Raw genomic sequence first — 123,437 nt, forward strand, 5'->3', positions numbered from 1 at the left:
AATAAAGCAAAGAACTACTTGCAATCCAGGATAGTTTTACGGAAATGAATAAATGCTTTCTCCCCTTTGTAGCCCCACACAGGAGGTAAGTGAGGTGAGCAAGTAATGCCCAGCACGAGTCACCCCTCCGTCCGTATCTCTAAAGCTCTTTGAGCTTGGTTCCATTGAAATCAACACCATGGCTATGAAGAACAGAAGAGCAATGTAACCTTGATCCACACCTGGATTTTTTGGAGGGCTTTTCTGGCTAGTGTTTGTTCTCAAAAGGGTTTTTTTAGGAGGGATAATCCAGCAACATTTATTTTTACTGAGCTCCATAGTTTTCTGCTCAAACTGAGAACTGCAAACACCCACGTACATTTTCATTCATGGAAACTGTGTGGAACTGCTTCCTGCTTCTCATTATCCTGCAGCTCCCTGTGTCTTCATTACCATTAGTAATAAATCTATGCGTATTCATTAACTACGGAGCTAGAAAAATCACAGATGCTCAGGGAGTAGGGGAGAAGTTTCTCACAGAGTTCTAATGGTTGAAATGTAAATCTGCCTCCTGATGAGATGTAAATTCAAACCCAAGTGCAGCCAATATCCTGGAAGGCATTTGGAGTCAAAGCCACTGCTGCTAATCTTACTATTTTGCCTCTTCTTTGCTGGACTGGCAGTGTCAGCACTGCAACTCTACAAGTGCCAAGCACAGGAAAGAATAACTGAGGTTTTCAGTTTGGCTTCATTTTTGAAGTTTTGTATGAATATAGATTCATGAGGAAAGAACAGAGGTTTGTATATCTCAAAATCTATTTTGAGACTCAATATCTATAAAGACTCAGTGCTTATAGTATGAGACTAAAGGGAGATAACTGAAGTAGAAGCTGAGGTGTGAACAAAAAGAGATATTATTTAGCCTGAGTTATTAAAACAGTATAGAATATATTAAATGTTGAAGGCAAGCTGGAGAAATTCCAGACAAAACAGTGAAAGTGATAAGAAATTAAGAAACATATCCTGAAAGGAAAGGTTGAGGGGAAAAAATGTTTATTTCGTCTAGAAGACACAGAGACATGATAGCAGTTGTCTGGTACTTAAAGGTTTGTTGTTAAGAGTCTGGTGACCTACTGCTTTCTTGTGACCATGGGGGGAAGGCAAGAAGTAAGCTTGAATTGTTATGGTAGAGATTTATAATAGATATTATAATCTTTTTCTGGTGTCAGGATAGTAGAACATGGGAATGAGCTAACTAGTTCAGCAGAGAAACCTGGACATATCTGGGGCACAATTCATGTAATTTGTTTTTGGATGACTGCTTTAGAATAAGATGAATCATGCCCTGGAAGTACCCTTTTCTCCCCATGGGCTCTGAAGAAAGCCTGGAGTGACTAACTCCGATGCAGTCATCCTCATTCCATCAGATGAATCCCCATCCCAGATGTCCAGCTTGGCTTGATAGTCCCAGAGCACAGGGGCCGTCTTGGCACTCTGACAGAATATAAGGATGTTATTTTTTTCCTGAAGTTTTGTCAGGACACCAGATTTTCCCTGTCTCTTCCTGTCAAGCTGTAGCCCTGAGAACAAAATCATTCCCAGCACCGTAGCAAGGGAGATGTCAAGACCTCTGCCGTCCCAGTTCTTGACCCCACCATGCAACCCGCTGCAGGATGGGGGGGGTTTCACCTACCTTACACCCCTTTAAAAAACCACCATTGAGTATTTTTAAGAGGTGATCAGAGAAGCGTTACTTGGGGTCAGTCTAGGTATGATTCATCCTGCTTCTGTGCTGGTACTCCAACTAAGCTCATCAACTAAGATCCCATTTTTTCTGCGGTCATACAGTTACCAAGAGGAATTTGATGTAAAAGGCAACAGAATACTGAGTTGCAAAAAGACAAAAAGCTTACTAATAGTAAGATCTGTTAGACTGGGGTACAAAATGATCTCAAGGGCAGGGGAGGAACATCAATGGATCAATTTAAAGTGGATTGGGATCATGTTGGAATATAGATTGTGAGTAATACTCCCAAGACGACCTCGAGGGCCTGGACTAGAAGTAATCTAACAGATCTTTTTGAAGGCTAGTATCTACAAGTTTCAGTCTACACTAACACAAAATTTATTTCTCTCCAGATCAGTAAAAGAAAAAAGACCCCCTTTAAGACAATGGTATTCAGCTGAGTAAAATTTCTGGACATAGCTATCCATATCTGTTCACGAGAGGGTGTTAGTAATTCAGTAATTAATATGACAAATTCTCATTGTCTGGCTTGCTGCAATATTACAGGTTGGGTACTCTGAGCCACCTGCAGGTAAAGTCCTCCCATCTACAAGCTTTTCATTTAAAGCAGTTTCTCTCTACATATTAAAAGCTGTTTTCCAAACCCAGTTTCAAGACATACCTTTATTTTTTTAAGTTTTTCAGAGCTCCTGGTAAAAATTGAATTGGTTTTGTCCTACAGCCTTCCAGGATATGGCCAAGCACTTGAAGACCTTCAGCCTAAATCAGCAAGTCAAGGTGAGCTCTGACCTGAGTGCAGGAAACCCAGGTTAAAAAGTCGCTTCCTCCCCTTCTTCTCCCTCAGTCGCTGCCCATTGTCCAAAGACTACTCCTTACATGACTAAGAGTAGGTGCAGTTGCTTCCCAAACTGATTTTGACAAATGGTTCTTGTCAATATAGGCGCTCTGAGAACAAGATAGAGCTGTGAGTGGTTACAGGGGGACTGGAGATGGTAGTCTTTTAATGCTGCTCAGTCAAAACCAGAAGAATGCAGTTAACCCAGTATAACCAAGTGAACATTTGTGGACTGAGCACTGAGAAAATGGGACTGAGCAGAAACATGGAGAGTATGTCAGCATCCTTTTTCTCCTTACGGCAATGCACTTGCTACACCTGCACATTGCCAGGAGCTGCCTCCCAAGCCTCCCAGTCCCTGTGGAGAAAGCTCTCTCCGTATTCAGAGAAGTTTTGCTGGAACAAGGATGTTGGGATGAGGTACACCAGAGACAGTGTTGCTGGTTGGTGGGCTTTGTCTCAGAGGCAGCGCCCAATGCAGCTGGCCCAATGAGTGGTGGTGTGCCTTTCTGGAAGCTGTGGATTTGTGTGTAGGGCATATTTCTGACCATTCACACCGACACCAACAGCTTCCTCTCAGTAATGAACATTTAACTCCTCTTAATTCCTAACTCTTTGGGGTGCTGGGCAGCTCTGGAGCAGCTCCCCAAATTCCTGCCAGCCTCAGGAGATACTGAGATACGTACTTCAGTACTGAACAGTTGGAGTATCAAGGTGTAATATTACTTTTAATTGTTTTTCCAGAAATGCTCCTGTGTTCTCCTTATGAGAGTTTCTGGACTGATGGCTCAAAAGAGCAGTGCTCCCTTGTTATTTGGAGATTGCAGTGGAGAGATTCACGTGTCCCAAGATGAGTATGAGCTTAAGTGATTTGGTGGATGAAAGCCAGTTTGCTCAGCAGCTCCCTGCTGGATAAGGATCCCACAAAGTAGACTGAGAAGGTAGATGAAAAATACATCAATCATACATAGCACATTTCACCTATCCAGGATCCTGCTCAGAAGCATTAAGGATATATTTTAATTTCTCAGATGCAAAGTCATTGTGCTTTTAGCCATTCCAAAATCACAAAGCACCATATGCTTTCAGAGAAACTCTTAGCGAGCATAAGATGCTATCGGTGCACATAAAGATATACATCAGGCAGAGTTATGGAAATATTGAACATATTGGGCCTGAGTCAGAACTCACAAAGGGGTTTTACAGAGGCATAAAGCTTTGGTCCTGACTCACACAAATGAATGCCAGCTGAGAACTGCAATGTTTGTATTTGGAGTACAAACACTTCAGTAAAGTGGCAGTTAATGCAGTCATGACAACTTCTAGAAAAGGTCCCAAAGGAAACAGTAGCAGCACTTTGTACTAAGATGCACTCCTACTCATCACTAAAATCCTGGGTTAAACTTTACATTTCCTTTCCTTTGTGTTGACCTTGGATTTTTAAACACTTTCCTGTGGCCTTTCTCAGATGTCCTGATTAATGTTATGTTCACTTAAGGGTTTTTTTGCAAAGTGGCACTCATTATCAGGATTTTCATAGCAATTACGTACAACAGGAAAAGCATAGGTCTTATTAAAAAATCATCCCACCAGAGTTCTGTTTCCATAGTCTCACTCTTATTTCAATTGCCCTCAATAGTCACATAAGTAACTTTCAAAATGTGACGCTTCTACTGCCTTTGACATCCAGAGAGTTTTGGCTATGTTTCACAAATATTCATGAATTAAGATTCATGCAAGTTACAATTAGATAAACATTACTGTAATGTTTTTGCAACAGGAGAACTGGAAGTAGAAATGTATACAGCAACACAGAAACAGAGAAATTCTGGAGTAAATTGAATAACACACTAGTATTGCACCAAGGTGAATTTCTTTTGTTCCAAGCACAATTGAACTGAAAACCTGGGAAACTCCATCCCTTTCTTTAACCACTAAATAAAACTCTCTACATCATCTTCGAATGGGATATTTTTGTTAAAGCTAGACTTTGCATGGAAATGGCAGATGCTAATCCCTGGAAGTTTGTCAAAAAGTCAAACTGGAGGCAAATACCTGAAAAAGTAGCAGCAAACATTTAAAACTTTAAAAACAACCATAACAAGCTGAAATTCATTAGATTTGCAATTGCAGCTAATGCTGGGCAATGAAGAAGACAAAGCAGACAGGGATTTAGTCAAAGTGAACTGTTTCACACGCACATAGCAGTGGACCTGAGAAAAAGGCAGAGCAGTGGGTGAAGTGACTTCATTCGGTGTGTGGGTAACTTCAACGTTAATTTCATAAGGGTAAATTCAGGCAATGTCCCCAGTTCAAAATAGACTTCTGTGCTGCTCCTTCCTAACCCACAGGTCAAACAGGAGTAATAATTTGATGAGACGTTTGGTGTAAGAGTGTGCAGCAATGGCAGTATATTTTTCCCTTACCCTATTTCTCATACATCACCTTGAGCTGGAGGAGGTGCTGGGATGGGTAAATGACTAAGAAAGCAAAAAGGCATAAAATAGAGTGCTTCCACAGAGACGTGGGAATGTTTGGGGTTTTCCCTCATTTTCATCAGAGGGATATCAAATTTTTAGTCATATTTTCTTTTCTTTCATAAACAAAGCAATAAATCCTGAATCCATGAAAACAGGGTCCCAGACTCTCCCAAGCATCTGTGCGTAACAAGCCAACTGCACAGAGACCAGGCAAAAAAAAGCAGCCCTAGGATGAGCACTGTGCAGCTGTAACAGTTTACAGCCTCCTTACTCTCAGTGATCTTCCCTATTGTCAGTCAAGGAATGGATTTTCTTTAATCTGAACTGTAGCAGTTCTAGATTCCTAGAAATCTTTTCTGAAATTTCCTAGGACTGCCAAATATGAACTACGAACTGGCATCAGATAAGACCACTCAAGCTAGTCCCAGACCATATGGGGTTGTTTTTCTCCTATGCATATCAAATTTGAGGGAAAGGGTGGGCTTGGGTTGTATATGCGCACAGGGAGTTTTGCCCCAGCTTTCCAAAGAGAAAGAATTGAAAGCCATTCTCCTTACTGTTCCTGGAGCAGTATAAACAGTGCTGGGGGCTGGTATAAATCAAAGATCAACCTTCACTACATGCGTATTTTACAGGCCACTAAGTAGGGCCTTATTAAGAAATTAATGCTACTATACATCTCTTCTCCCTTTTCTGCCTTCCAGCAATAAAGTGATGCACATGGGAAACATAATTTACAGAGGCTACAAACAGCGATGTGTCTGCACACTGAAATGCTAACTTTCATAGGCTATAAAAAAAGTTACTGCTCTTTTATGGAATAAGATTTGGGAACCCCTGAGTCCAAGAAAGAATAGCCTCATAAAGCTAAATAATGAAAATAGCACAGAGAAAGCGTAAGTCTTGTCATTAACAGACAGAGAATTTTTATAAGGTGTGAGAAGACAGAAGTCCTTGCAAAAGCAGCCGCCACCAATTACAGCCAGATAAACCACTCAGGAGGTGGGGTGACTCTGGCCACACAATGCCCACTGCGGGCAGGGAACACCCCTTCCAGCTGCACCTGCCTCTGATGGGCTGCAAGCCTCAGCCCCATGGTTAGTCTTTGCAGAGCGGGAAGCCAGTCATTTCGACCAGCCACTTATTTTTCATCATGTTAAGGTTTTAAAGCATGTGGAGTGCTGGTATTTGGTGTGGGACAGAAAATAAAGAGATGCTGGTGGTGCTGGAGAAAGGAAGGTATGAGACTGAAGCACAACAGGTGATAAGGACTTGGGGTCAATTTTATTTGGAAGGAAAGGCTAGAACACAAGTATACAGAATGAAAAATATCATCAACATCTACCCAAAAAGAGGCCCCAAGAATACATTGGTGGATGAGACCAGCGTAAAACGAATATTGCCAACAGCCAAAGTTGCATTGTATTTATTGACTGAGACAAAGGCAGGGTATATTCAGCTACTGAAGATCTGTGTCAAGACATTGTGTGCACAGCTCCAGCTGTCTCCAAAGGGACCAGATCAGGAGAAGCAAAGAGCTGCATCCCCACTACTTAGAATAAAAGGAGTAACACAGAGGAAACAAAGCAGAAGTGGAACTAGTTATCTTTCTTCATGCTTTAAGCAAGAATGATAGAAATGCTTTTAGCTGCTTAGAAAAGGTGGCCGGTACAAGTATGCCAGTCCCACAGAATGAGTTAGATGCTTTGAGTAGATAAAATCTTAAAAAAAAAAAGGATAGTAGGGGAATAGGGTAGTAGGAAAATGGGGAATCTGCCAAAATTGTGTTTGGAGGAAAATCCTCTAATAAGGCTAAATTTCATGAGATGTTGAGAGAGTCATCAGCATTCACTAGCCACAAAGAGAGCTACGAATATTAAACTGACTATACAGAACATTTCACACATGTCAAAATAAAGTTCCCACTCCATATGTTTTCCAGCCTGTGGATGTTTGCATCTCCAGTGCTAGCCAATTATTTGACAAAATATTGAAGGATTCCCTTCCATTTTTAATTGTGAAAAATTTGTTTATGTTTACCACTTGAACAATTAATTTTGCACAGAATTTACTTATGGGTTTTACAGAAATTTTCCAAGGAGTAGCTGGTAATAAAAATTTTAATCATTAGTTTAGATCAAGTATTTCTCAACAGTGTTTGCTTCTTTAAATGGGAAATTGAAGATTTATCATAGATGACTAACTGCCATTTCCTCCTTTAAGTGTTTGATATTTCCAAAAGATTACATTACTGTTGTTTGTGTCTGAACCTTGGAGAGTTGGGTAGAATTGACTTGTCCCATTTTGTATTGTAAGTCATTTCATATATCCTTGTCAGTGTTAAAAACATGAGCTTTTCTCACATTCAGTGAGTAAATATAAGTCAAAGCATGGCTTCTCCACTGAGCACCTTTTCTGCTTCAGATCGCTGTGTATACAAAGCAAAGGAAAAGGATGAAGAGAACTTCCTTGTGAAGACTGTGTGTCTCTGCCTCTATGACTGAGGAAATATGTTTATTTATCCTTCAGGAGATTTCACAATCTGGTGATACTTTTGGATGCAAAAATGCTCTTAGATATTCATGTAGCAACAAAGATCAGGATGAGTGGTTTTTAATCTATGTCAGGCTGGGAGACTGACCGTTTCACATGACCCATGTCTCAGTTTGAGCTTGGATTACTGCTCTGCACCCTGAATTAGCCTAGCCATTAAATCAGCTAGGAAACCGTAGTTTGTATACAATGGAAAGACCTTTTTTTTTCATGGAATGCATCGACCTATTGTGGGTTGACTCTCTGGACTCTTTCCCCCTATAAAAGCAAGAAAACACTTACAGATTTGGCTTGATGTTTATTTGAAGAGCAGCAGATCCATTCTGGACACTTTGGGAATCCCCAAATGTGTATTGCAATTTGGATCTGAAATTTATTGCAGATTCAATGCAATTGAGGCCCTTTAACTGTGATGTTAAAACATTGATTTACATTACAGGCTGCAGTTGCTTCAGAAACAATACTCCCTGAGGCTGATTAGAGCGACTGACCAAAACATTGGCAATAAACCAGACCTTTATTGTTCGGAAAAATCTCACCCAGTTTTCTCTTTTTCTTGTTCCTCTGTCTGCTTTTAAAAAGTAGCCTTATATTTAGCACCACAGTTCTCTGGGTTTTCCACAGAGCAATCTACTGACAGGATGAAATTGCCTGCCAGGAGGTGCTCTCAGTCCTTGGTCTAAGAACAATCATGTTCCCAAACCCTGGAAAAATTTCCTGGGCCACCAGTAATTTGTCAGAGATGAGATATAGCTAGCTGAAGTTTTTGCTAAAATCCCGCCAAACACTCTTCATTAAACAGCTGCAATGTGGCAGGAACACAGAGACAAAACCTGTGACGTGGCAGCTACAGCTTCTTGTCCTGGAGCATGTCCAAGGCACCAGCCTTGGGGCAATTCTGGGACAGCCACAGTCTCCTCTTTCGCGTACAAGATTTATTAACAAAGTCTCTGAAAGAGAAAAAAAATATCATTCTGTAGCCTAGCGTATAGGATATTTTCCCTGCGTAAAGAAGTCTTGGCTGTTTGTGAATGACCATGACTACTGAACATAAAACAGTTTGGTTTTAAATACATTCGGGTCTTCTGCCTCTCATACACGACAGAAATGTGACTTGCTAGGGCTGACAATATTCAGGTGTTAAAGGAGGTCCTGGAAGCATAAGCTCCTGGTTTAGGGGAGAGAAATGCAGAGATAGGTGTCAGTGTCAAGGAAAAACCCAGGTTTCTATGTCTCTTGTCACACCCCCTTCCACCACTGTGATGCTACACAGCTGTATGTCATACAGCTGACAGGCTTTGTGACTAAGGCTGGTTTAATCTTGCAACTACCCGGTATGGCTAGCAGCAACTATATCACAAGTAGATGCTATTAGAAGGATGTGAGTCACTAGCAGCAACACCCGCGGCAGTGCATAGACACATATATAGGCATCTGAAAGCAAACTGGGGAAAAAAAACCCAACCCAACAAACAACAAGAAGTTTCTTTTTTACATCCTTTTTTACATTCTTCCTGTCTCTTTGCACGAACAGCAGACAACAGCGTTTTCCACAACTGTTTAGCAGTGGCTTTCCACTGGGAGAATCACAAATAGGGCTGTTCTCAGATAGCAGAGAAGCTGCAATAGCAATAGTAGAGAGTCTTGTTTAATTGGACTGTTGCTGACACAAAGCATATTGCAACTGATTTCCACCACCCTTCCGCCCTGAGACAAGGCAGGGGTGCAGTTAACACCTACATGGTGGCACAGTGGCATGATGAAGGCTGCCTTCTACCAGGTCAAGCCCAGTAAAGGCAGATTGCAAGTACCTAACAGAGGCATGAATTTATGCCTTGGAGTATGTTTTGTGAAGCTCCGACCCACTGAATTGGGTCTTAACTAGAAGTGGCATTTTATTTACATGCCAGGAACCCAGCTCAAGACTTCTTTTGACATTAAATTATTTGCTACTAATCCATCGCTTTTATTTGCCAGGCTAGGTCCTGAGCAGGGGAACAAGCACCTCAAAAACTCGAAGTCGAACATCAGACCAAAGCAGACACTCAACATATGGGAATCCAAGGCAGGACTCTATTTTATGGAGTATCGATGTTGAAGTAAAACTCTTTGATCCCTTACTTCCACCGCACGTGAGCTGCCATGGACTCAGCAGACAGCAGATGCACTTACTAATTACTGCTAATTGCTGCTGTCTAGACACCATGTGAAGACTAAACTACCAGCCTTGTTTACAAACCAGCAAATACCTGCATAGTCTTCTGGTATTATTCTGGATCACTGTGCTAAGTCGCCAGTGCTGAGTTTGCATACAACAATGCCAGCAAGAATAACGGTTTGCATCATTTTTGCAATAATCTGGACAACTGCATAAAGTGAAGAGAACTGGAGGGTCAAGCCCTCCGTTGCTAACAACATTAATTTTCCTTCATCAAATCCTTACTGTGTTTTTATTAGTTTGTACCGCAGAAGCAAGTAGTTTTCTGCATTAAACTCTCAGTCAAATGTCTAGAAATAAGAAATGATCACAAAAAAGGCTTCCAGCATGTGAAAACCTCACAGAGATTTTGTGGCACAAAACATTTTATTCAATCTCCTTAAAAAGTGGATCATTCAGTTTTGTTTGATTTCTTTTAAACTGGTACCAGTTTTAGTAGAAAATGTTAGTACCTGTCTCCCTGTTTTAAAAAATCTCTTTGTGATTGCTTTCATGAAATAAAAAATACAACATGAACTTTCACAAAGTTGAAAAACTTTTGCCATGCCCTTCTGGAAATAGTTTGCAATTGTTTCGAAGTCGTGAAACTGTAGCCATTCAGCCTCTACGCATCTTTCCTACAGAGACTAATAGACGGATGCAAGCATTAAGAAGCAGCAACATCAGTTTATACATGGGGTACATATAGCGTCTACCATCTTACCTCCACTGTGAGTTAGTACATTTACCATTGTTCTGCCTCATGGTGTTTTCTCCCTTTTTAGCTGTCATAAAAACTAAATGCAATATTTCATGCATCAGATGGACAACATTTAAAAACATTTATTAGTGGCACCTGCACAGGAATTTCCTAATGGCATCACACTGGTCTTGCACAAGAAAACCTTCCAAATGAGGCTGTAAAACAGAGAAGGGTTAAACTGAGTGATGGAAATAGCCAATGAAAACAGGATAATGTGTTGATACGTGGAAATGAAAGAAGTAGGAAAGAGTTTTTGGAACAGTAAAAAAGTTTATCAGAACAGGCCAAGTTAATGTATTGTTCTTTACATGGAAGTAGAGATTTTTTAGATCATTTTTCTTCCCTAAATGGGAGAAAAGCTGTCATCAAGAAAAGGTACCAGATGCCAAAATGAGCCTGAATTTAAGCTGGAATTATTGAAACCAAGGTCTTTCTTAAAGTGTTAGACTGTTGATGTTTCCATTTCTGTAGACTGCACAAGCCTCAGGTAAGGGCTAACAAGGAGATACTAAGGTCTGGAGAACAGTATGTAGTATTATTTGAACACAGTTGTGAACCGACTTGCTTGACCCAAGGCTGAAATGACCTGAGTCAGCACAGATTGAGACAAACCGTATTCAGCAACCAGCCAGGCAAGCACAGATAAACCCTGCTTTGGGAAAAGGTGCAAGCTGAGCTATAAGGTTTCAGGTAGCTTCTTTTCCAATCACCCAGGACAACCAGAGAAGTAGCAAACTGGTATAACCAGTGACAGGCTCCTCTGTCAGTACCCCTCAGCCAAAATATCCTCATTGCATTGCATGGCATGTCTATGTTAGTGAGTCTTGCCTTGTCACACAACTGGCAGCCCTTGGCTCCAGCCATGGCTGGAGGCAGGATCTGTGCCCCAGCCTGGCACACGGCATCTGCATGCAAACATACACTGTGTAGAGAGGGGGACAGGAGGTGTCCAAGACATCAGTTCCCTATACATGCTTTCCCTCCTTACTGTCATACATTCAATACTCTTTTTTTCCCCCTCTTAGCTGCAGTACAATTACTGTGAAACTTTAATGTTACTTCTTTTGACTTCCCTACTAGCTCAGCATTTGGAGGTTTGGAAATTATTTCAGTTAGAAAGAAAAATTGGTGAAAGGACATGGGATTTTTGGATACAAAAACCCCCCTCTATTTACAAGAATAAACAAATTCATGCTTTCCAGGGCACACAGGGGACCCAAAGTCCAGGAACAGCTTTCCAGCTGATGGCTTCCTGCCTCCTTAAGAGAAATCTGACCCAAATGTCCTTTGTCAAGCCTTTAATTAGTGCCAAACTGGCCTTTTTCCAGAAGTTTTGAAAAAAATTGTCTCTATCTTTGAAACTTCATGCCTTTCTCACTTCTATACTTCTCCCTTCTTCAAAATGCCTTGCCAAATCTCGTCTGCCCAGACCATCTGAATTTATGAACAACTTCCTACTCACCATTTGTTTTGGTTGGAATTACATATTTTATTCTTTCTTACAGTTCTCTGAAATGCAGTACATAAAAAGGAACCTAGCTCTTACAAATAAATTCAACCTACTCTGTCAATCTCAAGACCCTTCTATTTCAGACCAAAGTGCATTTTCTCTTGTATTTCCAAACCTTAGCCTACATTCCCTTAAAAACAACAAAAAAAAAAAAAAAAAAAAAAAAAAAAAAACCCAAGCGTTGATGTTCAAGTTCACACAGTCCCTCTGTCCACAGCTGGCCTCTCTCCAGCTCTCACAAGTCCCAAGACACATCTTACTTACTCTTTTTCTTAATGTTTCCACTGGTGCCAGGTGGCTGTTCTCTTCCCCTACATGTCTCCTTGAGAGAACTGGGCTTTCCAATACACAATTATGTCCCTCCAAAGCAAAAACGTTCCTCAGCAGGAATCATAAGGAACAATAAATCGCAGAAAAAAACAGGTCACATGCTGTACTCAGGGTCTGAAAGGGTGGAGAATAACTCTTTATGAAGGACAGAAAAATGGCATTGGATCAACTGCACTTGGTCAGCTATATAGTACTTGGTCATTTTCTTATGAATAAAGGTTTTTAATTGTGTTTCAGTAAAACTCAGTATTTCGTCATGTATTTTATCAAGGCTATTAATTGTTCTCTAAATCTTGAGGTATCCTGATAGTCTTGGAGGCTGAAGAACCCCTGAGTGTTTGCTAACACAAACATAGGAGGCAGATGAGGTTACAAGAGCATAAAATAAAACATACTGGAAGACTGTGAAGAAACTTCCTAAAGTATGCAAGGCTAGTAGACCAGAAGTTGTATGGGTTTTCTGCCTCTGTGTTAGCACTATGAAAAAAGTTCCCTCGACTGCAGGCATTGTCTCTTGCTTGCTGTAGAAGGGAGTGTGTACTGAGCTTTCAGAAGGGCTTTATATGGGACAATTAATAGCAAAACCAAATTAACTCTGCAGAAGAGAGCAGAAAGCAGTGCTGACAGGAAGTCCTAAAGACAGGCAAGTGAGCACTTGTCGTGAACTCAGAGTCAACCACAAGAAGACTTGCTGAAGCTGAATGTCCAGCCAAGCTTGCAGAGATGTTTTCTTGTGATCTTCTTGGCTGAAACTGCCCCCAGTCACAACTCAGCATTGCAGGATCCACAAACCTGAAGTTTAGCAGCCTTTGTAACTCAAGGTAGCCACTGGCAGAGAACAGAGGGTGGTTTTGTCTGCCACAGCACCCCCTAGCCACACCCCGCTATGCCCAAACTACAGCCATAATTGACAAGTGTATCAGGGCAAAGATGTTTCCCATTACAAATGTGTCATTTGGAGTTTAGTTTTTGGAAGCAGTTCAAGCAGCATCAGCGGTGACACTGAGGATGGTCAGCTCAGATCAAGTTCTTTCACTGCCATTTCTTAATTCCCATGCAAAGTAAGGTCCATTATGCTAGCCCTTTGATTTCTAATGTTCTGTAAAAGAGAATGCCAATGTCCTTGTAGGAGGTAGCTGAAAGGTATCTTGTTAGTGGCTACACTAGATTGATTCAGCCAGTAACCTGCTCAAAACAGAAAACACTGGCTGCTGAAGAGGTTGGGGCTCTGCCACCAACTTTTTTGTTGGACCTACCCAGGACCTGCTACTGTAGGTACCAGAGGACCCACTCTCTCCTCACCCAGACTACATCCAAAGGGGATATCAGCTCTTCATATCTCTTCTTGGTCTCAACAGACAGTAGAGGTCTGCAGGGGTCTCTGCCTCTCTCCACTGCCTGTCTTGTGAAATTATACTCTTTCTTTAGGAACCTTGCCCAGGGACCCCTCAAGCATATGACTATCTGTTAAGGTACTTAATCATCAACAGAAACTTTTTGGTCTAATTAATTGGTGAGAGCTGAACCTAGCCTTTCAATAGTTTATTGATACTCGATATCATAGCTTGGTTCCTGCTGAAAAAATCCCTTTTGCCATCCTACACCATTTTTTCTACAGTCCCAAAAACAAACAGACATTTTGCCCTGCTGCAGCTTCTAAACACGATTCTGGTGTCACCGAAAGGACACAAGATCAAATAGCTGTCCTGCTTATTACATGGATATACAGCCCCAAGCCATGCCCACAGCACGTGCTCACAGCTGGTATGAGCAGCAGCAAGGCAGGCTGCTGCGTGAAGCGTGGGACACAGCATGAAGCTTGATTTTCAGCTCACTTCATCTTGGGTGATCAAACATCAGGCATTTCAATGCAAGACCCCGTCCCCAGGGCAGGGGGGGCAGCGTGGCGTGCTCCTTCCACCCAGGCGCTGCCGGATGCTCGCCCCTCTCCTCTGGGGACTGGGGCAGTATCTGCTCCGAGGATGGACCTGACTTCTGGAACCAGCAGATGTTACTATTTACGGAGGAAATTTTTTTTGGCAGAAACAGCTTCCAAGGGACCATAGCTAATGTTTAAGCAGCAACTTTTTACCCAGGGAAAACTGAAGTGCTTTACACTCTAAATAAGAGGAGAGCAGGCTAGCACCACAACAATGTGTAGGCAGGATTCAATTAGTGCCTGATTCCCATCTCCAGCCACCCTCCCGGTGCAACTCTCCCAGGGAGGAGGGACTGCGTTTTTACAGAAACGACAGCTGCCCAGATGTGGGCCAAGCCTACCTGCCACTTGAGCTAGCATGGAGGGGAGGAGGGAGCCACCAAACAGGCAGGCACAGCTCTTGCCCCAGGGAAGCTGTTGACTGTCAGGTGAAAAGATGAGGGTGTCCCTGCTGCCACGGCAATTTTGAGCAAATGGCTCCTGAGTTGCACAGATACAGCCAGGGATGCACAAATCCACTCTGTCCCAGGTGCTCACTGCAAGAGGGTGCCTTAGTGGGAAATAGCCTTCTTTCTTATTTTTATTTTGGCCCCTGCGAGCTGCTCTGGACACCCATGCAAAATGCAGAACTTCCACAGTCCAGGGAGCACAGTGATACAGTGCTGAGTGCTGTTCCCACCATGATGTTAGCCAGCTGGCCTAGATGTAGCCTAGTGTAGATACACAGATTCAGAGAAAGCAGTAAATCAGGATGTGCTATAGCTAACCCCAGACATACAGAAATCATGAGTCATGCCCAGAATAACGCAGAGATTAGCTTTAAAATTTGTGGGTTTTGAAAAGCATAATGAATGTCCTGCTGCTTTTGTTTTCCTGCCATTCTTTAATATTTCACATGCACTTTGATTGGATACCAAGTAACCATATAGGTTAAAGTTGTGATTTTTTAAAAGCTAGGTCTGGAAAGACCCTGTGATAACCTGACTGGCAGGGCCAAGACTTTCACCAAAAGATCACCGTTAACAGCGGGAACTCCAGTACAATTGCAAAGGTTGGTAACATTGAAATGACCCCTAGCTCACCCTTAATAGAGACTATGTCAGGAACAGCCTCCCTGACTTGGTGTCTGGGTAAATATCCATGGAGAAGTCACTATGTTACAGTTATCTCTCTGCAGCACAGCAACTTCTAATACGTCAACAGCTTGAAAACAACCTTTCTCCTCCAAACAGCTTTTATCCCTTTATCTTAAAATAGGACTGGGTGTTCCTGTGTTCCTGGCTTTTTAGGAAACACCAGCCTGGACCTTCTAACCTCCCTGTCGCAAGTCTCCTGATAGTTTAAGTGACATAAATAAACCACATGCTTTTAACTCATGGCTCCAACTCCTTGGGTTTTGTCAGTACTATAGCTAAGCCATGGCTGAGAAAGCTGAGACTTAAATAAATATCCATATATTTTCTAAGCTGCTGCCCCACTGATGAAATCAGTGATGAATACAAGGAAAACTTGGACAACCTTTGCACTATTGTGGCACCACTACAGTGAAATGAGATACAGCAGCTGATTTGCCTGGGGCAGCCATAAAATAGCTGGCATGCCAGCCATTTGTGGTTCAGCGTAATGGGGCTTCGGGTTTAGCCACTCCAGCCAAACCAGTCCCTTTCTACATTTCCCATGTTTTTGTATTTAAACAAAGTCCAACTCTCCCAGGCCCTGTGAGGAGCAGCAAACCCGGTGGTCCTCATTTTCTGTTTTCTTTTGAAAGCTGGGACATATTGCTGTATTTCCTCCCCCTACCACCTATGCTTTCCCTGTACTTACTTTGCAGTCCCGGCTACCTCAGCTGTTGATCCCAGGGAAACTTCCTCTGCTAATACTCCCAGGAATAGAAGACATTTGTAGCCAAACTGGTAGTAACGCTGTGGTTGCATGCATGTTTGTAAAGTTTGTTTTGTATAGATCTAATCTGAGGCAAAGTGACTGGAAGGAAGTTTCTTCTACTTCAGGCCGTTCATAGATGCTTTGTCTGAGGTCTCCTTATCTTCTACCTGCGAATCCCAGCTCATGTGACTTTCCGTTCTGAATCAACATGATATTCAGAAGTAGAATATTCAAAAGAAGAAGAAATGTTTAATTAGTTTTCAAACTTTTAAAACAATTCAGACTCTGTAAATCTTCAGAAAAAAAAAAGCTTATTTGGGGCTAACAAAGAAAAGAGCTTGTTCTCTCACTCCCTCCTCCTCTCCCCACCAGCTTGCCCTGGAGGAGAGGACCTCTCCGTCCACATCTGGCAGAGAGAGAGAGAGATGGCTGAAAGGAACCAACAGCCAGACCCAAAGCTTGTTTATTTTACAGAGGCTGCTGAGCTGAGGTCAGGAGGCACTTCTAGCAAAGAAAAAGCAGGGAGGCGCATCACAGAGCGCTGGAAAGCTTACAGCAGGCACGGTCAGAAACCTGGGCCACCAGCGGACAGGCAGGTACGCCCCACGTTAGCAGGTCCCCACTCCAGGGAAGAGCTCCTTGCCTTGTATCCCACGGACTAAAACCTAAAAGAAAAAACAACCAAGCAAACAGTAAATCCATTCAGGAGTCTTCGGAGGGCTGAAAAGAGAAAGAGACTCGGTGCCACAGGGAGTTTTGTGGAAGAGCTGAAATAGTTGGACGAACAAAGACACTGCTGAAGCACCTGAGCAGGGCAGCTGAGCAGGGGGACCAGCAGCATGTGGGGCGGTGCGCGGGGCAGCAGCTCATGTCCTGCCCACCAGCACACTGTGGGGTGCAGGGGCTGCTTCTCTGGATGCAGCCAGGCCGATGCCTCATCAAGAACCGGGGAGGAGAGCAGGGCTAGGAACAGCTACAGCTGTACTTTGGGTGAGGAATAATAATACAGTGTTGCTGTATTCACTCCCCTATGTTCCCACTGCTTTGGCCTCATAATTTTTAGTAAAATACTGTTTGGCAAGACAATTGGCTCTTCTTTGTAAACGGGGAAAATTAGTTAACTAGGCAGCAAGTAGTTTAGTTTAATTTTCCTAAAAGTCTGGATGAGAGCTTGAACTAGTCTTTTATTAGTGATTCCCTCAAATTTGATCCTGGCCCTTGGAAACCTGGCAGTCGAGTCGTGACACAGGGTTATTACATCTGTGAAGATGCAGCTAGTGTCCGTGAACTGAGAACAAATGGAGTTTCCAGCTGAGCACTGCTTGGTTAGCTTGTTGTTCTCCTTTTGTATACTTCGCGATACAGGGTGATGCAGCACTCCAGGACTTCAAGAAACTTTCCCCACAACAGATAACACATTAGATTTCTCCCTGCCCGCCCCCCCCCCCCCCCCCCATCTTTTTCTTGCTGATTTAAGTAAGTCTTCCACTGCCAGCACACAATGCCTATTTAAGGGAGTTCTGCTGCTTTCCGATGTACCGTGAGCAAAAGGAAGCTAGCAACTTCTCACTTTGGTCAGGGTCCACTCGGAGGACAATTTCCTCTCATCTTTAATTTGATGTATTACAATGGTGTTTTCCATTGCTGCAGTTGCGAGGCTGTTTCAAACTCTCATGCAGCAGCACTGCTTTTGTGTGAATGTCCACCTGCGTGTTCCCCCAAGAAATGAGAAAATTCAGATGGCATGACGTGTCACCCATTAAAAAGAGAGTAAGATCATGGTAAATTTCAGACATATAACCCATCCAACTTTGTTCCTCTTTCTTATGTAATACTCTCTGTGTTTCCATAGATTTCTCCTTCTGCCTATGAACCACATCCTGCTCTTTTGCAACAGTGTAATTCCTTTGACTTTAGCTTTATCGTAAATTGGAGTCCCATTTTACGTTGCGTAGTTTTCACTGGAAAAAAAAGCCAGTAACACGCATTTAAATACTTCTCTCAGTTTATCTCTCCTCCTAGGTATGTGCTCATTACATACTCATTACAGTATCAGGGCATTTATATTAGCTGTAGATTTATAGGAAATTCTAGTTATACGTGTATTTTAGGTGTTTCTGGGCTACCACACAGCTGAGAAGCAATGCATAATGCAGTGCATTGTAACTGGCAGGTCTTTACCTACAAGCTGTCCAGACTGCTTGCATTTATCAGCAACACTGAAGCTGAGCTCTCAAAGACCTATTTTTCTATAATATGGAAAAAAAGCAAACAAAAAGTGGTTCACCAGCCTTTCAGGACAAAGGCTGGGCCCCTTTTTTTCCTAGCGCAATGTCATCCTCAGTTTTCTTGGAGTCTTTGGGCATTACTGCGACATAAACCTTAAGTAATGATAAGAATACAATAGGAGAATAAAAAAACAACCACATATAATAAGTTCTTTCCTCCACAACAGAGGCAGCTAATATCCTTGAAATGCTGTGAGAAAGACATTTTCCCACTGAAAGATTCCACAGGAAATAAGAAAAATTATCAACATTTTGGCCTGATTGTCTAATTGAATTTTTTCTCTTTGTATGGGAATTTAATAAGTATTAAAAGCATTTCAGTTTTTTAGTGTGCTACAGATGAAACCAAAGACATTGGTGACAGCCCTCAGAGCAAATATTTGTAAATGTTAAGGCAGCAAATGAGGTGTTACTTAAATGAAGGCACTCTAAAAAGCCTCCCTAAACCACCCAACTTTCCAAACCCACAGACTGAGAATTAGCTTGAATTAATGATAAACTTCTCCCTTATTTTTCTTTTCTTATTTGTGATGGTTTTCTGGGAAGACTAAGGGGTCTCACGTCCATTCCCACTAACTCCAGACCCTGCTTGCCCCTGTGTACACTGGCAATCAGACACAATATTGCAAATTTGCTCTCAGTCCATGAGAGCTCAGGAGAGTAGACGGGGACAGCAGGGTCTAATTTGCAGACCCATGGGAGCCCTTGGGCTTTGGTCCCTCTTCTCAGTGTCCTGCTGTAGGTAAGGGTGCTCCAGGCTAACACTATTTGCCCAAAGACACTTGTAGCACACGGGTCTCTGCATTGCCAACTCCAGTGCAGCTCAGTGGAAGAATTCTGTGTTGCCTTCTGCACTTAAAAAACATATAGGAGCACTGGGAAGCAGGCAGGTGGTCCCGGAGTCCAGTTCTAAAACATGGAGATGGATCAATAATGGTATTTATCGCTTAGAAACCAGCACTAACGCAAACCTCAGATGCAGTAAAAAATAATAAATATACTTACACAATCAAAATACAGACAACAATTGCAAAAGCTTTAAGGGTCAGTAAAAAGAAAGAAAAACATAATTATATCTATCTATACTTCAGATCAGCTCCAGGAGACTTCAACCCTCAAGGCATTTACCTGAACTTAGTGCTTTTTTTATGCACAATCTTGTTCTCTGTGCCTGTAAAGAGACAAATCTGATACAGGGAGTATTTAACTGTTGTGCAAACTTCCCTGACATTGCGTTCCTCTTTAAATTTGTCCTTCCTACCCCTGAACGATCCATACAAACATAATTCATTCACGGTGTTAATTTTAACCTTTTACTTCTGGCTAAACACCCCTCACCTCTCTCTACCCATGAGGTTTATTCAAATACCTCCAGCACAGCTGCCCAAAGTCATCTCCTGCCCAAACGATGGCCTTCTGATTCACAGGGAAACTGATCCAAAGCACAATTCAGCTCTCAGGGCACTGTCTCAGGAAAATGATTGCATTAAAAATAACTCCCCTTTTTGCCACCTTCTTTTTTACCTAAATGATTTCCACAGTGGGGTTAACCCCCCAGCCAGCCAAACATGTGCTGCTGGGCCATGCTGGGGAGGGAGGGAGCAGGCAAGGACCAGCAAGGAGGGGGCAGCAAGCAGGAGCTGCTTGATCCAGCCCCGCAGCCTGGAGAAAAGTCCATGGACATGTGGGCTCTGGATGCAAATGCTCCCACAGACGCGCATATGCTTCATGAGCATAGCAAAAGGAGCAACATTTGCAAATCACTGATAGCTCTCTGCTGAGATGCCACAGCAGTGCTTTGACAGTCTGAGCTAGTTTCTGTGTGTCCCCTGCTCTGTGCTATGAGGGCACTGGGACGTTGCACTTTTCCCCAGCGGAGACCCTAATGCCATGGATGATGTGTGTGAAGCTCAGTCTTCCAGTGAAACCTCTGTGTGGCCTCTCCACTGACATAGTATGATGTGTTTGCATTTATTCATCAAAAATTTTGACAATCAAGGCAAGACATTGCTGGAAATAGTTTTGGTTAAAGGTAAGGGCTATCTTTGGCCAAGTCTTTTACCAATTTAGAGTCCCACTGTTTCAGCAAAAGTTTTTATTAACAGAACAAACCTGCAGCCATTACTGAAGATAAAAACCAGCTCCCACCCAAGCACAAGAGACAAACATGTCAACAGCAGTACAGTTATAAGCTCCAATGTATGTATAATAATGTATATTGATGGCTATGTGCAAAATACCTAGCAGAAAACCTGTGATAATTAAAGAGACGGATTAAGGATGGATGCAAGCCTGGGGCCAGCAGAGTTAGGTGGGCTGTTCCCCGACCCTTCTCATGCAGTAGGGTACTCACATTTTCACAGATGTGTTATGGGAAGTATTGCCTTGGCTTGGATGCACATGGATTTTCAGGGTGACTTACTTCACTGTCACCCAGTTACAACTTCAGTAAAGAAACGAAGCCAAAGAACTTCATTTTGAAAATAAGCATAAACAGTGCCGCAAACTAAAACCTCAAAAAACATGTGCAGAAAGGATGTGGTAAACATCTGTCAGTCTGCATCCTTTTAAAAAAATACCCAGGGGAAGTACATTTCATTACTGACTATGCATATTTACCGCAGGCTTAACCTTTTCATTGAATAATTGAGTATCCTTCATATTATGAACCAGATGAATGGTTTGGGAGAGTAGTTACAGAGATTAGACTGCTTGTAAATAATCCTGGCATCCATCCATTCTGTTCTCCTCTCTAAAAAAAAAGTCCATCAATGAAGGAAAATCACTCCAGAGGGACAAGTTTTGGAGCAGTGGTTTATGTAGCCAGAGTTGTTCAGGAGATGTTGAATCACTCAAGGAAAAAACTAGTTGCTAATGACTGAGAGATATGCCCTATATTTATTTCAGAAGATTTTGGAGCAACCTAGCAGTCTTTTCTCACTTCCAATGTGACTCACACTGCATGTAAAAAGAGGAAGAGCCATTAAAATCAGTAATTAAGCATTACTGCATAAACATTATTAAGCATACCTACAAAAAAGGATTAAGGTCGTCTGGATTTCTATTAATATTAGTTGAAAACTTCCTGTCTATACAAAGCATTGTTGTTTGACAACTACAACATTCCCGTAACATACTTTACCCAAAATTTTGTGCGTTTATACTCTCCAGCTTGACACCATTTTAACATCATTTTTCTTTGAAAACTGAATGAGGCCATATGCCAAGATGACAGAGGTACAGACCACTGGATGTTTGTAAATCTCAAGGGGGTAGTTGTGTCCCTTTAACCCTATTTGGTCTGCAACCAGCTTATTTTCAAAAATCTTCTGCTCTACTGCCAGATGAAGTGTTCACTAGTGAGGGGCAGGAGAAGAAACCACTGCCCAGTACCTAAATTATACTTTGCATTTTGTATAATTTAGGTTAGGGTTTTCAATACCTTGGAGAAACACATTTTTCATTTTGTAGACCAAAGGAACAAAAAAGTGGCATTATAACGCAGTTAATTTTTGGACAACCAACTGAGGTACCTAAGATAGATGCATCATCACCTGAGATTGTCCCACTATGGTTGGTAGAGAGAGAATCCCTACAGGGAGGCTTGTTGACCAGCTTTTGGGATGTCTGTGTGTGCGTGCACGTGTGTGTATGTATGTCTGTGTCCCTCTGACTAAATGGCTGCCTTCCCAAACCAACCACTCAGCTAAGTGCTTACAGTGGTGGGGGACAAATTCAGCAGTGAGATATCAGTGGCTTTCCTGCCACAACAGGGCTAAGAATGACATGTAGATAAGTATTGGCTTGATATTTATATACTTGGTACCTGCTAAGAGTCTGCAGAAGGATGAAGACATGGTTTACAGCTCTGTATTTCTCTAGAGGACTAAAAAGCTAGGATCTCTTTTTATACCAAATGAACCTTCACAGCCTTGATGTATGTTTGCAAATGGCATGAGGTCAGTGAGCCTTCAGAGGAGAATTTGCCCAAGCGACTGTAGGTGTCTTGTAAGTAACCAAAGCCTTTACTTCAGTTTTGCTCGCAGCAGACTGGATCGCGGTGAAAAATGAGCCTTGTTTCTCCAGTCAGGCATTCTGGCCCAACCTGTTGGGCATTTCTTTTCAATCATGGCCAAAAGTACAGGATTTGATTCTTTCCAAAATCAGCAGTCAAAATCTGATCATTAGGATGCATCCATCTGTGTTATTCCCCATAAGTACATACAGAAACTAACACAAGATTGCTCGAGGAGAATTGGAAGTGGCTGGTTGCTGTATTCAACCAGTCAGCCAAAATACTGCAGGTAGAAGTAGGAGCTAGACTAGATACGGTAGAAAGCTTCTAAAACTTTTTGCTTTTGCCAAATACTGCTAGCATGAGCTAGATACCGCTGCTCCACCAAGGGATGTATTACTTCCATGTTGAGTTATAGTGGGCAGTTGTTATGCAACAAGACAACTGCTATTTTATTACCTATCCATTATAGTTTCATAAAATACAACCCTCTTGTACTTTCTACAAAATAAGTGGGAGGATAATAGATATCGCATGCTACTCATTTCATTCTTGTGTCTTCTTTTTTTTTTTTTTTTGCAAGAGCAATATGTCTTAAACCTTTCAAAGTCGCAAAAGTAACACCACAGTGATTTATTTATCTTGCATAATAGAAATAGTTAAGCTCAGAAGGACCTGAAACCGGAAGCAATGTAACCACAACAGTGCTGCTGCTCATCGAGCCTGATTAGCTTAGCAAAACAGATGCAAATTTTCAGAACAGGTACTATCCATCCAATGTAGGTATTCTGACTTAGACTGATGTTAGAGCCAGTGTTTGCATCACTCTCATATATAAGTATGTCCTAAAGCCCAGAGTCATCCCACCTAGTTTCAGGCACCCAGCTGAGACATATTTGTTAGAAGCATATTAGCCTTAGTGTCACTATATACTGGGTGAAGAGAGACAGACACTTTCCATTACTATTCGGATATTTAATGAATTCTAAGACACAAACTCCTGTTTTACTTAAGTGATTTGAAAATACTGTCCTTTCTTTCCAACTTCCCCAGTTTTGAATCTAGACTCAAAATTAAAAGATGGTTATAACTTCTTCCATCTGCCCTATTGTTCTCCATTTGTTTATCAATTTATAATATATTATGTACATTAATACAAAATAGCATGTGACAGCTTTGGAGCATCTATGTATTCCACATAGTTTGGTACAGAAATTCAAGGGCAGTGCATCAAAATCAGAAAGTGTATTACATACGCATTTACTTTGTCGTATTACACACTCATTTACTCTGTCGTGCTGCCCAGGATCCCGCTTCTATTTGAAAAGTTGTGTTTAACCATTTTCATTTCAGGAGCAACAAACAAAATGCCAGCGGCGGAGAGTTTCACATTTCTGAAACCTGAAGGCCGGTGGAAAAAAAAGTCATACACAGCAGAGAGGAACGGTGTGTTGGACATGGATTGTACTGAATAATTTATGCTGAAGTAATTGATGTAACACATTTAGAGAGCAACTCCATTGCCCGGTATTCGCAAGCTATGTGAGGGGCGATAGGAGAGGAGGAAGCAGGAGGGTCAATTCCAGAGGGCATTGCAGCTGTGGGCTGCCTTGACTCTGACCCCAACCCCGGCGTCCTTGTGCTCACGGGCATCTCTTCAGGCTGCCAGGAATTCAAAAGTCCACACAGTACTTCATCAAAACATAGATCGTAATCTTGAAAAGAGAAAATAAAGGAAAAAACAAAATTTTGGGAAAAAAGCTGCCGATGCAGACTTCTGCGCCATGCTAACAGATTCTTGTGGCCCTTGGCCAGTGTAGCACGAATATGTGACGCAGGCTTCCTGGCAGTGGGGTCTGGATGCATTAGATGACATAGGAGTGATTTGGGAACTGCATGGCCTCATACTAACAGTGCTAACAGAGCTGACAGTGCCCAGACATCACATCTCCGCAGCGCTCCCAGGGCTGGGAGGCTACAGTCACATGTGTAACTGCTTTAGATCACATTAATTGCAATTTCTCCGAGTGGAAATCCCAAAAGAGAAGGAAGGAAGTTCCCTGGGGGCTTCACATATGTGTGAGCCAGGTCAGCTTACAAAAATACGAAAGGAGATTCTTGTTAGGATGCCATGGAAGGAGCCATTGGGGTTTCCTGTTAAATATTTGCTTGCTAGCCGTGAAGCACACTCCAGCCAGTATTTATGTAATGTCAGGGATTTGTATGCCTTTTGCCTACTTCTTCCGCAATCCTCTGTCACTTGAAGACATTTTGAGAGTTGAACCTGTCTGTGTCCAGAGCTGGCTCTAGCAGAAAGGGTGAGCCTGTAACATCTGTTTTTCATTCTGAAATCAAATTCCTTAAATATTCATTTCAGGCGCATTCCCAGGAAGCAAGAGACTCAGATGTAATTGCATTCTGCCTGAAATTTATTATTGGTTGGCACTTCACGTTGCCTTTTTAATGCCTGAGTCCAGAGTTCATTCAAATCATACTCCGCACACTCATTGCAAGAGCAAGATTTATTTCTCAGAAAAATAACAAAGGTACTTCATGACATGAAAACTTGTATGTCAGAGAAACTTCAGCGAATCTGTTGTACCTTCCCCTCACAGCCCCACGGCTGCTAATTCTTACCTTTTTTTATGCTTTAAGCTGTTTAAACATTACAATCAAACAACTCCTGATAACGAAAAATTAATATTTATTCTTCTTAAGATAAGACTACTTCCTGTGCCAAGGATCACAGCGATGAGCAAAGCAGTATCGTTGCATGCCCACACAGGCCTCCCCGCTGCCTTTGGTGTGTGCTGGCTGTACGCAGAATTAAAGAGAGATTAGTACAAAGAAGAGACCTTGAAAGCAAGCCTTAACAGAGGTTTGCTCGGCTGATTGCTTTTTGCCTATCACACCCTTTACACAGAGTTATGCTGTCAGATTTGATACCTGTTGGACCGTGTCTGAAGACGCCTCTGGCTCTCCCTGCTTAAGGAGGTGCTGAGGGCTGGGCTGGCAGCCTCTTCAGAGCCAGCTCTGGGTATGTCCTCCCAAGGTGACCACGGAAGGTGCCCTGGCTATGCTGCCGCTGTGTTATTCCACCCCAAAAACCTCAGGGTTACCCTTTAGCACTTACCCTCCACAATCCTAGCGAAAATCTTCCCTCTCCCACTGCAGTGTGCAGCGCTCCCTGCACAGGCACTGTGCCAGGCCAGCAATTGTGCTGTGCTTAATTCCAGCTATTTTTACAGGACTTCTTGTAATTGTCAAAGACACATTCGATGTTTACCCTTGATTGTGGTGGTTTGATGATGTTTCTTCAAAAGCTGCGCTATGAGAGCTAAGGTAAATCAATTTTTTGCATCACATCGTAATAAGAACTTCTGTCATGCCACCTCAGCCAACTTACATGCTAATACGTTGACCATTTTTTTAAAATAAAACTAAAAAGGGTCAGTGGAACTGCGTGTGTTTTTATTCTAGACACGATAAGGACCTAGCAGTCATATAGGAAATCACAAAGAGAAGATAGAATATTCCGCAAATAGAAACACCTTGGCACCTTTCAACTGTTCAACACAATTTACAAAATACTTTGGGTAAATAAAACACCACTTTGTAAAATACCCTCAGCTAATTTTGCCCTCAGATTAACAATTAAACAGGAACCATCCCTGACTGACTGTAGACAAGCAGTAATTTAAACAAACTTTAGAGTTAAGGCTTATTTACACTTTGTTGCCTGGTCAGTCTGAGGTGTTCTGCATAAAAATGTGTTGGTATACAACTTTTTTTTTTAAATTTCAAATCAGCTGATGTTTTAATGCATGTTATTAAACCACTTCAGAACTGGATTTACACGGAGGCACGTGGTAAAATGGTGCAGATACCTGCCTGGTCCTACCAGGGGGATGTCTGCTTCATCCCTTTCCTGGCTCACTGGTTGATCCCACCTGCTTCCTCCCACCACGCCTCTCACCCTCCTCTCCAAACACCAGCTCCCTGCTTGAGCGCCAGCAGGCACCAAGACCTCCTCTGTCCCCTGCAAGCCAAAATGTCGGCAAGTTTTAGTACCCAACATGATGCCACAGTGGCAGCCCTGGTTTGGCCACCCTTTGCCTTTCTAAGCCTGGGGAGCCCGGGCACCATGTGCCTCTGTGGGGGGTCTGCAAGGCTGTCATGTTGGCCCTCCTTCTCAAACTACTCTTTTTAAGCCGTTCCCCTCCTCATTCCTCAAAATGGCAGCAGGGTCAGAAATTGTAGGAAGTTGGTCTCTTCCTTCCACCTCCAAATGCAACCAATAATAACACACAGTGAAGGCTGCTACTCTGCCCATCTCACCTCCTCCTCTCTGATTAACCTTCCACAAGCCAAGACGGGAAGTCCTAAAAGGCAAAGGATTTGGAGGAAAGTGAATTCCAGAAAAGAGAAAGTGTCAATGTTATATTCCTGGCTGACAGTTGCTGAGACTGTGGCTTTGATCCAGCGCTGGATACCATACACAGACATGAAAAAAGAGAACTTGAACCCAAAGCATCCCAAAAAACATACAGCAGACTCCGCTCAGCCTGTCTACGCAGCACAGGATGCACTTTCACTTCCGCAGCTCTCTGCTATACAAAACCATGGCCCATTTGCCTGCTATGCCACTTTTCCAACAAAACTTTCCCTGTCATTGGACTATATTCTTCATGACACTATTATTCAAGCAAAACATTTTTTCTCCTTTATTATGAATAACATTTACTTTGATGTAGTCTTCAGTGTTTATTTTAAAATCTTCAAATCTATCTTTACATCTGTAGTTTTGCATCTTGAGCAATTAATTGTCTCCCACTTTGAACAGCATAAACTGTGAACATGTTTTACATAAAAACCCCACATGCAATATACTGAAATCCCCAGAAAATAAAGTTATGTTCTTACACAGGACATGATACTTGCAGTCATCACCACCAAAGCCTGTAGAGAAGCATATACCTTGTTCCCAGGTGTCCTCTTTATAGGAGGAAGGGCACAGACCATTGAGGACTCAGTTTGCAGGAGCTGTTACAGCATTTTCCAGAGCAGTTCAATGGATTGATGGAACTGCTCAGCAGCCAGCCCACCTCTTCCTGCCACACAGTTTCCCCTGCTTTTGAAAAAGTTTTGCAAACTATAGCAAGTAGCACTCATAGTAGGCAGATATTTCTGAACTACATAGAACACTAGCAGGAACGTCTGTTCAACTTCCAAAAGGGCATTTCTTTCTGCAGCTACTCAGGGGGAATTACCAGCTCCTTTCTCCCAACCAAGTGCCCATCAAAATACTCATAAGCTGCAGAAATAAAATATAAGTGTGCTGCCCCAGAATGAATGGAAGAATCTCAATGTCATAGGTGTTTCTGAGCACAAATCTTCCACTTGCAACCACAAAAAGTAGTTCAGACCTTTTAAAGTTCCTGGTATCGTAGACCTTTTAGGATGTCATACATAAACATTAGGACATCTTCCATGGCAATTAAATGGACTTTAAAATAGGGAGGGGTAATAACCTTTTCCATACATAAACAGATGTTTCTCAGCAAAGAATAGCTATATGCTTTTTATCAATAGTCCCAATATTACTCAGTAATTCCCACTGTGAAAATCTGTTAAGGCCCTGGGATGAAAAGCTAGTCCTATTATACAGGACAATAGCAATGCATGCACCTAGTCCCCCAGAACCACAGTATTGACTGCTCACACCAAACCAGTTAGCAACTAATTAATTATAACCAGAGATGGTAAATTTCCAGATGATGATTGTACTTTCCTTCACACCAAGCAGGGCTCCTTTGAAGGTGTCTTTTGGGGCAGTGCTGGGAGCAGCTCTGCACATCACTAATACAGTGGCCTTTGACATCCAGAAATCCACCTGCTCCTGCTCACTGTACCAGGTCTTCAGTTTCATCCTGACCCAGATGCCATTTCTTTTCAGCCAAGCACGGAAGCATTTCTTCAGAAAGTGAAGCCACTCCAGGAAAGACCTGGGAGAATTTTCCCTTTGATTTCAAACTCCTCTTCCATGTCACTCATATCACACTGGTCCTGAAGTGTCCTGAAAGGATCCATTTGCTTTTGCACTGCTTTCTTAATGAAAGACATGAAGGACTAATGAATGACTGTGATGAAGAAGATACTCGTTCCACAGAGGGTGGAAAAGATGAGCAACACAAAACTCAAGGAAGAGCAGAACACAAAAGTTAACAGTGTATCCTATAGAAAAGGGGGAAAAAACCCAACACCCTTCAAGAAACCTTTCTTACCAATAAATCCTTCTGGCTTTGTCTCTAAGAGAGACAATATGCTCATGAAAACGCCTGTTGCTTTGCCACACACACACTCACACACACATCTCGCTCCTGCAATTCTGCCACAGTTCATCCATTAAAGCAGCCACTCTCACCCGAGTCATCCACCCCCTGTATATTTATAGCGTTTCTGTTATTAATTGACTCTCTTTGTGGTGATCTCTTGAGATATGCTTCCCCCTGCATCCTGCCATTATTCATGAGAGCTATAAATACACAGCTGAGTGGGTCAGCACATCCCTTCCCCCTCTTTGAAACAGATCTAATCTATCCAGATACTCTGGTCCTTGTTTTCTGAGTGGGGAATCTGTGATTCTGGGACTTCTTCACTGCTACAAGAAGTTGCTTGCAGAGGATATTGCTGAGACTACAGTATCTGAAGAAATAAAATTAGTGAGGTGCTTTTCTCCAGCTCTCCTGGGGAACAGGGAGAGAAGGAACAGAGGCTTCTACAATAAGTATAGACAGATGCTTTATCATTGCAGCCTCACATGACCCACAGCACAGCATCCATGGGGAAAGCTTCTTGACTCCGTTATCTCTAACCAGCGGCCACATGGTTATACCTGGAATCATGCCACATTCAACAGCAGCTTTTAAGACACTGTGTCATTTCTTCTCCTTCTGTGCTAGAGAATCACGCCTGATTGTCCACTCTCATAACAGGAAGAATTCATATCAGACAAACTATTTTAAGCCACACTATTTTAAGCTGGCCATACATTAGGGGACGTTAACTGATAGGACAAGAACCAAGGTTCAACAGAAAATTCAAAAAACAAGCCTGTGAAAACATCAGCCACTGTCAGTATGGCCATTAGTTAGTACAGGACAGCAAATACGGATCACAGAAATTCTCCAAAACAAAATCATGACGCTCTTCAGAGCTTACAGCGGTAGGTAGCTGCCTCACCTCATACACTTCTAGTATCTGTTATTATAGTCCACCTTCTTATCATATGCACACCTCTTGAGGACTGCAGGAATATGCTGACCTCCTTCTGAGAGCAAGAGGCACAAGGTCCATCAGGTTCAACTCCAAAACAAGAAGTATACTTTTTCTTTTCTTCTTTTTAAATGGCTGGGAAAAAATAATGTAAATCCTTTCAAATGAACAATTTATGCAGAGATCGAGCTGAAGCTCTGTCTGGAACTTTAAAAAAAGTAAAAATTGTTCACATAAAAAACTTTTGCTTATGGAGATCTTAAGAAACTGCTCTTAAGTGACACACAAACTACTTTTTAGTGACACAACAGTTGGTGCTTTCAGACTTTTCTGAAGACAACCCACTGAGTAACCACAGAGAATGGAAACTAAGAGAAGAATGCAAAAGGTATGAGATGCACACATAGAAATTCAATAATGTGGCTCTTTTCACTGAGACTACGAAACCAACACTTGTAAAAATATGGCCACAGAAGATTTTGAAATCACCAAACAACAGTCAAAATAACACAGATTTTTGTTTCCAAAGCTCACCTATAAACTGTTGCATGCATACACTATGGATGAGATTTCTTAGGAGGAAACAGTCTTTCAACAGTATTTCTCCTCGCTCAAAGTCCTTGGAAATCTGCTATGTATTGAAGGAAGGTGTCACAAAGAGCATCAGACCTTTATTTCAGTCTTTCCTATCTCTTGTCCTGCCCTCCAAAACTCATGATTCACAGGATATGCAGGGTGATGCCACCGACAAGATTTCATTTTTTCACACATAAGTAGTCTTCAAAAAGTTAGGTGCTGAAACCAGAGAGTGCATTCCCAGTAGACAGGAAAATGTCTATCAGTTTCAGTGTCTTCAGGCTGAAGTTCTGACCAGCTGTAAATCACTTCAGAGTAGGAATGCACGGCCCATTATTTCTGGACCATAATCAAATTAATAGTTGAGATTAAGAACACTTCATCTTCTGTTTCTAGAAAGTGAGTGAGGAAATCAAGTGAAAATTGCACATTTATATAAATGTGCAAAACTGACAGGACTCATTTCTTAAAAAAATCTCCAAAGTCTGCAAATAAAAAGGAATGCTGTAAATTATTTTCCACCACAGCCACTATCATGTGTTATTCCTTTGTCTTCCAGAATAAGGACGACTTTGTTTGGAGGCAGCATGAGACAATGACTTATAAGAAAAGGAATGGATATAAACCAGCATCTACAGAGAAAGGGTGACCGGTATAGACACGGCTATATCTGTATACAAGGGTTAGCTGCATGGTCACTGTCCCCTGTATCCAGTGTGAGAGTACATGTGCACATACAGTTTCCATCAGAATAAATAGTGGTGAGGTGCTTTAAATGAGAACAGAATACAATTACTGATGTTACTGCTCTTTCTCTTTGTGTCTGGTACAGGTAGTCTGTGCCTTTGGAGGCTGAAAGACTATGTCGCTGTTTGACAAAATATCACAACGTAGGTCTCCTGATTTGCTATTTGCGACACAACATTTTTGATATGCACACGACCTCAATGCCATCTTCATGTGTTGACATCCACTCCTAGACACGCTGGTCTTTGACTGGTCCCACAGTTCTATAACATCATAATACCCCTCCATATTTTTGTAATGGCAGCTTATCCATTAGCCATTGAAAATGAATACTAAACTATGAAGATACAGAGAAAAGTGGTATAGTAGTAAAAAATTAATGCAATAACTGATTTTTGTCAATGAAAGAGAACAATGACAGAAGCCTGTGAAAGTATGGACATACCACAAACATCAAACAGCTCTCAGAATGAGATGTAAACAGTTTAATACATTTTTATCCCATTATGTAAAATGTTCTCCTGCATATTACTTTGGTGATTTTCTTTAGGAGACTTTCCTTTGGAGGAAATGCCAGCATCAGCAAGATTCACAAGCCTTTACACAACTCCAGGGAAAGTTGAAAGAGCATTGAAGAAAATACAGGGAATTATGATGGATTTTAAACTGAATCTCATGCTAAGCTAGGGATTCTGCTAACCTACGGATTGTGCTTTCTAGACTTCCCTGACAGCTAACCTGAGCTCCTGAGGCTTTTAGCTGCTTGGGGCTGAGATGTAAATGTGAGAGACACCCTCAGCGATGGGTCCTCTGCCTTGAGGCTCATTCCCCTTCCTATGCCAGTGGGCTGGGGGGAGGGGGTGTCTAAACTCGGCAGAGATCTGAAACTACATGGAGCAGAAAGTCATGGATGCTGAGACATATGCTTGTACCTTTTACACTAGTTTATTATAGCAACTTACAGTGTAGTAGCAATGACGGTCCTGTTTACCTCCCCTTTTCACAACCCTCCCCACTGCATGCACAGTTACCCAGTAAAGACTGGAAGGATGCCACTGGTAACAATTCTGTGTCCACACATTCTACATCAGAAGAGATGCAAATGAAGGATTTGCTGTTCCAGAACCACAGAGCTCTGTATTTAAGCTAAATAAGGCTTTGATTACGCCCTTTATTCCCATGCATGCCAATGGGTGGGGCATAAATAACACTATTCCAAAAGCATCCCAGAAAATAACGTGGCCTGGAGACATACAGTCCTACTTTCCTCTGGAGGTGGGAGAAATTATTATGAGCAATGATTCTCCTCAGGCGATATGTATCCACATCAGCTGACCCATGAACTGCAGCTAGTTCTGCATCCATTTACCTTCAGCACTACCAGAGACCCAGGAGACAAGGTTTGATAGACACCACCACACTTAGGCAAGTTGTTCTCACTCCAGCAGACACCTGGGAGATTATGAGCTGGAGCACTAAAACTGACAAGATGTTAACTTTTGGTAACACTGATGCTTTAAATATTGCTGTCCCAGTGATTCTTAGAAGACTTTTGAAATAGTAGCAATGAACAGCTAAGAGAAATGAAAGGAGTAGGCAGAAGGTGTGGAGAGTATGAATATTGGCAAAGGAAGATCCATGTCAGAGGTTTCAAGTCTAAGAGAAGAAAGTAGAGGTAAAGGAATATGTAGGAATATAGGAATAATTAATATAGGAAACTGAATAGGAAAAAAAGATTCAGTAGCTGGAGAACCTGAGTTTCTGAGAAAGGTAAGACAATGAAAAGCTGAAGTGCAAGAGAGAACAGAAAGGAGAAGCTGTAGATAAAGAGGAGCCTTAAGAAACAGAAATAATACAAGGAGCATTAATATCAATGGGGATCTTTCTGTTGGCTAAAAAAAAAAAGCCAATATTTCATCCTATTTGCATTAATCGGTAGGTGATACATGAAAGAAAATGAGGCGGCCAACAGACCTAACCACAGGTTAGTGATAAAGATCTCTGCTAACAGAGCCCAGCCAGAAAATTTGCTAAGGTCCTCCTGGCAAAAAGGATGGAAAACTCTTACGGCATGTGGCGATTGCTAGTGTGGGTCAACTGATACAGCAGCCCCAGAAAATGGTTTCACATAAAAAAGAGAAACACTTGAGTGTACATCATGCATTAAGGACATGACCCTGAGTTATGACCCTGAGAATGTGATGGATAGGACAGAAAAGGTGGTAGGATGTCACTAAGAATATGCATTGCTTAGCAGAGCTACTCACCTAGGACTGTCCCATGCCAGAGCAGCAACAAGGCTGCCAGTATCTGACTGAGCCAGTGTGGGTGTTACCACACAGCACTGCCTCACACCGCACAGACAGACCTAAGAGGAATAGTGAAAAACACATTCAAAACTTTAAAACTACTTACCACTACTTTATTTGCAGGTATGATGTCACATGGATATACATGAAGGCATTGGACAGCCTCACTCACCTTCAGGTCTTCTTCCAGCAGCAATCTCACTCCATCCAGTGACATTATCTGGGACAAGTGATCCTCAGTCTGGCCTGCAGGCCATATTGTAAGCTGGGTACTATTTACGTAGACCCTTACTGTGACACCTCAACTGTCATGTTCCATGAAACAGCAACAAACGTGCCATCCATTAGCTCCTAAGAAGCTCTTAAAGTCTGATTCACAGAAGAGGCACATAGTGCTTCTGGGGAACTTCTTGTTTCAGCGAGTAATAACAGTTCTGAAGAATGCTATGTGGTATGGGAGGAATTTATCTCCTGTATAAAAGGAAACAGATGTCGAAGGGACCAGAACATGAGATCATTAAGGGGCTGCTGTGAGGGGTCAAGGGTTCTTTTTGGAAGAGTGCTTGTTTTATACTTTTCTAAATCATAATGTTGAGTCAGTAGTATGAAGTCAATACATATGCCTGCTTTTTAACATTTCTGAGCACTCTCAATCCCTGTTAGCTCCGGTAAGAGTCAGAATTTCTCAATGGCTTTGAAAACCAGGTCCATTATCTCTTTTAAAATACGTTATTTCTTCTCCTTCCCTCTTCCACTTCTCTTTTCTCTCCTTATAATCATTCTCAGCATATAAATTACTCATGGCAGAGATAGCTAGCATTTCAGTCCTAGACTGACCTTTCACCTAGCCTCTTTAGATGTAAGCCTAGGTACAGATTTTAGTCTAGCATGCTACTAATACAAATAGTGGCCTCTGTTTGAAGTGCTTTCCCCCTGTGGCCATGTCCCATGGCCACTGTGAAATAGGCCAACTGGCTTATGAGGGAACGCATGTTTCCTAGGAGGTCCTGATCTTCCTAAGCAGGTCTTAACAGGGGTGTAGGTAGCCTTAATCCAGGCTGCTCACACTTGCAGGCATGCTACAATGCTCTGCAGACATGGAGAACCTTAACAGCCTCTTTCTTTCCAACCCACTGTTACCTGAACAGCTTAGGTCTAGGCAAGGTGTCTATTTATTTGTGCTGTTAAGGGAATAGGTGTTAGGTTTCCACAGCTGAGTTCCAGATGTCCTGCTACGAATTTCATTCTTAGCTCCTGACATGCCTCGTCAGCAGTGACTCGTCCCAGCTGGTGGTAGCTGAGGTGTAACTTGCCATACAGTCCCTGCACACTGCTGCTGAGCCTCAAAGCACAACTTGGATGGCATTTTCCAGAATAAGCTTTGAGAAAATTTGGAGACAATTAGAGGGAACTGAATTAGCAGGAAGGTCACTTGTTAACTGAATAAACTTGATGTGGGACACAACCACATTGTTTTAAAGCATGGCATACCACAGAGCTCTGACTCATGACCCCTCATGGGCTCAGCAGAGGTGATTCAACGTCAAGGGACCTGGGGGCACTAATCATTGCAGGGCCTCATCTCCAGCCCCATCTCCTGCTGTCCCCTGGCCATGCCCAGGGTGGCTGTGGCCCCGTTACCAGCCCTTGCTCTGTTCCTTGCTCAGACCCATGGTAGGATAGGCCCTCTCCAGGCTCACAGACATTAAAGATGTTACCATCACAGCTTGACCGTACCTGCTTGAACAGCTCTTGCAGCCCCTTGCAAAGGAGGCAGCAGGGTTGATACTAAACCCATCCTAACCCATGGAGCTCCACAGCCCAGGGTACAACATGATCACTGATGGTTTAAAGCAACAGACCAAGCTGTAGACTGTCTTTATGGAGGAGGTAATCATTTACAGCAAAATGTTTGATAAGACAACTGTGGGTAGCAATAGCTTCAGCTCAATTCAGCAGGACTAGAAAGTCAGTGCCCCCAGTATTATGACCGTTAAACACTGCATATCAAGCATCACAGTGAAACAAAGTCCATTCCTCCAGCATTGCAAAAATACTATCATCGTATCAGTACAAACTCAGGGAAAAACTTTAGCTTCTTGCTTTGTGCTTCTTTGCATTCCCAAAAGAGGTCCATTTTCAGCAAGACATGCCAAGAACCCAGCCATTGCCAAATTTGTTTTTTTTCTGTCTTTATTTTGCTTGCCCCAGGCCTTCAAGACTTCTAATCTAAACAGTTGCATCCTTCCCTGATGCAAAGCAGCAATGCTTCAGTGAACAAAGCCTGTCACGGTGCATGATGGCAGATGGCAGCCAGGGAACTAACTCTGTGTTTTGCTTCAGTGGAAGGAAACTTTCTTGAACTGTGCTTCAAATGCACTGAATCACAGAGGGATCCAATTGTCTCTGAAATTAAAACTGCCCCATTTACTCTGAAGACTTTTTACCACCAGTATCAGGGTCTTGGCAGACACTTTGTTGGCATTTTTTAAAGCTTTCAATCTGAAATCCTGAGATTCAAGTTTGCTACTTTGGCTCAGCTCTTGAACAGATCTCGGATGGAAAGAACTTCTTTTCCACTGGCTAAAATTCTTCCAAAAAACATAAGCAAAACCCATATCCTGCTGCTTCAAAATGGCACTTTGTCACTCCGCTGTTCTGAATACTGAATTTATTCTAAAAGTTTGAATGTGTTAATTCTGTACCTGGTGGATGTGCCATTTTCATTTGCAAATGTGACTGCCACTTGAACCAAAACCCTTGCCCGGCAATGAAACTATCCATGTATGCATCTCCATCTTCATTGGATAACATCTGCTTAGCCTCTGCTTGCTTTTATTCCCTATTAATTAAAATCTGGTTCTTTACTGTACAATCCATTCAAAAAACTCAAATTTATTTTAATTTTTAATCATACAATAGTCCTTGGCTAGTTTGGAAGTTCAATTAGATCACCCTCCAGTTTTAGTTATTTTTCTCTTCAAACAAAATGATCCCTACTTTTTGCCACCTTCGCTAAGAGTTGAGTTTTTCAGTTCTTTCCGCCATCTCTATCGGTTTCCACAGAAAAAAATATGTCCCTCTGTAACCATACACACATACTAGAAGACAGACAAAATAGGACAATCTGCTCCAAAGGGCACCTTTACATTCCCATCAGGTAATGCTGCTTTAAGGAGGCACAGCGCTCCTCCTGGGATGGTGTGCATGCTGCTATGCCCATGGATTTGGCAGAGGGCACCATGCCTCAGCCGTGCTCTGCCCACCTTTTGGGGGTGGCAGAAATGTCCGTGGCCAGGCCCAGGCCAGGGTCCTGTGGAGGCAGCCTGGGGAGCAGGAGCTCTGCAGGAGCTGTGGGTGACATGTGACACTGCAGCGGTGGCATTCACGTGAGCTGCCCAGGTTACCCCAGGGGTCTCCCCCCGGCACCCTGAGGCTCAGTGCACAGGAGGGGACCACAGCTACTGGAAAAGGGTGGGAGAAATGTGCAGAAAAGAAAGGAGGGACAAGCCTTCAGACAGTAATGCAGGCATACGGTCCGCATGTCTGGAGTGTTGAGCCGCAGGATGCAGACGGGGAAACCCACGGAGCTGTTTCACTGAACTCATTTCCCCTTCTCCTTTCTCTGCATTTCACTTTTTACATCATGTCTGGCTGGAAGTGCTGTGATAACAACTATCTTTCTTGTGACATGTGCAATCCACACAGCACTGCATGTTGAGCTGAGTCTGTCTTAATGTAACACTAAATAAATATCTGGCCATGCTCTGAGCATCTGCCCCGTTATCCCTAGAGGAAGGTGTCACTTGCAGCAGCAGATAGAGTTCAGTTTAGCTAAGCACGTGATCCCAGTGGCTAATATAGATCATGCAGCTGAAATATTTTCTATTTTGTATTTATATATGGTATGTACAAGACTGTACCTCTCAAAAATGCCATTACAGTTATAGGGAAGAAGAAGAAAAAAGGACGTGCAAAGCTACAGCCTTCCTATGAGCTTGTATTCAGTTTGTAAAAGGTCAAATTCTTTCCATTTTCATCATGCCAAATAATGATCTGAGGGAGCAGAAAGCAGATGTGAACCTAAGAGGTGTATGTGATTGGTTACTGTGTTTGTCGATCATTTCTAAGACAAACTCCAAAATGGTGTATTAAAGCAATGTCAACATTTTAACGTGCTTTGAATCAGAATATTGCTTTCCAAAGATACCAAATTTAAATATTTTAATTCAAATACATTATGAGATGTTGTGATTGAAACAACATTGATAAAATGTTGGAAACGTTGAGGTAACAGGATTTGCAAGATACTGGCCTCAATCATTCCTGTGGTGGATTTATAGAGTTAGTGTGTCAGCTTTACTGCTGCTAAAGAAAAGAGAACACCTATCTTTAAAATAAACAGAGAAAGTCAAAAGAATTCAGCAAATACATAGCCATGACATATAAGTGCATGAAGATGCGAAAAAAGTCATAGTTTTTGAAGTTTCCAAAATCTTCTCTGCTTACACTTAACAGTGATTGACAAATGACTTCTTTGATGTAATAACCAAATGTATTTTGATCACTGCAGGTTATGGTTCAGCAGCATTCCAAAGAAATATTATCTTTTTTTGTTTTTATTTTAGTTTATATTAAATCAAAATACTAATTAAATTTATTTTTCCTGTCTTAATGATTTCTAAATTAAACAACATTGCATTCAATATTGGCTTAAAAGTGAGCTGAAGGCACAGAAATAAGCACAGAAATGGTGTTACAAACAAAAATATGTTGCAGCACTTCATCAGCTAGACATAACAATGCATAATACCTCTTGTTAATATAAAAAAAGATGGCTGAGCAGCAGCAGAAAAGTAGAGAGCTAAAACATGTCATAACATAATCAGATAAATATCATACTGTTTTGAATTGTAATTTAAAATTGCCCTACTGCTGTTTTATTTACATACCAAGACAGTCAAAAATAAATGACCGATTTTCCAAATGGTGGAGCATTCTTTCAGGAACTCCAGGAAAGTAAACCAATGACAGACCTGTAAAGCATTGGATGAATGTCAGTATAAGCAAATTTTAACTAAGGCATTAATAAAACATTGTATGAAAGGTTTTAATCTTGATAAACAGAAATTACCAAAATTTTATCATGCCCTAAAGAGTTAATATTAAAAATGAGGTTTTTCAAGGTCTTAATTGTAACTACTGCATGAGAAGGATAATATTAATCTTGAAATATGATCTGTTTTGTCTGTACAGAAACCACAATATCTTTCATCTGAGGGTAAGTTCAGCTTTTATCGCGTATTTATGTATTTTATCTATCTGCAAATAGAAATAACTAATCACTTTTTTCACTTTTAAGCATGCACTGACACTCCATTTATACCAGTGGCATCCGTCTTCCACCGCATTCATTGGATCAAATGCCACACATAGGAGTAAAAAAACCTTTTTTAATTAGTTATTCTCCATGTAATGCACACAACAGAAAATCAAAGTCATGGGCTGTCACAGTGTGCTGTGAGGCCCAGGACCATTTGGACACCTTCACTATGTCACTTTCTGAGCCCATTGCTTTAGCTGAGCCACCTTTCTCTGAGTCAGTCTGCTGATTCTTCTTCTGACATATCCAGCGTAAATCCCCTACAGAAACCCCTCCTTTTTTCAATACCTGCAGAAGTAGGCAACAGTCATTCTGTTACCTGTGCCACAGCTTGTCCTCTTAGCCAAGACCATGCCTTCTGGCAGCACAGGAGAAAAGACCCCAGGCAGGATTTGGCCCATGCTAACTTTGGAGCTGGAAGCGCGCAGGGCACCTACTGGCCCTGCTTGGGTCCCCCAGCCTTCACAACGTACCCTGTCTCCTCATTGTAAAGGCCTGTTGATGGACCTTTACTCCCTGTAGTTTGTTGAACCACTTTTTCTCTCCTGCAGCGTGTTCCACAATTCAACAGTACACTGACGGAGAGTTGTTTCCTTTTGTTTTAAACTATTCTATCTGGGTTCATTGTGGTTTTTGCCTTTCCTTAGACCATTGATTAGACCTAGCCAACTTGAGTTTTCCCTGCAGGGATAACTTTTATAACCATTCCATTGCCTTTTGTGCCTTTTTGTGTTTTACTGCATTCATGAGAAGATGAAGCAACCAGGGGCGCCTGTGGTGCTCAAGGTGCCGTGCTCACAGAAGAGCTTAACCATGTGTTCCATTTTTTCTTCATTCCTTTCTTAATCATTCCCAGCATTGTTTCCCTTTGGCAGTTAATGAATGTAGGATGTTTTTGAACAACTATCCACAAAGACCTCTCTTCTGAGCGATAACACTCCACATACACTTGTGCATGTACATTGGAGTTGTTTTTCCTATGTTTCACTTAGCAGCAAGGAAATTAACACACCATTTTTTTCAGCAGGTCACTCAGGACCTTCAGGTCTCAGCAACTGCTTATCCTCCATTTTAGTTTCACTGTCGAGTACCCCCAATAGCATCAGCAAATGCTGCTCTCCCTTTATTTATCCTGTTTGCCCACTCACTCATTAATTTCCAGGGCAGAACAGACTCCTTATCCCCAGGAAATGCAGCTGTTAACCTCCTGTTGCTATGAAAATTGATCATTGTTCCTGGCCTTTACCTTCTAACTCTTGCTTGGTTGTTAATCTTTGTATGCCACAAAAATGCAATTTCTTTTGAGAGTACTACAACAAGGTTGAGAGCTTCATGGAAAGCTGAGTACGGTATGCGTGTCTCACAGGCTGTTGCGTGATGTTCGGAAGTGAACAAGTGGTTTGTATCAGCTATTGCCGAACAGCCTGATCTCCCCGAAGGTTACTGTAGAAAGCTGCTTTGGCCTGAGATGCCAGCCCAGGCAAATCCCCAGCAGCCTCTGTGCAGGGACTCTCTACCACTCTTTTCTCCTGGGTGGCCTCTCCAGCTTGCACTGCAGTGTCCTGCCACCTGCCTCCTCCGATGGCATCAGCAGCCACTTCCACTACAGGGGCTAACCCTAACCCTAACCCTAACCCTAACCCTAGCCCTAACCCTGCCTCTGCAGCTGCAAGAAACTGCTGCCCACTGACGAGCCGGACACCCCTCTGGCACAGCCGTGGCTGAGGTCTGTTTCCCATGATGGAGAGGAGAGCCGGGGTGTGAGATCCCTGCGCTTACTGGTGGGACTGCGTTGCTCAAGGTGCACTTCCCATGCATGCTCCTCTGCAGAGGAGAGTAATGTCCTTGTACTATAGTGGGGCCTTGCTGTGGGCTGCTCCTACAAAGTGGTGGCAAGCCCAACTGAAGAAGGCAAATCAAACCCGTCACAGGCAACAGGGCACAGTTTGCCACCTCCTGGCACCATTGCCAAAGGATCTTTCTGGTGGCAGTATCTTGTCCCCTCACCTACTATAGTCAGATCAGAATGACTGTTTCTTCTGGCTTCCCTCTCCAAGTAGCCAAAAGGTAGTAAAGAAAAAACAAGGATACAGGGGGAAGAACAAGGAATAATAGCAGACCACAGAGCGAGGCCAGAGGCTGCTTACGAAAACATCTGCTCTGCAAGAACTGGGCCTTGATGACAAGTGGCAAGCGGCTGCCAGGAGCACTACAGAGCTTCCTGGAGTGGTTTGCAGGGAAACTGTTGGACAAGGCTTTCCTGTGCAGTGGGAGAGCACCGATTCACAGACCCGGGCTCCCTTTTGTCGAAAAGCAGCGTGTGCTTTTATGTGGCATGGAAGTTTTCCACTCCTCTTCTTTTCCACGGAAGAAAGCAGTTTTCACACAGCACATGTGATAGGAGGAAGAGGAGATAAGGCCAGGACCACCACATGTTGCAGTATAGCCCTGGCCATAGCTAAGTGGGGCCGCATCGATTGGGTCCATCAGCTTTGAAGTGATTTTACCAGCATTTTGCCCTGTGTAGTCCTTATTTCCTATCAAGGTCCTAAACCAGAAGACTTTATTACTCAACTTCAGCAGATAAAAAGCAATCACAGAAACACACTGTTTATTCTGCTACATCAGCTTAAACTTTTGGCTATAAAAAGCCTAGTTCTGCTTTCTTTCAGGACTTTTCTTCCCTCCCGAGCAGCAGCGCAGGCAACCCGACAGCCAAGCCTGTGGCATGAGTCCCAGTGGGACGATGCTCAGCTCCAGACAGGAGGCTCCCAAGAAAAACACTGATTGCAGTGTGACGACGAGGCAACCCTACACGCCTGCCTGCGCTCAGCAAGGCTGTTGTAGTGTTCCTGTTTGCCAGTTCATTGTATCCGTCTCTGACAGAAAGCTTTGCTGTACCCATAGGCATCTTATGTTTAAATTAGATGGTTGCAGGATCCAGGTTCTAACTTCTTTTCCAAAGTGCTGCTCCCATCACCGAGGCAATCTGCGTGCCTATCGCTATCCTTGAGTTGCTATTATTCAATCAATAACTCCGCCAAGAGGTATCTTACTAAGAACGTGCCGTTACTGGCAGCTCAGGGTCAAACCAGCCGTATTTTTGCCGAGTTTCTGAATGCTTCACCCTGTGTCACCCCCCTCAAGCTCTCTGAAGATCACTAATGTGAGGCGGTAAAACAGAGGGGCAGATGCAGGAGAGGTAAACCTCACTCAAGCATGCTAATAGCTCGAGCTGAGTAAGGACTACCCAGAATTTCCTCCCTCCCCCTCGCATTTTTATGGAGGTTACAAATACTCGGCGGCGGGCTCTGCCGTCTCACATTTCACCCCCGCTGCCCATAACGCCCGGTGCTTCACCCGCGGCCGTGCCCTGACGGCAGCAGCCAGCCCCGCAGGGCCACCCCCTGGGGCGCAGGGCACGAGTGGGTGGTGAGGGGCGAAGGGGCGGGGGTGAAGCGGGGCGGGCCGGGGGCAGGCGAGGACCGCCGGCGTGAGGAGCCAAGCCCGGCCGGGAAGGACGGCGGCGGAGGAGCAGCGTGCCGGAGGCAGGAGCCGGTGGGGGGACGGGCGCGGGGCGGGGGTGGGGGCAGAAAAAAGCCCGGAGGGGAGGTCGGGAGGGGGAATCCGGGCGGGGCGGCTCGGGGCAGCGGCGGCGGGGAGTGCGGAGCCGCGGGCAGCGGCGGCGGCGGGGCAGGGCCGGGGCGATCCCAGCCCCGCCCGGCCTGGCCCGGCACGGCCCGGCACGGCACGGCACGGCACGGGCCAGCGCAGCCCCAGGGCCCGAGCGGCGCCGCGTAGCCGGCGAGGTCGGAGGCGACGGCCGCAGAGCGCCGGGGGGACGCGCCGGGGACGCAGCAGGTACTTCGCCTCTCCTCGGGGACAGCCCTGCCCGCAGCCTGCCTGCCCTCTTGCCCCCTCTCCCCGCTGCCTGGGCGGCGGGCTGCGCCCTGCCGGTGCCTGCCCGCCCCGCAGCCCGCCCGCCCGTCGGGGCCGTCGGCGCGGCCGCGCTACTCCCCCTTCGGGGTGCGATGGGCGACGTGTCCCCGGCCCGCCGGGCCGGGAGAGCGGCGGCGCCGCCCCGCCTGCCGTGCCGGTTGTCGTGGGAGCGAGAAAGCCACCGTGCCGGCTCTTCCCTCAGCATGTCGCGTCGAGGGGTAGTGGCAGGCGCGGAGCGGCGGCGGCGGCGGCTGGAGTAGAGCCCGAGACTGTGAGTAGAGTCGTGTTTCCCGCGTGGGACGGTCACGACGCGGACACGTCGGGGGTATTCCAGGGTAGCTTAGACAAGATGTTTGACACCCCAGAAAGTTCAGGTCTCTGCAGTGATGCAAATTTGCGAACGGAATATTGGAGTTTGGAGTGGGGGGAGTAGGTCGGGAGCGCTGGGAGCCAGCGAGGGGGAAGAAGAAAATGTGCCTGCCTTTAACGTGCAAGAATTAAACCAGCCGGGAGCCCCTGTGTGAGATCTGCGTGCGCGCTACTCGGAATTACAAAATGCAAACTGATGTCTAAAATCCAGAAGCCAAGCAAAATAACCATTTACTAAAGGCTTTTCTGAGGCTGCAAGCTGCCAGTACGTTCACTTCAAAAAAAAAACAAAAAACAAAAAACAAACTTTTTAAAGTTTATTTGAGTTATCCAAGACATTGTTCTGCAGCAGATGTTTGTTGTCTAAACTTCATTTGCCACTAGCACAGCTTAATTTCAGAGTGGAAATGTGTATTGATATGTGCTGCTGTTCTCAAAAGCCTTTTCTGTTCTTAAATTTAAAACTACCAGGGTGTGCCTGATAAATTACACGTGTTTACTTTTCATCTGGAAAGGCTTTAAAAATAGATAAAATACACAAAAGTTTGGCTTCAGATATGCATACTTGACTTCCCTTTGCCTTTCTTAAAATTGTCATTGGTGGCCAAAGCATATGGCTGCGTGTGGAGGAGAAGGGAGAACTGCAATGCGTGTCGTGGTGGTGGTGAAGGGGGGTCCGGTCTTTTTGGTCAAGTCTGTTCGTGGATATTTGGAAGGCAGGAAAATACGATTCCAGCTGAATTACAGTGAGTGTACTGAACGCATAACTTCTTATGGTCTTGCGTAGGCAAAAGTAGGTAGCGGAAAGTTGAGTCCTATTCTCACTTGTGCTTTATTCTCACTTGTTGCTTTGACTTCAGGGTATCATGAAAATTGAGAGCAGTGTGGCTCACTGTTTTGAAAATAGAAATTTCTTATTCTTCCAGCTGTAAAGTACCCAGTGACTCGTGAGATGGTAACAGTCCTCAGCTCCCCGTGGGACTTTTAGCAGAGCGCCCGCTGGGAGCAGAGAGTGGAGATGTACTAGGGATGGTTGCTGAAGGCCCCATTATCACCAGTTCCCCGTTGCCTCCTGGCACTGGGAGTTACACGTTCCCAGAGGAAAATTGCAGGTGAACTTCACTGCCTTACCCAGGGCGTTATCTGTAGGGAGCTGGTGAGAGGTACAGCCCTGAGTCTCTGCCTGTACCACTGTGTGGTGGGGCTGGGGAGGGCAGCGGAGGTGCGCCTTGCCATAGGGTAGATCGAGGGGTCGTGGCCTACTGCACAGCATTGCCCTTTTCGTGGCAGTTGTGGTACAGGGACCATACAGACCCTCGTAGACCCTAGGGATGTGAGCCATGGTGGAGAGTCCCTGCTCCAACCTGGAAGGGTGCTCCACCCTACTAGGATCCTTGACCTCTGCCAGAGAGCACACTAACTGCTGTGGAAACCCCAAAGCACGGTGGTGGGCAGGGAGGTTTCGGGGGGGGGGGCAAATGATGGTTCTCGCTGCCGACCTCAACTGCTCCCTCCATCCTTGGAGCAGGGAGGACAAAGGTCAGCCAAATAGCTGAGGCAACTGAACTGTCCTCAACATGGCTGTGGTTCTTGACATTGTACTACTGCCTTTATTTGAGTAATTTAGCAAACACTGGTTTGGCCGTCACATCCGTGAGGAAGTATAGCCAGATTGCCCCTGCACTGACCATAGGTTTATCTTTCTAGTGGCACCTGGTGGTGTAGTGATAGGGATCCTCCAGTTTGCTTTAGAGGGAATAAAGCTGATTTCCAGCGATATCAAGAGCTCAGAGTACTGAGGTACCTAACCCAGGCAATGCTCAACACACAACATGTTACAGACAGGTCCTTTTTTTAATATTTCGAGCTGAGGTCCGTACTTTGCAGCTACTGGCTAGTCCTCTGTATGTGTCTGGGACAAAGATGTTTTGAGGAGTGAGTTGCAGAGCTGTCACGAAGCAATGACACAGATATCCTGGACCTGGCTGCTGCTGTCTTGTTATTATAAGATACAAGGAATTTTAATTTTTCTAACTGTTAAAAAATGAATGTACTTTCTGAGTTACCAGCTACAAAGCAGGACGAAACCAAAAAAACAGTATGGCTGAAAGATATTACCTAGAAATGTTGCTGCCAGAAGAGAATAAATTTTAATTTATTACATTGTTATTTATACTAACTAGCCTGTCAGAGGCAAAGATTCACTTTTGTGATACTGAGTTGCCTGTAATAATTTTAAGCGAAGAAGTAATTACAAACAATGGAAGAGACCCTGTATGATTTTTGCTGACTGAGTGCATAGTCCATGCCTTCAGCCAGGGGAACTGGTATAGCACCATTGCCTTTAGTAGAGTCATGACAGTTTACAGCTGCTGGGTTGTGGCTGATAAAGTCCTAAGTCTGGCATATAATTTTCTTCACAGAAAGAGTTGCAGTTGTCCTTTGATAGTCCGATATGGTAAATCTGTTTGGAAAAGACTTACAGAGACATTTATTTTGTTGCATGTGGTGCTCTTAAATGATATGAATACGATTCCCTCAGGCAGCCATCAGCCAGTCTGGTGAGTATTGCTAGTTGAGCTATCATTAACAAATACTTTTCTCGTTAAATGTTAATTGTTTATTTTACAGTGGAAAGCACTTGCGATTCATATGGACACACTGGCATTTTGTTACAAGCCAATACAATGAAAGACTGTGATAGTTTCTGCGATAACAGTGTGCAGATTGTAACTGAATTACAATTAGATTGAACCTTAGCTGAGGTGAAGTTGTTCTGTTGAAGAGCTTCACTGTTACCATGCTTCAGCAAAGAGGTCAACAACTCGAGGGCCCAGTTCTGCTCCGGGGAAATGAATGAGTTGGTTGCTGTGATCTTCAGAGTAAAAAAGACCGAGGACACCAAGCAACAACTGTGTTTCTTGGATAATATGGCTCTCCCAGCAGGTCTCTTCACCAAAGTAGTTTGGAGCTAAGAACTAGAATGGGGAAATGATGATAATAATAACAGGGTAAATAGTAAATTATTTTCTCAGAAAATCATTTTAAAACATCCTGAATGTACTAAAGAATTCAAGTCAATTCACTGTAGACTTTTGTCAGATTACTTCTTTTCTGAAGGAGGGAATCCAGGAAAAGGGATGGTGGGAAAATAGGGTGTGTCCCTTTACATTCATCTGGGATGTGGTTTGCTCCTCCCCTTTTCCAGAAGGCACTTGAAAATGCATCTTGCGTTTTTCAAGTGCCCAAAACAGAGTGCTGGAACAGCAGTGGCTCACGTGTTTTTGTGATCTTGAGAAACCTGTATATAGAATCATAGAATGGTTTGGGTTGGAAGGGATCTTAAAGATCATCTAGTTCCAACCCTGCTGTCATGGGCAGGGACACCTTCCACTAGATCAGATTGCTCAAAGCCTCGCCCAGCCTGGCCTTGAACACTTCCAGGGAGGGAGCATCCACAAGTTCTCTGGGCAACCTGTTCCAGTGTCTTGCCACCCTCACAGTAAAGAATTTCTTCCTAATATCTAATCTAAATCTACCCTCTTTCAGTTTAAAACCATTACCCCTCGTCCTACCACTACACTTCCTGATAAAGAGTCTCTCCCCATCTTTCCTGTAGGTCCCCTTTAAGTACTGGAAGGCTGCTGTTTTCCAATGAAAGTAGAGACACTTCTATAGTAAAACCTAAGCCTGTTGACAGTAAGCCTACTCTATTACCCAGAGTAAATCAGATATTCCTTGGGTTGTACAGGCTGCAGGTTGAAAACTGTTGGTGTACTGGTCTCTAGCAGAGGTTGAGATCTCAGTTTCTTCCCTTGATGCCCATCCTTTGAAAGTGTCTTTCACATGTTTGGGATATGCTCGTGACCCTTGAGTAAATAAATGGTAAGGTCAGGAGTTCTAGCTCTTAAATAGTTCCCTAAACTAAGCTATTTCATTTTGGGCCAATGGAAAGTGTCCTCCCATCCAACACAACTTTTTATTTTCTTACCTTTCCCAGAAAAAATGTAAATCTTTATAAATTTATTTCAGATGGAACCAGTTCTCTCCTCATCTCCAGCCTGGTTTGGTTACCAAGCTGAAAAATTGGCTATCTGTTTGTCCTCAATACCTACATTTGGGGCATGAGCATTGATTCTCATTGGAATATGCAGCAACTAAACTGTAACATTTCTGGTAAAACAGTAAGTGCTTCTGACATCTTCTGATATTTTTACAAAGCTGTGCAGATCTCTTCCAATATTTATATATGGCAATGGAAAAAAGACAGCTAGGAGGATCTGCTGCAAAAATGCAACTTACCAAAGTCCGTGGGGAAACGCTGCAGTTAATCTAAGTCCTATCTTGAAGAAAAACAGAAGTAAATTGAGGGGGCAATTAAAGTTAATACAAGTATTTTTTGTTTTAAAAAAACCCAACAACATTAAATGTATGTCTTGTACACACATGCAAAGGAAACAAAGTAAAGTGAACCATAAAAAAAAGTGATACTTACAAAGATGGGACTTGCTCTGTTTATTTCAAAAAGGGTAGCAGGAATCCAATTAATTTGAATGGGAAGTAGGATTGGTTTTATGATGACTGGCTTTCAGAGCATCTACTTAATTGCAAATAGCATAATTTTGTACCGTTAAGGGTGGAAAGTTATTTTAGGCATTGGCAACATGCACCCTGGCATCAAGACTTCACACCAACTTTCTCAGGCTCTTTGCTACGTTAGGGCTGCATAGGGAACAGGCGCAAGCTTAGAAAGCAGTGAGTTTGCCCTGCTGCTGCTCAGGCAGCAATGGTTGCGTGGGGTTTTGGTAGTGCCACGTACACTTAAGTGTTTTTGGGAAGGAATGAGCCGGTTGCTGCACACTGGGGCTTGCTGGGACCATTTGCTAATCCTTCATACTGCTCCTCTGCATTTTTTTCAGCATAAAAATTTTGTAGGTAGAAACACCTATGAGCAGTTCTCCACATTACCCTCCTATTTCTGCAGCAGAGCTGCATCTGTGCAGGGCATGACCAACAGCTTACCCACAACTACCTTGATAAGCATGCAGCAATGCTAGGCCTTGGTGCCCCATCATAGTCAGCATCCCTCTCAGCTCCTGGTTGTATGTTGCAGCTTGAGCACCCGCATGGGCCATGGGTGATATGGGGAGACAGTGAGATTTATGTTGCGTTTTTTGGTTTTATTTTCAGAGCCTGGTTTGTGAGCCACTCTCCCGAATTAATATGCGAGGCTTGCTGGAGCTGGGGATACCGACCGCCAACCCAGAGGAGTGCTTGGAGAAACGTGGCTTGATCTCCCTCTTGTGGAAGATTATCGGAACTAAATTCTCGTGATACTGAAGAAGAAAAGTCCATCATCGGCAAACAAATGATGGCAGCAGTTACCGTGCCACCTGATGCTCTTGTTGGCCCTCAAGGAAATGAAGAGATGGACTCTCTGATCGTACTGCATTATAATTACACAGGAAAGCTTATTTTAAGGGAAAAGGCAACTGATAACATAGACCTGCCCGCTATTGCATTTCTGATCCTGTGTAGTTTCATAGTCCTGGAAAACTTGATGGTGTTGATTGCCATATGGAAAAACAATAAATTTCACAACCGCATGTACTTTTTTATTGGCAACCTAGCTCTCTGTGATCTTTTAGCCGGGATTGTTTACAAAGTAAACATTCTTATGTCTGGGAAGAAAACTCTGAGCTTGTCCTCCACAATCTGGTTCATTAGGGAAGGCAGTATGTTTGTTGCCTTGGGAGCCTCCACTTTCAGCTTACTAGCAATAGCTATTGAGCGGCATCTGACCATGATTAAAATGAGGCCTTACGATGCGAATAAAAAATACAGAGTGTTCCTTCTCATTGGTACATGCTGGCTTATTTCGATTTCCTTGGGTGCCTTACCCATCCTTGGCTGGAACTGTATAAACAACTTACCAGATTGCTCAACAATTTTGCCTCTATACTCCAAGAAGTATGTTGTGTTCTGCATTAGTATCTTCATAGCCATTTTGGTTGCCATAGTCATCCTTTATGCCCGTATCTACATCTTGGTAAAGTCCAGCAGTCGTAATGTCACTAACCACAGTAACTCAGAGCGGTCCATGGCGCTCCTTAGGACTGTCGTGATCGTTGTTAGTGTCTTCATTGCCTGTTGGTCTCCACTGTTCATCCTCTTCCTCATCGATGTGGCCTGCAGAGTCAAGGAGTGCTCTATATTGTACAAAGCCAACTGGTTTATTGCTCTAGCGGTCATCAATTCTGCAATGAACCCCATCATCTACACTCTGGCCAGTAAGGAAATGCGTCGGGCTTTCTTTCGCCTTGTTTGTGGCTGCCTGGTGAAATCCAAGGTGGCCAGATCTTTGCCGATTCAGCCCACGCCAGATCACAGTCGAAGTAAATCCAGCAGCAGCAATACCCAGAAGCCAAAGGAAGATTTCCCACCAATGAATGTTCCCTCGTGTATCTCTGAGAAAAATGAATCTTCATTTCACAATGGAAACTTCTGTAAGTAAAGGACTCCTCGAGACAAGTACCTTTCTGTGGCTTTTAGATTTAAACTACAAGTGTATTTTAACCATTCATGCACTTAAGTCACAAGGGAAAACACTAACCACTTATTTAACTTTGAGAACTTATTTATCAGCAATCATTCGCTTCGGGTGTTCATTTGGTAACACACCTGATTCTGAAAAAACTTTTCATGCTACCCAACAACCAAGACAGAGTCCGTGCACATCTAATGACATGGTGCACCACGATGGCATTGCATGATGAGGCTGCATTTGGCACTGCCTGATCTTGCAAGACATCAAGAAAATCTGTTAGAAACTTCAGCATTCACTAAACACTGCTGGCAATCGGAAAATGAGCCCGATTATTGCCGACTGGGAGAAAAGCTCATTACTTATGTTGGTGATTATAGTTCTCTGTATGTATCTTGCTGTTATGTTAATGGCCTTATATGTATGTGGTATAAATAGCTGTATATTTGTATAATTCCTTATTAAAAAGTTGTTGTTTGGTAAAAGTTTACAATATGCTAAACATTGTATTGGAGTATACAGTGTAAGGTGACAAATTATACGAATAGATAGATGTGTTTCAATGGGGATATTTGAAAATATATGAAGTAGTATCTTTTAACAGACAGGAACTTTAACATGTCATATCAATGCAGTATTTTTTTTTTTTTTCCCACTGTTACTCAAACTTTTCATGTTCAGTGAAAGGCAACATGACAGTTGTCACTGTGACATTTTACAACTTACTTTAAACAAGTAGTAGTAAATAACCATTAAGAAAGGCTATATATGTTCGCTATTTAAAGTAGTTAAAATGTGACCTAACAATACACGTGTATCAAGTGTATGTACTGTTTCAATGCATATATTTTTACTTACTATTTCCAGTGTATGACAAACCTATGTAAACCTGTGTACATTGTGAATGCACTACCTAAGCTGAGATTCTTCAGTTCTGAAACAGAGACATATCATTTCAGAAAATAACGAACCACAAACAGGTCCCTGTGGAGTTCCTTCTTTTCTCTCCAGGCACTACCACAGCATGGGGTTGTGATAGAAATTCTCCCTGGGAAGAAGTCCAGCCAGTGGGACAAGATCATATTTTCTGGCAGTGGGACCCTACACTCCTACTGTCTCCAGGCACTTTTGCAGATACAAGAGGGAAGATGCGGTACAACAGGATCATGCTGAAGGGCATATCTCCATTTATACCTGACCCTGCCTTGGATCTGGAATAAAAGACTCTTCAGTTTGGAAGACCTTCCAACTTTCCTGGAGCCCCAGACTTACTCTTTGAGAGGCTGTTCCAGAGAAATCTGTGTGAAAACAACTTTATGGTTCATCACTGCCTTTACAGCCTCAGTACAGGAAGGTGTTCAGCATCAGAGGGATTCCCTGAGACCTAGAGCAGTTAAGACTTCATAAACATCTGGTTTCAAGTCCCCATGGAAGTGGCCCGTGGTACTTCCATCAATAGTACTTTATGGCTGGAGGCTTCAGTGGAGGTTGACGGGAAATTCAGAAATTAGTTCCCGTGGTCTTTCCGTAAGAATGTAAGCATCTAACTTTATTGGGCTCTTTCAAAGATTTGGTTTTAATGTCTCAAACCATTACTTTGCCTTATGCACAATCAGAAGTAGTTGGGGCTTTTTTAATACACAGCCTGAAAGAGCTCATCCTTAGCTTTACTCTGGTCTTAATCATTTAAAGCAGCAGCCTTAGACTCTTCCCAAGTATGTACATTGTATAAGTTGTGTAATGTGTGTAGCAAAAGCCTTTAAAATGTAGAGGTTTGCGTTGTCATTATCTTTTACAAGTTAACAGTCTGCTTGTAAATGTCTTATGCTGTTAGAAAAGTATAAGAACAAAGAAAAACTGTATTTGAATGAAATAACTGTGAAAGAGAGTAGTAAATATAAAATAATTTCTACCAAAAATGTTGAAAAGCAGTGCACTTAGAGAAGAAGAAAAAGCTAAACTAAGCTAAACATGATATAACTATATGAACTGCAGATACAGGCTGGGTCAGCAGCTCTGTAGCTTTGTGAGAAATAGAACTGGTGACATTGCATTGCCATGGCTTGCTTAGGTTTTTAGATCTTACAGTGCTATTTGGCTATTTTCAGTGTGGAATTTCTCCCCTGGTGTTATGTCTTTGAAAACTGCCAGCTAAAATGTTTGTGTACTTCTAAATGAGGTGGTGGCACGTGGCAGTGTTCCATGCTATTGTAGAGCAGAAAGGCCTTAGCAGCACAATGGTTTGAGAAAACATTGTGGCTGACCCCACCCCAACTCTCATGCCAAGGATGTTATGTGATTCTCGCTATTTAGGTGAAAAAAATGAATATTTTTAATAGCCAAAGTCCAAGAACTCATAAAAGTGAGTTTTAACATCTGGATTCTAGCCTTAGCTATTGTCAGAGTTGATGCAAGGTACAAGTAATGCAAGCAGCTCCACTGTTGGAGGCCATGTGATTGCGTGTCAGTACAAAACCCTTTCATCTATTTTGACTTCCTTTTCTTATTTTGGAGCTGTGGGGATATTTTGTTCATTCACTACCCTGCTGTACTTGAAGCAGGCTCCTAAGTTTCATGTGTTCACATGTAACACTGATAATATAATTTACAAAGTACTTATCACTGAAGAGAAGAAAACTGTTGTGGATACAGCCTTCAGTGGGTACATCCTGCTGGGGCATATTAGGTAAAGCACAGATTCTGGAAGATTTCAGAGCAAAATTTTAAAGTAGGACAAATCAAGGGCTTAACAGCAGTGGACCATAAACAACCAGGAAGCTGTCCTATCCTTGAAGCTGGAGAAGATTGGAAAATAGCTTGTTTCACCCTAAAATATTAGAAAATTCCTTAAAATGCATCCCAGAATCTAAGCTTTTAACATCTAGGCTGTTTTGAGCATAGAAGAAACTGAATCAGGTCTCCCTTTACCAACTGTTTTTACATGGAGCAAAAGTTACAAGGGAGACTAATTTCATTCATATTATTTCATGAATTGGAATGTTTATTTTGGTTCTGGATTACAAAAGAAATGCAAATTGAACCACCTAAGGAGAAAAAAAGCTTTCACAAGATGCTTTCCAAGAGTCTTTTATTGCCAGCAGTCTTACAGAGTATTTTCAACTCATTAGGTACCACAAACATTTTGAAAACTTTTAATTAAATCTCAAACCTTTGAACCAAAGTTGTTGTGTAGCAATCATTTTTCAAAGAATTTTAAAAAAGGTTTTGGCCCTCTATGGAAAACATGCATTTAAACGCTGGGTGTCATGCCTGAAAGCAGTACCCGTGGGAACACTGTGCAGCCAAAGGTGGTAGGCTCTGCCTCTGTCATCCCCAGCGTTGGAGGAAGGCTTTGCCCCTGCTTTCCTGGAGCAGGCTCGGTCCCTTGGCTCTCCTGCTCAGAGGGCTGTCTGCCCCAGCAGCACCACACGTGGCTGCTTCCTTGGAAAGGCACATTTTACAAGGAGCGACTGTAATTGGGGTGTTGCACTGCCTACAAGGTTTGTTATTTCCCACTGCTCTAGTGAGGAAATGGAAAACACCTCTGTGTGAAATGCCAGGTGCCAAAAAGCTGGGGTCCTGAAAGCAGCCGGTCTGCCCCTGCTGAGCGGAGCTCTGCTGGCGTCTGCCCCAGGTACTGCCATTTAACCCACCAACACCACCAAGGGCACAGCTCGGCCCCTTGATTTTGCTGGGACCTGTGGACCCCACAGCCGCCCCAGGCCTGGGGACGCTCCCTTCTCATGGCAAAACTCATGGCGGGCAGGCATGGCAGCAGTCATCAGGGGTTTCTGCTTGGCCACCATTGAGCCCTGAGGCTTGCCGCAGCCCTGCAGCCTCCTGGCACCCGAAGAGGCACCACGCAGAGGCATGCAGAGGCATGCTGGTGCCCATGCTGCCTTCAGTGGGCTGGAGGCACCATGCAGAGATACGCTGGTGCCCGTGCTGCCTTCAGAGCTCCATTTCTTCTCCCCAAGAGCAACGTAACTTCCCAGGCCATCTCCAGGCTCAGCTTTTCTCAGACTGGGTAAGAGGGAAGGAAGGGCCATTGCAAGGAGTCACTTGGGCAGTGGATGAAGAGGATCTGGGGAACATCAACCCAGCTAAGCTTCCTCCTGACATGGAGTGTTTCTCCTCTCCACAGTACACTAAACAGTTGCTCTTGCACGGACCTTGTCCTTGCAGTCACTCTCCACGGAAAGACCATGGAGATGACTACCCTTGGCTACCCTCCCCTATTCAGTGTGCCAAGCAGGAAAACTACCTTTTCAGGAGAGGGCATCACCTGCCCCAGAAAGAGGGCTGTATGAGTGATTACTTGCATTATGAAAATGGTATTTGTTGAAAATGAACTCGTGGAAATCAATGTTGCCTCTCTCAAAGTAAGCGGAGCTCCTCTGGTGTAAAGTCAGCGTAACTGAGGTCAAACTCCTCATGTGGCATTTGGTCCTCTGACATTTTTCATCCCTGTTTCTACTGAGATGAGTAGTTCATTGACTTACTAATATTCAGTATCCAGGTAAACCCTGTAGAATTTCATTTATTCTGCTACAAAACAGGCATCCCTTCAGGTAAATTAAAAAAACCCCGAAAAACAAATTAGGCCATTGGGGAACCTGAGCATAGAAGAACAGACTCAAACCCACTTTACATGCATTTCGATTTGATAGTAGTGCTTATTATTTTATTACTTTGGTTAATCAGATACAAACTGAATACTCAGAAAACAGTTGCAAGACACTTATATTCCAAATTCTGTTGCTGAAGGACTTCCTCAGAGACAAAATTTGCCTCTATAACCAGAATACCACAATCAGTGGACAGGCAAAAACTTGAGATTCACAAAAGTCGTTGGGAATATAAATGATCACAATATTTCCACAAACATTATTTTTCCTGCAATTCTCAGTTTAAAATGTTACTAAAAGTAATAAATATTAATAAATAACAAATGTACAGTCAAACTCGCTTTTACAGCAAAATAGTCACTTTTTTGTTTTGTTGTTGCTGCCCACACAATGCCAAGAAAAACATTTACCTCGAAGAAACCTGGCTTCTTTTGAGGTTTAACTCTGCAGGACTTTACTGAGAAGCAGTTATCACACCAATCCAGCCACAAATGACACAAATATATACCAATTATAAACTTTACATTCTTTGTTTAATAAAAAACTTCACTTATTTTGAATGAATAATTTGCCTGGGTGTGTTTGGTGGTTTTTGCCTCACAGAAGAAAAAGGAGGCCTGCTAGAAAAAGCTGTCATTTGACCTGTATGTTATTTGACCTCCATGATAGCTACCTAAGATGTAAATCTGCATCTTAATCTCAAAATCTGAGACTACTTTCCTTTTCTGAGTCAACCATGATGTCTCCCATAAAGTGGGGTAGCAGAATGAGTCACCCAGCTTTAGCTTCTGTCTCCCTTTTGTTTCCACAGCCTGTTCTGTTGTCAAACAAGGTTTAAACACTCTTTATTTAGCTTTTCCCCTATATAGTGCTTCTGCTAGAAATGTGTAGCTCTGAAATCTTATCCCCCTTACGGAGACAGAGAAAAAAGCCCTGCTTTTTCTCAGTGCAAGCCATACAAGATGCTTATGTTAGAGGATGCTGAGGAACAGATCAGGGCTTATGAACATAAATGTCTCAAAAAGATATGAGCCGTAGGCATTGCCTGAGTATTTTGCAGTTACCCTTCCCAGAGGTTCTCCTTTAACCCTATCAACAAATTAGCATGTTTATAATTTGGCGACAGCTCTCTATTCTCATTAGTGCCTTATGTGCCTATTGGCTTGTGTTTCCAGGCTTCACATTTCTTATCCCTGGGGTTTTCTCTCCCAAGATAGCTTTTCACTCCCTATCCAAGCCTCTGGTTAACTGCAGGCAAATTGCATGTCCATGTTATCTTTTCCACAGGCCTGCCCTCATTCCAGCTGCATCCAGTACAGATGTGAGCAAGGTCCATAGACACTGTATGTGAGTGAGTAGAGTAAGCACAGCTGAGGACAGAGGTTTTAGTGGGAATTTGCCCATATCCTGACAGCTATGAGCAAGCATAGATTTGTGGAGAGTGCAACCCTAGGTTTGGGCAAAAAGACCATGCAAACCAACATAGTTTTCGCAGTACACTAAGGTAAATCTGAATTTGGATTTTACGCAGACATATTTTGAAAATGTCTGGAAGATAAAAAGGGAAGTGTGTCTGTTACTTCAGCTTAGACTTTGTTTATGCAAATATGGTTTTCTTAATACAAATTCTTGGTTCTGCCACTTACTTCAGAAAGACATTGGACGCTAAGAACAAAGGCTTGAAAGCAGGATTTGTAACCTGTTGTCAGAACATTCACAAGTTCAGTGTTTGACTGTACCTCAATGTCCAATCTATCACTGCCAGCCTCACTGGAAAATTTTATTATACTAATAATTATTATAGATCTGCAATAAAATGAATCAGGAGCATATGGTTCTCTTTTGAAAATTCTTTGTTTAAAGAAATCAAATGTGTTTTCATTGCCCATAGTTCACATAGTTGCAACACAACTGGAATCAAAACTGATAATCAGATAGGACTCAAAATCAATGTAGACAGTCTTGCAGGATATTTAGAGTTTCAGTTCTGACTTCTCAGCTATCCCCTGGGAAAATATCAAAGGGTACCACAATATTGTCTGATCTCAATAATTTCTATTGAGTCTAGTAAATTTGTTCTTTCAGTAAAATCCCCGTTCTTGAAGTCATGTGACTGAATTATCACCAGCAAGCCTCTAACCCTTTGGGATTGCATAAAAAAGAATGAAAACAAAAGGTGAGGGGACTCAAAACCAAAGGCAAACATTAAAAGGCTCAAATTATTATGCTGTCAGCTGCCTGGTTTTCAGCCAATCACACAGCATGTGAGCCCATTTCATACCTTCTACATCTCTTAAATTGCTGGCAGTATTGGCTCCTCACAGAAAAAAGCCCTGCCTCTCTGGCAGGTTCAATTTGCTCTTGTTGAGCTCAGTGTAAAATGGTCTTTGACTCTAATGACAACAGGTTTGGAACAGCTATCCAAATGGCTGTACAATTTTTATGCCATTTTCATATAGGGGAAAGCCAAATCTACCAAAGTGACAGTGACAAAAAGCAATGGCAGGATCCACAAAAGGAGCATTGATTGGCCCACGGGCCCTTCTGTCTGGACAGCTTTGAGATCATTTGGTTCCCAGTGACTTAGAAAAGCCTCTGGATCATCACACCTGGCCAGACAGGATATCCTGGCCCATTGTGGCAGCAAGGCACTGTCACAGCCCAAAGGCGCTACCACTGCCTAGGACCAAACTGCATCTGATCAAGCTATGTGTAACCTTTGCCTCATCAATAGGCATGCTGAGCTGGGCAAATTGGCTGTGCTGACAGAGCAGCTTAAAACAGACACATTTTCCTGGAGGCAGAGTTTGTGAAATGTAGTCTGGGAATTTAATATTTCTGTCAAGCTGTTTCATTTTCTGTCTCCTTGCCACCTGCTTTAACTTCCAAAACGTGCAGCTAAATGGCTGCTAAGTTAAGTTATTAAAGCTATAGCTAGAACAATGGAAAAAAAATTTAGATGCTTATTTCAGTGTATGTTTAGTGCCTTCATTCATACACCCATATCTTGTCACATTTTTCCAGGCATACACTGACAGAATGTTTAGGAATCTAAAACAGACATCGGCCGCAGGTGCGATTTTTGAAGGTACCTAAGGGAGTTAAGCACCTGGCTTTTACTGAAGTGAAATATGACATTCAAAGTACAAATGAGGTCTTCTTTTATAGTTAGTGATATCACAGTAAAAACTTTCCAGGACATGGCTGTAGGGAGGTGGGAGCATGGAATGACAAGTGTTATACATGACAAAAAAAGGTGGCAACTGAGATACTTCGAACTGGAGATATGGTGAGACATGGATGCTCTTAAATAAAGTCATTTTGATGAATACTGCTTTGGGGTATAAGAGCTCCTCACCTTCCCTTGCAATTTCCAACCTGGCAAAAGGACAACCTAAATTTTAAGAATTCCACTAACCTCAGTGCCATACAAATTTGGGTTGCAATGCAGCATTTAATTTCTTTTCTTTGCTCTCAGCTCCCACCCAGACCTAGACATATCAACTAATAACTATCTGCAATAAAATTAATCAGAAGCATGTAGTTCACTAATCTCTTAGTTTGGCTTCTGAATGTCTTGATTACAGAATCAAGTGTATTTTTATTGCACAGATCACATGATTAGTCTTAGGTGCCTCAATCATTTTCGTTCTTGAGATCAATCAAAACCAAACTTCCCAAGTTGCAACTTCACCATATGTCCAAGCAGAAGGTACAAGAAAATTATTTCCGAATTTTAATATAATAATCCTACCTGAATGGATTCTAAGTTTCAGTCAGTTCAGTCAGTTTGATTGCAATTTGACAAATTTTTAAACTTAGCAAATTCTTAAAACCAAATCTAATTTTAAATAGATTTAAGTATTTACTACTTCAGGGTAGGCAGGTGCTTAACCTAGACTTATCCTGCTGAGTCTTGGCCTTTATGAATCAAGTCTGAAGATTTGATTTGAGATACTGGTGCCAGAGAATACCTTGGAACACTGAAGGGTAAATCTTGACTCTGGCACAAACTTTGCCTTTACAGAAACTGTGTCTGTTGAATTTGGCTCTTGTAACCTTCATAAAATAGGAAAATAATTTTATATAGTGCTTGCATTTGAATAGTACAAACCTTCCTTAAAACATTTCCCCGTACCAAAAGCCAATGACGTTCCTGCCAGAAATACGTCTTTAGTGTACCTATATTTTTCAACTTGATACTGAGAGAAAAACAGTGTATTTGCAATACCTTTCACTTGCTGAAGGCCAAAGTCAAGTTATGCTTTGGTAGGTAAATGCAAATTATATCATTTGCAAAACTGACCGCTGAGTTATGATAGTTTTTACTGTTTATAAGAAGAAAAGGATTGTCAGATATGTCTTCGACCAACCATGTACATCTTGCATTAAACCTATTAAACACAAGTTATTTGAACTTGCCTAATCAGTATATAACATCTCACTGGAGACTGGTAGTCAAGGACATCTGGATCTTCACCATAAGCAGAGAACTACTTATAAATAAGCTTAGCACTCAAATTAATAAATTAAAGTTACAGAATATTGTTATATTATTGTTAGAAAAATCAAATGCACACACCTCATTCACAGAGAGATCACACCAAATCATTGTTAAAGCAAGATACAAATGTTTTGAGTAGCATCTAATAAGAATTCAAACTTGACATCAGAAAGATAAAATGCTTTTGATATCAGTGACACTAAATAACTCTTTTAAAAATCGTTTTATGCTAAATTTCCGAGTTGGAATACTAGTTGCTGAATTCAGACTCCTTCCACGGTTAACCAGCATAATCCACCTGTAATCCCCATAGTTGTGCTTCTTAGGTAAAATCAGAAATAAGATTCCCAATATTCATTTTCTCAAGAAACCGAGACTGCTGAATTCTATTTTTATCTGAACAATCACAATTGGCATTTTTCTTCCGGTAAAAACACATGGCACAGAAGATGGTTCTATACCGTCAACAGACTGACTTGAAAAATATAAATATATACTGTATTTATATACATAATGTGTAAATATACACTATCAATATTCACATTAGAGAATCAATTCAATTTTATTGAAATTACTTTTTAAGAAAGCCTTCTGCTGTGACTTCATGTCTACATAAAGCATTGAGAATTTTCAAGTGTACTACTGTGTGAAATGGGGCTTCTTAAACCTAAAGAAAATATACTGGTGAAATATATGTGAATATGCATTTTTTTTAATGTACATGTTTTTTCAGATCTGCAATTTCCAACAGTTATAGCTTGCAAATTACAAAAACTAAAACAGTTATCTGGAGTCAGTGTTTCCTCTCGGCAGGCTGCTGAAGGCAGAGTTCACTCCCAGAAGAAACTATTGGCAAATTATTCTCGAGATGATGATTGATGAGATGACTTATGCTGTCAAAGACACGATCTTTTGTACGAACCTTCAAAAAAAGGATGCAAGAAGATAGATTAAAGAGCAAAATAATTTTTCCCTTAACTTCACACTAGAAATCTCTAAGAATAAAATGACATAATTAATCATGTTTTAGAGACTGATCCCTCTCCCATTAAAATCAGCGGAAATTTCTGGAATTTCACAGAGTCACAGAATCACTACAGTTGGAAATGACCTGTAAGATCATCAAGTCCAACCATCAACCAACACCACCATGCCCATTAAACCATGTACCACAATGCCTCATTCACATGTTCCTTGAAAACCTCCAGGGATGGTGACTCCACCACTTCCCTGGGCAGCCTGTTCCAATGCTTCACCACTCACTCAGTAAAGAAATTTTTTCTAATATCCAGCCTAAACCTCCCCTGGCGCAACATGAGGCCATTTCCTCTTGTCCTGTCACTCATCACTTGGGAGAAGAGGCCAACACCCACCTCTCTGCAACCCCCTTTCAGGTAACTGTAGAGAGCGATGAGGTCTCCCCTCAGCCTCCTCTTCTCCAGGCTGAACAACCCCAGTTCCCTCAGCTTCTCCTCATAAGACTTGTGCTCCAGACCCCTCACCAGCTTCGTCGCCCTTCTCTGGACATGCTCCAGCATCTCAATGTCCTTCTTGTAGGGAGGGGCCCAAAACTGAACACAGGATTCGAGGTGCGGCCTCACCAGTGCCGAGTACAGGGGCACAATCACCTCCCTACTCCTGCTGGACACACTATTTCTGATACAGGCCAGGATGCCGTTGGCCTTCTTGGCCACCTGGGCACACTGCTGGCTCATATTCAGCTGGCTGTCAACCAGCACCCCCAGGTCCTTTTCTGCGAGGCAGCTTTCCAGCCACTCATCCCCAAGCCTGTAGCGTTGCATGGGGTTGTTGTGACCCAAGTGCAGGACTCAGCACTTGGCCTTGTTGAACCTCATACAATTGGCCTCGGCCCATCGATCCAGCCTGTCCAGATCCCTCTGCAGAGCCTTCCGACCCTCCAGCAGATCAACACTCCCACCCAACTTGGTGTCATCTGCAAACTTGCTGAGGGAGCACTCAATCCTCTCATCTAGATCATCGATAAATATGTTAAACAAGACCGGTCCCAAAACTGAGCCCTGGGGGACTCTGCTTGTGACCAGCCACCAACCGGATTTAACTCCATTCACCACAACTCTCTGGGCTTCGCCATCCAGCCAGTTTTTACCCAGTGGTAATTTTGCTTTGTTTTGTCTCTGACTCCCTCTATTCTCTCCAAAAAGATATTTTGAATGCTACCTATGGGCCAGTCTACTACTATTACTCTTTCTGAATAGGTCTGCTTGAAAACTTTCTGTAAAACATTTTGTTTTACTTTAAGTTGGATTTTTAGATCAAATTCTTTTCTTCAAGAGACCACCTGCTTCTTTTAAGTGCTTTCACCTTTCTCATTAGAAAGAGTCATCCCTCCAGAGATGCCAGAACCCAACTCTTCTCCATGCACCTCAGCATCTTTCTGCTTCCCTTAACAAAGATCACCGTCTTCAGGTGCTGGAAAATTCCCTTCCCCGAAAACGATCCAGCCACCACGTGTGCTTGGCTCAGGTTGACCCCGTGCTGCATGATACACACCTGTGCCTTTGAAACTGCAAAACTGCAGGGCCGGAAACATCATTTTTCTAGCCCATTTACGAACCCTCTGCACCAGCATCCTGCTAAGTAAATTATCACACCCATGATAAGAGGAAACTGATATTGCAAAGTAAATCAGCCAAAAATCAGGACAGGCCAAAACGTAATCTATATTACAAAACAATCTAATTATTTAACCACATCTTCACAAAACATTTCCTTCCTGTGTTTAAAATGAGTTAGGCATTCAGCTTCCATAGGCAGAGCAGAGGTCCTCTCATGCGAATATCATGCTGCAGTAAAGCTTTGTATTGGGATGGCTCTGCACTGCCTCAAGCAAAAGCCTATGAACACTGCTCTGAAGTGAGTCATGTCATCTATTTCCCGTGAACTTTTCTCAGAAAGAGAGAACAACTTTCCTTAAAACTTTCCAAAGCCAGCGTATGCTGTGGTGGGCACCTTGCTTGAAATATTTCAGTCTTCATCATTAAGTTGTGGCAGAACTGCTAGAAACAGCACAGGATAAAAAAAAGATACAAATAGCTTCGATGGGAAATGATGCTATCTGCTTGGTCTGCATATAGCTGCAGCACTGAAGAAAACCAACAGGCTCTCCCGATTTCTGAAACATATTGCTTTGAAACATCACTTTCTGTATTTATTCAAAGCTATGTTTTCAAAATTAAAAGATATCTTTTGAAACAGCAGTAACTTTCTGTATCTATATTCAGATTAACACATTTTCAGTCCACTCAACTCAGCTGAAAGTTTTCTCACCGTAAGTGATATGGTCTGCCATCACCAGAGTTCAAGCCCTAATTCTATGTATGTCCAGCAAAAATCCTGCAATCCTCCATTTTAAGCATCCCTTACCTGAACTAGAGTGTTTTTTTTTTTTTTTTTTTGGCAGCTGGATGAGAGCAGAAGCAACTGGACTTAACTCTGCTCTGAAAATACACCCTTAAGAGCTGTAACGTGTCACGCGGTAATTTGTGTGTGAAATGAATTTTCAGGCAGCCTTTGTGTGAATCATTTTTTACAAATAATCACGCTGAGGCCACGCGGAAGAAATGCAAGCCTCTGGCACGCTGCTGCGGCTCGCCACACACTGGCATTTTATTGACGATTCTCCGCTCTGACAAGTCGCAAATAGGGCTGCTCGGGAGCTGTGTCAGGATCCCACAAATCATACAGAGGGCACAGCTAATGTAAAGACAGCTGCAGAAAAGCCGTTGTTACCAAGCGGCGCCTCCCGAGCGAGGTGCTTCAGGGCCGTTTGGGCCATGATGGCACATGAGAAGTAGGCTGAGGGAGGGGGTAGGTGCAGGGAACAAGAGGGCTCTACGCAAGGACGCCAGCAAATTAGTGCTGCTCTTAGAGGCAGTGCAGAAAAGACGGGGGGCTCCGTCCTTTGCCCACAGGAGGCAAATGATCAGAGGGCCTGAGTACTCCATGCCAGTCAGCAGAGCAGCAGAGCTCGCGGTGGGACAGCGCGTCCCTGCGCTTGCCACCTCACACAGCAGCGTTTTTCTTGCAGTGTCCTGTAACAGCTATTTGTGGGTTCATCTTGAAGGGAGAATCAGGGGGGCCCGCTGCAGGAGTCACAGAAGTGCTGGCAAAAGCGTAGCGAAGGAGGCCGCCCCCCGAGAGGCGCAGGGCCGCTCCCAGGCCGGTGTCCTGCTCGAGCCCAGGACGCGGCAGTTGGCGCCCAAGAAGTGCAAAACCATTCCTTGGCGGCCCTCCTGTGGCCACTGTAATTACAACACGTACCACGGGCGTTCCTCGTTGCAGCGTTACAGGCTCCGCAGGACCGGGGTAATGCGGCTGGGCTGCTGCAGGTTTCTCAGCTGGAACAGATGCCAACAGGCCAGCTCCCTGACAGAATTTTCTCATTTCCTTTGGGGCTTGTCATCTAAAGTTGTCCTTTACAGAGGAAGAGGAGCTGTCCACCCTCAGCTACCAGGAGCCAAGAATAAAACGCATAGCAATACTTTCATTCTGTCAGACGAGACTAAGCCTCCCCAGAAGCAGGACGGGACAGCTGCAGAAAACTGGAGCTGCCTTGCCCTCTCCATCCTGCTGCGGGGAGGGTCCCTTTGTCAGCTAAGGGATGGAGTAGGTTTACCCCAGCTGTCTCCTGGGCTTACAAGAGGGCCTGGTCTGTGTCCTGGCTGACAGAGATGTCATGTGGAAATTTCCAGCACGCAGGCTGGCCGAACTTGCAAAGCCACCAGCAGCCTCTCAGCAGGAAGGCTACAGTGGCTTAGCGGCGCGTTTGACTAAGACTGTACTGCAGTGGCCAAAGCTTGACCTCGCTGGGGAATCAGGTCCCTAAGGCTCCCTGCAACATGCAGCAGTCATGCAGGGGGTCTTCTGCTAGGCGTCGGGGAGAGAATTAGAGACGTAATGGCATATTAGAGATATGAGGCTGTACTCAGGATCAGTTGTGAATAAGCTGTAAACAAGATTAAACACATTTAGAGAAAATGTATAGAGTCAGAAACCTCCCGTATTACTGAGGAGTCAGCACTTACAGTTCCTTCTGGATCTACCAAAAGAAGATGCTTGGCTTGTCCATTGTGCATGCCTGTCAGCACATAGGAGCCGGGATTCGTGGTACTCTTCCTCACGAGGAAGTCTCCACATTTCTTTAACAGTTGTTCTGCTTCTTTCCTGCTCATCTCTCCTTGATACCATGGCTCTGTACTCAGCTCTTCGGCTACAGTCCAGTCAGCTGGTCTGGATAAAAGAGGACAGGTGCATCCAGTGGAGGTGGATTTGCTCAATGCAGCCTCAGATGTTTGGTTCTTGAGTGCATCTTCAAATGGTTCTGGTTGTGGAAACAGAAACAGGGGCAAGATCATTCAGAGGTAAATCATGTTACAAAATGGTGATATTCCAGTCATTTCTAACTGCATTTATTCTGTGTAACAGCTACTTCCCTTTATCTTTATGAAAAAACTGAGAGAAGAGGTACTGCTAGCCCTACTGATTTATGGATTATATTAAGGCAAAGGAGTGTAATATGTTAAAAAGGAGTGTAATATGTTAAAAATTTATGTTATACACAGAAAGATGCTGATAAAAATCAGAGTGAACCTTGGCAGAAGTTTTTGAAAGGTAGTGATTTTATTTCAGTAATGGCTACTGTCAACAGTTGCATTTATACGCCCTGGTACCGAGCAGAGTTCTCCTTTTCTCCTGCCAGGTACATCAGACAGTTTCATTTCAAATAAATTGCATAATATGGCTACCCAGTGTCATTATACTCACATCTGGTCTCTCTTCAAGCAATGTACTCATTTAAAAATTATCCCTTGCTGAGTCTCCAGCCCAAGGGTATGTCTAGAAGGGATCAGTTGCCCTTACAACTCAGCCTACCCCTAGCCTCCAGCTAGGAAGAGGACATTGCAACACAGGCACAGGCTAACACCTTTACTGTGATTTACCTAGCTAAAATAAGCCTTGGGGAAGCATCTTTTAAACCTCAGCTAAATCCTGAACTCAGTGTTACTTTCTGTAGAGTGGAATGGAAAGATGTATCATTACAGATCCCAACAGAACTACAGAAATAGTAAATAGGTCAGTGCGTGCTTCATTATATGCTGTACTGATCTATCGGAAGCTATTTTCCCTTGCAAGACCTTCATCTGGCCAGCTAGTGCATATTAAAAAGAGATATTGTTCTGTGCCCACTAGACTTACTACAGGACATCTGCAGCAGAGTACTGTGAAGCAATACACCAGTTCTAAACAGTCTGCTCAGATGCGAGGAGTACATAGCCATGTTTGCACAGGGCCACAGAGAGGTTAATTTAGCTCAGAGAAATAGGGTAAATACTGTGCTGTCACAGCTTGTTGATACCTCAGCTAATTCTTAAAACCAGCTTACACATGTCTTCACTACGTTGCAGTCTGCACAAAGCCCAACACATGTTTAGCTTGACAAACCACTAACTTTGGGCTAGTTGACGTGTTTTCTTATACTACTTTTCCACGAAGATCCAATGGTTAATAAAGATTAATGAAGGCTGGAAGATGGGAAATGGGTTTTCCCCTATTTTTAGGAAAAGAATGTGTATAAAACACAGGGAAGCACGTGCGTATTTTAAGGTCACGACATGTAGAAACCAAGGTTAACATCCCTGATTTCAGGCAGCAGAATTTTCTCATTTCAGATCTATATTCACAGATAGATACTCCCTCAACTTTCTTCCCTCCCTCTTTCTTTTAATGCAAAATCTCCCTAAGCTGTGGAAATAGAGCCATACCTCAGCAAAAACATGCCAGGAAGACAGTTTTATGTATACTGAGGTAACAGAAATGTAGATACGTTATTTTACAAAAAAAACATAGGCACCGACTGCTTTGTCTCACTGCCTCTTAATTATGTGAACTGAATTAAATAAATCATGTGTCAGCAACTGATCGGAGGTGGGAAGAGTAGAAAAACAAAGAAAATTTTCTGTGCATCAAACTGCTTTCCCCATATTTCCTGTTAGCTATCTCTTCAGGGCTGAAAACAATGTGTATCGGTAGCACCAACATAAAATGCTGACTGATGCTTAAAACAGTGTTTCAAGGCTATTATTCTCATTCTGATTTTGGAAAAGCTGACTTCAAAGTTGGAACAGATAGCTAGATAGGATAGCAGGCCTATCCAGAGCAAGGTATAACTCAGCCTTTTAATTTCCCTCCCAGCTTCCTTGTTGCACAAGGTTTTTTTAGTATGCGTTGACTTCCTAGTAACATATTCACAGGACAGGCTGGAGCAAATTCGTCAGCCATTCACTCCTTCACTTTCCTGCATGACAAGCCTCCTGATTTATTTTCCTCCTGATGTAGTTGCCTGTGATGCTAAGGATAAGATAGACTGCAACTCAGCTTAATTCAGATATAATACAAACTAGCTTCAAATCTTCAGCCACCCTTATTTTAACTTGGTCAGATGTGAAACCACCATGAATTCTAAAATTCATCATAACTCCACCAGCAATACTAAAATTTGGAGAATTATAAAGCTATTTTTATACAGAACTAATGCATAAACATATTGGGTCTCTTGTTAGAAAGGGAGTGAATAGGAAGGCAACTCACTCATGTCAAACAGATCCTTTCCTGGGCTGATGTCTTTGGTATCATCTGCTGTTCCACTGAAGGTACTTTCAGCATCTGCCTGAAGTGCCAATAGAGCTTCTATATTTATATGCTGGGTGTTTACATATGTTGGCATCTCTGCTGTTGGGGTTACTTGTGATTTCCCTTCTGGCATACTACAAATATCCAGAGACCCTAGAAAATTAAAGACTTTTTTCTTCTTTTTTGTATTTGACAGAACAGTGTTGTTATAATGACTAAATAACATCACACCCCATCACCACAGGTTTAAAATTCTCTGGAATAGGAGATGTAAAGTCAATAACTGCAGGATGTAGTAGAAAAAAATGTTGATGAATGGATTCAGAACTGTGTTTCAATGAGGGTTTGGGGGGCAGTGTTATTATTTAGGAGGAAAGGAAAATTTTGTAAAAAAAGACTGCCAGTTTCAAAACTGATACTAAGTTGGGGAGACATGAGAGGAGGAAATGGAATAAAATCCTCAAATCTGTGCAGATTAACAACAGATAACATATTCTGGCATTTGAAAAGAAAGTGTCCCCAGAACCACAGTAAAGCTGTCACATAAAGATGGAAGGGGTGAAATTTCACACATATGTTTTCACGTGATTTTCTCAAAATTCATGGACAACAACAAAAAGAACAATATGCATTACTTGTTATTTGTGGAGCAGAGATCATGAGCAAACACATGCATTGCTTCACATTTTAAAAAAAACTTCTGACTTCAAGCTCTTTCTTTGGAAACTCCATCTTGCATAACCTCGTGCGTCAGATTTTCAGAACAGACCAGGCAGCCTGTCTTTAAATACCATGGGGTTTTAAGACATGGCAAGCTAGACAGGTTTGGGGCAACTCTATTTATGAACTGCTCTGCAAAAGATAAGATTTTATGAAGGTGTGCATTTAATAATTTATCCAGAGGTAATTAGCAAATGCTTTTCACTGATATCAACATTAAAATTTGGACAAAGGGAATCTATCAACAAAGTGCAGTTCATTGCCTTAAGTCTTTGAGGCATCAGACTGTCACATGCTTTGCCCATTGAAGACCTCCTGCAGTATTACAGCTAAAACTAGCAAAGCTCACCTTGCTTAACAGGCTCATGATGCCAGTCTTCACTGAATTTGTCTCCTAAGTGACGACTCTGGTAATAGGTTTGCTCTCCTCCTACTCCTGCTGCAGACTAGAACGGACACATGTGCAAAGAAATTTTCAATTACCTTTAAAATGCTCATATATATTATGAGTGGCTCTGACAATTTCCTTGGCTGTATTCTGTGTACTCCCACTCTTCATTTCCGATTCATCATGGTGTCAGAATATATATCTCACAAATACATTTGTGTAGGAGTAAGATATTACCGGTGACCTTCATGTAAACTTCCCTGATTCCTGCTTTTATTAACCCCCGCAATCCCAAATGATGCATCATCTCCTCCAGTACATTTCTCTTCACATAGCAAGCCCTGACAAATCATGCCTGGGAAACGCATTCCGGAGAAACACAGCTGTGACCAGAAGACAGCCCCAGCACCCTCAAAAGCATGAGCTGAAAGACTCACATTGGTACAAGGGGATGCACTCAGGTACTGAAGGGAGGATGCTGTCTACAGACAAGGTCCTTCTGGATTTAAGCAGAGTTGTGCTGGATCTAAAAACTCCTCTTAGGTGGCTACGTTGATACTGCTGTCAAACTTCCAACAGCAATGCTGGTAGAAATATCCAAGCTGACCTCAGGTCAGTGTGAGGTGGAAAACCTACCTAGGAACCTAGCTGAATACTGATTGCTGCTGCGTTATTAACATAATGAATTGTTAGTAATGACTGCACTAGATCATTATAATGGTTCTGCATCAAATCTTTCCCAGTTAGTGTGCACTATTTGATACTCTCTGAAGCAGATGTGGTTTCTACAAATGTAGTAACCCTCAGTGGATTTATCTTCCTTGAACCTGTGTAATCTTTTAACACCGTGAGGAGCTCACCTCCCTTTGTTTGTTCTGAACTTCCCTAATGTGTTGCCCCCCCAGATCTTCAGTGCCCATTCAAAAGGAAACTGGCCACACATGAAGGGCTGTGCGCTATAGATGGTCCCAATGTATCCATCTTAAAATGGATATAAACATTTTTAAAAATTTTTGGATCCATCAGCAGGAGGGCAGAGATGCAATTGCACTGACCTGAGCTGTATCTGCAGCAGCAGGAAGCCTTACTTTGAGCCTGGCATCAATGAAGCCTCCAGGGGGGGGCATTTTATTCGGGATATTGTTGTAATAGGGATGTTCTGTTGCCTCGTTATCTTCCTCCATCCATGGCTCATCAAAACTCTGCATCCTGTAAGAAAGTAAGTGCTTTATTTTGCCCCTCACTTGCAAAGCGCTTACAGATATGTGCAGCATGTTAAAACCACCTGTCAGGGGATCACTACTGCATGTTATTTTGACCATTCAGCTACCTTTATAAGTCAGGAAGCAATGACGGATCATGCAGCAGACACTCTCTGTTTAGACAAACTTGAGCTAAACCTCCTTTGCAATGGATGAAATTCTTTATGCTGAGTACAGGATGTTTTTACTTAGCTTTAAGGACCACTATAAACTGCATTAACAAATAATTTTATTTAACCTTACAGTTGCATTTGTGATATTATGACTTGATTGATTGAGTAAGCCCTCAAACTTTGTCTTTAATTATGGCTGCTCTATCACCAGTATAAATGTGGAAGAACTTCACAAAGTCAAGAGATCGGATCTGTGGTTTCAGTCTACATTTAACAGTCATTTACACAAGTCTAAAGTGAGTACAGAATGCTTTCAGATTAGGATAGTAGCATTTTATATTCACCATACACTGATGTTACTCTGATATAAGAGATTACAAAGGGTACCAGCTCACTGGGATTTATACTAATGTTAGCAAGCAAATAGCAATCCATGTCAAAAACACAGCTCACCAAAGAAAACAGAATGCTATATCCCAGCCTTTTAAACATATACAAGCAGACAGATTTTGTATCCTCCAGAGAATAATGCAGTCAAAGCCTCTGTACAATACATCACATTCCTAAAAACTTCACCCTGGCTAATATCAGAAATAGTGAAATATCACTAGTCATTTTGGAAGCCCAGCAACTCTAGCTTACTTCATCTAAATTGACAGAGCTGCTATAACAGTAACAACAATGAGGAAATGCTACAAATAACATCCATTCTTGGCCATCCAGCTCTGTCTACTAACCACAACAGAAAACCCATGATCACTTCAGTAAGTTCACTCTGAAATCCATATTTAGCCCGTTCTTTTAAAATGACTGTGTTCCTTTCATATTCATTAGGCATGCCCTGCTTTGCTAATTCAGCAGAAATTTCTTTTTAAAGTATTTAAATCCTGTCTGTCTCCAGCAACTTTGTCCACTGCACATTTTATTAAGTAAATACAAAGCTAAAGAAGATCCTTTAGCAGTCTTCTGCAATCGTACTCACCTATCATGGAAAGTAGGTATCTTAGAGGGGCATCGCAAGTATTGCTTAAATCGAAGCTCAAATGCTTGCCCTATGGTGCTGATGACATCCTGGGCCAGGCCATCACAGCATTCCAGTATATGACAAGCTAAATGAAAAAGATTTGACACATGCACATGCAAATCACTGTTCATGTTATGGCGGGATGCACTGACCTACATGTCAGGCACTGTTGCCCTATTAGTGGTGTGCACATTTCAATAAAACCCAGTTCTGACACAGTGAATTTCAGGCAATGGGGTCTTTTTAAAGGCTAAATAAAATTTCTCTGGTGTGTAACTGCAATAGGCAAGACCACAAATCAGTTCCACAACTTTAACAAGTCCATAAGGACAGGAAATCTCATAAAATTTCACTTGTTATTACCTGAATGCAAGAGATTATACGAGAGTTCCAAGCTTTAAATTGAGATTATAAAAATATTAGTAGATGGCAACAACAAAAAAAGCTCTCTTTGCCTTCCCCAATTTTATCTCCACTTCAGTTTTATGTCTAATCATGCCAAGTTTGCAAGCTGTTCACATCCTCTGAGTTTCCAGAATTTCCCAAATTGCAGGCTGAGGGAGGAGCAGTAATTAGGATACTTCCTAGATCCCAGGCCCTGATCTGATTACAGTAATACAGAGGGCTGGTACCTTTTCCTGCTTGTCTGTATGGAGACACTGCCAGCAAAGTGTGGGATCACAGAGCCAGGACCCTGGTTAACTCCGGCACTCCCCCACATGCCACCTCTCTGAACCCACTGTGACAGAGGCTGGAGGGAGGCTGGCAACACAAGCTCTCTTCCTATGGGAGACTGAGAAACCTTTATCAGCTGCCAGAGCAGCCAAATCCATCCTGGTTTTAAATCAGAGGGTGGCTCAGAGGTATCTTCTTATGTGGCAACATGAACAGGCAAACTCATGAAGATTTCACCTAACATTGCAGGAATGTAGGTGGACGTTAAGACCTGGAAGCTAAAGGTCTGAATGAACAGCACCTCGGTGATATTCAGAAAAGCCCAGGCAAGTTCATTTTCCGTATTCAGTGCTGGACAAACGCATGGTCTACTGGCTAGAGCCTGGACTGGATTTGAAACTCTGGTTCTTTTCCAAGCCCTGCTGCAGTAGAGTGGGACTTTGTTCAAAGTTACTAATTTCTATGTCCATGACTGCTTTAATAACCTGAATATAACTTCTTCAGCTGAAAAACTGCATTTTAGTATATGCCTAGTGTCCAGCTCAGTGGAATCAAGTGCTTTGTATGCCAATGTCCTACAAATAAGGGTTGGTCTTGACATTTGTGTGACATAATTTTAGTTGAAGCAATATAGGGAGACTAAGAAAGTTTAGCAATTACTTCTCAGAGGCTGATCTGCTGGACAGACTTCTGAAGAGGCCAGAATAAAGGGCCAAGAATCCTGCAGTTACGCAGGTATGGAATGACCAGGGCACCAAGCTGCCTCTCCCTCAGCAGCAGCAGCACTTCACGCAGCATGAGATGGCACCAGTCACAGTGCTGCCCTGCTAAACAGATCCAGTGATGCTCTCTTCTCACCTTACAGCATCTGCTATGCCAACCAGCATGCTGAGGCAATGCCTGATTCAGGGGAAATGTCCTTAGCTGCATGTTCAAAGCGGACTTGGCAGCCAAAAACAGGACCTCCGTGTGTTCAAAGACAGAGGTAGACATCCCTGGCTAGCAGCAGGATATATGCTGTTTACCCCCTCTGCACCACTGCTGGCAGCAATGAACAATCAGCCCCCAGATACGGTGCGGACTTACCTGCATGAACATGGACCGAAAACAGTTAGGCCAAACAAACAAAGCTGTAATTCTGGCACTCTATAACTAGAGTGGGGATTTAAAGAGGCTACATTGCTCAGTGCTAAACCTATCTGGAGCTGAAAAGAAGCATGAGTCATGAAGTAGTTTCGGTAGGTGACATAATGAGTAACCTGTTTCCTTGGATGCATGAATGGACTTTCAGCAGGTAGGAGATGTGCTTCTTGTAAAAGGATGAGAAGGTCTGGCTCACACAGAGGTGATTTCTTGTGAATGTTACACTGGAAGACAGGCAGCCTTTGGCTTGCTAGATCCAGAATATAAAGCACAAAGAGAGCTTTTCCATCCTTGGGAAGAAATTAGTCTAATATGCAAGTGAAAGCTATACTACAGCACCGGTGCTAGTGTCAGTCATAGCAGCAGTAACATTTTCACTAGATACAGAAGTAAATTCAACTCACTTCTAAAGTAATTTGTAGATAACACAAGACTGACAGAGATGGTAAAAAAGGGCAATCCAGATCCCGTGGTAAACTAGACCTTTTAAAAAAATGCGCTTTAATATTGGTCACATACAAAGTCATCGATCTGTGAACACTGGTGTACACACACAATTGGGGAAAGCTCCCATGGAACGCTGTAACGGAGAAGGCTTAAAGATCGCAGCATGAAAGAATTTCATATGAGATAATTTCACAGCAGCAAAAAGGCCTTATGAGAAACTGTCTAATGATGAGGACAAAAGCAGTAAGAATAGGAAGGTGTGGCCTCCGTTACAGATTGCTGACATTAGTCCTAGATTACTGCAAACAATAACAGGCATCATCTACCTTTTTCAAAAAATGCAGAAAAATGAAAGGAGGAGGAACAAATTATCTGAAAGATGGAGGACGTGCACTGCAGCTGAAGACCTACAGAGTTCACTCTGTCAAACTTTTCCTAAAGAAAACAGAGAAATGACTTAACTAAATACAACACAGGAAGACAATACCAGGTGCTTAGATGACTCCTCAAGCTAGGATAGACTAGCTCAACAAGGAACAGTGACAGGAAGCTAAGGCTAAACACATTCAACTTAGATATAAGGAACATAGTCCATGAAACAGTTTCTGTAAAAAAATCCACTCACACAGGAACAGAAAACAGAGCACAGGGCTCCTCCAAACCCTACAGTGCAAACGACTGGTCTGCTACATTGCCACTGAGATCTCTCAGTACAACTAAATCAGTGTCCGGTTTAGCAGAAGGGTACTGCTAAAGCAGGTGGGGTGGAGAGCAGCTCTGCACCACACAGCCTACAGTCTGATGCCAGAGCCTTTCTAATGGGGGACACATGATGTCAGAACATAACAAGCATGGCAAAGAACTGGACTATCTCCCTACCTCCCACTCCCCATAAGTTTTCTAGGTGTTTCACTAATACTCAGCATATTAGTATGTTTAGTGCATACTTACGAGATAATACTCTCAAGTCTGGACATCTCTGCACATGGACACAACAGATTGTTGAGGTATCTAAGATCATTAAAGGTCACGAAATACAGAAGCTATTGAATTAGTTGTGCCCATGGTAAGGTGGCAGCTCAGGGTTTGCAGGGTTGGTATTTGGGAGTTGAAGTGTCTGAATTTTGCAGAAATCCTGTTGGAAGTGCTTAAGTCTTTTTTTTGAGCTAGTATTTTTTTCTCCATGAATCTATGAATAATAAATAGATTCTCAGGTACATTATACAATACTTTGTATCTAGCATTAAGACCTAGTGATGCTTTCTGCATTACAAGCAGGAATGTATTCTGTACCTATTATTTCAGACCGTAATTTACACTTTCTATAATTTACTTTTATTTTTGAGAATCTGAACTGGTGCTTAGTCTTTAAAGACAATCAACAAGAGGTCCCCTGTTCACAACTGATCGCTCATAAAACAATACAACCTTGAATAAACCTTCAGTGAGAAAGAGGATTACAGCCTCCAGAAAGCTGGCTCGAAAGCTCACTATTTGGTACAGAATCTGATTCTGCCAGGAAGAATTAGGCATGTACTGAGAGAAGACCTAACAGATTCAGCCACCTCAACAAAGGACTTAATCAGAGGACTGCTTAGCTCTTGCATAGTGATTGGGAGTAGGTAAGAGTTAGCTGTTGCCTAGAAGCTCATGCAGCCAAGTAAGGCTAGCATTTGATTTAAGAGATTAAGAGAATACAAGTGATATTTGGAGATGAACTCCAGGCAAGACCTGTTCCAAGTTTGAGAACCAATTTGCACATGGCTGTTCCTTATTGCTACACAATCTTTCCATGACTCTGTCAAAGGCAATCTTTTTATTGGACTGCATTTTTTTTTTCTGGAGGGGAAAAAAAAATCGACTGAATTATACCATGAATAATTCATGTTCCTCAAAGGAAAAAAGGTGCCAAATAGATATTTCTAACTTACCTCTCCGATTAACAGGATCCTTAGCTACATATGCAACATAGTCAGTTGTATCCTGTCAAAAAATTAAGATATCTACAATGAATGCAAAAAATCTTTGCACTGATCATAGCAAAAGATCACAGTCCAGAGTGTGCATATTCCTGTGGGTAGAGCCTTAAATTACATTATTTGCTCTACAGTTGTATACTACTTAAACCCCATAAAAACGTTTATGGGTTTTGGTACTGATCCCACCACTTTGCTTTCTCCAGAGTGCAATCTATTCCAACAGAACTTAAAAATCTCTTCCAAGGCCTTTGAAAATCAATTAAACAAATTTAGTAGGATTTGGATCAGGCCTCATTTAGAAGGGAGTAGAATTACAAGTCCTCATCTTCAAACTACCCAGAGATTTTGGTTCAGAACATGAATAATCAACTCGTTCTGTGGCAGAAAGAGTAGGAGTAACAGCCCTCCTCCCCAGAAATACTCAACAGTGGTGTTTATTCATGTGTGACAAGCGGGTGTGTTAACTTTACTGACTACAATGCCATATGGCACAGAGGTGCTCAGCCACTGCTTGGCTGCAACAAGCCGTCTCCCAGGATGCTCTCTCCCAGCCCATGGGCTGCTCCCAGCCATTCCCATTGCCACATGCCAGGTGGATTTTCTGGCAAGAGCAGGCTCACATCTTCTCTGGGGATTTTTTGCTTGCTCTCTTGCCACCCTCACACTCCTGTGCACGAGCAGTGCAGACTTTTACCATTGTGCAGATGAAATGGAAAGGCCAGTGCTTCCAGGAAACATGAGGCCTGCTGGCATATCTGGAAAATGCCGTACGTCCTTGATGCAATCAGGAAGTCCTGGTTAGATCCGATATTCCCTGACATGCCTGGCTACTCAGGTATAGCTAAACCTAACTGAGGTATATATAGGATACACTACAGCTGGCTGCATAAATCTACCCAAAGCTTTTTCAGGGGACTGATCCAAGCCCACTGACAATGATGTCAAGATCTAATGTCATAACAAACATCAATCTTCAGTTAAAAGATAGACTTCTTTAACTTAGCTTTCTCTAGCGCAAGCACACACCACCACCCCCCAGACGAAAAAAATCACTGTGCTGCATGTATACACAATTTCCTTCAAAAGGAGAGGCCAAGGGAAATTATGAAGCACATTCATGGTTCTAGTGACAGGTGTGTAGCCGTATCACTTAATGCATTATTGGAAGGCACTCAGACACAGCAGTAATGAAGTTGGTCTGTAAAAGAAGCAGAGCTGAGAAGAATAGCCGTAGCATTTTGTCCAGTAATCTCTTAAGCACCCAGTGACATAGTGTCTGGGCAATGACTTGAGTGGAAGTAACGATGCATATCAACAAGTAAGTAGACGAGAAAAGTGGTGATGTCTATAGTAGCAAATAAAACAGAGCCAAGGTAAAGGCCTAAGAGTTGTCCCACAGCTATCCCTGCTGTTTAATTGTTGCTACTCTCCCTTGCCTGGCTGTGCTGGTTTCCCATGCCATGCTCTGAAAATCTGCAAGGGACCAGCACATGCTGGGCATTGATCCCAAGAGACCACTGAGAGGGAAGAGCATGAATGTGTGGATGCAAATCGCACTGTGCAGTTCAGTTTCGGGGCCAGAAAGCAGGCCACAGATCATTTTATTTACTAGTACAGACATAGCTAATGGATACATTTATGCCTGAGTAAATCATAGATCTATCTCAGAGCTAGTGTGGGTGTGAGAGACCGGAACCACCTACTTTTTATTTCCTCTAAAGCTCTCAGATTCAAGCTGACTATCACAAACCATTAAGGAGCTAAGGTGGGCACATTTCACAGTGGCTAAATCAGAAGACTCCCATCAAAAGGCTATACAGGGCGGGGCTGATGCAGCAAAGTGGTCCCTGACATTCAAGGACTGAAGGCAAGTATGAATGAGCTATAATTTTTGCCTCAAAGAAATTGCATTGTGGTGTTACAATTTGGAGGCAGGGCTGAAACTGAAAAACTACTGCTTTCAGGGACCTCTGAGAGACCTGCCTTATTAGACTTTATGAGATCCGCCTCTCTGAAATTTCAGCAGGCATCTCCAAACACAGATGTCTTGTCTAGTAGCCTGGAAACAGACACCTGAAATGACTATGGATGAAAAATGTTTAGTGTATCATAAGGAGGGGCTGAAGGGAGCTAAAGCAGATCCAGAACACAGTCTTGGAAGTGAACTAAAAACGATGCTGAAATGGTGTGTAAAAGGATTTGGTGGAGAGATTTTTAAGCTCCCATGCACTGACGCAGCCAGAAGCTGTGTGACTCATTGCAAAGGGGAATATTGCAAAAATATGTATCGTACTCAAGCTGTTCTCCAAGACCGTGGAACACTTCTCCAGTGGATATATTTTGAACGACAAAGGTAATTAACACTTAGGGAGTGGGAGGAAAGTTGCAAAGCTAATTGCTGGTGCGAATGTGTGGCAGATATCCAGAGCGGAAAAGTGGATGGGCTGAGAAGTGGGGGCAGTCTTGCTTCTAAATAAATCAAAATTCAAAATTCAAAATAAGGGAAGTATTTCCTGAAGAAACATGGGCACAGATCTGGGTTCCTAGTTCACGATGGCCTTTCTACATCCATTTTAAATCACATATGAGGAGATGAGCTTATGGGCTGGAGCCCAACTGTGTTTGGGGGATATGGTTTGGCGGTGGCAGTCCTCCACAAAGTGGAAATCATTAAGGGCTGAAAGTTATTTCTGGATGATCCTCAAATGGCTTAATAAAGCTGTGGCTTAAATCACATCCTTGCATCTTGTCTTCTTCAATGTGCACATGGGACAAAGGAACCACCTGCTTTATGAAAAAGTTTTTGACTTAAAGTTGTGTGTCAGATACTAGCCCACTGATACAAGTCTGTAGAGCATCATTAGATACTCATACCTACCCTTGCCACCCCCAGAATGAGATCACCATGCAGTGGTCTTATTGGTAATGCAACTTTACCATTTCCCTGTCTGTTGTAGGCTCCCTCACACCATGCAATTTGATTTCTCTGGTAGCTCACTGACTCAGTAGCATGATTTTTATCTTTGGATTTGGAAGAGCTTGTTTACTCCAAATCCAATCTCTACTGCTGCTCCTCTCCTCTTTCCTGGTGAATCCTTCTATCAGTGGGCAGTGTGCAATGGTGTTCCCAGGACTTAGCATTTGGGATGGCAGATGGGGAGTGAAGAATCTTCTTACGGAGGCAGGGAACTGTGCTAATCACTCCTCTGCCCACTTCAGGAATTGTTCATTTACAGCATCCATTGCAATCTGTTGTATTTCAAAGTTGCTGTTGATCCATTTTTTTGTTCCCCGAATTATTATGATATGGTGTCCTTTTCCCTTCTAGAACTGAACTGAGCTCAGCAGACTATACTAAGGCTGAAGTTTGCCCTGATGTTTTCTGAGGATAGTGAAATGAACAGAGAAAGTGCCAAGGATCTTCAACTTAACAGAGTTGAACTGAGAGAATGAACTCACAAAGCAGGCTAGAAATTGCCTTACCTGTAGTACATGACTGATAAATGACAGATAATTGTATGATGGAGGAAAAGGCAGACTCATTCAATTAATCTAGGTTTTAAAGCTTTCAAACCTCTAAGCTAAGAAGTGAGCATTGTCCCTGTTTTATAATTCTGCCATTGCTCCCTGGGTGACAAATGCCTTTTAAGCACATTTAATATGCCTTTAGATGGACTACTTATAAAAACAGGGAAAAGCGCAACAAGCAGGAGTCTGCCCTTTGATCTAAATGAACCAAATGTGTAGGTGTATCTGAAAGCTTTGCAAAACTAGAAAGAAAGATCTGGGCTTTTCCTGAAAGCCTATCTTCAAGCTGCACGAGTGTAGTGAATATACCTGAAGGAAGTATTTAGCACAGTCTTCTCAATGTACACTCAAAGATGAGAAGAAAAAAAATAAATGCATACATTGCTATAAATATAACTGCAACATAGTCTATTACTGTAAAAAGTACAAAATAAAAACCAGTCAGGACAAAATTTCACACAATATCCATATAACTGTACTACATTACTCTGAAAAACAGAGCTCTGCTTATCAGTTATTATACGAATGCTCACAGCCCCTTGATACTTTTCGTTTCAGTCATTCAAAGAGAAGGATTTATGACTGCTTGTCAGTCGTTTCCCTCAAAAAGAGTTTGATGGCAACAATCAAGGAGAATTTATTAAACAAGAAACAGGAGCTATTGTGGTTGTATTTTTCTTTCAGTAAGTTATGCAATAAAATTTGTCACAGTGTCCTCATAAAGCAATATCTCTGTGGGGGAAAGCTTTAAAGAAATGCTTACCGGATCACCTCCAGATGCAAAGGAAATAGATTGCATATGGTGATTTGCTATGATCTGTATGGATCAGAAAGAATAAGTGTGAGTCAGTAGGTTTTCTTACAGTTTACCCTTTTGATTTCTTTTTTCGTTTGTATGGGGGTGAAAATCCAAAACGAAGATCAAAATGACCTCTGCATTTCACCTACAAGGAGTGCAAAGAGTAGCATGATAATACAAACAAACTTAAGGAAGAATTTATCTATTCTGGTGTTCTTTAAAACCTAGCAGGAATCAGCAGAATTGCTAAATGTGCTCAGAACTCCAGCAAATCATATATATCTGTCATACGGTATCTTTGAAGAAATTTTAATCTGCTAAAGCTCACTTTCTTTATTACAGATAGTGATGAATGGAGCAAAGGGTCCTATTCATCAAAACACTTTTCTGCTGATGCCACTCTGGTGAAATCAATGAAATCATGCCAATCTGCACACCAGCTAAGGATCCTAACATTGCTTCCAATACCTACTGTGTCATTTTATGTTTCAAACACCAACAAGTTTGCAATATGCAAACAGAATTTTGAATCTAGCTGCAATGTAGCATTGTGGACAAAATCTCAGGCATACTCCAGGGCATTTGAAATTCAATTTGCTTATGTGCAATTTGAACCAATATGATATTTCTCTGGGAAGAGACAAATTGTCATGAACCTCTAATACAAAGAGAACAGCTCTGCTCCATTGGTATTCTGAGATTTAACTTATGAAGTCGTTTAATAAGGAAATCATGTAACAACCAAGAAAGAAAAGGTCATTTGAAAGAAAATTTCACTTGACCATTTGAGTCACAGAAACCATGCGAAAGAATTAGTCTGGTATAGGACAGGCCCCTTATTTAGTGCCTCAGAGCATGTGATAATAGTCATTTGGATCTTAACTGGTCACTTTGGAGAGGGTACCACATAATTCTGAAAATTATTTTGGAAGAAAATGAGGCTAAAAAGATATTCTCCGGGCTGTTTTCCCATCCTGCATCTTAAAGACCTGAACTAGCAACTATCTTCCTTGGAAAGAAAAAAGCCTGACCTGAGTTTCTCTGGATCTTGCTGCTTCACCAAGTCAGAAAGAGTTGACAACTATTTGTAGTGCTTCTTTCATGTAAAGAGTGCTTCATTTTCAGTACTCCTACTTGTCCCACAGCAGCCTCTGAAGATGTGGCTAATTGTTAAGTGTTCAGTTGTGAACCATCATTCTCTTACTCGTCAGTGAGGATTTCCTTCTCTTTTTCCCATAAAGAAGAAGTGATCCTAACAACAGGGATGAACTAGTGAAGATTTTTTACAGATTTAATATTGTCACTGTCTTGAATTGTGCAAATAACACAATCTTTTAGTTTAGCATCTTAAAAAACAAAAATTATTTCAGATTGCCTCAAAACTTATTTTTCCAAATTTTAAGAATACTGAAAAGTGCTTGAAACCATCAGTTCAAGTCAGATACTTTTTTTTTTTAATTCCACAGCTAAACAGTTTCGTTTAGTTTGAGACAGGCGTATTTCACACGCCCCCCCATACCAAAATATTGAAACAAGGCATAGCAAATTGCCAACACCTTGCATTGTTTAAAATGAAATTATTCACTAATGCTAGCACATAGTTTAGAAACATTTCAGTCTACCCAAATCTGTATTTTAAACAAATAAACAAAATAAAACAAATCAACTTCCACTCATCCCTGCTTAACATGTTCACAAAACTGTTGTGCAGGGATACATGCAATAGCTTTTCTGCTACCCCAAGGGCCAACAACACTCTCTTGTCTTTTCTTTCCTTCCAGCTCCTCTGGGAAAAACAGGCTATTACAGAAGTTCACAGCCATCCTCTTGGGTGGGGCTTCACAGGGCAAAGCTGCTGGGCCATGCTTATTTTCAAATCAAATGCTTGGCACAAACAAGAAACAAGGGAGGCCACAGCTACACTGGGGATCTCTGAGAAACTAGACGTTTCCCTGGCCTGCAGCATCTAGACCAAGTCTATCTCAAAAAGAACTATGTGAGAGAAAGATAAACAGTTTTGTCAACTCAGAGAAAAGGCAAAACATCTGGGGGAAGATTCTTCCCTGGCATAAATCAGTTTAACTCCATTTCTACCCTGATGTCAGCTGAAAACAAGGCAGCTTTCAGGGTTTGGCACTTTTTTAGTAGATCTAATGAACGTCAAGTTCCTATGCTTCTGACTGGGGGCAACTGTACTCATGAAAAGCACTGCTGTGTATATTCCGTAATAAGGCTCCAAAATACTGCAACCAGCCATAATGCGGCTCCCACAGTCTCAGTGCTCACTGCAGAAGATGGTGATGTTTTCTAAATAAGGATAAGAATGAAGATAAATCAATGAAAACATAATAATAATAATAAACAGCAAGCTTTTTAACAGACAATGTATGTATTCTTTCTTACACTTTAATCCTGAGGCTTCTAAGGACAGCAGGGATTTTTTTTTTCTCTAGCTGTATCTGGGCAGAAAGTCGCATGCCCTAACGCAGTGTGTGGCTCACAGCAAATAGCACAGCAGTGACTACGCATGTCTGTCTGCTTTCTCTTTATATATACCCTGAGCAAGGATTTTTCTCATCTCATACATCATTCACAATCCACTGCAGTGATTCCCCAAAGTCTGTCTGTACCTTCAGCACAATGAAGAAATGGACTGTTTGAAAAAGGCTGCCTTTTCTCTCTGAAAGACTGACATTTCACTGCACTACAAAATCCCTGAGACTGTATTTTTAGCAGTGCCTCACGAATAGATTGCTCTTTAAAGCTCTAAATGGGAAGAATGACAACAAAATTGGGGATGCACATTCCATCCTTTAGTTACTTACTCCAAATGCACCCCTTTTAACACTCGGAAAGTTTGTTATTGTACCCAACAAGAACTCGCATGACCAGAAAATACCATTTCATGTTGTAGGTCTTCTAAGAGCAAAACTGAGCTAACTGAAACGTGGCAAGAAGAAAATAATTCATCAAAGCTGTATTGAATACTGGAATAAACTGACTCCTACGATGCTTTATATTGTGTTTTCATTCATTTTATAGACATTGTTGAGGAATAATAACTTTGAGCAACTGAGTATTTTGACAGACAGCAAATAATTGCGCAGTAGGCTGTTCATCAAAAGCCTCACAAATTAATATGGCAGTTATACTCACCTGTTTTGTATCTGGAGTCATTAGGTTTAAGCTGGTGGTGGAGATATTCAGCATTATGGTCATTCCTGCAAACTGAAGATTGCTCTTTCCCAAGATGCTGGAAAGAACTTTGCTTGGTGGCTGTGGGGGGGGTGGAAAAAAGCACATTTTTGTTCTCTGTTTACGTGGGATGACCTTCACTGTATGCAGGGTTAGCTGTAATCGTAAAGGTTTCTAAAAAGTTGCTGACTTTTTAAAGTTCATTTCATTGCAACAGCTGTTTTCCTCTGGAGATAATTTCTCATTTATACTACTATTAATAGCTAGGCAGGTATTCATCCACTCTTGACCTAACAAAATAGGGGGTTTGTGAGACAGTAAAGTCTCATCTTCACCAAGGGACCAAGTGAGCAGACTAAAATGAATACCTGAAGTTGGTATCTTAAAATGGCATGTTCTTATTGCGTAAAAACAGCTTCAACTCCTGAAAAGAAATCTGCTGTTCACTCTGCATCTACTGACTGCTCTACCCCCTTCCCACACAGAAAGTGGGACTCCAGTGATACTGATGGGATGTTCACAAAAAGGGATACACAGTGTCATTATGCTTGTAGACTTCTTAGCGGTAGGTAAAAGCTCAGCCATAGGCTAAAACCTCCTTAAGCTGGGGTACAACATGCAGCTAAAGATTACTCCTAACTCAGAGAATAAGTCCAAAGTGTGGGAATGTAATAAAGGGGATGTAATGATACTGATAATTTTTGTAGGCCTTTCACCAGATTTTGGGAGGTTTTGTAGCAATACAAGTTATGCTGCCAAAGCAAAATTTACAGACTACTCACCTTTGACAGCTATAGAGAACCACACAGCTGCATAAAAGCAGCCTCATTCAGGTAACCAAAAATCAGTACAAACTCAGGCTGCCCAGCAATAACAGACCAAGTCCTTCCACTTGCTGTACTTGCACTGGTGAATATTTATGCTGGTCATTAGGATATAAAAGCAAAGCTACAACGGGAGGCAGTGTTCTTCTGCCACTGTATTTGCATTTGTCCTAAGCTGCCTGCAAGCTTGGAAAGTTCTGTCTCTAGCAGCATGGACACACTTGTGCTTCTTTACTCCTTAAAGCTTACATACATTCAGATTTAGCTTCTTTTCCTTCTGTTTAACGATTAAAAATACACTACCTACATAGTGCTCGTATGTAACATTTGTGCTGCACTATTTTAACTTCATCGTGTTACAGAGCTAGTATTTCATTAACTTGCCTTTAAAACAAGCTCTTTTTAATATTCATGTTTCTCTTCTTTCCTTAAACCCTCATGATTCCCAGCTCATGCCTAAGGACGACCTGCCCACAGCGTGGGTAAAGTGTGAAAACTTGGCCTCAAGAAGTACATGTCACCTTAACCAAATCCATAAGCCACTAGTGGCAAAAACATGATGAAAATAGAGAGTGGTAAAAGATATCTGTCTTTGACATTTATCTGGAATTCTGTTGCTGGACACATTTTCTTCTCAGCCAGTAGACTTAACTTTAAAAACACTACTTCTTTTCAATAACTGGTAAGCAACGTTGCTTCTAAAACCAATAATACAGCAAGGTGTCTCACTAGGCACTTGGGACTCTGTTTAACCCATTTTCCAATGATATTTTGTGTCATTTTGCTTTCCAAGGAGAAAGATATTTTCCTTTTTACTTTTAGGCTTGAAAACAAAAGCCAGAGAAGCTAGAAATGCCAATGAGATAGATTTGGGGGGGGACGGACACGACAACCTTAATTTCTGAGACAATTTCCAATTACGCGGTGACATACATTGTCACATATGCCTTATTTTACGAGGGGATGATTCTCCATTGCAAACAAGTGGCATTTTATCACATCCCTTTCTACTGGGATTCTGCCTAGATGGTGGAGCAGCTGGGGAAGCAGGCAGACCTTTTCCTTCACCTGCATGTTCTCCTCCTGTGCCCAACAACACACACAAGGGCTATAATTAATTGTTTTCTATGCTCCTTCCATTAGAGTTAGCATTAAATCCCAGCTTTGCCAGCAGGTCCCTGGAAGAGCCAGCAGCACAAGACTTGAGAGCCATCAGTGCAGGAGCCGAGCCGAGGCTTCCTCCACTCCTTACCTGCAGATCCTAACTCAGAATCACAGAATCATTAAGGTTGGAAAAGACTTTTAAATTCATCAAGTCTAACCATCAACCCACCACCACCATGCCCACTAAGCCATGTCTCGAAGTGCCACGTGTACATGTTTTTTGAACACCTCCAGTGACAGTGACTCCACCACCTTCCTGGGCAGCCTGTTCCCATGTTTCACCACTCTCTCAGTAAAGAAGTTTTTCCTAATATCCAGTCTAAACCTCCCCTGGTGCAACTTGAGGCCATTTTGTCTTGTTCTATTGCTATTTACATGGAAGAAGAGACCAACACCCACCTCACCACAACCCCCTTTCAGGTAATTGTAGAGAGCGATAAGGTCTCCCCCCAGTCTCCTCTTCTCCAGAATAAACAACCCCAGTTGTTTAGTCTCCTACCACATAAATAAGAATAAAAGCATGGTAGTAACTGTGTCAGGCCAATGCCCACTGGATCCGCTGCCAGTGCTGGCCACTGAGCATCAGCCACAGGTGTTTGTGGAAAGAGCGTAGGGAACAAAGCATCAGCTGATATGTTGGCTCCATTTCCAGAAATCAGTGATTTCCAAACTTGCTAATTGTCACCAGTAGAGCCATGCTCCAAGAACAGATCTAATCCCTTTCAAAACTATGTATATTTTTGGTCTCTGCAATAGCTTCCAGCACCTATTTCCACAATTTTCTCATGCATTTTATGAAAAGGCATCCCTTTTTGTTTGTTTTAAGCCTTCCACCTGCAATCTACAAAAGAAAGAAAAGAAAAAGGAGGGGGGTTCTACAGTAGGAACATAAAGGCAAGCCACAATCTTTTTCCTAGATGTACTCATACTTCTAGAAGCCTATAAAAGCAGATCCTGACCAAAAGGGCAAGAGGCAACATACAGTGGGTGAAAACAGCCAATACTTTAAATGATTAATGATCTGCAATTCTCAAAGCTGCTTTAAAGCCACCTGCCTGCTGTGCCTCATCTCCTCTGTGTTGAACTAAGAAAACACAGTCAACTACACTACAAGAAAAGAAAAATACCTTTCGTTTCTTGAAGGCTCCTTTGGCACCAGGCACGGCTTCACAAACACGACTGATTGCTTCCCTGAAGAGACAGAAAGAAGCTTTATGGCAAATGAATGTGTGGGTTTCTTCATTACACTTGAAATGCACTGGGAGAAAACAGCTTCAGACTGTATTTCTGTTCACAAGTGAGAATAGTGATCAGATCAGTTAGCTCCCTTCTCAAGGCTAAAACAGGTGCCATTCAAATTTAGATTACTTCACTGTGAAGCTGAAGACAGTAAATAGTCAACCTTAGTGTCAGGAAGAGTATCTTGAGAACTACAAAGGATAAAAATATTTTCTTGCACTATTAAATAGACTTTTTCTCACCGTAAATTAGAATGTCTTAATACCTTCTTCCAAGTCTCATTTTTGTACCTTATTAAGCCAAGAGGACTCTTATCATAAGACGTCTTTAATCAACATTGCTTTACACCTTTTTTTTAAACCTTTCTTGTAATATAAGGGGTAGTAACTATCATTTTTCTCACTACTACACTATGCACTTTTCCAGTCAGAGCAAAACCACCTGGCTTTAGCTAATATCAGAACCGTAGAATTTTCCTGGTAATATGCATGTTGTATGCAATACCTGTGATGTAGAAAATTTTAATTTATATTTGTTCAATACATTCTGAATAATTTATTTGTGACCCTAATTTTACATTGTAGGCAAAATTAATGCCATTAACATTTTGCTTCAGTTTTCTAATATTGCTTCATTCTTCCCATCGCACTCAGGTTGAATGAAAGAAATGCATGTTGAAAATTAATTTGAGTTCATACTCTCTCATAGGAGATTAACTGTATACTGCAAAAACTCTTGAAATCATACTGCTACAAATAAATCTTATAGATCCTTTCAGTATTTCAGAACTTATTATCTGAATAGTCAATCTGGTCGGAGTTTGCTCCCCTGCACGCAGAGACCTTCATGTGACCATCAGCTACAGTGCTGTAATAGACCTGTCCCGTGGATACTGTAAGACAGAACAGTTGCACAGGGGCAAGTAAAGGTGACTCCAAACCTTGTTTAACTGTTTTAAATATGGATTGAAACTAACAGCACATTATATTAAGACCTAAAAACATGCAAATAACATGTATTTTATGCCAAAAAAAATACAGACAATGAACTACAAGCTAAAGAACAGTCAAAATAATCAAAACCTTGAAACATCACCTTGATAAAAACAAATTATTTTGATTTTATGTGCAGGATGATATTTCAACTACGCATTAGATGAATGCACAGGATCAACAAGTGAGTCAGGAGAGAAATGTCATATACATATCAGCATTCAACATATAATGGCTCAGCAAATGTCACATATTTATCTGGTTGCAATTAGTAATCACTATATATTTATGCCTTGGGTGCTTTTACCTAGGGCCCAATCCAAAGTTCGAATCACCTGAAAGAATCACATGAATTTATTATTTTCTGGGGGTGGATGGTTGTGGGGGTGGAACCAGCCTTGCAGGAGGTTTAAAGCCCTGTCATCCTGAAGAAGTGTGATTTTTATAGCAAGGTATAGTCAAAAAAACTTTCAGGCACACAATCCTTTCTCAGGTCTAAAGGAGAGCTTGTTTGTTCCACAGCTTGTCATCTTCCTTTTTTTTTTTTTCCCCAACGACACCTGCTCATGTAATGAAATTGCCTCTCACTGCAAACCCTGGCTTGCCTGTGCCCTCAGACCATCACAGCTACAATCACACTCCATTTTACAGCTCAGCATTTGTACTTAGTTCCCACATTTACCACAATGCTCCTTTGACTCCAAACAAGTGTTTTAGTTAAAGTAGCTACTAACTTTTCTTACAGAGCAAGTGAAAATCGGTGGGTTTAAAAGAGCAGCCCTGGTGCATCTTAGAAATACAACACAGCAAGCATCACACACACTGATCATCATGATACTGAGACATAGGTTACTCCTGAAACTGTAATCAGGAAAAAGAAATATTCTTCTTCACCAAAAATGCTTTCCTTTGAATCAGGAAAAGCAAACAGACATTATGTTATACAGAGCCATCCTCAGCCTTGCTACTGAGCTAAAACTTGTGGTTTCCCATCTCTTTCTTGCACCGAATCAAATACTTTGGAGGCACTGGGGTGGGAGGTCCAGGCCTGTGGCTGCCCCCAGCCCACTGCTGTCTTTCAGACCTATGCCTCTTACTTCCTCAGGTTTGTCTCAGCTTCCCGGGCATTTTGGCTGCAAGTTGCTGACACAGAGGCTTCGCCAGCGCTTCATCCTCTTTGTCTCCTCCAGCAGTCTGATTAGCGCATTGAGATCCCTCATAGGTTTTGCCTCTCAAAAAAAGGATTCCTATTTCAGAGATATGAACCGTGCTTGAGGCATAAATTCACCTGTAACTTCCTTTCTCTTCCTATTTGCCTCCACCATCTTCTCTCTCTAGCAGCAACATGGAGCAGGTAGGAAGAAAAGGGAATTTTCAGGCCACCGCACCTGACAAAAAAAGCGTTTACAAGCTTGTTATTTTTCTGGTGCAGGGCTGGGATTTGTGGTGGGTTCACCTGCCTCTTCTGCCTGCCAGCTCCTGATCATCAGATATAAAGCATGTTACTCCACAGACCCCTCCGACTCAAGGACCTTGTTGGCCAAAACTGCCACTTGAGTGTAGGAGGGGAAATGCACCAGATGAAGAGGCTGAAGCCCATGGCTGAGGGTTGGCGAGGCAGCCTGGGTTGCTGTTTGTACGCCTGGCCTCCGCGGAGCAGGGAAAGCACCAAGCAGCGGAAAAGCCAGGATATACATCCTCTCACTCAGTAACAAAGCGCTATAGGTTTTCCAGCTACCTGTCTTCGTTTTAGCAAAATATCTTGGTTTTACCAAACTCGCTGTTCCCAAAGTCTGCAGGAAGACTGGAAGTGGGGGGAAGGATCTGAGGAAGGTGACAGCTTGTTGAGATACAGCTCAGATGAGGCAGGACGTCTGATCTTGAATTTGGCAATTCTTTTATCTTAGGCTTTTGAAACTCTGTGAATACTACATGTACTCAAGCAACTGCAGGGTTTAAGTTAACAATGCTTTTGGTGAAAATGCTGGGAACCTCAGAAAAGATATTCATAGACCAATTCCGCCTACACAAGGTCAGAGCGGCCTGGCAGCAACTCCTTGTGTACCTGCAACAAAAGGCACAGTACTTTTCCCACCTGGGAGTTAAGGAGTCTTAAAGAAATAGCTGATGAAAACAGAAAGAAAAAGGATGACAGAATATCTGCCACCGCACTGATAACACACTTTTTCCAGGGAAAGGTTCCCGGATCTCTCTGTTCAGAATATGCTAGATCCTTTTTGGGGGAGTCTTTACACAGATAGCCTGGTGATGTGGGAAAGACATCCTAAAGACTTCTTTCTAGCTTGTATTGCCAGGCAGCACAGGGCAGATATAAGCTTTTTTTGCAGCAAATCAAATTTGCAAATGCCTCTGCAGCATGAACACCTGAGCCACAAATCAAGCCCACAAATAGGTATCGCTGCTAGCTTGAGAGTGCCGTTACCTGACTTGTGCATACAAACGCTTGTCTAAGGAAGGTAAAAGCAGAAGTTCTGGACATATCTGTGTGGCTAAACAGTTGCACAGAGTTTGGAAAAGTTGGATGTGACCACATTTGCTTCCTTTCCAATAAGAAAGTTATTCAGCGTAGACACACACCTTTCTAAGCCACAGGCTGTTTCATTAGCTAGGCTCAGATAAATACCAGTGTAGAGTTATCTTGATCTCTTGTAAAATTAGCTACTGTGCTGTCTGCAGTAGGGACCACATGCTGAGTTCCAAATCTGTCCAAGAGTATTTTCTGCTTTGCAGATGGTCATACGGTGGAGTCATTTTCTTGGCACAAAACATGTTGTGTATTTTGAATTTAATTTCAGCACACAAGTGTATCCAGTGAAAAATTACCAATACGCATTTTACGAGGCTGACCTATTCTTCTTTAAAGTGACTTTGACATCTCTCCGAGACAGAAAAAAAAGACATTTTTACATTGCCATTTTGTTCCATTAAAAAGGCTAATGCCCTGATATTTTTCATAGCTTTAGTCATATTTTACTCTGACTGTTATATAAAGTAGCCCACTCAGGAAGCCCAAATCTGTTCCTCTATGAAATACCATCACGCAAAAATACGCCCCCCCCCTTCTTGTGGTTTCAATGATTTTTTTGGCTGTGATGCTAGGTTTTGTTGTTGCTGCTTTTAATTAATACAATTCAATTGATTAAAAACCAGAATTCTGGAACTCATATTTTAGGGAAATGACAAGCACATACAAATTGCACAGATTTTCTCAACTTTTCTTGGAAAAAATATAGCTATCTCAAACATTGAGATGAGAAACTGTGACTAGTTTTTAGTCTGAAATCTTTTGTATGACAAGACTTAAAAACTACCAATATTGTCTTGTTAATATCTGCTAGTATCCTGTAGTTCCCAAGTTTATCTTTGCCACTTCCAAAGCGTAGGTCTTCACAGGTCAAAACAATATACATCAAAAGACAGACTTTTTAAATGAAAGCATGACACGTCTAGAAGAATTGTACAGAAGGCTGTCAGTTATTTCTTAACGGTATTATATTCCTGACATTTTTTTTTAATAATTTATAAATCATTACCAAGTGTTGTACCAGTATTTGCAGAAGAGAAACAAAGTCTGTATCAAATATAAAAATAACTTGCTTCTGAAAAAGAAAAAAACAGAGACCAAAAATACATTAAACAGAAATCTGTTTAATAATTGAAATATTATTTGTTCATTTGCAAAACAGGCAAAATTAGCATGCACTGCTGTCTGAAGTAGCACAGGGGACATTCACAACCTCTGAAGACTAGACCAGTGTATTACTGTTTACAGAACTTTAAATGCCAGCTGGCAAATTGACCATGTCTGGAAGATGCAAGGCTGGAGAAGTAGCTAAGGAAAACAAAACAGAGAGTATGGATAGGAAGGGGAGGCTAACTGTGTGGCATGGATGCGCTTAATGGCACAAATTCAGAGTACCGTGCAGGAAGTACCCCTGTGGGGGAGCCCCCCCAAAAAAGTTCACAGAGACCAGGCAATGCCATTTGTCACACCAGCCTGACCGAAGTGAAGCCTGCCCTGACTGCACAAGTGACAGACAGCCTGGAAGAAAAGGTTTGTGGAATAAGGTGACATCGGTAGACGTGGCACACAAGCTGTTGTCATTCGTAGAGCAAGGAGACGACGACTCCTCCTTTTCTTCCCCTCAGCTCCTCATTTTGTTTCTTGAAATGGATTTTTTTCACATGTAGAAAATCTACAAGCAGAAAATGAAAGGAAGCTGGCTGACTTCATTTTTTGATTTATTGAATAAACTTTATACAGTAACAGGGTTGGCTTTAGCAACTGTTAGACATGGAGTACCACGTGCTATTAGGTATGTAGTATGCAATCTATCCAATGGTTGTTATTCTTCCGCTCCTGCATCTTCAGTGTGAGACTTACATCAATCTGCTAACAGAAGTCAATGCACTCCAGAGGACTCTTGTGCTTTTACTGTCAAAGAAACTTTTTATCCATTGGTACACTCAGTGAGAGCTCTGTTCTCAGTATTTATAGGAATATTTGGGGCATTTTCAGTACAATCTGTACCTTCTTTTATAACATGCAAGTAAATTTCAGAAACTCTGTTTCATTCATCAGTAACAAAGACGTCTACCTGATCTTGATGATTCCTTCTAATACAGTAGTTCTGAACAATAGTCTTACTTTCAGAAATGTAAGTAAGTGAAGCTGTTTATCCAGTAGCACACCTTATTTAGATATATCTCTTCACTCTGCCTGCACACACAGTCAGATTTGTGCTTAGCAAAACCGAAGCAAATATATCCATTCTTTCCTTATAGCTATGGCAAATGTATGCCACCAAGAGGCAATGCCAAAGAGGCAATCAGCTGCTCCTCCACTGCCGAAAGCATAGTCATATATATATGCAATTAAGCATTATTTAGACTCTGACAATCTTGGTCCAAAATTCGGGGTACCTTTCAAAGAGGAAACCTCTTAAAATATCGGTTGCGGCTTTTATGAACATAAAGTGGGCGTATACAAAACCTTGGTGTTGAACACACACCTACAAAAGCCTTCCTTTTGCACAACCCTCTATCTGCCAAGAACAAGGTCAATGATATGAAAAAACTAAAGAAAAATGTACTTGGAGGTTTAGATCTGTTAGGTAGCTCCAACCCTTTACCTTCTTTTGTGACCTTCAAGCTTTTTCCCACTCAGCCTGGTCTCTAGCTGTTTATTCTAGTAGTGGTCAGGGAGATGGAGAGAGAGAGAAATTAAAACGGCCTTCTGTTGCTAAATCAGGATCACAGTAACCTCCAAACTGGGTCCAGCCTAAGGTCATTTACTATAGTATCTTCTCTCTCAAAAAGTAGCCCATAGTAGGTATTTCAAAGGAAGGCATAGGAAACCTTACAAAAGTAAAATGCAAAAATTTAGTCTAACAAGTATTTTTCTCTAACCCCTAATTGGCTTCAAGTCCAAAGCAGGACGTTGGAGATAGATATCTTCCAAAACCTCTTTTTTATTAGAGAATTAAAGTTCGAACACTGCCCTTTTTAATAACCCCATAAGATATATGACATTTTACAAGTACACAAGCTGCATTTGCCAAAAAGGACCGTCCAGTGGTGATGAACTGTCTGGTGTGATTGGATATGTCATACGAAAGACACTCAAATTCTTTATGCCTTCATTTCTCTGTGTAATCAAGCTGCTAGGTGCTACTAGCAGAAGAACTTGAGAGTCTCTCTGTTTCCAAGGTGCTAGGCAGTTGTTAACATTGCATTGTGATTTGCATTTAAAACATGTTAAGACCACTCTACTTCAGTCCTTCTGCTTCTGCAGAACCACATGGAGTCACCAGCTTTCTGAAAAAACAGGGTACAGCTATGGTCATAACTGCTTCCCTGACCATTTGACTTTCAACTCTTCAATTAGGTTCAACCAGGCCAAGTGCCGGGTCCTTCACTTGGGTCACAACAACCCCATGCAACGCTACAGGCTTGGGGACGAGTGGCTGGAAAGCTCCCCTGCAGAAAAGGACCTGGGGGTGTTCAGAATCACAGAATCACAGATCACAGAATCACTACGGTTGGAAAAGACCTGTAAGATCATCAAGTCCAACCTGGGGGGGGAAAAAAAAAAACAAAAAAAAAAACAAAAAACCCACAAACAACCCACGCAAGCCAACCACCACACAACAACAACATGGCACAACACACCAAAAACCAACCCACCCAACACCACACAGCACCATGTCCATCAAGCTACATCCCACAATGCCACATCCACACGCTCCTTGAATACCTCCAGGGAGGGTGACTCTACCACCTCCCTGGGCAGCCTATTCCAATGTTTCACTACTCTCTCGGTGAAGAACTTTTTCCTAATATCTAGCCTGAACCTCCCCTGGTGCAACTTGAGGCCATTTCCTCTAGTCCTGTCACTAGTCACTTGGGAGAAGAGACCAACACCCACCTCTCTGCAACCCCCCTTCAGGTAGTTGTAGAGAGCGATAAGGTCTCCCCTCAGCCGCCTCTTCTCCAGGCTAAACAACCCCAGCTCCCTCAGCCGCTCCTCATAAGACTTGTGTTCCAGACCCCTCACCAGCTTTGTCGCCCTTCTCTGGACACGCTCCAGCACCTCAATGTCCTTCTTGTAGGGAGGGGCCCAAAACTGAACACAGTATTCGAGGTGCGGCCTCACCAGCGCCGAGTACAGGGGCACGATCACCTCCCTGCTCCTGCTGGCCACACCATTTCTGTTACAGGCCAGGATGCCGTTGGCCTTCTTGGCCACCTGGGCACACTGCTGGCTCATATTCAGCCGATGGACAGCTGTCTGAAGATGAGCCAGCAGTGTGCCCAAGTGGCCAAGAAGGCCAACGGCATCCTGGCCTGTATCAGAAATGGTGTGGCCAGCAGGAGCAGGGAGGTGATCGTGCCCCTGTACTCGGCTCTGATGAGGCCGCACCTCGAATCCTGTGTTCAGTTCTGGGCCCCTCCCTACAAGAAGGACATTGAGGTGCTGGAGTGTGTCCAGAGAAGGGCGACGAAGCTGGTGAGGGGTCTGGAGCACAAGTCTGATGAGGAGCGGCTGAGGGAACTGGGGTTGTTCAGTCTGGAGAAGAGGAGGCTGAGGGGAGACCTCATCGCTCTCTACAACTACCTGAAAGGGGGCTGCAGAGAGGTGGGTGTTGGTCTCTTCTCCCAAGTGACTAGCGACAGGACAAGAGGAAATGGCCTCAAGTTGCGCCAGGGAAGGTTTAGACTGGATATAAGGAAAAATTTCTTCACTGAGAGAGTGATGAGACACTGGAATAAACTGCCCAGGGAAGTGGTGGAGTCACCCTCACTGGAGGTGTTCAAGGAACGTGTGGACGAGGCATTGTGGGACATGGTTTAGTGGGCATGGTGGTGTTGGTTGATGGTTGGACTTGATGATCTTACAGGTCTTTTCCAACCTTAGTGATTCTGTGATTCTGTAATTTCCCCATCCCCTGACAGGCTCTTTGCTTTCTCACAAAGGCAAGTGGAATGGGGGAGCTCAATTAATTACTCTCACTCAGGCTTTGCATTACCATATATTAGTTGAATTAATCCAAATACTAGCTAACATTTTCCCCCTAATATTACATTAAAATGAAATATTTCAATGTTAAGCATACAAAAGCCTATTTATTCTAACCCATTTCTGTGCTAGTAACAGCTAAACTAGCAAATGTAAATTATTCTTTGACAGTATCAGGCACTATAGCTGTCATTGCCCCACTTAGAGGTGTGCTGTATGAATTATAAGGGTGTCCCCATCCACTTTTGGGAATGCTGCTTCCTGGTGAACTGAGCAGTAGTCAGCACCCAGTGCTTTCCAGAGCTTTGGCCCGGAAGTAACTGTGCCCAAGGAAAGAGTATTCTCAGTCACACCCCTTCCTGCATACAGCTGTGTATCCAGACTGTGGTGGAGGTATGTGTGTTCTGCCATCCCCTAAGCACTACCCCACATCCAGAGTCCACGCAGCAGAAAGCAGGGATGAACCACATTCACCTTCCAAGAAAGAGAGAGAGCATGTTAAGGAGGAGAATGAATACAGAATTCACTGCAGATAATACGTTACCTATCCGCCTTCAAAGATCACAGGGGAGACACTCTTCCTTTTCAATGTCTTCCATCCTTTTTTCAGTGATGCTTGCTGACAGTGAATTTCTGCAAAGAATAAAGCTACAGTTGAAAGAACCACTACATCAACTGAACTTCATTCATATTGTTTAGCACTGGACTTGAACCCAGCTCTAAAATCTGGATTTCCATCATCTCCTCTCCAGAAGCTTGGGATATTGGCATTAATGGGTTTGGTTTTCATTATTAATAAAGTTCAGGCCCCAAATTTGGAGAGGAATCTCTTTCAAATCCTTCAGCCCAACAGAGTTCAAGGAGAGGATTGGGATCAGAGTTTGGATTCAGGTCCACTGCTGATACAAAGTATTTCAGTCCTCTGATCTACTTGCTATTAACACAACATGCAAATAATGTTTTAGTCAGCACAGGGAGGTGTGACTTTCTGAAGCTGCATGCAGTAAACTGATTGCATTCAATTAGATACCAACGCACATGCAGCCTTGTAGTTCAGACACTGCTGTACAACAAACAGTGCATGCAACATTATTCTAATTCCAGTAACTACACGCATGCATACAACACAGTAGTGAAGACTCATTACACTATAATAGATTTAACAATAAGCATACAAACATATTATATGAACTGCAAACACTGCACACGTTGCAAAAGAATTTTACCTGATTTTTAAATTTTTTTTTAATAAACAGCCTGAGGGCACAAACGGCCTGGCCACACGAGCTTAAGAGTGGCCCCTTTCTGTGACGATGATGGTAGGTTTCAGATGAACTTAGGACCACTTGCCACCTGCGGTTAGCTCAGTAGTCTTGCCTGCTAGTCCTCCTGTTCCTCTGCTATGTTGAAAATGAAATGCTTCTGTTTGTCTTGCTGCCCAAGAAAGTCATCTTGACTTCACGTGTTACAAGAATTATCACTGGATAATTAATGATGCAACATGTGGATTCAGCTGGCTTTTATTTATCATTATGCAAAACTACTGACCCTTGGCTTGTGCATCCATTTATTGCTCAAGAATTCACACTACGTCACGTTCATTACACAAAAGAATAAATACAATACAACTGATTAATACTACTCTAGTTCTGCTATTTCTCCTGTAGTGAAAGAACCTTGAGACTTCAAATGGGATCAAAGGGAAAAATCTGTTATAAATTGTACATAGCTGTTCACTTTTCCTCAAATCAGATCCAAAATTAGGATAACAACACTTTTTGTCAGGCACCAGCAAGGTTGTTATGATCCGATGAAGAGTATGACAAGTGAAAGTGCTTGCTCACTGCTTTCATACGAAGACAAATGTATTGCTGCAAGTTTTAACATTTTAATTTACAAAAAGCGAAAAAGCAAAACAAAACCAACTCACAGGCCAGGTACAACAGCACTAGATGGCACAGGTTGATTTTTGACATTACTGTGACAAGGAAGGAAAGATCACGGACCAAACTGTTTACACTGGAGCTTCAATCCAGTTCCTGGAGTTGAAGTCACAGTTCTTCATTTGTCAGACGGGTCCGTGCATACACACTGATGTATATGATTTTCTAATGTGTTAATTACAACAGCTGGGATTTTCAAACCCATTCAAAATATCCGGACAACCTTTTCCCATTAACTTCTTACTTAAAATGGGTGTCTAACTCACTAGATAACTGGAAATCTTAGCCCAATTTTTAAGTAATTTCTAAATGTTCACCCAACAATTTAAGTGCCCTTTACAAGCACTAATTCGTTTAATCACACAGTTGTATGTGACTGGGGCTAATGGCTCCAAAATAACGCCCTATGTTTGCAGCAGAGCCAGAGACTACACATCTCACCCTCCCATGACAGCCACAGAAGTTTTTTTCTTCTAGGAATTGGTGCTGCTCATCTTACTTTGGGGTTTTGTTCCTCCTCAAGGCTAGCAGACAGATAAAGTGACATACGCAATAACCAGAAGACAGAAAAAAGGCAAATGTAGGATTCCCAATGGCTGACTTCCTATGTTCGAGCTCTGCAACGTGGAGGAAAAGCAAGGATAAGAAAGCAGACAGGGACAGGGATGTGATATGGTACTAGAAAGGGACTAAGTCCTTTGTATGTGTCAAGCACAATGTGTGTTTATAAGGAAGAGATGCATCCAGACGCTTCCACACTGAATCAGGTAACTTGGCTCATCTTTTCTGACTGTTTTTTAATTGTATTTAGTAAATACTGCATAATACCAGAATTCGTACTGGCCCAAGATGGATCACCTTCTTCTATGACTGGTTTTGCAAGGTCTTGGAAAAAATAACAGATTAAACAGGCATGATGCATGCAGTAGGATCAATTTATAAAGTTATGGGTCAGAAAGGGATTTGAGCTGCCTTGACATCCATTTCTGGAGCATAGAGAAGTTTACACAGCCCCATATACAGAAAAGCTTTTACTGCAGCTATGTGTCTAGGTTCCTCAGCCGGAGCAGTCACAGCTACCATTACTAGATCTCCAGACCCAAGCCTCAGTCACACTCCATCATGACCGGTCAGGTTACAAGAACAGTTTTCTTACTGGTGCCAGGCTGCAAAGAAACCAGCAATCGACATGCCTAAATATAAATGTATGACATAGTGGACATAAATGTAACTTTCAGGTATTTTTATTTTATTTGTAATCAAAGGGCTGCACAGACCTTTTGGTGCCAGGTGTCATCTTAAGAGGGAATTGGTGCCTGTAATATCAGAACATCAGCCTTATTAATTCAGTATATACCTTGAGGCCTGTGTTATGTTTCTTAATGTGCATAAGCGAGGTAATCAGCAAATGTGAATATTAATAATTCCTTAAGAATATTTTCTTGATAAAGAATAGGCTCGTATGTTAAATGCTACATGACAAAGCATGGCACAGACTGCTTCCCATGGGTGCTTAAGACATGACATGGGGATCTCTAGAGCCAGATGAATTAATGAAATGCAGTTTAAGATACCAGACCCTGATTCAAAAGTCACCTAAAAACTATTACTTTCAAAAAAGTTTTCAATCAGGAACCACATGATCAGAATGATGAGTTAATGAGTCTTCATTGTTTTATGATAAACAGAAAATTGCAAAAGCAAATAACAAGCAAAACAGGAAGATACGGCTTCCTGCTTGAAAACATATCCTACACTCTAGATGTGGTCAGAGGAAGATGAGCCAAGAAAATGCCCACCACGTAGTCAAATATGCTATAACTTCCACAGGAAAAAAATACAATTCCAAGTCTGTTTCACAGTAAAAGCCAAGAATCATTTATGTATTGAAAGAACTATAAGACAAAGATACCTTGTTTGTGCAGACCATATTGCTTTAGATCTGCAAATATGCTTAAGTATTAATGGCAGAGTTGTGCCTTTAAGCTAGATAATAAGGAAAGTGCAACACTATTCCAATGAAGACGTATAGTGAAAGAGACTGTGCAGAAAAATAAAGCTGAATTCAGTTCACCTTCAGGTATAGAATACAAAAACAATAACTATCACAATTGTTTCATAAGCCAGTATCATTTAACTTCCAAGTGGTAAATACAAACGTGCGACCTGCATTGAAACTACAAGCCTGCTTAGACATTAAATCATTATAAAAGGTCACTGCTGCAAATACCACAGAAATGTACATGACGAGTTTGAAAAAGTACAGTAGTAAAATTCTCAAATGCCTACATTGCCTGAAAAGCAGAATTCTGTCATTTACCTGTCCTTGTGCTTTTAGACCCCTCATCAACATAGTATCTTGACAAATTAATGATTAACATTTTGTGAGCACTGACAGGGTCCAATTCAAAGCTGCTGTATGCAAGTGTAACTCAAAGTCAATGCATATAGACCATATGATTGGCATTCAAGCCTAAAAATAAGTATTTTTTCTCATTTAATAAAAGAAATACTTAGCTGTCTATGGTATGACAAATGGTTTATGATAGACTATCAGCAACTGTAAGATGCCTCCAAGAGGTGAAATTCAAGCACTGTATCCAGTCATATCACTTTATATGTGTGCTTTTGGAAAGAATTACTTCATTATTTCAATGACAGAATTTGAAAACGTGGTCTCTACAGTCCTCCAAAATCAGTGAGCTCAGCTTTTCAAGGGAAAATGCCTGCAAAATACTATTTCCTATAGTTCTCAGAAAATAGTCTCCTAGGAAAAAAATTATTCATGGACACTTCTTAAGACAGTGCTGTATTTATGTACTGCTCTTACAAAAATACCGTGACAGGTTTAAAAGAATTGTAGTAAGAACCTAATACAAGCTTATTGTTTCTTACATACAATCTGGAAAAGACAACATTCTTTCATTTGTCTCTGGTATCACCGTGGTGGTATATTTTTATTTTTATCCTTTGTACAGCCAGTTTGTAATCTGACATCTTTTCATAAGAAATTACTATACAAACGTATAAACATGCAGCTCCAAACCAGCTCCCTAGACCAATTTTGACAAATGCATTGTAGACTTTAAGCATATTCTAATTCTCACTGGCTGAAATGTCACAAAATTGGTACCCAGATAAGTGCCTTATTTGGCATAATAAACAAGCAAGAATTTTCTAAAGCAGTTCCTGGCACATCAAAAGACCATGAAGAAAATATCCTTTAAGCTCCATTGGAGCTGTATTAATACCAGGTGAGAGATTTAACTGTAAAATCAAAATTAAAACGTGGACTTACAGTATCCAAAAATTATTTACTACGTGTTTTGCCGTCTTCCTGGCCTTTCCACTTTGGAGACACAATTCAGAAGTTACTTTAAAAAACATACTTGTACAAAGTCTTACCTTGCAATCTGTGTTCTAGTATTGAAGTCAAGAGATCTCATTGAGCGTAAGACTTCTATACACCCCAAGTACTGTAAGGAAAAAGGAACAGTTGGAAAATGTATTATAATTATTTTTGAGTTCTGGGAGAAAATGCAGTTAATCATTAAAAGGCATTGTACAATTATTATTTTCACATTTGATTTATCCTATGTGTCAGGTAGGCTTTTGTTATTATGTTCCTGTATGTCACAGGTTTGTTCCATAAACATTTTTTTTCATTTAAGTGTCAAGTTTGGTTCAATATATCTTTTTACATTTACTCTAATCACTGTATTACAACTAGTTCATAATGTGTTGATGTGCTTCTTAATTTTCCTCTATCTTAATTGTTCCATTTTAGATATAAAGCTAGTCAAAGTAAAAAATAATATTAATGAAAAAGGAAATGTGGTAAAGCAAGTTCATCTAGCACTGGCTAGTAGGAAAATCTTATATAAGAGGGAGAGAACTAAGTCTCATTAGTACAAAAAAGGTGAAATATAGCAGGGAAAGCTGAAAAGAGCACTAGCAATTCAAAGAGGATTCCTTAATAACCAGCTCAGGAATATATGGGATTTAATATTTTGATTAGTGACACTAGTATAAAGATATAGGAAAATGCTAACAAAATATACTAATAACCCATGCTGGGAGATGGCTTCAAAAGGGTCATTCAAGAGAGGAATGACATGAAGATTAGCTAATATTAGGAAAAGACCATACTTACTGACCCAGATTTCTGCCCTCCATCTCTATGAAAAAGAGGTAGTGCCGTTAGAAAATATGTTAGAATGCAACAGTGTCTATCACAGGAGTGAGAAAAACTCAGGTGAATCTTCTAGATTTGCTTCCAAAAATGGGCATAATTTGTGTGTGCTGAAGTCTACATGTAGCTACAGCTCTTGTCAGATATTTGGATAGTGGCTTTGTAAATATCAACTGCATATGCCATGGAAGTATCTTTGGATGTAGGTTAAGTACTCAACCACGCACCTCATTTTTGAAAGTCAGGGGAAACAGGGATCAGTCTTTACATAATGAGGCTGATAATGTTATTCTAGTACTGTGGGTTTGTATCAGCTTTTATATCCGTTTTATATCAGTTTTTGTATCTATTTGCAGCATAATGCAATCTATTTGGGTATGAAACTGGTGCAAAACAATCAAGTGAGGCCACCATTTTGTGTCTGTTTGGGAATTTTATTTATACTCAAAAAATGATCTTTTAATTAGAGAATTACTACATCAGTAACTAACCTATCTAGAATCTCAGCAATGCTTTTTCCATAGAAGCACATATGTCACAAACTGTTTACAAGCCAAGGGAGTATCTAGTTTGTTTTCACATGTCCGTTATTATTTAATTTATTGCTATCAAATATTATGAAGTCACTAGAACACTGAATAAAATAAACTAGAATATCAAGTGACTCCTATTCATTAAATTGCTTGAAGTTGGATTTTAATAGCCCACAGTTTCTGGGAAGGGTTGTTTCAAGATCCATTTCCTATAATTTTTTAGAAATCTCCTCCATCCTTATCTTATGTTTTTTGAAGAGCTTGTAAAATCCTCATGAAAAATGTCTTGTCTATAGAGATCCTGGCACACGGAGCTTTCAAGCTAAGGGTCATACTCTTAAGCTGTTTAGATTCTCATCACTCCTCCATCAGTGCAAAATTAGGTAACCCTTGTGTCTTATTAAAAGTAGATTCCTTTTTTACATATACATCTGCCTGAGTACTTAAAGCATCCAGAACAACATTTTCATGCTCTGATGCAGGAAGTTAAGCCATTAACTCTATTTTTAAGTATCTCAGAGGGTGATTTGATTTGAGTTCGTTAAACATCAATTGAGATAATCAGCTGAAGTCAGTTAACTTATGCCAATATACAGCAATGAAAGATGTTTTCCTGTACTCTTTTTGTGTCATTTTGCTTTAGTTCTAGGATGCTTTTACAGACAAATTTTCCCAAATATTTATTTCATGAGATACTTTTATAATTAAATATGCTGTAAATGGTATAACTGGTCAAAGGTATCCCAGGGATTTTTTGCTACTGAAATACTTGGTTTTCATTATTTCATCAACCTGTTCATTTAGCCCGCTTGATACTAAAACACTCTTGGATTGCACTTGTTCCTTCACTTATCTGTATTTGCCACAAGTCTTCTAAAGTGAAGTAATTGTACAATTTTGAGAACCAGGTCCAACATTTTAGAAGCAATCTCTGAAAGGCAGTTTGACAAGTACATGCAGGCGTGCAAATAAATACACAAACACGTGCACACAAGTCACTGTCAAAATAAACACACAAATCATTAGACAAATACCCATAAACATACTTAGAAGGCGTGCACTTAGACTCCTTTGAGTCATACTACCTGATCTGCATTAACAAAAGTAGAGACAAAACCAGACTGAAAGAAGGTCAGATGGAAAAATTACCCTGTGCTTGTTTTATGTATAGCATGGAGACAGCTGAACACGACATAGTAAGGCTTGCAGTATTCCTGACTGATCAAGGCAAAGATGGCAACTGATTTTCTGGCATAAAAGATGTGAACACTTAATCACCACGGCATGTTTTCAAGTAACGAAATTACTATAAAAACTGACATTCAAAAGGTCCAAAGGCCAACTACAGGGACATATAACTCACCTACTGCTATGCTTCAATTATTCCCCAAGACCAACACTGCTCTCTAAAAATATCCATTTGAAGTACATCCTGACAAGGATCCACAGAAAGGAGACATACAACCAAGATAGCAAGTAAATAAATTATTCATTTATTTCAACAAATAAATATCCTGATTAAAAAGAAATGCTATCTTTTGCTTTAGGCATTCCATGAAACATTTAAAATATAGTTATAAAACAGTCTACTTCTAAAAAGCTCCTCTTCAACCAGCACTTCATGTATATTCCAACCAGTCAGCTACTGTGCACTGTGATATTTATGAGCTCCCAACAGCATCCTCCCTCTCATTGCTCAGGAAACAAATACACCAAGATGCAGCCCACCTTGAAGTAGGAAGATTTGGGACTACCAGTTCCAAGATCTCTCAGATAAAGTTCTGTCTTCTGTATGCTTTCTAAGATTTGAATGAGTTTCCAGCTTGTATACCTTCATTGAATGGTACTATGCCCTGAGGAAGGAGTGTTTCATATGAATGAATGCCTTCCCATTCAGAGGTTTTAGATTCATAACTAGTACTTTGCATGTTAAACAGCACGTTGCAGAAGCTGATGTAAATCTAAAAGCAGTGTGCACATAATCCTGGGACTATACCTCTCTCATTGCATGAGGTTCCGTACTAGTTACAATTTTTCCAGGTAACTGTAAGAGAAGGCCATATATCCCAGGTTTCTGGTTTGTCCAATTGGTGAAGATATTTTCCGTATTCCCTAAAGTACCTCTGCCTTCTCTATGACGCAGTCAGAAAATTCTTGTTTAACAACTAAAATTTTTTACTGTACCCTGTGTAAGAAAGGGTATTGAGTTCTCCCAACATTTGTCAGAAACAGACAGTTCAACACAGGAGTTCCAAGCGCATTCATGTGCTTGGAGTGAAGAGAAAAGGCAAACGAGGGTAGTCACTGTCAGAGATGCCTTTTGCCCCAGGAACATAAACCACCTTGTTCAGTGTTTCCTAACGAGCTCATTGAAAACACCAAGTTACTGGAAGAAATCTTCCATTGTTTGACTCAGAAGCTAGTAGTAACAATAGCAACAAATATTTTTATAAAAACATAGCAAGATGTAGCCCCATACAGCACTGCAGTACTTCAACCTAGGAGTGACAAATGCTTGAATGCTTGGATGGCATATGCGTATCTAACAGCAGACGAGTGTTTGTCCAGAACATGGGTAGCATGAAGATCTGCCCATCACCTACCCTCAAACAAAATTAAGGACTCCTAATCTCTGAGTCTGAACTAGTGGAGTATCATTAGCTCTCCAAAACTGCATGGGTATTCTTAGTAAATTAGGATAGACTGGTTATAATCTGTGTAACCAGATGACCATCATCAAATCTGAGTGGTTCACAACATTGCAGATTGTACCTGCAACACAGTGCCTCGTGCAAGTTATATAAGAGGTAACATGGTTACATCAGCAAACAGAGGTGCATTAGCATTGTCAGCCAAAAAACAGCCAGTACCTTCAAACATCGATGTATCTGAAATCTGCACTGATGTTGCATAGTTGCTGCTAATAGCCTGGGGGCCAAAAAAATAGATTCAGATTCCCAGGGTTCTGGGTGGCATATGCAGATCTAATATTTGAAAATAGAAATCTCTGAAACATATTATAAGATACCAGTCAATTCACCACAAGTTTCTCCCTCACAGGCTTAGGCTGTGCTTTTACTTGGCAAGTATGCAAAAGTGAGCATCTTTTTACTTGCCACATGTGTTCCTCATGTGTATCTCAAGTCATATGCCTACATTTTCATGGTTCCTTGTGGGGGGAGGTGTTTATTTGTTTGTTTGGTTTGGGGGGGGGGGGGGGGGGGGTGTGTTTTGCATCTTATTCTTATTAGCCAAAGAGCTAGCCCAGAATTAAAGTATGCCATGAAAGTAAATGAATAGTTAGTATGGATTGACTAGTGCTAGTTAATTCCAGTTGAGGACTCCCTTATTTAAAAATGAGAGCTTTTATTTCAAATTCAGATTCTGTTGCTTCTATCGCAACATGCATCATCAAAATGACAGTTCCTTCTAATTTCAGATATCATCACTAACAGCCAAAGCAGCTTGTGAAATGAGCACTGAGAGTTCCACAATGTTCCACAGTACTTGCAACTTACTTTCAAGTTTGCAATCTACCCTAACTCATGTTAAAATTCAAGCCTAGATACACCCTAACAAGCAGGGCATAATACAAAAATAGTAACAGCCAAGGACTTGATTTCAAGATAAGTTTGTCCACATGTAACTAGGGAGCCAGTCAGGATTTTTAATATCCATATTGATGCATAAAAAGGAGAAGAAGAAAACCACAAAAGCAACCCAATTCATAGCCAGAGAATACAGGATTGATAATTACAAGTACCTTACAAAATTAGTTTTTCTCTTTAGCAAATTAATAAGAAGAAGTAAACCTGAATCCTTTTGCTATCACATTAGATGAATTTCCCAGCTTAACTGAATTTACAATACCCACCCTCTAAACCACTGAAGTGAAAAAAAACCCCAAACAAACAAGGAACTGTAATCAGAAGGTGTTCCCTTCAATAAAATAAACTAAGTAAAAGAAAAATAAGTTCAGAATACTTCCTAATTTTTTTAATTGTGCTTTAACTGAACATTTATTACCTTGAATACCTTACTAATTTGACTGACATGCACCACAAATTACTTAATTGAGCTAATCAGCCAGAAAAGATCACAAAAAGAGACAATAGCTTATCACAACATACATTTGCTTCTTTACTTCATAAGGTGATCATAGTGCAGTTATATGTATTTGATTAAACTACATAGTATCCTGTAGCAGTAAATTTATTAATTTTGTGAAGACAGTGGAATCTTAGAAGCATTATAAATTCATGAAAACACTCAACTTTTATGTTGAGAGAAAAAGTGAGAAAAATACATTTTCCTGAAATACTTCAGGCACATCTGGCAATACAAAATCCTTGCCAATCCATAAAAAACCCCTCTGACTGGTGGTTGCCAGTCTGCCGGGTACTTCATAGTATTCATCGCTAACAGAGGCAGTAAGAAGTCATTGACAAAAATCTGTCTGAAGAAATACAGTAACAATACAGTCCTTGCTATTTTTTAAGATAAACTGGGTACAGAGTTATACCTAGAATTTCAAATACATAATTATCCTTTCAGATACCCATAGCAAAATGTCTTACCCTATGGTAAAGCACTTCCAGAGATGGCTGTAAAGATACTGGCATGTGGCAAGAGGACCTTTCCTTCCACATCTTCAGGAGGAAAGGTAACTGCTTGGTATTTTTGCAGGCAGATCTTTTATCCTTACTCACGCAGCCTATACAAGAAGGACATAAAGCCTCCACATCAATAACTTGACCCTTTGAATCTGACATAGTGTGCACACCCCTGTACCAGACTAGCTCATCAGATTTGTGTGGGAGGCAGAGAAGGTCTGGAGGCATGGGTCTGCATCCAGGTAGATGTGGGAATCCTCTTTTTAATATGAAACAATGGTTCCCCATCCTGATCACAACAAATGGCCCAGACATAGAAAACTGACCTTCCTGAGTTCTTTTTCACCTAGATTCTCCTATTAGCAGAGCAAAATGAAGAGGAAAGAAGGGAAGGACAGAAGGAGAGTGTGCTAAATAACAGTGGGGATGTATTGCATGTTACTCACAAACCTAACAAGCTTCTTCAGGGGCTATCCTCTTAAGCACAGTTACCTTTAACTGCAATCATTTGCTAATAACGCTTAGTCTTTAACAACAATTAGTACTGACCGGTATTTACAGCACTCACATAAGTTTGTATAAAATTTTGTTTCCAATAGTAATGAATTAAAATAAAATGTGCTTATACAGCAGCTTGAAAAGCATAAATCCTCTTGCCAGTTACCAGAAAGACTTTCAGCCCTTTTCAAAACAGGTAAATGGTTGATTTAGTCAGGCTAAATATGGAGGCAGCCTATGTTTTGAATTCACACTGAGTAAAAGGATTGCTTTAGAAGGAGGGGTACTCTGAAGACATGTCTACATAGCAAAGACTGAAGCTGTCATGCATATTCCATCAGTACAGCAGACAAGAGGTAGGATATGAGCTGATGTGATGAGCAGATATGAGGACTGAATACTGTAGGAAGCTCCTAAGTCTGAATTTTACACTTGGAATCTTCTAAACATAGAGTTACTGCATTCATACTTATAAAGAGTATATATAAAGGGACTTTATACATATAATGCTAGTCATTGACCTAAGGATGTAGCTCAGCTACCCAACTGGGCCATAGATTTTGGTGGGACCTCAGTAAATTTTTCTGGACTCAACAGTCAGCTAGCCCACTGGAGCACAGGAGCTACTTCTGAAGCCAAAATAGAACAAAAAGTAGCAGTATAGGGAGGTACTTCTCTGTATTACTCAGAAGTCAGCATTTTCTGAAGACCTGCACTCTAATGTGCAATAAGCTTTTTTCTTTGGTTTTTTTTTTTTAACCTTAACAGCTGTTAAGAGGGTGTTTGCCAAACCTCAGGCAAACCTTTTCATGGTAGATGGAGAACCACTGCATGTTGTTCTGCCATCACTGTGGCAAACATCCCACCCAAACTCTGGCACCATGGAAGTCTGCAGGACACCCTTTCACTGTAGGTGTTGCTGATAATGCAAAGCACTCATCGGGCAGAAGAGGCAGCCTTTGGCAAATACTGGCTACCATCGACTGAGCAGATAGCAGTGCAGTGGGAAGAAGGTCTCACATGCACACAACCATCCAGATTATGTCAGTGTGTCTAGATATTTTAAGCAGAAGGATAGAATGAAAGATTAGTTCTGTGACATTTCTAATGTAGGGTGAGTTACAGTATTAGAAAAAGCTGGGGGCAAAAGCAAGACTGGATATTCAGAGAGAAATAAATTCATATGAGCAATAGTCACAGAGCTTTAAGTCAGCTGCTAGAGATTTCAGTTTCTCTGGTAGTTTGGGATATAAATATTTGCCTTTAAATGCTCTGCTTAGCTATCAAGTAACACAATATTGAGATTTTACCTAATATGAGTGGTATTCCCCAGCCATGCCATAGTCTCCTGCCCTTCCCTCCCCTTGGGGCAAGACAGATCTTCAGGGCTACTCGAAGACGCAGATCTCTGAGGGTACCTGATGACTGTGCTCGACCAGTGTATGCTAAGGAACTTGCTCTGTACCTCTGCCCCGTGCGTCCCCGGTATCTGCACAACAGCACACCTGCTTGGGAAAGCAGCAATCCTGCATAAAGAAACACTGGCAGTCTTGTTCTGAATGAGGAAAAGGCCCTATATTTAGACATTGTCAGAATCTAACACCAAAAATGTGTCATAAACATACACTCATGAAAAAAAGAAAGGCACTATTGTGTGCTTTCATACTTCTGCAGCTGGTAATTTTTATACCAGTAAGTAATCATGTATAGACCTTTACAGTGAATCAATATTTCCCCCAAAGAGTTTTTTCTCATTAAAGAATGCATGTTCTAATCCAGACAGAACACTCTAAGTAAGGATTGATTGAATGGAAATGGAACGGAAAATCTAAAAACAAGTCTTCTTTGGGGTTCAACTACAAATAAGCCTTGACCCTTCAGCTGTAAATTTATCATCACAAATTGCTCCACAAGACAAGTAAACCAACAGAGCTTCTGAACTAGTACAAACGATGATGGATATGACTGTCAATAGGTTTGCATTTCTCTTGGAAATAGGTGGTTCGCTTCTTCAATAATAAGTGAGAAGAGAACACAGCTCTTGCAAGAATACCTCCAATTTTGGCCAACACCTAGCTCTTTCCTATTTCCTCATGTACAATAACTGGCTTCTGTAGTATAAAAATATTTTAAGTGTCCCTATATATGCAGACTTTAACAATTCTTAATGGGTGAATGTTAGCCTACTCTTTCAATGAACTGCCTTATCCTGTTCGAAGACAAGGCTCAGGTGTGCACAACTGTAATAATAAAGGGATTTAGGAGGCAAACACATGTAATTTGTGCATGAGATCAGTACCTCCCAGAAATTACTTCTATGATTTATATACTTTGATGCATTAATTAACATGTTATTTTTAGTATAATTCCATGCTATTTTCGCAACTTAGGATGTTTACAATGTATTGCTTGTCTGTTTTGTACTTTGAACTGAATTCTTGGATTTTCAATAACAGGAATGCTGGTAGAATTACGTTATTAAACTATTTTGGTAAAAGAGGTAACGTTCATAAGCTCTTGATTTAATTATCATAGTAGAGTTATAAAACATTTTCGTGAGAGGCTGCAGGGAAATAAGACTTCCTCTGTATGTCTGTGCCTTGATATATTTTGATTCATTGCACCAAACAGAAACAGTGTTTGTTTAGCATCCAGAGTATAAAATAATAAAAAGAAAGGTCACGTTTTAAAATTTTCACTGTGTGACTGTGAGTCACTGCATCTTTGCTACATGTCTAGCTTTACTCATGTAAATCCTTTTACAGTGCATTTCCTGAAGATTTTCATAAAGGCTTTCAGTCATAATTAAAGCGAGACTGACTTCCAGAAGGATTCTGGGATCAACTATAAAACAAAGTGCCTAGCATTGACTAATTAACACTGAAAGGCTGTGAAACTTTTTCATCTAAATAAATTCATCGTAAGTCTAACCCACTGCCAGTAGAAAAATCAGCTTGTAAACAAAGGAAGACAACTATATTGTTCTATTTCACACATCTTCCTTGAACTGAGTTGCCTAAATGATAAAAGAATCAATCCCCCTTAACATGACAAAAAAAACCCTATTTATATATACTTACTTTTATTTATATATATTGTGTCTATGTATGTATTTTTTATATGTACACAGACCTTGAAATCCTATATACTGACTTCAAGTATGCACAAATATACAGCACTGCTGTTACTAAGAATGCTTATCAAGAATCCTTAAGTCTAAAAAAATGCTAAATTTTATTATTTCTGAAATGCGTTATATAAATATTTGTAACTATTTCACAGTTTCAGTGGGCAGCTGTATATTTCTATTAATAAACTGAAAAATAGGATTATATATAAAAAGATACCAATATTTGCCAACACTCTGGAAAAGCTGGAAATAGGTTATTCCTTTTTCTCCCACAGAGATCAGAAAACCTACAAAGTCCTTTTTCAGTAGCTAGGGATTCGTATACAGAAAGAGGCCTTGGAGAACATACGAACACCTGCCGAATGCCTCCAAATCTTGTTGACGATGAGGCACAGAGAGAGCACAGCATTTGCAAAAGGAAATGTACTTACATGCCGCCAATATCAGGACAGAACGACAGAAGGTAGGACAATAATAAGCAATACTTTCCATGTCTGTTAACGCATCTCTGAAGTATGATGAAGATTTTACATTACTATTACCAGTTGTGGGAGAAAGGGCACAGCTGAAGAAAAGCTGTGCAACAACGTGCAATATATTCACTGTATTTCAGAGTATAGTTTCCCTCTGTTGATAGAATGTATTTTCACTTGATTTTACTACAATAAACTGGATTTTTTCTACTTTTCCTGTATCAGAGTTGCAGACAGGAGTAGTTGTAGAAATCTCCACACAACATGAGAATACAGGGCATCTTAACAGTAAGAAAACGATTTAAAAGTCTATCCCATAAACCTCCATAAGAAAAGAAGAATCCATTCTATTTGGGATACGTCTACAATTCTCACTAGATATTAACAGTGATTTTCCTTTTGTCCCCTGTGAAAGCTTTCTGGCAGCATCTCACAATCAAATCATACAGTAACGATTCAGAACCCCTTAAAAAAAAAAGGCCAAAGATTCAGCTAGGGGAAGAAGAATGTATTTTATCTTATCTTGAAAAGCAATTTCTTAAGTCAACTCTAAGGTCTCATTTCTTGCTAGTATGGGGAAAGATACCACTGGGAGGCAAATTTTGCTCCTGACAATTTTCTAATCTCCATCTCAAATAGGGTTAAAAACAACACCTCTTCAAAGAAAATACCTTTTTCTTATTTTTTACTCACATGTGGAAGAAATAAGATTGCCAACATCATGCTCAAAAATATTCACGCACTACAGATGCTAAATGGACTGGGCTTTCACAAGATTTTACAAAAATCCCGTATCAGTAGTTTTGCATGTACAATATTTCTTAAGTTCTTATTTTAGCGATGTTATGGTTTTGCATGCAAAAACTCGGAAATTCTAGAACCAGAAGTGCACACATTGGACAGCAATTTATTCTATTATTTTAAATGTAAGCACATTCTGCTTTATGCCTCAATTTTTTGTATGTACCAGAAGTTTTCTTTAAAAAGGCTACATTTGGAAAAAACTTTTGTTCTCTATTTTTCAGGTTTAATTTTAAAAACATATAATACAGGGTGAATGAAATTACTGCACTGTGATATTAATCAGTGTGAACCACTTAGAGCATGCACTGCAGTATCACAGATTAATTGTTTCACTTTCACAGTTGCATACTTAAATTCTGTGAACACTTTCCAGACTGTTTTGCTTGCTACCTTGAATATCCACTAAGATATATTTCCCTTTAAAGCACCATGTAGATTAGTTCTAGCAGCTTATGTTCTGCATCAGAATTCCTTTAACACAAACATGCAAAAGCTTCTGCAGCCAAAACATTATGCTTCAATAGCTGAAAATCATAATTAGACATTTGAAACCGTAAATATGGACACTGTGAATGTATCTAGTTACTAAAGAATTTATACTACCTCAGTCATTAAGTAGAACTGCTTGATGAGGAGTATTATTAAAGCACAGACCTAGAAGATGGAAGATCTAACAGGTGCTTTTCCACTATGCCGAATATAAACCTATGCTACATATCTGAAATGCTATACAGCTATGCTTTCAAAATCGTACATTCAGAGATGTGATTTAGGAAGGATCTGTCACTGTTAAAACTGAAAATCCAAAACACAGAGGGAGGGAGCGGGAGTATTTTTTTATATCAATGCTGCATGTACCGCTTGTCTTCATGACAAGAGTCTAGCAATTAAAACACATCTTTTTCCTGAATCTTTATCAATCTTTAACTTCCTTATGCTTAAGCTATAGTTACTTGTGTTCACAGTAAGACTGCCCAAAAGATGACCTCCAATGTGCAGAACAGCGGAATAAGGCAAGAGACCTCCCAGGTTGGATTTAAAGCATGAAAAAAATCTCTAAAAGGTCTTCTGGAAGCATAAAGGCCATGAAGGACCCCAGCAGAGCAGCTCTGGGGGGCTTCAGGCCACATTGGTCCCCACCAGCCTTGCTTGGGACCCCTCCCCACCACCCCTGCCCAAAAGCCCCGAGGTCAGTGTCAGCTCAGGACGGACACCCGCAGCTCCCAGCTTGTGCCCCCTGCACGGAGCAGCCCTGCCCTCCCAGCTCCTTGGCGGAAATAAGTATATTGCAAGAGGAGGTTCATGTAATGTTTCTATTTACTCAGCGCTCTCTGCTTATTTTATATAAAATTAATTTACAAAAGGTTCAAAATGACAGAAAGATACATCTTCAACAATCAGTATTTTAAGTTTTCTCTTCCAGAGTGGGCCGGCTTAATGTGCAGGCTATTTACCCAATGTAACCACTGCTATAACAAATGATTGGTTACAGAACAGTCTCAAATCCAGGGGTAATCTACACACCATAAAGAACAGTATTTTAAGCAGTCTCAATCTTGTTTCTACTTGAAAAGTCTGCTGCACCTAACTCTACAGGTTGCACATCAATTCTGCTTCTTCAGATGTCTCTCACGTAACTCCTTCTGCCTATCATTGAGCAACCTGAATCGCAATTCATAACACTGATCTAAAAAATACATTCATAAATATTGCTCACTTCCAGCTCACAACATACACCAGACTAAGTCTCCAATATGAAGAAAACCTATCTTGTATCTCACTGTATCCAGGGTATTCTCCACAACTCTGATCCTACAAAACATCCATACATCATATGAACTTCGAGCTCATAAACAAGTTATTGCTTTTTACAAAATACTTTTAGGTATGTGTTTCATAGGAAATCTTCCATTCTCCCTGTTTGCTGTGGCATGCACTGCGTGCTGGGACACCTTCTTTGACAACTATTACAAGCACATCACAGAAGACCATGATTCAAAGGTAGCGTCTGCTGACCTGGGCAAAGCTGTCTTTGTGTCCCTTCAAAATTTCTACTCTAATTTATGTCATAAATGTGCTCAGTTTGCAAACTGAAAAGGTATTTTCTGATTTGCCTATTCTGCCTACCCAGCTAGAGACCTTTTACAGCAGCAGACCTTCACTCTAGCAACCTTACAGAGCAGTTAGGTCTGGCGGAAGAGTACTGCACTTAGGTGTGGTGTCAGTCTCACCTCTGCCAATAATTCCTTCGCTCAAGCAAATGACTTAAATCCTCGACGTTGTTATTGCCTCTTCAGTAAAATCAAAAGCTTGATACTTTGCACTAAATAGTACTTTGTATTAAAGCTTGTAAACAAACATCACTTTGTAGAGCACGAAGATCTATTAACAACGAGTGTTCCATAGGAGCTAGGTATTATTATCATTATTAGTAGTAGTATTAATCCTACAGTAGAGTAAGCCAGACTTCATTGCCTTCTTAACGCTGCTGAAGGGCTGTAAGAGAAACAGGTTCAATGCATCTGCCAGCGCAGCTTGATTTCATACCAGGCCCTTGTAAAGCTCATTAATTCTGCAGGTTTTTATCATGCCTGACTGTTGTTAACGATAACAGTCACCTAGGAACAGGACCATACCGGGGACTGCCTTCATAGTTTCTGACTCTGACCCAAGAAAAGGCTTTGGGTAGATTCAAAACACTTGGCTGATACATTTTTAACAGTTTATTGTGGTGTTTGCAGTGCAGCTTCACACTTAATTATTTCCTTTTAGAAGGAGAATGTGCACAGTTTATCCGCCTGGCCTTTTCTCGTCATTCCTGCTCAGACTTCAGAAAAAAGTGAGGAAAAATGAATGACCCTGTAGCATTTGCGCTCAACATGTGGCAACAAAACATGGCCCCTACATTTGGTGGCAAAGGCGGTGTTTCTGAAACGTTCTAATTTCTCAGGAAGTTAAGGGTACTTTTAAAATGTCCTGTGGTTAATTAAAGCAGCTTGTCTGTAAGAAAAGAGACAATTCTGTTTCTGGTAATTACTTCATCAGAGGTATGCAGTGTCAAATGTCAGTCAGGATGCTGGTGTCCAGTGAGACATGCACTCCCTTGTATAATTCCTATGCTAATAAGAGCCAAAAAAGGGAATAAAGGCATGTTAGTACAACAACATAGCCAGAAGGATGGAAATGGTGCTGAGCAAGTTAAGATAATAAGATAAAATATCTCTCTTTCAGTCTTGTCCTTGTTATTTAAGGTATTTGGTCAACTTCTGTCTCTAAATCCAGGATTTGTTCTGAGATAACAAAAAAAGACAAAAATCCCTGTATCAGCAAATATAATGTGATGGTGCTATGGCAAAAAGCCCTAGGCAGCTTTTTCTGTTTACCTCACATTATTTTCTTTGCGTCTCCCTATACCCTGTTTATTTTTATCTTTTATCTTTTTGCTTGCCATTCCTGTCTAATTTCAAAGGGCTTTTTTTAGTCTTTAAACTTTTAGCTATGATTTGGATTGTCTGAGTCAACCTTTGGAGACTGAAATCTTTCCTGGCCCTATGAAAAACTTATCTGAAAAATCAAGGGGAGTATCTATGCTTATTAAACAAACATTCTAGGTTACCCTTATTAAATTGCACCCAATCCCCCTCTGAAAACAAGTGATGAGTGGAAATGTGGTTGCACCGAGTCCCATCATTATTCCCATCACAACTCAAAGGGACAGGCTCATCCTCAGACCTGCCTGTGGAGCAGCCAAAGGTAGAGCTGCATCGCATTTTATCATAAATATCTAGAATCAAATTAAATATTAGTATTGCATGACTATGTAGAACTGCAGAGAAGCAATACTGAACCCCTCTTCCTCTAGGACTATGGAATTTGTTTCATTACTTAGGGGAGTAAATCACCCTGAAAGAGTGTCAGTAGCTGGGAAGGCTGGTTCTCTCTGGCACTATCCCAGGGCAGATCTGCATTTTTCCCATTGCAAACAACAAGAGCATTTAATATTGATACTTTGTGCATTCACTTCAACTTTCTACTATAAAATGAAGCCAGGCTGCAGCACAAGTATAGCTAGTGTGTTAATGGAGACAAGGTTCCTCAATGGGTTATGTGGCTAGGGGACAAAGGAGTGCCTTGTTTCCAGCAGCAAAGACAGACATGGGTTTTCCCTGAAGATCTCGGTTCATCTATGTGTTTCCTTTATGTTTGTGGTGGCAGATATTTACATTGCACACATGGTACCCTTACTGTAACCATTATTTGAAGACAAGTAAAGAAACCAACAATCCAATTTCCAAGGAAAAACAAAGAAGGAATTCTGACTGAATGCAGTTTTACTTCCTAAACCAACCAGCTAAATTCATTTGTGGATTTTAAAACTGTAAATAACTAGCAGGACTGTGTAATTCTTGCTTTTAAAAAACACAGTTCTGACTTTAACTCTTCAAACCACAATTAACAATGCCCAAATTGTGTCACTCATGAAATAACCCTAGGTGTAGAAATTATGCCAAAACTTCCGAGGCATTTTGCAAACACTCCAAATGTACTGCAGACCAGACATTCACATTGAGAGTTGAATTCTTCAGTACCAAAATCATTATGTGCTTTGCTTTCTATGGAAGGTGTGCAAATGTACAGTAATAGTACTTGATTCATGTAATTAGAATAATATTACAATTAAAGACTCTACTGTATGATTTTTTGCTCGTAGGATCCGATTTAACTTCTGTGAGAAACACTCTTTTCATATCAGTGGGCTGCACAACAGACCCACAGTGTTTCAGATCTATGGAGCTCAAAAAAGGTTTTTGACAGAGCAACAGGCATCAATATCATTCTTTCATAGCCCAAATAACAGTGAAAGAAAATGCGAAGGATACTGATTGCAAAGGAACATGGCATACTAGGAGGGATTAATTGCTAAAACCAATGCTGTCTTTGTCACTTACTTCTCTCTCCCCTAACCTGCATGCATGCAGCTTTAAAATCCACGGTGATAAGCCAGTCTCATAAGTCTCCGAGCTCTGGCTAACACTCTGTGGGTACCTGGGTTGAGGATAGCAGACTCTGAACTAAAGGATCAGTCCTATTATCACCATATGGCTGAAACACACAACCCACTTCTTAAACATGTAAACCTCATTACAAACAGGATGCTTTGGGACTGTGTTCCTTATTATTAGGATCACCTGCACAAAATCCTGTTGAGCATGTTTTTACTCAGACCATGTCAAACTATCAGTGATTAACCATTAACACTACTGCAACTTTCTGCTAGAAGCAGAATTTAAATCTGATTTAAAAAACCAACCAAACAAAAAAAACTCTTGCACAAATTTTTCTATAATGAAGGAAGATAAATTTAGCATCAACCAAAAAGAGAAACTAAAAAGTCTTGCTGTAATGTTAATATTCTTTTTTTTTTTTTTTAACAAGCAAATTGTAAATTTGACCTTATGTCTACTTAAAGGAGTAAGAAGGAAGCAAGAAGCCCTCTTCTTTTTTTCTTACAGGCTATGCTGGATACCTTTCAAACAGGTGAGCAAAGAGTACCACCACAAAGCCACAAAGCATTGGTATCTTGCTCCTACTTCAAACCAGCAGCAAATCAATTCTGGTTAGAGCAAAAAGAAAAAAAGAGAAACATTCTTCCAAAGAGCCCTGAAGTCTTCTAGGGGAAGGCTGAATATGTTGCAGTTTCCACCATATTAGCTCCACTTAAGGCTGTGCTTCGCAGTCTGGATTAGCCACTAAAGAGAAAAGTAGTTTTGTAAATTCTGTGTTTACTTGCAGAGATCTGCTAAAATCACAGCTGCCCTGCATATACGCTGAAGGGACTACTATAGTACAGAATAAAAGGATGCAGTAAGAGCATGCAACACGGCAATTCAGTTCATCCTTAAGCACATACTTAACTTTCAGCATATAGGAGTAGCCTCAGTTCTTTCAGTGACAATATTCCCATAAACATTGTCATGCAGAAATGGCTGCAGAACTGAAGCCTTTCCTTGGTGATGTGTTTGAACAGATTCACAAAAGATGTCTATTTTCCTCATCAGATGTAAATCACTGTTATCCCCTCCCAAGATATGAAAGAGTTAAAATGTTAAAGAAATAATCATAGTCAGGATTATACTCTTTAGATACTTTGCTATAATATTAATAATTTAATATGCTTTTCACGGAAATATTATTTGCCTGACTTGTGGTGCTTCTTTTAGATGAAGTCCTTTTTCCTTCCTATCTCTCAGATACTATCTTTGTATCTGATTTTTAACACTAAATTTACCCAGGTCTGTTCTATACCACTTCCTTGGTTTTACGGTTTGGTTTTATGGTCTGTTAGTTCTTTTGGATATACCGTATATAGGGTTATAAAATTATGCTATAATATTTTGGGTTTATTTAGTTTTGAACTGCTGAGAATCAGCATTTTAAGCTCATCATCACTTGTTACAAAACCCAGCCATGAGTTACCTAAAGACGGACACACATTTGCCTCTTGATTGTTGACTGTGCTCTTACTTAAACGTAACAAAATCCAAAACATCTATGCCATTACCCAATTAAACTCATCAGTAGACATTTATCATTGGAAACAAACAGATTTCATGGAAATATTTAACTACTGTTACATTACAGTTTTATACTTTTTTATTATATGTACTTGCTTTCCTGACAATACGAACATTTATAATCACTCCCTTTAGTAATCAGTCCCTCTATGGGGAAAACACTGAGCTCTTCAGTGACTTCCACCACAGCAAACTATTTCATTTTTTTTTCATTAATCTATAATTTGTTAAACTCTTCAGCAGTAGTGTTAACTAAACTATCAGTACCTTACCACTTTCTGTCCCCTAATATGGCTATGGTCATTGTCTATTTTGTTACAAAAATATTTTTTGGTTTTGTGAAACTTTTCCCATTAAAACAACATATAAAAATGTGATGTGAAATCCACAGGGAGAAAAAAATACAGAAAGCGCCAGTATTTTTATGGCTGAAAATAATTCTATTGCAGCAGACCATGAAGATCAGAACACAGTTCCTGTTTACCCTAATCCTATACCCATTTTTAAGCATTAGAGTTACACTGCCCATTTAAAAAAATGGGTAATATGTGAAAATGTGGGGTCAGCAGTAAAGTTACAGATTTGTCATACATTGCACATAGGAACTTTGTGTTTCTTGCTTCAGAAGATTCCAATTCGAGTTATCAAACTGCCCAGTAGTTAGAATTTACCCTGTCCCATAGGTAATTTTCATGTTCTGAATGTGGATTAATGAGAAAATAGTAACCCAGTGCACATTCATACACAAAATGATAAAAGCTTTGCTGGTTAACAACAAATCTAATTTTTGTCTCATTTAACTAATGGCATATGGAATTTTCTGCAAGGCATATGGTACTAATTAAACATGGTACGAGTCCCCCAGATAGTCAGTATAGCCATGAGGTATCCAAGGAATGTTTCCCTTCAGCGTACATTATCTATGTATTGATCTGATGGTCTGAATGCATAAGAGCCCTGGGAACTAACAATGTTTAATGATGTGGGAACTGCACTTCTATTCTTATCTGCAGTTGCTGAGGAAAATTCTGAGATACTTAATGAACAGGCAAATTATGAACTAACCAGGACCGGTTTATTTTCATTCATTCATTAACCACGGATTTTGATATTTATTTTTAACCTTTGTTTTTACATTTAGAGCACTGTTCTGTGACTCTATATGCCAGAGAGCCTGTAATTGAAGATATCACATCCTATTTTTTTGATAGAAACAATAATCTAGATTCCATACATTTTAATGACATTAACAAACACCTAAAACATAAGTTATATGGTGCTAATGATTTATTTTGAAAATTCTAATATACATAATGTGTATTAATACACTTTCATGTATTTGATACCAGCTGCACTAATTAAAGTATTTGTTCTACTGTCAGTGTTAGATATGGGTTAATTATTAACTTTAAATGTAAGTCTACTTGTATATAATTTTAATTCTTTTTTCAACTCAAGGATATCAGCTTCCTCTAGCATACAGAAGGTCAGCCATTGAAAAAATTAAAAAAATGAATACTGCGTTTGTTCTGCTCCATAATGATCACTTCAGGTAAAACAAACAGCAGCAGTGAATTCTCACAGTCATTACCTGCCTACTTACAATACCGTAAGTCAAATAATAAATAAAATAGCTGAGTTTCCTGAGCTAATGGGAAAATGGTAAATGACCTTCCGTTAAGCAGAGTATTTCCACGCAAAAAAACGACAGGGTCTCAACACCACTATATCTAGCATCAGTGGGTTATTTTTATCAAGACACTTCTCGAACAGTAACAGAGCAGCAGGTTGTGTTCTGAAAGGTAGCACTGACTCTTCTGTAGTTCCAGTAAATTTCAGAGTAGTAAAAAAGACAGTACAATTTCAACAGTGCTCTGAATTGGCCAACTTACTCAATCTACCATCACTTGCAAAATCTACCATTACCATTAACAGAAAGAAATGTAAACTGCTTCCTAGTGCTCCAACTGTTAAATAGGCACTCTGCTTTTGATAATGAGACTTGAGAAAAAACGGTGAGAGTTAAGCAACAAGGCTGTCACCCAGTTTTAAAGCATCCTGATATAAAGTCACACTGTGACTTTTATAGCCAAAATAACATGAGGTTAAAAATAGACCTGTAATCTTCTTAACAGTCTGCTACAAAACAGTTTAACACTTAAGATACAAAAGCCACTCAGCAAATAAAACACGGTGACTGAAGAACGAATTCTGGACAATAATGTTATTTTTACACTTTCTGCACACTGTGCTGGAAGGTGTAACCAGAATCTTACCTGACTACAAAAACATTGCACATACCCTTCTCTCAAAGGCTTTAATTTAACAGCTCATTGCAAAATACTTTCAAAGCATATGGAAATATTACCCTGTAAACTTAGGATTCTCTGTGCTCTTGACATGCTGTATCAATGAACTGAAAAGAGCAATAACATTTAAGGTGGCTGAATTCTCATTATGTAAAACAAGCTGCATTTTCCTGCTCTACCCACAACAGAATTTCTATTTGTGGAACATGAAAAGAATTGCGCTCTGTGCCTTGCTGCTCTAAGATTTCAAATATAATTTCACTTTAAAAACACACAGGTCCTTAGAGGTATTTTCAAACTGAAATATCATGCAAGATTAACAGTTCTTCACACATCAAGGAGTCTTTCTTTCCTCCTGTATATTGCACCAGACATATTGAAAGCCTATGTATCCAAGATATATACAGACATATAAATAACACTGGAAACCTAATTTCAGAGGAAGGAAAAAAAACCCGAAACAAAAAGTAAGAAAACCAGCTTTTAGCTTAGGAACATTATTTTTACACAGCTGTAAAACAGTATCTCACAAAGAACCTATTTGCAGGTTTGCTCTAATTTAACAAATTAACACAGCTTCCCAACCCTGCCTTCCTGCATTTACATACCATGCATTATGCACAAAAAAAAGGTATATACAAATAGAGATCCTTTCAGCATGTCTAGCCTGTCATCAAAACCAGCAGAGAATTTTTCATTGATAAAAACACAGAATGGAAGAAATCAGACCAACCTTCACAATGTATGTCACACCAGGTCCCAGAATCTTCTCACTCGAGTGCAGCCATCCTCGAGAGGGTTTATTGACAAAGCTGCTACTTTGATTCCAGTCTTCACCTCCTGGGTGCATTTCCTCTGACCGTGGTTTTTTCCCCATACTCATCTTGCTCACGTCCTGCTGAGAACACGAAGTGGCAGAGACAAGGTTACATGTGTTGTCTGAAGCCCCTGCTGCTGAGCTAGAAGCACTCGAGCTTCCCTGCAACTTGGAGACAGCAAGCTCCTTTACTGCAGAGGAGAGGTTTTTGATACCCAAAAGGCTGCCCGTGTGAGAGAGTTTCAAGTGGGACACTTTATGGATGAGGGTACACAGGGTGGTGGGTCCATCTTCTTGGTCCTTGCGGAGAACCTCTGGCGAGACCAGGTACGAAGGTGCTGTTGAAGTCGTAGCAACTGATGAGACCTTGCTGTTCATGGACAAATTGTGAATAAGATCATCAACTGATGTCACCGAATCATTCCTGAAGCGGTTATACTTGGTACGTTGAAGCATGCCCTTCTATCTGGTTTCCTGCATATGTTCTGGCAAATCTGATGCCAACGCAGGAGATGCCTGTGCTAACATAGCAGGCGATTCATAATAACACGGACGGATAACAAGATTTTGGGGTAAAAAAGAAAAAAGTATAAGGAAGAACAAAAAAATATATATTTTTAAGAAATTTCTTATGGTTCCCCGTTAAGGTTGGGTGAAGTAACAGTTTCCTATGACAGAGATCCCAGTCCTGCTTAGAGCTGCCAACTCGCTCACAGCAAAAGCATGACTCACACAAATGAGAAGGACCCTTTTCAACAAAAGGCTCAGTGAACACTGCAAATCACTTCCTGTAGCAAAAAAAAAAAAAAAGAGAGAAGAAGAAAAAAACCATCCACCCACTTACAGCACACTAGCACCAATCAATTCTCAAATTTCCTTTTCCTATCTTCTCAAACAGATATTTCCTTCCAACCTTTAATTCCTCCCCCCACCACCACCCTTTTGGTACCAAAGGCAAATTACCTTTAAAACTGAATTAACAGCCTTTATGGAACACCACACTTTATTCTTCTGTTTCCACCTCACATATTTGTGAATCTGTAAAGAAGTCACAATTAGATAGCAAATAGCTGGATAATATTTACATATAAATACCACCCTTCCCTCCCCCCCCAGCGAAACACAGACACCTTAAAGGTTTTCAGAATACCTTTAAGCACACAAGTATTTTAAAATCAGACGACAGAACTAAAGAATATGCACATTTTCTTCCACAAAAGCAGCCTAACAGACTTTACAAGTACCTTTGTGTCAATGCTATCTCTCATGAAAACTGTTAGACACAATTTTTGATAGAAAGAAATCCTTCTCCCCTGTTACTCCACAGCAACCTTCTATTTTAGTGCAGGAATTACATAAAGTACCTATGTGTGAAGAAAAGCATTTTTCTGGTATCCGACAACAGATGTTCTTTCTTTCACCACTGAAAAACATGAAGAGGATCTTCAGTTCACTGGAATGTTTGGTTTAATTCTGAAAAACTGATAAAACCTAAAAGAATATTCAAAAGTCCAGGTAGCAACAAACTGACATCCTGTAGTGAAAAATGCACCAGGTCTTATTAAGCATAAATGTTAGCCACAAACACTTGATCTGAGAAGTAGCAAAATATGCAGCAAACACTTATTTCATTTGTCCTACATTTTTTTGAAAAATACAAAATGTATACAGCATTGTGATACACAATGCCCATCACAAGCCATATGGCTCTTTGCTATAAATTGATCATCTTTGCAAAACATCTTTTGGGTGTAGGACAACACACTGCATTATACACAAATTCAGAGCAGAGAAGTTGCATAGTGCAAAGTTAATTTTTAAACAAATGACTAACTGCAGCACAATTTAAAGGAAAATTCCTATGGAATTCCTTCCCTCTCCCATGTCTAAAGGCTGCAGTATACAAAGTGCAAATACAGTGAAACAGCCAGCTCAAATACAGGTATCTCATTAGTATATTCATGACACATTAAATTAAGTCAGCACCTCTTATCCCAGCAGTGATGAGTAATGGCAGTGTCCTAGTCAGTGTAAAAGCAGGTTTCTAGTGATCTGCGGAATAGCCTTTCATCACCACACTGCGAACCTGCTACAGCATCCACACAGCATTCATTCCTCTCTTCATCCTCCTAGCATAGCAACAGCAAATATACACACCATAGCCTGTTTTTACGTGTCTCTACTGCCCAGAAAACCCTACTGTTCCCAAATGGCTCTCTTCATTAGAAGCGGCTAGCGAAACTGCAAAATGTGAATGAGATGCTGTGCGTGTGAATGAAAGGGCTGGCTAGCATCCCCACATTTCTGTGAATGAAGCGAGGCCTCGCAGCCTCTGCCAGGCAATCCCTTGGGTGCTCACCAGCCCAGCCAATACCAGCCGGCTCCGATGACTCATTCAGTAAAGCCTTGCTAAATAGTGGAAGATCCCATTTCCCGCACAGGCGGCACCTTTTTTGCAGCAACGCCAGAAAAATAAGCTGGCGACTGAGCGGATGAGGGTGGGTCGCAAAGCCCCCGGGGAAGAGAGGGTGTTGGCGGAGAAATGCATGTGGTGTCCACAGGGGTGGCAGGTGAGGAAAACCGGGGAGTCAGACCTGGGCTTCTCCCCGATGTGTTCATTCAGCCGGTTCATTTACATCCAGGATGGGAACATGAATGTGCACATTTTGTCTGATGTTCGATCGCTCTCTCTGTGCACCAGCAGATTCACAGATTTTACAGCTTTGCCTTCAGAGCCCCCTGATGCAAAAAAAAAAAAAAAAAAAACCACCACCCTGCTTGAAAAAGAATGCATATACTTATTTACCCTACTAGCAGAGTAGATGTTTAAAAAGAGTATCATCATCAGTCCACTGAAAGAGAGGCAGACGGAAAGCTATAGGATAAAATCTTCCCAGAGCACCAGCAAAAGGACTGATTTCTGACACAGCTTCACTGGACACAGAAATACTGCCAAGACATCCGATGGATGTTGAGCTCTCCTAGAAATCTGACATTAGATGTTGCAGAGGAGTAGGAGCCATTGAATTACCCAGTGCTTGAAATCTGGTGCCTATTTTACTGTTTGACTGGGAACTGGTCTCCTTTACACAGCTGGCCCTAAATTAGGAGAACTGAACATTTTAAAACCTTTGCTTTTATAGTCCTTGGGATTACAAAAGGTAGATTATTTTGCCCAACAGCCAGCAAGTTCAAAGCCACCTCCAGGAAATAATGAATTAAATTAGGAGACCTTGTAATAGGCATAAACTGCAATTAAAATTAGGATCTAGTTAATTCTAGCTATTGCCAGAGCATTATAATGTCTTTGGCATTTCCAACAACATGCCCGTAGCTTGCACACTGACTATACCACGCTAGCCTTAAAGGAGCTTATTACTACTATTATCATAGTGCTACTGACAGCAAGACATTCAAATTGACATTTCTCTCTAATCTCTCTATCTGCACCTATGCTAGGTCAGCTAGTAAAGTGGATCTTCGTTGATAATGAGCCGTTTTCTTCTCTTTTTGCAGGGACATGAGCCAGACACTGTCACCATGAGTAACAAACGGCCATGGAACGAGTTGATTGTTGACTCAGTAATAAAATGGCAGGTGAACATTCAATGTTGATAAATGCAAAATAATACCTAATTCTAGCAATACATACACAGTGAGGGGGTGTACACTGCCTCTGACAAAGTACAGCATTTCTTATGAACTACTGGTAATTTTGGCATCTCTGACCATTCCCTCTTTTTTGGATTTTTTTCTCCATTGTTTTTTCAGCTCTGTTTTTTCATGGATCCTCCTTTCACTTTGACGCAGTCCGTGTCACATGTGACTGTTCCTCCTTTTCTCCCTCCAAGTGGCTCTCAGGGGTTCATCCTTAGCTGCCAACCTTTTTTCCTTCTGTATCTTAACTACTTCTGCAGCCCGTATTTCAGAAGCAAGTAAATTTTATTCACAGCAAAGGGCAGGGGGAAAAAAAAAAGATACTGGGGGGCAAGATCAGAGGAAGGAAAGGGAATACACCACATTTTGGTTTCCGTTGTTAGGATGAGGGTTAAA

General features: G+C 41.4%; 2 protein-coding genes across 2 annotated transcripts; one reads left to right on the forward strand and one right to left on the reverse strand.

Moving 5' to 3' along the window:
* The first annotated feature begins 48,277 nt into the window (after positions 1-48,277).
* S1PR3 (sphingosine-1-phosphate receptor 3) lies at positions 48,278-52,838 on the forward strand. The gene is made up of 2 exons (XM_009813906.2): positions 48,278-49,624; positions 50,674-52,838. The coding sequence occupies exons 1-2, from the start codon at positions 48,487-48,489 to the stop codon at positions 50,880-50,882; spliced, it is 1,347 nt and encodes a 448-aa protein (XP_009812208.2). The 5' UTR covers positions 48,278-48,486; the 3' UTR covers positions 50,883-52,838.
* Positions 52,839-59,587: 6,749 nt separating this feature from the next.
* On the reverse strand, positions 59,588-119,840 carry SHC3 (SHC adaptor protein 3). The gene is made up of 12 exons (XM_059833851.1): positions 119,301-119,840; positions 98,846-98,916; positions 84,854-84,917; positions 81,700-81,819; positions 78,508-78,561; positions 74,169-74,220; positions 69,931-70,057; positions 68,629-68,782; positions 67,535-67,631; positions 66,424-66,618; positions 63,861-64,156; positions 59,588-59,716 (listed from the first exon to the last, which is right to left on the reverse strand). Exons 1-12 carry the CDS (start codon positions 119,838-119,840, stop codon positions 59,588-59,590), a joined length of 1,899 nt encoding a protein of 632 aa, XP_059689834.1.
* Positions 119,841-123,437: the final 3,597 nt, after the last annotated feature.

This window comes from Gavia stellata, chromosome Z, assembly GCF_030936135.1.
Source record: "Gavia stellata isolate bGavSte3 chromosome Z, bGavSte3.hap2, whole genome shotgun sequence".
Taxonomy (NCBI): Eukaryota; Metazoa; Chordata; class Aves; order Gaviiformes; family Gaviidae; genus Gavia; species Gavia stellata.

Bases quoted from the DNA above. Each gene is read 5' to 3' on its own strand.
- S1PR3 (XM_009813906.2), top strand. From the start codon at position 48,487: ATGATGGCAGCAGTTACCGTGCCACCTGATGCTCTTGTTGGCCCTCAA. The intron at 49,625-50,673 runs GTAAGTAAAGGA...TTTTCTCTCCAG, and splicing joins ATTTCACAATGGAAACTTCT to GCACTACCACAGCATGGGGT.
- SHC3 (XM_059833851.1), bottom strand. From the start codon at position 119,840: ATGCTTCAACGTACCAAGTATAACCGCTTCAGGAATGATTCGGTGACA. The intron at 64,157-66,423 runs GTGAGTTGCCTT...TTCCACAACCAG, and splicing joins AAAGGATCTGTTTGACATGA to AACCATTTGAAGATGCACTC. The intron at 59,717-63,860 runs GTAAGTGCTGAC...CTTTTTTTGAAG, and splicing joins TGGTAGATCCAGAAGGAACT to GTTCGTACAAAAGATCGTGT.